At 41.5% G+C, this 120,545-nt stretch overlaps 2 protein-coding genes across 14 annotated transcripts; one reads left to right on the forward strand and one right to left on the reverse strand.

Annotated features, from left to right (window-relative positions):
• Positions 1-1,431: 1,431 nt before the first annotated feature.
• Positions 1,432-64,005, forward strand: sytl2.L (synaptotagmin like 2 L homeolog). Of its 9 annotated transcripts, XM_018247858.2 has the most exons (21): positions 1,442-2,099; positions 24,278-24,668; positions 30,832-30,989; positions 31,669-31,828; positions 32,203-32,278; positions 32,743-32,863; positions 33,127-33,900; positions 35,453-35,518; positions 37,141-40,365; positions 41,494-41,556; positions 45,569-45,667; positions 52,562-52,615; positions 53,988-54,085; positions 57,087-57,206; positions 58,645-58,814; positions 59,668-59,770; positions 60,695-60,856; positions 61,166-61,244; positions 61,504-61,603; positions 62,264-62,469; positions 63,098-64,005. In XM_018247858.2, the coding sequence occupies exons 2-21, from the start codon at positions 24,568-24,570 to the stop codon at positions 63,241-63,243; spliced, it is 6,081 nt and encodes a 2,026-aa protein (XP_018103347.1). In that variant the 5' UTR covers positions 1,442-2,099; positions 24,278-24,567; the 3' UTR covers positions 63,244-64,005. The 9 variants fall into 9 exon arrangements, with proteins under 9 accessions (XP_018103345.1, XP_018103342.1, XP_018103346.1 ...); XM_018247853.2 differs by lacking the exon at positions 45,569-45,667 and having other exon boundaries at positions 1,437-2,099; positions 41,494-45,303; XM_041582849.1 differs by lacking the exon at positions 45,569-45,667.
• Positions 64,006-78,646: 14,641 nt separating this feature from the next.
• On the reverse strand, positions 78,647-84,966 carry tmem126a.L (transmembrane protein 126A L homeolog). Of its 5 annotated transcripts, none has more exons than XM_018244780.1 (5): positions 84,802-84,966; positions 83,147-83,293; positions 82,531-82,724; positions 81,561-81,675; positions 78,647-78,931 (listed from the first exon to the last, which is right to left on the reverse strand). In XM_018244780.1, the coding sequence occupies exons 2-5, from the start codon at positions 83,281-83,283 to the stop codon at positions 78,727-78,729; spliced, it is 651 nt and encodes a 216-aa protein (XP_018100269.1). In that variant the 5' UTR covers positions 83,284-83,293; positions 84,802-84,966; the 3' UTR covers positions 78,647-78,726.
• Positions 84,967-120,545: the final 35,579 nt, after the last annotated feature.

Below are 120,545 nucleotides of genomic sequence, written 5' to 3' on the forward strand. Positions count from 1 at the left end.
CTGATTAGAGAGAACCACGTCTGTTTGTCCCTGCGACTGTGACACAATGTAGCAAAAGCCTCTTCTACATTGTTTTGGGAGTCTGAGCCAGCAGTGCAGAGGATATTAAAAGGCCAGACAGCAACAGCAATTGCATTTACACAGAACATCAAAACCTTTGAAAATTAATGTTTTTTGGGAACATTTTTGCAAAGATTTTTTGGGGGTTTAGGTCCCCTTTAAAGTCCTATAGGGAAACGGGGATGTGACAAAAGGCTAAACTGGACTTCTGAGTGGCTGCATTGTTGTTATTAAATGGATGGGAATCTTCTTTATCAGGGCAGAATTGTTTACAATGTAGGTGTGAGTATTGTTTGTTCTGTGCTGCATTGATGTCATTCTGATGAGACTCGAATAAATACAATGGGCACAAACTGTCAGGCACTCACTGCTGTATCTGCCAGTCTGTATGTCAGTTGTTATGTACAGCGCTGTGGTATATGTTGGTGCCTTATTAACATTGGCATAACAACAGCACGCTGGGCCCCCTGCCAGTAATTATTTGGGGAGCCCATTGCACATAGGGACTCCTGCGATCCCCCCCCCCACGCAGCTGCTCTCCAGTTTTCAGTTTCAGCAATCTGGTTGCTAGGGTCTGAATTACCCTAGCAACCATGCATTGATCTGAATCAGAGACTAGAACATGAATAGGGGAGGGACTGAATTTTTTCAGATTGGGTCATATGAAAGCTATAAACTATAAAAACTATAAAAAATTATGAAGACCAATTGAAAAGTTGCTTAGAATTGGCCATTCTGTAACAAACTAAAAGTTAATACAATCTGCCCAGCCAAGCTCCAGGGTCTTTAGCTCAATCTCGGACATGCAGCAGATGCAGGGAGTAACGTTACTGATGATGCAGGGAGTAACGTTACTGATGATGCAGGGAGTAACGTTACTGATGATGCAGGGAGTAACGTTACTGATGATGCAGGGAGTAACGTTACTGATGATGCAGGGAGTAACGTTACTGATGATGCAGGGAGTAACGTTACTGATGATGCAGGGAGCAACGTTACTGATAATGCAGGGAGCAACATTACTGATGATGCAGGGAGTAACGTTACTGATGATGCAGGGAGTTACGTTACTGATGATGCAAGGAGTAACATTTCTGATAATGCAGGGAGTACACTAACTGAGACAGAAGTGCATGTAATTTCAGCACAGCATTAATACCTGCATCACAGGGAAGAACCAGTTAGGGGACAGCAGATATAGGTCGGCAGTGGGTTCCATTAGGACTGATGCCCCTTGGAATTTCTGCTGGTGTCCTGCCAGCCCAGTACAACACTGTTGGTATTTCATCTTTATAACAATGATCCTACTGAAAATGATTCTGGAAGAATTGCAAGTTGTGACTAGTGACACTGGTCCTTTAATTACCACTGACCAATCACAGAGTAGAGAGTTTCCTTTGCTCGGGGCTCCTGTGATTTTTGTGCCCCAACACTGTCCAATGTGGTACTTTTTTGGTGCATCTGTTTGTGATTTAATTTGCTGCGGGGCAAAGTTGCACTGGTTTCCAGGGGCTACAGTTACAATAAAAAAGAGTTGCATTGTTGAGAGGGGACGTTTCCACCTGATCTATGTACTTCTCCTCACTTAGTAAACAAGCCCCAAGTGTTTTGTATTGTCGCAGGTTAGGGCCACAGTCGCCTTCTCATTGGCACCCGGATTCCTCTTTGCAGTCGGTTGTTGCATTGCTGCAATTTCTCAGATGCCTGAGGACAGGAGGGTAGGGCCGAGAGCAGGTTGAGCAGGGAGCAGGGAGTAGGGCAGCGAGACTCCCAGTCACTCACTCACTCACTGCCCTGAGGGATTGTCTCTCCTATTGGTAAATACTTTCATTCCACAACTCCCCGCCTCCCTGCACTGCAACTCTCAGCAGCAGTCACTCCAGCAGCAGAACCCCACTGAGCTGGGATCTCCCAGTAGCCTGCATGGCCACCATTTAATCAGCAGAAAATTAACTAATTAGCCCGACTGTGTGAAGGGGTTTAATTACCAGCTGAGCTGAGAGGCGCATCCTGCAGGGGAACCACTGAGAGGAGCAGCAGTGAGTACTTGGTGCTTCATTTTCCTCCCGTCTGCCTTTTATGGCTGTGTAACTAATATGGGCTTAATAGGACTTGCCTACCCACATCTGCAGGGAAGGGTTCACTAGAGTGTCAGCTCTTAGGGCTCTGCAATGTATTCAGTGGGTTTTATTGGATCATGGTGATGGGGCAAGGGTTGTTCTCATTTCTATGGAAATTCAATGGATTTCTGTTTGGCAAGTCCTGGGTTTTTGGGTTTGTTTACAACTGCTTGTATGGCGCGTGTAACTAGTGCTGTGTTAAGTGTGGGGTCTTCATTGGGAAACTGGTTTTAGTCTGTCAGATGAATCAGCTCCTGAGAAAACTTGCCCTAGAGTTTCTACCTGTTCTAGAGACATTAGATTGTAAGCTCTGCTGGCACTGTACAAATGTTGCTGGAAATCAATTCCTTGTGACAATATAGTCTGAATAGATCTGGCCCGTTTATTTAAGGTTCCCTCTGCCCAACTTTAATTTAATTTGAGTTAAAGCTAAAATCTGATGGGGCAGTTGCACTAAAACCTGGGACTGAAAACCAAAAAAACAAACTAAAACGGCACTTGTTCATGTGAACAGCCCCATAGGCTTAAATAAAAATGAATGGAGTAAAGCAGCATTGCCGGGGGATATTCAGAAGACTTTGTGGTTCCTACTGTATGTGCAGAGAGTGTGGAGGCACAAGTGGAGCAGGGTTACCTTTCATTAAAGGGCTGTTTGTTCCTTTCTCTGTAACTCCAGGAGAAATGATTGTAACCTTCCCAAACGTCTAATTGAGCAGCTCAGGTGGAACTAGTAATCCCAGGCTCAGACAAGTCCTGACTCCCTCTCTCTCTTTTAAAAAGAAATGTTTTGTTTTTTGCTGGTTTGTTTTTTGGACAGACTGTTATATTGGTTTCCATCTAATCTCAGAGGAGGAGGGTGTGAGCTGTCAGTCTGATTCTAGTCTCTCATCTATAGGGGAAGGAAGTTGCTTTGCCCTTTAATCAATGATCTCAGGATACACACGAAAGCTTTAATAAACTGCTTTAGAAAGTGAAAAAACAAACAGTCATGAAAGCAACTAATAGGAGAGATGTTTACATGAAATTGTGCCCCCTGCTAATGAAGGGGATACCCCTATCCCCAAGTTTATTTTATTCTGTGCTTTTTAAATACCTGATACAGGTACGGGACCTGGGGAATTCTGGATAAGGGATCTTTCCGTAATGTGGATCTTCATACGTTAAGTTTACTTGAAAATCATTTGAATCTTAAATAAACCCAATAGACTGGTTTTGCTTCCAATAAGGATTAATTATATCTTAGTTGAGATCAAGTACAAGCTACTGTTTTATTATTGCATAGATAAAGGAAATTATTTTAAAAAAAATTGCATTATCTTGATAAGTCCTTGGGAGATGGCCTTTCCATAATTCAGAGCATTCTGGATATGGGGTTTCCGGATAATTGATCCCATACCTGTAGCTCTTCAGCCCCCTGTCCTCCTCCCCTGTGCCCAATATTATTATATAAAATATATATATATATGCTGTATGGAGACTGCAGTAAATATGTTTGTATTTATAAATAAGATTGTGCTACATTACATGTATAGCTTTAGCACCCTGGCCACTGGGGGCGCTGTAAAAGAGTAAATTCCCACCCTTCTCTAAAAATGCCTTTCCTTAATGGGAGTTTATGCTATTGATAAAGGGGGAGTCTTTTGTTTTTAAACAATCAGCACCTAGATTGCAAGCTCTACGGAACAGGAGCCTCCTGGGTTTCTTTAACACGTGGCGTTAATCTTTGTGACTGTATCTGTTTAAATGTATTTGTTGCAGTGTTTGCCTTCCCTGTTCTGTTACTTCCCTGTCATGTACTGCACTGTGTATACATGTAGTTTATATAAATATATACATAACATAATTATATCCTCCTGTGTGTATTTCTCTCTCTCTATTTATAAAGGTATTCTTGATCATGCACCTCTGATTATAAGAGGTTTGAGTGCTGGCCCTTGGGACATAATAATGGAACATATAATATCTTTATATTTTACAAGAGGTGGTACTTTATTCACTATATATTTATTTTGCACCTGATAACTTGTCCTCAAAATCAATTCCACTGACAGATTAAAGGGAAAGTAGAGTCACTGGGGGTCATTTAACAACACTGGGCAAATTTGCCCATGGGCACTAACCCATGGCAACCAATCAGATTGCTGCACTTATTGTTCTACTTGCAGCTGGCTTTAGAAAGCTAATCACTGATTGGTTGCTATAGGTAACTGCCCATGGGCAACTTGTGTTGATAAATGAGCCCCACTATTTGGTGGTCATAGCAGCCGATGGTTGTTACTGCTGAATATTTGCACAACTGTATTTGCATCTTTATACTAAAACTATGTAATGAACCCCCTCAGGTAGGGGTCTCTGCATTACCTATAACTGACATGATACCAGGGGGGGCATAAATCTCTATGAAGACCAGTGTACACCGTTGTTCTCGGATATATTTGCCGATGTGTCTTATGGTAGACGACTTTGGGTAACGGGCAAAAAAAACTGACAAGGATTTTTAGAGCCATAATTGTTATTTACACCCTACCCCCCCCCCCGTGCCGTGTCCCTAAATGTGATGGTCGGGGGTCCAGGTGGTTTAGGCCACTGATTAGGAGGCTCCCCGCATTATAGGGGTATATGTAGAAAGCCCAGAGCATATATTTTGTATCTTTTGGTACAAACACACGTCCACCCACTGGAGGTCTTTCATTCCCTACAGGAGTGGTTCCCAAACTTGGAGCAGTTGCAGGGGGTCTCAGCCTGAAGGTCAGTTAGGGTGAAATTTGGGGCAGTGGTGGAACTACCAGGGGGTGCAGTTGTACCTGGGCAGCAACTCCTTAGGCCCACAGCTGAAAGGTCACATGTTGCCTAACACCCCCCCGTCCTATCCATAATGTAGTAGTGACCCCTCTTTGCACCCCCTACAGCCCCTGAGTGCTGAGCTAATGATAAAGACAATGAATCTCATAAATCTCTTGTCTTTTGGCAGTTGACTGGGGAAACCATTTCCTTGCACACCCAGCACTTTCCTAAGCAGCGAGAACAAAGATGTGCAATGGAAATTAATTCCTCCTTCCTGCTAAAACAAACTGGTGGAAAAAGTATATAAATACATGTTACATAGATTGGGATCCATTATCCAGAATGCTGTGAATTATGGCCTTTTCGTAATTTGGAGGATAACTGGTTTCTGGATAACGGATTCCATAGCTGTTTATATTCTAATGTATCCATATTCTATGGGTTTCTGCCAATGGGATGTGAGAAGGAAACAACCTGCTGCTCCCTCAGAACTGATCACTAGAGGCAAATCCTCTGGAATGTTTCAGCAGTTTCAGCCTTGCCAGGTAGAAAGGTGAGGGCGTTGGTTCTGCTCTTTCCTTGTTGCGGATTATTATTTACACTCTATTCTATAATGTGGAGGGGAATATTATCTGTACTGAAAGAGCTTTCCCTTAAGCAAAATACTGACCTTTTTGGTTTTAATCCATTAAAAATGTCACACTCTTGTACTGAGTTTCTCACAATAAAGCTCCTGCTTTCGCTCTTCCCTTATAGGGCTGGTATGGACGGTGTCTTTTTTTAAAACTTTTATTTAAAGGGGAAGTTCACTCAACAACCTTGTGTAACCTGCATTGTGTTTGATGAGCACAGGACCATAGCACTAATACTTACACATGTCCCTGATGGAATGCCCTTGAGCTGATAGTCTATTGCCTGAGTTGGGCACACGTGGACTTTGTTTGGCTGCCTGGTGGAATGGCCATGTGTCCTCTCGTGGTCTACACTGGAGAAGTGAAAACTCTGTTGGAGTCAGGGGTCCCCAACCTTTTTTTATCCATGAGCCACATTCATTGGGAGCAACACAAGAAAAAAAAAAAGTAAAGTCCCTGGGGTGTCAGATTGAGATTGTGATTGGCTATTTGAAGGCCCCTATATAGACTGGGAGACTACAGGAGACAATATTTGGCAGTACCCCGGGATTTTATGTAGGGATGCACAGAATCCAGGATTTGATTTGGGATTCATCCTTTTTCAGCCGGATTCGAATTCGGCCGAATCCTTGTACTTGGCTGAACCAAATTCTAATTTGCAAATGTAAATTAGATGCGGGAAGGAAAATCTTTTTCATCACAAAAATAAAAAAAAATGTTTCCCACGTTTTCCTTTCCCGGTCCTAATTTGCATGTGCAAATTAAGGCCCCCATACACGGGCTGATAAAAGCTGCCAACAGACCGAGTCGGCAGTTTATTGGCCACGTTTGTGGGGCCCTCCGACGGGCTTCCCCAATCAATATATGGGCGAAAGTCAGCCAGATCTAGATCGGGTAGGTTAAAAAATCCCATCGGATCATGGCCACATCTGTGCATCTATGCCGTCCTGCGATCCGACCGCCCGTATTGGATCCATTATGATCCGATCGTTGGGCCACTTCAATGTTGGCATATCGTGGATAGATCCGCTCGTTTGGCGACATTGCCAAACGAGCGGATCTCTACATCTATGGCCAACTTTATGATTCAGAATCGGTTTGGTATTCGGCCGGATCTTTCACGAAGGATTCAGGAATTCAGCCGAATCCCAAATAGTGGATTTGGTTGGTGCATTCCTATTTTTATGCAACAAAACTTGCCTCCCAGGCAGGAATTGAAGAATAAGCACCTGCTTTGAGGCCACTGAGAGCAACTTACAAGGGGGTGGTGAACAACATGTTACTCAGGAGTTACTAGTGGGAGTCGCTGGATCTCTATGGTCCTGTGCAATTTTGCCCCACCTGCAGTTCTCAGACAAAGGTTAAACGAGTGTAGATCTGGATCTGCGGGAAATGCTGGCTGCAAGCATGTTAATACTACTTGTGTTCTAGAAGGTATTTTAACTACCCTGAGACAAAATACTATTTTGCACCCTGCGTCCTCACCTGGTGTCCCCAAATGATTTAATGGATAGGAGTGTCGGACATTTTTTAAAGGGCCAAAGTTGAGACAAATACTAAAAGAAAACATGGGTTGGGTGGTGGACCAAAATTTAAGCAGAACCTTCACCTTTGGTTGATATTATTGTGCCAAACTATGCTCATTGGAGGCTGATCCTGCCCATCTGTGATGCCATTAGAGGACTGATACAATGCACTCGATCGCTGTAGCTTTTACATGTCTGTAATACTGACCGCTCAGTAGGTAATTAACTATGCAGAAGGATTTCTTCAATCAGGGGCTGCGCTCGGCTCTGGAACGTTATAACATCTTGCCCAGCAGTTAACTTTATTTGCCTTAAATATTGAGTATCAAGTCATCATTGAGGCTTTGGGAGCCTTTAACTGTTTTGGGCTGTTAATTTAGACGACTGAAGTGGGTTGTTGACGCCTCCTTCATTAACAACAATGTAGCGCAGACATTGCTCCTGCCGGCTGCTTGGACCAAGATGAATTGTTTCTCCCCATTTATAATTTTAATGCAAAACTGCCAAAGAAAAACTTGAGCTCAAACTATGAGTCTGACTCAGTAATGATTAAACAGAGAGACAGAGCAAAGCAAATACAACCTCCCTACTATGTGCATAACTTGTAATCTACGTTCTGCATATTTATATCTTGATCTGCCGCTGATACCATGTAGGAACTGAATGTCTTTAAGGGTCTGGCCACACGAGCAGATTCAGGGAGATTAGTCGCCCCATCGACAAGGAAACTTCGGGCGACTTTTGAAAACGAAGCGCCGCGTGTGCCTTCCCCCAGGGGATTTCCATTTTAGACGGTGGAGGGCAGGGGGAAAGCAGTTGGGGGAGATTGTCGCCCCAAAGAAGAGGAGATTTGTCGCTGGGGCACAAGGCTGAGTTATACAGGGAACTCTGCACATCACTCATGTATTATAAGGGATAATGTACCCCCTACTGTAAATGATAAGGATATTAGAAGTCACTGAGGGGTTGTTCTGTGACCATATAAAGGCACAAGGCTGCAGGCTGAGTTATACAGGGAACTTTGAGTATCACTCATGTATAATAAGGGATAATGTACCCCCTACTGTAAATGATAAGGATATTAGAAGTAACTGAGGGGTTGTTCTGTGACCATATAAAGGCACAAGGCTGCAGGCTGAGTTATACAGGGAACTCTGAGTATCACTCATGTATTATAAGGGATAATGTACCCCCTACTGTAAATGATAAGGATATTAGAAGTCACTGAGGGGTTGTTCTGTGACCATATAAAGGCACAAGGCTGCAGGCTGAGTTATACAGGGAACTCTGAGTATCACTCATGTATTATAAGGGATAATGTACCCCCTACTGTAAATGATAAGGATATTAGAAGTCACTGAGGGGTTGTTCTGTGACCATATAAAAGCACAAGGCTGCAGGCTGAGTTATACAGGGAACTCTGTGTATCAATAGCTTGGGAGCTGTTTATGATACAGTGCAGTTCTACCACAAAGCAATTGCCAAGTTTTCATGATTGTATCATTTGGTCCTTATCTGTAGATCATTATGTGCCACTGTTTGTCCTTATCAGTAGGAAACCGCCCCACCTCTAGCTCTATGTAATCATTATTGGAATTAAAAGCACTGAACAAATTATTTTGAACAGATCAACGGTTTTGCCATTGCCTGGATAATGTAATGTTTTTGCACCTTCTGGAGCTGTTGGGCTTGATGGACGGGGATCTCTGCGGAGGTAAGAGGGTAGAGTAAGGGGAAAGGGGTGGATAATTGTTACATTAGTTAGTGTTCTAGTTCTTTGGGTAACTGTTAATTGCTGTGGCATTAGGGATTGCTACGTTTCCAGTGTCATCAGACCACTTCCATTTTGGCCTCATGTATGAAGATTCGCACACAACAGGCAGCTATGGGAGGTGATCAGGAAGTTGTAGCCATCCCGAGAGATGGAAGCTTCTGCGTTGCTGTGCTTGCAGTTTTTTTCCTTGTTTAACATCTCTTTAAAGACTGGGGATGGGTATAAACTGAAATCTAATTATACAATCAGCTCTTAATATTGCTCTCAAAAAGTGACGCACCCAGTGATAGCTTGCATATATGTTATATACTTCCAAACCATTGTGAGGAGCTGGTCTCCAAAAATTAAAGCAGGAGAATGTGAGAACCTTCAGCTCACAGTCAGACAAACTGGTTAATGGGAAGACAAAGAAGGTAGAAGTTTTGAACTGCTACTTTTCTCTTTATACCAAACTCCATATTCAGTAAGTTTAAGTGTAGGTGACTGGTTGACTCTGGAGGAAGGTCAAAATAAACTATGTCCTATGAGGACAAACTCGTGGTATGTACTCCTTCGGGTAATAAAGAAGCTTAGCTCTGTGGTTGCCAAGGGATTGGTGTATTCCCAGTGTGATGCCATTATTCAAAAAAGGGATCATGTTCTCTGTCAGGTAACTATAGGCCTGTTAGTTTGACAATGACCTACAACAAAGTGTAAAGCAAAGGAAACTTACATAATAACACATTTTGCCTATTATGTCCTTAGTCCATTGTTTTTTCATTTACTCATAAATGACCTTGAGGCTGACACTGAAAGTGATTTGTCTTAATAATATTAAATATAAAAGCCCTCTATAAATGGATATCAAGACATTATGGACAGCAGGGTATAATGTTCATCTGAAGCAAAACAAATGGTTGCTGTAAAATGTTCTGTCTGATGATATTGTGATGGCAGAATGTCTTTGCCTTTTAGGAGAAGCTTGGATGTCTTGGTCTTGCAATTTATCCATGGCTTAACTTTGTTGTGTTGTGATTGTATTCTGTTTAGCAATGTTGCATTGCAGCACTGAGGTCTACACAATGAGTTCAGATGTCTACAAAAAATGAAGGCTATAGGCTGGACCTACTTTTATATGTAATATAAATAACTGGTCCCTATCATTTACAGAAGATGGCCCTGCCTTTAAGCACTTACTTAGACTCTATCTTGGATGTACAAAGTTTTTGCTAATCAAAGGGATTCCCTTTCAGCTTTAAAGGGATTACAATTCCATGGACTCTTCATAGGAAGCGACCTTCAAAGTTCAGATCTCCACAGAGAGAGGGTACGACCAGCCAATAATTCATTTTATAGAGGCCAGTACACTTGATGTGCCAATCTCCACCTTCCATATTAGTTTGAGTCTGGTATTTCCATCACTCCTACAGAATAAATCTGGTGCAGGAATTCTTATTGAAATTATCTCTTGAGTGAAGAGATTATTATAGATAATGTCTCCAAGGGTCAACAACCAGTTCCCATAAACCCCCAGCCCATTTTGTATAATGTTGGTTTTACTCTGCAGGGTTCTTGGGTCCAAGTCGCTCTAAATGTGCTAAATTAAATTTCTGCTGAGCACAATGGCTGTGAAACTAAATGGGTGGGTGGGCTGGGTGTAGAGCAGAACAACCGTATGCATTAAAAAAGCCCATGACAAGAATACACAATAAGTTCGAATTCTCACGACATTTGATCAGCCGTTTGTTACTGAATGTTTCCAATATATCTTGTCATCTGCATGAGCGGATCTGGCTGTACCTCATGAGTGCAAGCTTCTCATTTCTTGAGCCCTCGTTTGAAATTCCCATGTAGAATAAAGCCTCCTTAAATGATTTGGATAGTTGGGTTTTGCTGGAGGTGAGAAATCTGTATGGACTCCAATGGGGGATCTAGAGAACTAAGAACACTTGTAGGTCCAAAGCCCTCCCTGAAAAATAAAGTGGTTTATAGTTTGTATTTGGGTCATTTTCTTCACATGTAACCGTTGTATAACTAGGGAAGAGGGGGGGACTGCTGTCAGAAAAACTTGATATAATGGAGCAAGAATAAGGTAGGTCAGGCCATTTTTGTTTCCATTTGGGCCCATTCTACTTGTTTGCAGGGCCCCCATCCAGGGGCCCAGGAGACTAATGGGTTAAAATTGGTGGGAGGCTGAGTAGTATGGGGCCTGTCATTCCACTGTGCATTACTAGAAGATATGATGATATAATTTTGGTCTTATCCCCTTTTTTTGCCATCAAGCTTCTGCACCACCAGTTTCCTAATCCAAACCTATTTATCAAGTCTGTCTGTAACGCTACAATTGGTATGACTTCTACATTTAAGAGTTGGCTTAATTGTGCCTATAAGGTCCCTTCAGATCCCAAACACTGTTGCCAACCTGTAGTAAAGCCTGTGAGTACCAGCAAATGATGGTGGAAACTTGAGTTTGGTTCCTTGTTTTATAATTCTACAAACACATCACCAGTTGTTTTTATGACTTAATGTCAGAGTTCATAAATGTACTTTATCTTGGGGTTTCTTTTTATTAGACACTATTAACATACCAGTTATGTAATTTTGTATATGATCCTTCTTGGTTTCTGGTGCCAGTTGGATTCTCTTGTCAAGTAGTACATTCTTATTGGCCGATACACTTCTTCATTCCTCATAACGACACTTGCTTTTATTTTGGCCAAAACAGTAAAGTTAAGAACATTGGCAGATTCATTTAATCCCACTTTCTTTAGTTAATTCCTGCAGAATTACAGAAAAAAATATGTATGGGATGGTTTACTAGTAATTTATTTATTTTTACTGGATAGAAAGTAACTTGACATTACCTGGCCTTGATGTAGAACTGTTCCAGGAAGATAATAGAGGCTGTGGGAAACGCCAACACGATTTGTGTTTGAAGGCTGAGATTTGGACATGGCTTTAATATACCTTTTGGGTTTCCTGGGTACCCCTGGGACTATAGCAGGGTGACTCTTACCCCAATGTAATATTGTAAAATATCTGTAACCTTGTTATGAGCTAAGGGGGCCAAGCCTAAAGGTCAGTTAGGGGGAGATTTGGGGTGAGTGTTTATTTGTACCCTGGGTACCCCTGGAACTATAGCAGGGTGACACCCCAATGTTTCTATATATCTGTAACCTTGTTATGAGCTAAGGGGGCCAAGCCTAAAGGTCAGTTAGGGGGAGATTTGGGGTGAGTGTTTATTTGTACCCTGGGTACCCCTGGAACTATAGCAGGGTGACACCCCAATGTTTCTATATATCTGTAACCTTGTTATGAGCTAAGGGGGCCCAGTCTGAAGGTCACTTAGGGGGAGATTTGGGGTGAGCGTTTATTTGTGCCCTGGGTACCCCTGGAACTATAGCAGGGTGACACCCCAATGTTTCTATATATCTGTAACCTTGTTATGAGCTAAGGGGGCCCAGTCTGAAGGTCAGTTAGGGGGAGATTTGGGGTGAGCGTTTATTTGTGCCCTGGGTACCCCTGGAACTATAGCAGGGTGACACCCCAATGTTTCTATATATCTGTAACCTTGTTATGAGCTAAGGCGGCCCAGTCTGAAGGTCAGTTAGGGGGAGATTTGGGGTGAGTGCTTATTTGTACCCTGGGTACCCCTGGAACTATAGCAGGGTGACTGTTACCCCAATGTTTCTATATATCTGTAACCTTGTTATGAGCTAAGGGGGCCCAGTCTGAAGGTCAGTTAGGGGGAGATTTGGGGTGAGTGTTTATTTGTACCCTGGGTACCCCTGGAACTATAGCAGGGTGACACCCCAATGTTTCTATATATCTGTAACCTTGTTATGAGCTAAGGGGGCCCAGTCTGAAGGTCAGTTAGGGGGAGATTTGGGGTGAGTGTTTATTTGTACCCTGGGTACCCCTGGAACTATAGCAGAGTGACAAGCCAATGTTTCTATATATCTGTAACATTGTTATAAATTAAGGGGACCCAGCCTGAATGCCAGGTAGTATCAGATCTGCGTTATTTGCCAGGTATTAAACCAGAAAACTACTGGGGTATTAGATAAGTTTAAACACAATTGATCAGCACAATTATGCAAACAGGAAGGTGGCGAGGCCTGCTATCTTCTGTAAAAACACCCCTACCTCAGGGCCTTTAATTGGTTTTTAATACTTAACTAACACCAAAGGTCTTGCTGATAGATCCATCACTGCTAACATGAGAAATTCCATTCCTTCCTGAAATTCCAGTTCTAGTGTGAAATCTATATGGTGTAGGTTTTAATCTCCACCTGTCCCATCTAAACCTGGGGATTAGGAAGAGTGAACAAGTCATGTGATATCTATATAATTGGTGAAAATCACTTGGAACTCACAGAAGTGCCTTTGTTTCGGCTCAGTACAACTGCATTCCCTATGAAGAGCCTACTCTCCCCAGTCTACTTGGGTTGGGACGGTAATTTACATAATAAACTTGCATGACCAGCCCAGATCAATGATGTTTCCTCTAAATGTTACGTATGTGTTTAAATATAGGGTCCTTTGAGTAAAATCAAGTTTCTGGGAAAGATGTCTGGGCATATACCCCCCCCCCAAACCTGTGATTCTACTGTAGGTCCAAATGTTCAGATGAGGCTGATAGAGGCCATTCCTGGCTGATAGAGCAGATATGTTGTTGCAGAAGAAGCAGATCTCACGTGGGAGATCAGGCACCCGGCAGCCCCTTCGTGTGAAGCCACTCGTTGGCCTTTAGATTCCTATGGACTAGTGATCTGTGGTTTTGATAAGACAAGGATGAAACAATGGCTTCACTTGTGACTTTCGCAGTCAGAACTCACGTGTGAGACATATCTGAGCAGACATTCCCAGAACACAAATATTGCTGATTCTTAGATCAATAAGAAAAAAAAAAAAATTCTGACTTGACCGGTCATCTGGCTATTTTTATTCATCATAAAATTCAGATTTTTTTTTTTTTTTTTCAGAGCTGGAATGAACTTTTACAATAATATTAATTATTAATATTTGTGCACCCCTCCCCTGATTGTAGAGGGTTTGGCCCGGTGCCTGTTGAGTATCTGGATGCAGTTCAACGGCAGGGATTCTATAAAGGTTGGGCAGTGCTGGGGGGGGGATGAGATTCCAAAGGGGCTTATCCATAAGGATCTTATAGCCCGACGCATCTTGAGACTGGATATAGGAATTCATCTTCTCTGCTCTATGTTCAATAGCCCAGGACAAGGTTGATCTTCTTTGCTGCATGTTTAATAGCCTAGGACAATGTGAGTGATGTGGGTGCGGAATGGTAAATCGGAAACGGAGTGGAGCATTCTTGCTAAATGACACACATGGCTCCAGCCCATTCTTAAAGGACCCCTTGTATAAAGAGCCATAATTTGCATAGTCAGACCTGTTACTCTTCCCCAGTACTTAAGAGGAGCGAGAGAAATAGTTTTCTTTAAAGTCAATGTTGACTTGGATTAAAACATCTATTTTAGTTTTGCAGAGATGATTTTGTGTGCAGTCTAATTTCCTAGCATGGGATTGGCTGCTCTCAGGACCTGCTTCTCAGTGGTAGATGTTGGCAGCAATTTGGCCCAGAACTCCTTACCCCCAACTACCAGCCTCTATCTGAAGAATATTTAAATTGTCATCTTTTACCTTACCCATGCACTGGCCAATCACATTGATCTGCTCTTTGCCATTTGTTGCAGACTCCTCCTTGTCTGAATGAGCTGATGAGGGATATACTTGTGCAGATAGGCATCCGAAGACGCTGCCTGCATCAGTAGTTTAACCCTCTGGTGGTCAGCCAGCCAGCCGGCCAGATCACTGGTTGTTAACAGATAGCAACAGTGTAAAACTGCTAATCTCATAAAAACAAAAATATTTACATTCATTATTTCCTTTATACTTGTGTTTTCTCTTGTTGCTGCAGTTGGCATCACTATACCAATACAGCAATATATTCTGCCTGTTCTGTGCCTCTGGGGCCAACACACAGGTGAGAGAGCACGGAGTGACTTCCATACACAGCAAAATTATTTGTCCTAATAATATTTAATCCAACCTGCTCTTATTGAACTAAAACTCCAAGAGGCACATTTATCAATGGTCAAATTTCAAATTCATGTGAGTTTTTTTTTTTTTAACTAGCATGAATGAGATTTTACTCTAAATTCCATTGGGGGGTCATTTATTAAAAAATCTAATATGCGAACCGACCCGAAAACTCGAATCGAAGGGTTGACATTGGGGTAATAGTCAACCCTTAGCTCATAACAAGGTTACAGATATATGGAAACATTGGGGTAACAGTCACCCTGCTATAGTTCCAGGGGTACCCAGGGTACAAATAAGCAGTCACCCCAAATCTCCCCCTAACTGACCTTCAGACTGGGCCCCCTTAGCTCATAACAAGGTTACAGATATATAGAAACATTGGGGTGTCATCCTGCTATAGTTCCAGGGGTACCCAGGGTACAAATAAGGACTCACCCCAAATCTCCCCCTAACTGACCTTCAGACTGGGCCCCCTTAGCTCATAACAAGGTTACAGATATATAGAAACATTGGGGTGTCACCCTGCTATAGTTCCAGGGGTACCCAGGGTACAAATAAGCACTCACCCCAAATCTCCCCCTAACTGGCCTTCAGACTGGGCCCCCTTAGCTCATAACAAGGTTACAGATATATAGAAACATTGGGGTGTCACCCTGCTATAGTTCCAGGGGTACCCAGGGTACAAATAAACACTCACCCCAAATCTCCCCCTAACTGGCCTTGAGACTGGGCCCCCTTAGCTCATAACAAGGTTACAGATATATAGAAACATTGGGGTGTCACCCTGCTGTAGTTCCAGGGGTACCCAGAAAATCCAAAAGGTATATTAAAGCCATGTCCAAATCTCAGCCTTCAAATTCAAAAAGTGTCGGTGTTTCCCACGGCCTCTATTCTCTTCCTAGTACAGTTCTACATCGGGACCAGGTAATGTAAAGTTACTCTCTCTCTAGTAAAAACAAATAGTAGTAAACCATCCCATAATTGTGCAGGGATTGACTACAGAAAGTGGGATTAAATAATCTGCCAATGTTCCTGATCTTACTCTTTCAAAAGCAAGTGTCGTCATGAGGATAATTCCCAATTCAAATTTTGACCAGAATTGTTTTTTTTGAAAATTTGAAACTTTAATTCGACCCTTAATAAATCTGCCTCCTAGTGTCCCAACAAAAGTCCTACTAATATATGATGATATAAAGACCCTTCCTGGAAAAGAGAAACCCATTTGGAACAGTGGAATTTTAATGCTGATTAAAGGGGAACCACAATTGCCCATGTCGGTGTCTCTTCCTACGGCTGCAACAAAAAACACAAGCATTAAATATATGTTTGGAGCTAAGGCTCCAGTTGTGTGTGTTTAATTGGGACTTGTTAGAATAACAGAAGGTGCAAACTGTGTGTTATAAACAAAATATCTTGAATTGTAAGGAACGTGCTTTTCAGGTTGTACAGAATTTAGCATATTATTATAGTGAGAGAACACACTGGCATTTTGTTACTGAGCCTGGAGGCAGCCGCACTCCTCTGTGTGTGTATATACTGTGTGTATATATATATATATATGTGTGTGTGACTGCCACAACTCCCTGCGCCTCTCAACTCCCATGCAGTCCCTGCCTTCCTTTTCTAGGACACTTGGTTCCTTTCTTGAAATCTTCAGTTAATATCGGGTCCCAGACGCAGATGAAAAAAGTCACGGGAACGGCCCCTCGTGGTTTCATCATAAAGGTGGGATTTCAGCAAATTCTACATCAGTGATTTCATTTAATGTAAACTCATTAGGTTCAATATCAAATAAAAATGGGTCAAATATTTCTTTTCTATTTCTAAAATCTCAAGTTCAGTGGGAAATCAATCTTTTTCTTTCTCTCCGTTTCTCTTTCTTTTGCTTTTTTTCCCCTTCTCTTTCCTTTTCTTCTCTGCTCTTTTTCCTTTCTTCTCTTCTATCTTTTCCTTCCTTCTTTCTTCTTTTTCCTTTTTCTTCTTTCTCTTTTTTTCTTGTTTCTTTCTATTCTCTTTTTTTCCTGTTTCTTCTTTTTCTTGTTTGTTTCTTTCCTTTTCTTTTTCTTTCTTTCTTTCTTTCTTTCTTTCTTTCTTTCTTTCTTTCTTTTTTTCTTTCCTTTTCTTTTTCTTTCCTTTTTTCTTTTCTTTACTTTTCTTTTTCTTTTCTTTCCTTTTCTTTTCTTTCCTTTTTTTCCTTTTTTCTTTTCTTTCCTTTTCTTTTTCTTTTCTTTCCTTTTCTTTTTCTTTTCTTTTCCTTTTCTTTTTCTTTTTCTTTTCTTTCCTTTCCTTTTTCTTTCCCTTTCTTTCTTTCTTTTTTTCTTTCCTTTTCTTTTTCTTTTCTTTCCTTTTCTTTCCTTTTTTCTTTTCTTTCCTTTTCTTTTTCTTTTTCTTTTCTTTCCTTTCCTTTTTCTTTCTTTCTTTTCTTTCCTTTCCTTTTTCTTTCCCTTTCTTTCTTTCGTTCGTTCGTTCGTTCGTTCGTTCTTTCTTTCTTTCTTTTTTTCTTTTTTTCTTTTTTTCTTTTTTTCTTTTTTTCTTTCCTTTTCTTTTTCTTTTCTTTCCTTTTCTTTCCTTTTTTCTTTTCTTTCCTTTTCTTTTCTTTCCTTTCCTTTTCCTTTCCCTTTCTTTCTTTCTTTCTTTCTTTCTTTCTTTCTTTCTTTCTTTCTTTCCTTCTTTCCTTCTTTCCTTCTTTCCTTCTTTCCTTCTTTCCTTCTTTCCTTCTTTCCTTCTTTCCTTCTTTCCTTCTCTCCTTTTCTTTTTCTTTCCTTCTCTCCTTTTCTTTTTCTCTCCTTCTCTCCTTTTCTTTTTCTCTCCTTCTCTCCTTTTCTTTTTCTCTCCTTCTCTCCTTTTCTTTTTCTCTCCTTCTCTCCTTTTCTTTTTCTCTCCTTCTCTCCTTTTCTTTTTCTTTCCTTCTCTCCTTTTCTTTTTCTTTCCTTCTCTCCTTTTCTTTTTCTTTCCTTCTCTCCTTTTCTTTTTCTTTCCTTCTTTTTAAAGCCATACATTTCTTAAGGGTTATTTTTACTTAAAAGTATAAAAAAAAAATAGGCATCAAAAATTGATTAAAAAAATCTCTTATGGGAAACCTTCACTCGTTGTCAAGAATAACGCACAGTTTTTTATTTGTTTATTTTGTGTTTTGCAACAACACCAGGAAAAAGGTTAAGATCAAGAAAATGTTTTTCCCGCATGTTCATCAATCAGCCCTTAAGTGTTGTAGTATTTGGGTAATTCTTTTATTGTGATTAGTGATGGGCGAATTTTCGACATTTCGCTTTGCTGGAAAATTCACGAATTTCCCGTGAAAATTCACGAAACTGTGCCGGCATCCGTTTTTGACTTCGGCGTCAATTTTTCACCAGCGAATTTTCACAGCCTTTTCGCGAATTTATTCGCCGGCGGCAAATCGCTCAAAATTTGCGCCTGGTGAATAAATTCGCCCATCGCTAATTGTGACTCATGAAGCAATGAGCAGAAGGCAATTCTCTTCTTCAGCTGGCTATTGCTATAATGTTTCACAAGCCAGGTTTGGGAGTGCAGACATTTAACACTGTACCTTTACAACTAAAGTTAAAAAACAAAACACTGAAAATGTTCAATGACTTAGTTTAGAATTATTATATTTTTGTCTTTATGCCAAAAACAGTGTACAGGAATAATCCGCGCTTGTCAGAACACGGAGTGGGCAAAGTGTTGGATGAGAAATACTCTTGCACTAATAGTTCTACTTATGATGTTCTGTGAAGCAGCAGTGCAAATATTGACGTAGTTCATGGTATTTATTCAGGCAGCCGTAAGCAATAAGGCCGGGCGATTTGTTACTGTTATAGTCTTTATCCTCTTTGTGTTTAATAATGAAAAATGATTTCCTTTTTCTCTGTAATAACAAAAATAGCATCTCGGGTATGGGATCTGTCATCCGGAAACCTGTTATCCAGAATCTCTGAATTACAGAAAGGTTGCCTCCCATAGACTACTTGTGAATCCAAATAATCCACATTTTTGAAAATTGCTACTAAAATATAATTAATCCTTATTGGAAGGAAAACCAGCCTATTGGGTTTATTTAATGTTTATATGATTTTCTAGTAGACTTAAGGTATGAAGATCTAAATTATGGAAAGATCCATTATCTGGAAAACCCCAGGTCCCGAGCATTCTGGATAACTGGTCCCTTACCTGTTTACAATGTTTCTGTCCATGTACAATGTGCCAGTTTGAGTCTTTGCCAGTCTCTACATTAGCCCTCACCCATTCTGCTCCTCCCCCGCACAGGAGCCTGGGAATCTGTTCTCATCTTCAGATCCACTGCCAGGAAATTTTATTTGTCGCTCTCTATTTATTTATTCTGTATCCAAAGGCATTCAGCTCGTTCAAATCTCTCTAATGAATCGCTTATTCCACCTCTCTTGGTGGGAAATCCCATAACCTGACTGCCCTTACAGTAAAGAACCCTTTCCTATGCTGATGGTGAAATCTCCTGTCACTGTGTTATATCTTCATTGACCTTCACCTTGTATGTGTATGTGTGTGTGTGTGTGTGTGTGTGTATATATATATATATATATATATATATATATATATATATATATATATATATATATATATATATATCTATATATATATATATCTCTATCGGTACATGTGAACATTCATAGTGCAAGGTTTGGGGTCTTTGTAGATCACGTGCCCCTTTGTTCCATAATTTGTGCATAACAAAGATTTTGCTTTCCCCTGAGCCATGCCGTATTGTGACTGTATAATCTGTTTATCTATTGAAGGTGGAAGGTGTGGCTTTATTATAAGTAAGGGCAGTGCCAGGTAATTAGCCCGGGTGTTCTTATTTATTAATAGTGTTGCCTGAAGAATGGAACACTCACAGCTATTCAGGGTCGGACTGGCCCAGCTAGACACCGGGAAAAACCCCGGTTGGCCCTGGCTATAATGGACCCACGCCGGCCCAGACCCCCCTCCCGATTTCATGGCCCTACAAAAAAAAAATTTGCGGTGCTGCACGGCGTCATAGTACTGGTGCTAGGGGGTCAGGACAGTAATCCCAGTGGGCCCGGGGCCCCCCAGTCTGACCCTGCAGCTATTGCTTAATGGTCCATGTATCACAGTGTTAATACAGAGTTACAGAAAACCATGTTCTTATGTGACATAGAACTGAATAGATTTTGTTGCTATTCCCAGGCATCACCTGTATCCGCCCGCCCAGTGAATTTAACTTTACTTCTCCTTAAAACCCCAAAACATAATTCATGGTTTTCCTGCACAAGCTCAGGCTAATGACCTTCATTATGTCCAATTACATTTTTACTTGTGAATATGATCCACATGTCCGTCCAAGGGGCCTTTAGATCGTGGAGCAGCACCATTGAGAAACGTGATAGAACTCAGCTTTTGCTTTTTTCTTTTGTTTTCCAGTTCGCAGCCAAGTAAAGCGACTTCCTTAAAGGGGAACTAAACCCTAAAAATGAATGTGGCTAAAAATGTCCTATTTTCTATAGTGAACTTATTGCACGAGGCTAAAGTCTGAGCTTGTCAATAGCAGCAATGATCCAGGACTTCAAACTTGTCACAGGGGGTCACCATCTTGGAAAGTGTCTGTGACACTCACATGCTCAGTGGGCTCTGATTGGCTGTTGAGAAGCTAAGCTTAGGGCTCGTCACTAATTATCCAGCAGAAAATGAGCTTCCCTGGCTGTAATATAAGCTGATGCTACAGGTTTGCTGATTATTCAATTCTGATGCTAATTGCACTGGTTTCTGTGCTGCCATGTAGTAATTATGTGTATTAATTACTAATCAGCCTTATATTGTGACATTTCTATTCTATGTGTACTGTATATTGTGAGTGGCTCCCTAAGCTCAGTAAGTGACAGCAGCACAGAGCATGTGAATCAGTGAATCAGCAGAAAAGAAGATGGGGAGCTACTGGGGCATCTTTGGAGACACAGATCTTTACTGCTAAAGGGCTGTGGTTGCCTTGGGCTGGTACAGAAGCACAAAACATCATGTACAACATTTCTACCTACTTCTTTAGTTAGGCTTTAGTTCTCCTTTAAAGGGCAATCAAAAGAGAAATGCTCTTATGCTGGAATGTTATATAAACAGAGCGGCAGTATTAATAGCCTGGAAATATGGTTTCCAGTGGGAAAGTCTGACTGTTGTGTCCCAACACATTCTCCTAAGGAGGGAATAAAAGCTTTGCCTCGGTTCCCACAGTTAATCTCACCATGTGGAATGTTGTTGGGGGGGGGGGAGGTCACCATTGGCCGTTGGGGTGGTAATAATGCTCAAAGTATTTGTATATAAAAGTATGGGATTCATTACAGGAAACCCGTTATCCAGAAAGCTCCGAATTAAGGACAAGCTGTCTCTCATAGACTCCATTTTATTCAAATAATCTAAATTTAAAAAACAATTTCCTTTTTCTGTGTAATAATAAAACAGTAGCTTGTACTTGATCCCAACTAAGATATAATTAATCCTTATTGGAAGCAAAAACCAGTCTATTGGGTTTATTTAATATTTATATGATTTTCTAGTAGACTTAAGGTGTGAAGATCCAAATTACAGAAAACCCATTTATCCAGAAAACCCCAGGTCCCGAGCATTCTGGTAACAGGTCCTATATCTGTACAAGTAATAAAACAAGGTTACATAGGGGCAGATTTATCAATCTTCGAAGCGAAAATCGATTTGATTGAAAAAAATTCTAATATCGAGATGTATTACGTCTCTTTAAAAATTCGACTACGACCATTCGTCATCTAAAACCTGCCAAATTGCTGTTTTAGGCTATGGGGGACCTCCTAGAACCCATTTGGAGTCATTTGGTGGACTTTGAAAAATCTAAGTTTTTTGGGGCAAATACTTCGATGAGATCGATTGCTCTAAAACTTAGATTTTTTTTTTTTTTATAATAAATTTCAATTGGTCTTTTTTTTTAATTTGAATTTCGAAGTTATGGGGGAAAAAAACAAACTCCCATTACTTCGAAATTGGACCCTTGATAAATCTGCCCCATAGTGTTTATGGGATGTGATAAAGCAAATTTTGTTTTTCTGGAATTCTGTTAAGAGGACGTCTCCACACCCTGGGCGGTTGTCTGGCCCCTCGTCTGTATATGTTACTAGGGAATTAAATGTTTTTCTATGTTTTGGGTCCCTTGTGTGCAAGCGCACAGCTAAACCTGGGGAACGTCAGATTATACAGTACAAGCAATAGAATTGTTGCAGCACCGGGTTTGCATTGTGCAGGTTAATTCTCCTATTTACCTTTAAATAAGAAACATGCGAGGAATGTTGCCCGGCAGGACCAGCCAAGCCGCTCTGTGGCACAGCAATAATATCAATTTACTTTACTTGTTATTGTGCAACATGTTACATACACTTAGATCCACTCACCTGCTCCCCTCCAATTCCTTTCTTTATTCAGCGCAGGGATTGCAGGTTGTAACTCAACATTGTAGTTCAACATCCGTCAACTCACTGGGGCTCATTTATCAACACTGGCCAAATTTATCAGTGGGCAGTAACCCATAGCAACCAATCAGTGCTTAGCTTTTTCTAGGCAGCTGCAAATAGAACAATGAATGCAACAATTTGATTGGTTGCCGTTGCCCAGTGTTGTTAAATCACCCCCTCTGTGTAACTGATTTTTATATTCCTGTTAAGGGACACACCAGTCATTCTTAGAACATGCCAGGCCACACCATTTTCTTCTATTTTTCTCAAATCCATATTGGAAACTGAAATAGGCCAGCGCCCGATTTCACCTGCGGGCGCCCCTAGGCCATGTGGTCCTAGTACCGGGCTGTGCAGCCCTAGCACCCGCCTCCCGCACCGCTCTGTGGATCGCAGGTGCACTGGGCGTCCTCTTTGCACTTCAGCAAGCGGCTGGGCGGCATGCCGCCCCTAACATCTTGCCGCCCAAGGCCTGGGCCTTTGTGGCATCGCCACAAATCCGGGCCTGGGTAGCTCTCCATAAATGTATTTATGCATTCTTAGGTCCCCACCTTGATACACTAGACCATGCCCAGCAGCACTACACCCACAGCTCTACCACACCCACTTTCTAATAAACTGGCCCCTTAAATAAATAGGGGAGTTGGGCAATAGGATGTCAATACCAGTGTCTTTCCCAAATTGCCCTAGACCATCATTTGCCCCACTGACCCCACCATATGGAATGCCAATAAGCTGTTTCTTTATGTCCATCTCTCTAAAATTAGTGGAATAAAGAATGTAACCAATATATGGGCACACAGTAACACCCCACCAACCATATTTAGCTGCATGACTGATTTATATATTCATGCATGACTGGGAGCTGCCATGTTGCACAACTCGGTACTTGAGCAAATCAAGCCATTGAGTACACTATGTTGGCTGTGTGCACTAGCTTCAGACTGAGTGTTCAAATAACCCCAAAAGGAGGGCAGCAATACAATATGTACATATGTGGCAAACCTACTGTTGGGGGAATTAGTGTGGGTGTACAGGAATTGGGAGCACATGTGCACTGGTCCATCGTCCTTGAGTGGGCACAGGGGAGTATACAAAGCTGGTACAGATGAAGAATGCTTGTCACTCATATTTGACTCATGGGGTCTTCCCTCATGGAGGGGTGGTATGTGGTCTTCTCTTATGGGGGATGATGGTATGGATTCTTCACTCAGGGGGGATGATGGTTTGGGGTTTTTACTCATGGGTGGGTAATGGTATAGGGTCTTCACTCATGGGCGGGTGATAGTATGGGGGTTTTTACTCATGGGCTAGGGTGGTATGGGGTCTTTACTCATAGGCGAGTGATGGTATGGGGTTTTTACTCATGGGCGGGTGATGGTATGGGGTTTTTACTCATGGGCGGGTGATAGTATGTGGTCTTTACTCATAGGCGAGTGATGGTATGGGGTCTTTACTCATGGGCGGGTGATGGTATGGGGTTTTACTCATGGGCGGGTGATGGTATGGAGTCTTCACTCAGGGGGGATGATGGTATGGGGTCTTTACTCATGGGCGGATAATGGTATGGGGTCTTCACTCATAGGGGGGTATATGGTCTTCTGTTAACAGAGGTATGGCTTTTTATTGATGCAGCAGCATAATTCTGATTGACTCATATGTTCATTATGTTTCTCTATTACTTTTCACTATGAGGTGTAGGATTATGTTCCAGATGATGGCTTAAGTTTCAGCTGAAATTTCAAATATAGTTCATGTTTAAGTGAAGGATTTTCAATTTAAAAACAAAAGAAATATATATATTGTGTATCTATAATAGTGAAGCCTAAAACATTCAGTGGTTCATATCTCATAATTGTATTTTCTCTTATAGGTGATGATGTTCCATACATGGCCTTGGGCTGAATGACCCATCAGCAGAGGAGACAGAGGCTGCACTCAGAAGCATGGAGCAGGACAAAGCTTCATAAAGTTCCATCAACTCCAGATATTGTCCAAAACATGCTTTCCCTGTCCTAGTCCATCACCCCCAGTCCTAACTCTCCCCCCTCTCACTCACAGAAAGTGAACACTGCCGGCTGCAAAGAATCAGCAAAAATTACTGCCCTCTGATTGGCCCACATACTTTTTTTTTTTTGTCTGATATTGATTTTGAATCTCAAAATGATTGATCTCAGCTTTTTAACAGAAGCAGAACAAGAGGCCATCCTGCGTGTGCTTAACAGAGATGCTGAGCTCAAGAAAGCCGAGGAGGAACGTGTCCGGTAAGTGGTTGATCTAGCGATAAAGTGCCGAGGGAATGATCCGACCGCATAGGGACAGTCATAGGGGGCAGCTCAATGTGAGATACAGGGACCTACAGTAATGGGACATGCCGCTATGTAATCAGGAACCCACTGTCTCTGTGTTTCTTTATAGATATTTTGCCTAGAAATGAAGTCTCGTGTCCATGGCTCATAACAAGGTTACAGATATATAGAAACATTGGGGTGTCATCCTGCTATAGTTCCAGGGGTACCCAGGGTACAAATAAGCACTCACCCCAAATCTCCCCCTAACTGGCCTTCAGACTGGGCCCCCTTAGCTCATAACAAGGTTACAGATATATAGAAACATTGAGGTGTCACCCTGCTATAGTTCCAGGGGTACCCAGGGTACAAATAAACACTCACCCCAAATCTCCTCCTAACTGACCTTCAGACTGGGCCCCCTTAGCTCATAACAAGGTTACAGATATATAGAAACATTGGGGTAACAGTCACCCTGCTATAGTTCCAGGGGTACCCAGGGTACAAATAAGCACTCACCCCAAATCTCCCCCTAACTGACCTTCAGACTGGGCCCCCTTAGCTCATAACAAGGTTACAGATATATAGAAACATTGGGGTGTCACCCTGCTATAGTTCCAGGGGTACCCAGGGTACAAATAAACACTCACCCCAAATCTCCCCCTAACTGACCTTCAGACTGGGGCCCCCTTAGCTCATAACAAGGTTACAGATATATAGAAACATTGGGGTAACAGTCACCCTGCTATAGTTCCAGGGGTACCCAGGGCACAAATAAACATTCACCCCAAATCTCCCCCTAACTGACCTTGAGACTGGACCCCTTAGCTCATAACAAGGTTACAGATATATAGAAACATTGGGGTTACAGTCACCCTGCTATGGTTCCAGGGGTACCCAGGGCACAAATAAGCACTCACCCCAAATCTCCATTTCTCAAAACCCTACAGTTCCCTCTTTTTCCTATATCTGAATAAGATTGTAACACTACTGGGGCTCATTTATTAACACCGGCAAATTTGCCCATGGGCAGTTACCTATGGCAACCAATCAGTGATTAGCTTTTTAAAGCCACCTGCAAGTATACAAATGAATGCAGCTATTTGATTGGTTGCCATGGGTTACTGCCCATGGGCAAATTTGCCCGGTGTTAATAAATGACCCCCACTGTCTCAGTAGTCAGCTCTCCTCCAGCCAAGACTCCAACTCCCACAATGCTTTGCATGTTCCGAGAAGAAGGAAAATCACAAAAGTACGCAAGGCATTGTGGGAAGCGGAGTCTTGGCAGGAGGAGAGCTGATCTCTAAATAGGAATTTAGCAAAATATGTATTTTTAATATTGAAACCCAATCGCTCGTGTTATTGCTTGTGTCAGGGATGAGAGGAATTGATCTCGGGCTGGAAATGATTGTTCGGCAGCTTAACTCACTGTCCTTCAGTTCAGGGCCCAGGTCTTTAAAATGCAGCGATAATTTCCCTTATTTCCCTGCACTCTATCAAAGTCTCTTTATTCACGTTCCTGTTCAGAGATTTATATGTCACACTCTGAAACATTTATTGATCCCCCTAATGTGCTTTAATTGTGGCTCCTTCCTGTCCTGAAAGGGTTTGTTTACCTTTTAAATTTACTTTTAAATGATAATGTAGAGAGGGATAATCTGAAACATTTTGCATTTGCTTTTCATTTTTTATTATTTGTGGTTTTTGACTTATTTAGCTTTTTATTCAGCAGCTCTCCAGTTTGTAATTTCAGCAATCTGGTTGCTAGGGTCCAAATTCCCCTAGCAACCATGCATTGATTTGAGTAAGGGACTGGAATATGAATAGGAGAGGCCTGAATAGAAAGAGGAGGAATAAAAAATGAGCACACACTTCTTCTTCATGCATTATTGCATCCGGCCCAGTCTGCAGCATGCGTTGAAATGACAGTTTAGCAGTGTCGGTTATAAATGGAATGGGGTGTAATTGTCTCTCTAAACATTAATGTTAATGATCCTGCAGACAAGAAGTTTCCTGCATTTGCCCATGTATTAATGACACCACTTTCCCACTCTGTCCAAGAATTTGTGTTTCCCAAGAAATAACTTTTTAAAGGGGAAAAAAAAAAGAATTCCCACAGCCCCCAGACCTGCTGGCACATTCCTCCCTGTTATCATGTGAGTGGGGGAGTCAGTTGACGTGCAGATTGCTCCGGCTGATCCCCTGAAATCTCCTTACTCACAGCATCTGCCTCCCCTCGCCACATTCAGCCTGAGCAGCCATTCAGCTTTGTCTCATACACGTTGTTGTTTTCCCTTTAAATCCTCACTTGCTCCGACCAGCCGGTATGTATGAAAGCTGCTCTTTCCTCTCCTGCAGGAGCTGTTGGTAGTTGTAGGTTCTAGGAATATAGATATATATTGGGGGGGGGGGTGTATCTTTTACATTTAGCATGGGACATACTGCTCTAACTGGCCTCCGCTCTGTCTGTATAAATGACACCTTTATAAAGTGACACCTAAAATACAAACTGGTTTCTATGGACAGTGACCCCTGCAACCAATAAGAGGCCTTATTTCTACTGTACTGTATATTGCTTCTCTTTCTATTCAGTCACTATTATTCATCCACCAGTAATGTAACTAGTCCGCACCGGGCAGTGCAGCAGGGCCCCCAACCCCCTCCAGAATTGATCTTCTTGCACGAACAGACAGTGGGCCCTGAGGGGGTGCGGACCCTGGTGCAATTGCCCCCCCTGCTGCCATGGTCATCTATAATGTCTGGCTTCTGCATAAACCTAGAAATCAGATTATAGCTATTATTATTTCCGAACTGCAATTTAAAAAAAAAAGTTACATAAAAAAAAAGACCAACTGCAAGTTGTTTAGGATGTCCTACTGTATCTGGCTACACATTGATTATAAGGCACTGCTGTGTAGGCCCTGCTTCCTACACATGCCTAACAGGCCTCAGCCCCTGGGAATGCTGGGAGAGGCATTACACAGAAGTCGGGGGGGTTGTCGGTTTAATGTTTCTGGGCTAGTAAGCTGCTTATACAACGAGGTACAGAAGTCCTCTGGCAGTGATATGTATGTCTGTTGGTGGTAAGATCAGCCCCTGGTGTCTACAACAGCCCAGAGTGCATTGAGCATGTGCAGAGCCACTGGCACTAGCCTAATATATAAATATGGAGCAATGAAGGACAACTTTTGAAAAATGGACCTTCACTGGGTAAGTATAGGAAGCCCTATCCATAGTGCAGTCTCATTCTGCACGGATCTGGCTCTGCATGGGGGCATTATTGTGATGAAACAGGAAAGGGCTTTGCAGGAAACATGGAATTGTCACAAATGGAGCCTTAAAGCAGGTACTCGTGAGCCACATTCAAATGTAAAAAGAGTTGGGGAGCAACACAAGCATTAAAAAATCCCTGGGGTGCCAAATAAGGGCTGTGATTGGCTTTTCGGTAGCCCCTATGTGAACTGGAAGCCTACAGGAGGTTCTGTTTGGCAATATACTTAGTTTTTATACAACCAAAACTTGCCTCCAAGCCTGGAATTCAAAAATTAGCACCTGCTTTGAGGCCACTGAGAGCAACATCCAAGGGGTTGAAGAGCAACGTGTTGCTCACGAGCTACTTGTTGGGGATCCCTGCAGTGTCGGACTGGCCCACCGGGATACCAGAAAAACTCCCAGTGGGCCCAGGTGTCAGTGGGCCCTCCTGCTTCTAAACATTTGACCCATTTCATGGTAATTATCAATTTCTATGTGAACAAAGAAGCTAAATCGATGGATTAATAGATTATATTATGTAAAGAAAAGAGATTAGGAGAATAGAGGTTGAGTGAGGAGAGGAAGAATAATAGTACTGAGAGTGGGTCCCTGGTGTAAGGTTTTTGGGTGAGCCCCTGGTGTTCCAGTTCAACCCTGCTTGGGGGCCCCTGCAGTATCAGTCCCAGTGGGCCCAGGACCTCCAGTCCGACACTGGATCACTGTCTTAAAGGATTTATTTAATCAGGGGCCAAAACCATGAAAACAGCCCCAGACCATTATTCCTCCTCTACCACCAAACATTACCAGAGACCATAGGTCTACAACCTTTCATACCCGGGAGCTACGTTCTGATGTAAAAAGATTTGGGGAGCAAGACCAGAATAAAAAATGTTCCCGGGGGTGCCTAATAAGGGCTGTGATTGGCTATTTGGTAGCCCCTATGTGGCCCTACAGGAGGCTCTATTTGGCAGTAAAGCCAGTCTTTATGCACCAAAAACTTGCCTGGAATTCAAAAATAAACCTCTGCTTTGAGGCCACTGGGAGCAACATCCAAGGGGTTGGCAGGTAGTGTTCGCCTATCATCCGTTAAACCCAGACTTTTCCATTAGAAAAGATACGTTTTCTCATATCGTCCGTAGGACTCATGTTCTGAGCAAACGGGTTTCTCACCTGATTTGATGCAGAAGAATGAAAGTGAATAGTGTTAAAGGTTCTTCTGCAACTGAAGCCTGACTGTAACTGGAAACCAGAACGATTTCCTTTGATTACACTAGGTCCGTGTGAAGCCATTTAAAGCCTGTGATATAAAAGGGATTATCAGGTGGTTCCTCAGTGACGAGGTGCAGCTTTGGCTTCTCTCCGCCGGTATTTTCTCCGCTCCCCTCTGTGTTGTGTTGAGACACACGGAGCGGATATTGGCATGAAAAAGCTACACTGTGTGTTATTTGAGCCTTGTTTGTTTGAGATATGGAGATCCTCTAAGGCAACAGAAGCTCAACCATCAGCAGTTTCAGTTCACAATTAATGTTTCTTGTGGATCAGCCCTGGTCCTTGTGAATGATAAGTGGATGGAGTTAGAATAGATCTGATTGGTGTAGGAAAGTAATATGGCAGCCGTCACAGGGAAGGACATAAACTCTTGAATTGCTGCTGCCGACATTCAAGCAGAAGAACCCAAGGCCTTCTAATACTTTCATGTCTTATATTTGCTTCAACTTATTATGTGCCGCTGCGACTGGCCCCTTCTTTCATGTTAATAATCCTGATTTGGCTTCTGTCTCTCTCTATTTGAATTTCTCTATACCTGCCAAGGAATAGCAAATAGTCTTCATAGTTTTGGTTTCATGTCTGCTGCTCTTGGCAGAGTTTCTGTCTTTTCATATATTTAATTTCATGTTGCACTTTGGTGCCAGTCCTGTTTTTATTTTTCATGAAAGCAATACTGTCTGCAATTGGATTTCAGAATGTTATTTGATATAGAGGATAAAACTCTATCCAACTTTTAAATTGGGGTGACACCCCAATGTTTCTATATATCTGTAACCTTGTTATGAGCTAAGGGGGCCCAGTCTGAAGGTCAGTTAGGGGGAGATTTGGGGTGAGTGTTTATTTGTGCCCTGGGTACCCCTGGAACTATAGCAGGGTGACACCCCAATGTTTCTATACTGTATATCTGTAACCTTGTTATGAGCTAAGGGGGCCCAGTCTGAAGGTCAGTTAGGGGGAGATTTGGGGTGAGTGCTTATTTGTACCCTGGGTACCCCTGGAACTATAGCAGGGTGACACCCCAATGTTTCTATATATCTGTAACCTTGTTATGAGCTAAGGGGGCCCAGTCTGAAGGTCAGTTAGGGGGAGATTTGGGGTGAGTGCTTATTTGTACCCTGGGTACCCCTGGAACTACAGCAAGGTGACACCCCAATGTTTCTATATATCTGTAACCTTCTTATGAGCTAAGGGTGCCCAGTCTGAAGGCCAGTTAGGGGGAGATTTGGGGTGAGTGTTTATTTGTACCCTGGTTACCCCTGGAACTATAGCAGGGTGGCACCCCAATGTTTCTATATATCTGTAACCTTGTTATGAGCTAAGGGTGCCCAGTCTGAAGGCCAGTTAGGGAGAGATTTGGGGTGAGTGCTTATTTGTACCCTGGTTACCCCTGGAACTATAGCAGGGTGACTGTTACCCCAATGTTTCTATATATCTGTAACCTTGTTATGAGCTAAGGGGGCCCAGTCTGAAGGTCAGTTAGGGGGAGATTTGGGGTGAGAGCTTATTTGTGCAAAAGGTGACCACCACTGCTCTGCATCATATTAAAAGTATGCAAATGTTTCAGTAGTAGTACATCATTGATATTGATGATAATAATTGATAATTCTTTGTATTACAGGAACCTCTATGATGTTGTCGATGATGATCAGGAACTAAAATACAAAAGCGGTCAATGGTTTTATGAAGCGAAGTCAAAGAGGCACAGAGATAAGATCCATGGAGCGGATTTGGTCAGAGCATCGATGAGAAAAAGGAAAGCGCCATCAGCAACTCTAGGTAAAGTGCCTCTCTCTCTGCTGGCCCTAAAGAGAGGAGCAAAGTGATTTGGCATTTAAATAATCTGAGTGCAAAGCCCAGTTATCGTAGGTAGTATAGCCTCCCCAAAAGGAAATAAACAGTCATATATAATTATATAGCGAATACTGTATTCCCTATAGTAAATAAGGAAATTAGAAGTCACTGAGGGGTTGTTCTGTGACCATATAAAGGCACAAGGCTGCAGGCTGAGTTATACAGGGAACTCTGAGTATCACTCATGTATTATAAGGGATAATGTACCCCCTACTGTAAATGATAAGGATATTAGAAGTCACTGAGGGGTTGTTCTGTGACCATATAAAGGCACAAGGCTGCAGGCTGAGTTATACAGGGAACTCTGAGTATCACTCATGTATTATAAGGGATAATGTACCCCCTACTGTAAATGATAAGGATATTAGAAGTCACTGAGGGGTTGTTCTGTGACCATATAAAGGCACAAGGCTGCAGGCTGAGTTATACAGGGAAATTTTTATCTAATTTTGTTGATGGGAGGTACAAACATTATTTGAAAGGGCAGAAAAGAGGAGCAATACAAAATAATCATTAAACAGATAATTTAAAAAAAAAATTAACTTTTGCATTTTATTCTGAAAAGAGACTATTTTCCAATGCTTTTCTATATTTGTCTTTACAGCTGAATTAAGTAGAAACTATAAGGAAAACTCCTCTAAGAAGAGCTGGGCCAGCAGTGTCAACAAGGATGTTTTTATTCCTCCAGAGCTTTATGGAGTCATGGAAGACCCAGAAGAGGAGAAAAGTGGCTTTGTGCCAGTGAAGATTGAGCCCACACAAAGGTAACAAAGCCAACTGGATTTAAGTTGACTTAAAGGACAACAAAAAAACTTGTTTTAGGCAAAAATATGTTGGCTCAGGGAACATATTGCCTGGAAAGTGTAAGTAAAAGATTAGTGCTGCATTTGTTTATCTCCTGCTCCAGTGTTTTTCCTCCATAAAGGAGCATCAGCCCAGGGGTAGTGGAGGCCCTACTAGTACTTGCCAACATTGACATGATTATTAATATAATGGAGAGGGGTGTCCTTCAGCCTCCTGGGGTTATGCATACTTGCAACTGTGTCTTCCTCAATTTTATTGGGGAAACTAAACACATATCACTTATGCAATACTTTTGATATATCTTGGTTTAATACTGGTTCTTTCTTCCAATCAGTTCCAAAAGAGTGAGCTTCTTATCCACTGACAAAAACATGGAGAGTCCAAAGAATGGGAATGTATCGCCATCAAGGGTATGCATATTCCTATGACCATGAATTTTCCTTTGCCTGGTCCTTCAGTTGGTTTCCCATTGTATAAATTCATGTTGTACTCAATATAAAGAATGTTTCTTTTAGATCCAAGTGCACAAAAAATAAATACACACCCCTTTGTGTAGGAGTTCAGCAATCCCTTATTTGATTGCATGCTGTTTATTTGTACAGTAAACACATTATTCGGGTAATGTCTTGTGGTTGGTCCCATGTTCAGTTTGCCACACGGTACAATTATCTGCTTGATAAAACATTTAAAGATCTTGTCATCATCTACTGTATTCAGTAGCCCTCAGCCAAGCTGCTTCTCGGTGAGGTTCCCAGGAAGCAGCAAACGTGCCATTTATACAACAACCACCTTTCATGAAGTCTCGCTCTACACCAAACATAACAGCCTGAGTTTTTTCTCAACAGAACAAAAATATAATCTGTTATAATTTCAGCAAAGACGAAATCCCTTTAACTCTACAAATGAAGGAGAAGAAGACACAGAACTTGGAAAGGACACACAATATCAAGTACCTGTAAATGGCACAGAAAGTGGAGACCAGGAGTCCTACCCAGGTAATAAATCCTAGCCACACTTTGGTCTACAGTTCCTTCTTTGAATGTTTCCAATGATACCTGAATTGTGATGCCCAGCTAAGCAAAATTAGCATCAGAAGACCCCGAAGTCCTCAATGTCTTTAATAGATCTTGTGATATGGTTCATTGTCTTCTCAGGAACAGAACATATAATTAAACCAAGCTGAAAAGTACAACACTGCCTATATTGTATTTTTGTTGGGTTCACAGCTACCCTTTATTTTTATAATTCTTTTTTCCAGATGTCTTGCCCTCAAGAGTAAAATTTGGTGTGAAGTTGCCATACCCGGCACCAGGAGAAACCGTCCGGCTTTCATCAAGCTCTCCCAATTCCTCTTTAACCAATGGTGGACAGGTTCCAATACCGAAGCCTAGAACAATTCCACTGAAGAAGACAGATTCTCTAGAGCGGTCTGCTTCCGACCTCAAAAGGGAGGATTCCAGCGGTAGTACCGGGAAACCCAAAAGTATTTTAAAACGCAGGTCCAGTTCGAGCTCCACAGATTCTGAATCTATAAGAATGACCCAGAAAGCCGATATAAACAAAATGAGCTTGTCCACTCCCATTTTGCAAGTGGGAAAAAACAACATTTCTGCAGAACCTGTTGATGAGTCCCCAGAAAATTCATTGGATAGACTTAAACAGGTGCGGTTCTCTGCAAATGTTCACCAAAACCCTCCTTCCCCGGGCCCAGAGGCAGTCCATGGCAAAGAAATTGGTGAATTTGGAATTCTAGACCCGGGTTTATCTCAAGCCCAGTTGGTAAATCCAGTTCATGCATCTTCTGAAGATTCTGTGTCGGTCCAGAGTCCTTCCTCTGGTCTGGTTCTTGACATCTTAACAAAGACCATTTATCGGAAGAGCTCAGTGGAAATCCCAGGCTTGAATGGTTCTTCAGAGGAAGGTCCTAGTTTAAGTGCAAATTCTGCTAGCCTCAACAACATCACTGAAGATTCATTTGTACAAGAAACCCAACCTAAAGTCAGTCTTCCATTGGAGGCAAATGTCTCTTCGGGTAATGAAATAATAACTATTCTGTATTGATGGGTTTATGAATGCATTGTGGCCTACTCTATCTGCCAATGGTTTGTTGCCATGCTCTTCAAACCAAGAAAATAGGCACTAGCAATTTTACTTTTGGTGATAAAGATCATATTGTAGCAATGGTCATCTTGGCTTTTCGGACTGATGTTTTAAAAAATATTTTGGGGTGTAGTTAAATTGGTTCATGATAATCTGTCAGGCACTTTCACAGGTCCATTATTTACAAAGGTGTTATTGATTTTTAAGGACATTTGGGGGGTTAATTGCTAAACTAATTTATCGCATTGTTTTTTTTTTAAAAAAAGCCCCATGCCCGATTTTGACCTTATTTTTTCAAATTAGATTGGGAAAAAACCTGATAAACCTGATAAAATTGAATGAAAACCTAGATTTTTTTTTTTCAGATTTTTGCCCAAAACCCAGAATTTTTCAGATTATTGGGCTAAATCCAGCTCAAACCACAGTATCTTCAGTATCCCATTGAATAATACAGGACCTCCACAGGTCTGAGAGAGTGGATTTTTGGAATCTGCTTTTTGCAGCATCAGAGTGTACAATAAATTTCAAAAAATGCAAGATTTTTTTCCATGAAATATTCGAATCTCTGCCCCAAAAAACCTGACCAGATAAATATGAGGTATAGTAAATAACCCCCATAATTTGTTGTTTAGGGTATGCATTGCCCTGGTTTAGGGTGGGTTACCTCCTACAACAAAGCCAGTGTTCCTCTCACACAAGTCCCCATCCCCAACTGTATAAATTGCTCTCCCAGTGTATGAACCTAACCCCCTCCTACATCTGTAAATGCAGCACAGCACAGAGTTGGGTCAACATGGTCCTGGCTTCCAGTTCATATGGTCCTGGTCAGCAATGACAGCCATGGAGCCTGGGCATCCGATGTCAAGTTGGCTTTTGCCAACCCAGTACCCTGGAAGGGTCCAGGGAACTGGTTCATGCAGTTTGTTACTCAACCTACCAATTCTATTCTTGGGGCAACCAATGGACTTATAAATGACCACCTATGGAAAACAAACTTGGAAAGTTCATATTACAGTTACCAAGGGTCATGCAACACACAGGTTCTTGTAGCACCAGAGGAAAGTATTAGGCTTACTGCAGAAAGTGTCTTCAATACAAATAATCTAAACAGGCCTGGATTTGTGAAAAGGCCACCAAGGCCGGGCCTAGGGCAGCAGGATTTTAGGGGGGGGCGGCATTTTGCCCAACCACACCCACATTGGTTAAAAAACTCAGGGGATACGCAGGAGATACAATAATTTTTAAAATTTCCCGTGTGCCAATACCCATTGCTCCGGTCCCAATGATGAAAATTTGCATGAAAAAGGGTAGCGGACAGGGGCGACGAATGGCAGTGGGCCTAGGGGCTCCCGCTATGTAATCCGGCTCTAAATACTGATTCATACCTCTTACAACTAGTTTTTTTTCTTATAAAAATTTGAGACGTGGCTTTTCTTTTGAAATATATTATTTTAAAGACCCTTCTGATTTATTATATTTTGTAGATAATGATCCTCATTATGCAGTGGTGAAGAAACCAACAGAATCGTTATCTTCTGGCCTTTCCCAAGGTAAGTTGTACAGAATCCTTGTGTCCAAGACAAAGCTCTTTCAGACCACAAGGAGCTGTCTAAGGATCTTAAGTAGCTTAAAATTGTTTAACCAGTCAAAAATAGGAAGAAATTGTGAGACCAAACCAGTTTTTGTTTTTTTTTGGAGTTTTTTTAACCAAGGCATTGCCTATTTTAACAACAAAGCTCCCTTTAAAGGAGAACTAAACCCTAAAAATGAATGTGGCTAAAAATGTCCTATTTTATATAGTGAACTTCTTGCACGAGGCTAAAGTTTGAGCTTGTCAATAGCAGCAATGATCCAGGACTTCAAACTTGTCACAGGGGGTCACCATCTTGGAAAGTGTCTGTGACACTCACATGCTCAGTGGGCTCTGATTGGCTGTTGAGAAGCTAAGCTTAGGGCTCGTCACTAATTATCCAGCAGAAAATGAGCTTCCCTGGCTGTAATATAAGCTGATGCTACAGGTTTGCTGATTATTCAATTCTGATGCCAATTGCACTGGTTTCTGTGCTGCCATGTAGTAATTATGTGTATTAATTACTAATCAGCCTTATACTGTGACATTTCTATTCTATGGGTACTGTATATTGTGAGTGGCTCCCTAAGCTCAGTAAGTGACAGCAGCACAGAGCATGTGCAGTGAATCAGCAGAAAAGAAGATGGGGAGCTACTAGGGCATCTTTGGAGACACAGATCTTTACTGCTAAAGGGCTGTGGTTGCCTTGGGCTGGTACAGAAGCACAAAACATCATGTACAATATTTCTACCTACTTCTTTAGTTAGGCTTTAGTTCTCCTTTAGAATAAAGGATATTTGTTTTTTGTTCTGGGCTGTTATTCATCGCCTAGAGAAAGGTCCAACAATGATAGGCATCACAAAAGAAAGGTCCCTTTTGTCTGGACATCACATTTCCCTAGGAAAATACTATTGATGAAGGGGAAGCAGCATGCATTACTGGACCAAACAGAATTGTATATGTAGACTATTCAGCAATGCTACTGCTAGGTGTAAATTAAATATATGTTGGCAAAACCTATCCATGTGGTTCGGAGGACATAAGCAACACTATGTTACTAGAAAGTACAATGTCCCACTAACTGGCACCCCACTAAACTGGTTCCATGAAGTGGCAGTGGACTTGGCCTTCCAATAGAAGTGATGGGTTTGTAAACTACATGTACAAATGATATCTACACCACACATTGTGATGGGCAGAAATGGAAAATAATGGTTAGATAGTTACAACATTCACAGTCCCATTATTTTCACATTAGTTGAGTTGAGAGCAAAGGGGGATATCAATAACATCAGTTGATCTATCAGAGTAAAGAGGGTAACACCTTCAATGTTAAAAATGTTTTAATCTCTTCTATGGCAAAAATGGTTTGTTCTTTCCCCTCTACTAAACTTTGCTGGGATAGTTTTGATTTGCATGTGTTTTTTTTTCCTTTTTGGTTGATGGGTCCATTCTCTTGGCTTCTGCGTTCTGCTTTCTTGCTATTTTTTATTCTTTGGTTGCCCAATTATTAGTACAAATAATAGGTGCAATAAGGCATAGATATGCACTTTTTTTCATATAAACCACATGGAACTACAGTTACTGTTAATTTTCCCACAGACTTTGATATGGAAGATGCCCATAAGGAGCCAAGATTCCTTGGCCAAGGATGGAAGACACAAAACAGTGACGGAGGAGGCCAAAATCTGGTGTTTGGGACAAGCAGTGGTGGCAGTGGAAAAATAAACTTTGAAACAAATAATCTTTCTGATATACCCCAGCTAGAAAATGTCTCAAGCTCTGAGGGTACTTTAAATGAGGAAAATGAAGGAGCTTTCCTTGATGCTGAAGATAATGTCATACCTGACATGGAAAGTGAACCCACTGATGAGCCCATTGATTATTTTCCTGCATGGAGAAGACCTTCCATCATAACCAAAGAAACCTTAAGGCAGCCTATTACCGACAATTTAAGGAAAGAGCAAACCGATGCACAACAAGCTGGACTCAAATTCCGCCAACCTTCACAAGATAGCGCAATTCAGTCTGACTCTGCATACTCTTCTGAAGACCTTAAGGGGGAGAGCAGGTATACACCTTTTAGCAGTAGAAACGTACAAAGAGTTGAAGAGAAACCCGATGAACCAACGACCAACTTGTTTTCTGAAAGTAAACCGTATGCAATTCAGAGCAATACAGACAAAGCAAATGTCAGATTTTTAGACCCAAATCTAGAAGTAACCAGTTTACCCATACCTTCAAAATTTGAAACCATGTATTTTAGAGAGAGACTTAGTGATGGCCCTAAGGAGCAAATGCTTAATCAAGAACAAAAAGTATTAAGAAATACAGCGGTACAGAACAACCTTATACATGATACAGATGTACCCTCAAGTACACTTCTTAAAGACGCAGTGTACAGCAAGAAACCCTTACATGTTGATAATCTGTTCAGAAGTTCAAGTGAGGTTACTCCAAATACTCTTCTACCACAGAACAACTATGAGATTCTTTCTGAGGAAGAGTTAACATCACAGAAAGTAGCTTCATGGCTAGCTCAGACCCCTTCCATACATGGTGAGGAGCAGATAGATTTGAATGAAGAACAAATGTATCCAGGGGAGGGGCAGATGTATCCCACTGAAGAACAAGTCTATGCAAAAGAGGAACCAGAATCTCCAAATGAAGTTGTTGAGGAAAGTGTTGAAAGGTCTATGGTTAATCAAAAGTCAGGTGCTGAGGAGTTTAAGATAGCACTACAGAAACTTAAAGAGGAGATGTTGCAGGTTCCTCATATTACCAAAATGGAAAATTCCCCTGATAAGGGCAACGTGAAAGCCCCTGAACCATTCCATTATGCTGTTGACAAAGATCTGGAGAGGGAACCTACTGCTTATAAGTCTCTGCCAAACAGCAGCTTCTTTCAACGTGTTATGCAGATCTCTGACAGTATAAATGAGACGGCGTCCGCTTCTCCAGATGAAAGACAAATGATTAAGAAGCAAACGTCTCAGTCATCAGAGACAAATAACCAGACCAACCTTGATTTAAAGGAGGAGGAAGTTATTCATGATCTTTCACCACTGCCTGTTAGAGCTGAAATGGATTATGCTACTCCATATGATAAACATTACATTGAAGAAATAAACTCCTCCAATTCTGAGGTACATGAAGGGGAAGTTGTTCAGGAAAAGGTTGCAGCAGTAAAGGATGCCTTTAAAATTTCTTTGGAAAAACTTGAAGAGGAGTATAATGCTGCCCTTGCCAATGAAGCCCAAATGATTCCAAGCTCTGAAGAAGGTGGTGAAGAAGGCCAAGTGCAGGAATCTCCTTCCCCCGCCATTGAACAGAGTGAAGAAGAAGTGGTGCCTGAAAAAGTTCCAGTGGTAAAGGATGCCTTTAAGGTTGCCATGGAAAGACTTGCAGAAGAGTATGAATCTGCTAAGGCCAGTGATGCCCAGATCATTCCAAGCTCTAAAACAGTTGATGAAGGCTGTTCATTAAATGAATCGCCTTCACCCACCATTGACCAGAGCAAGGTATATGCAAATGAGGTGCAAGAAGTTGTAGAAAAGGTTACAGTCCCTGCTAAGTCAGGCCAGGATGAATTCACTGCTGCGCTTAACAAGCTTCAAACTGAAGCATCAGAACCAGCTTACCCAACTGAGACATCTGAGCCCACTAACACTAATTATAGCCACTTTAATACAGAAATTTCCAGAGTTCATGAAAACAAACCAGATGAATCTCCTTCACCCACCATTGACCAGAGCAACGAATATGCAAATGAGGTTCAAGAAGTTGTAGAAAAGTTTACAGTCCCTGCTAAGTCCGGCCAGGATGAATTCACTGCTGCTCTTCATAAGCTTCAAACTGAAGCATCAGAACCAGCTTACACGACCGAGCCCACTAACATAAATTATATTCACTTTAATACAGAAATTCCCAGAGATCATGAAAACAAACCAGATGAAGTTCAGACCAATGTGTATTCTCCAGTTACTCAAAGTAGACCCTATGAGACTGTAGAAAATAAAGACTCTTTAAATGTGAGATTTACAAGTCCGGATAAAGGCAGAGTAGAATTACCACATTCTGCAAATTTCAAGGTTATGACATTAAAAGAAAGGATTAGTGATGGCAACCAAGAAAAAATATCCAATCCAGCACAGTTTCAGAGTTTAAGAAAGTTCTGGAATACAGAAGACAAAAGCCCTGAAGAACTTAATGCAAACTCCAAACGTGATTCCAGGTTAAACACTAAGGACAATTTTAGGGCCGAGAATGAGGGAAGTCTGAGTGACTCATCTTCTACAAAAACTGGAAGTACTTTAAATGACCTGCAACAGAAGGATGAGAATGCCTTCAAGAACATGTTATCAAAGGAACCTTCTGTTTCTGTGGATGGAGCAAGTGCTGTTGTTGAAAAGGATATTACTGAAAATAAGGACAAAAAAGATCACCATTTACTAAAGCTTTTGAGTGAAGAAGCTGCTTCTATGGATATCAATCAACATACCGAAGAAGAAGAAGAGATTGGAGCTAGGGAATGGAATTGGGAAGATTTGGAAGGCCAAGAGGCTGATAATCCTAAATATATTTCTGACATGCCAAGCAGGGATGTGGTTATTTCTAAAAAGGTCTACTCCGATATCGAATCCCTACCATCCTATAAGAATAAAGAGAAGAAAAACATGGAACCTTTAAATGAACCACAGGAACAGGGATCCATCATAGAAAGAAAGCCTCAGGACCTTTACTTTGCTGCTCGTTACGAAGTCCTGGATAAAAATTCTGGCTCAGATCAATCTGGCTCTATAAAGGGAAACTCAGGCAATTTATTAAGTGAGCATTTTTTTTTTACTTTTATATATCAGCTCGCATTTTCTAAAACATAATTTGTGGTAGGGTAGGTGGGTAAATGCACAAGTAAAATGTAAAAACCGTAAAAGAACTAAAAGGGAACCAGTTTCACCTAAAATCACTTCTCTTCTAGACAAAAATCATTTAATTAATCTGTTTTTCTGGTCCAAAGAAGAATATTGGACAGAAATGGTCAAATTCTCTATTTTCAAATACTATTATAAATTATTTTGGGGGTGAATCTTTAAACAATTCTCTTTTTTTTTTGGGTGGGGGGGAAATTCTGGCCTTTGAAATATTTTCCACTCCATAGTTTGCAAAACCAATGGAGAAACCATGAATAATGTATTAGTTCTGTGAGCGAGAACTCATCTGAAATGTCCATCGACCCCATCACAGAGGGAGAAAGTTTTTGTACTAAAACTACATTTATTCATTTGAAGAGATTGTTGGTACATGAAGTTGAGCCGCAGACCAGAAAAATTCATTCTATAGCTAAATAAAGTCTACAAGAGTCTAGCTAGGGAAACCAAATATTTGGTCTGGTTTATAAAAGCTGATTAATTATCCAAATTATAACAATATGTTTTACAGGATATTCACGGCTCTTGTGTATTATATATTTAATACAATTAAGTTGAGCTATAGCAACTTTTTAATTGGAATGTCTTCTGTTTCATTTATCCTAGAAGGAAAATCCAAATGATAAAAACTGTCCAAGATAAGTACTAAATCATATGAAATGGTTTTTGTTTTATGGCTATGGAATTTGTGGAAAACAATTCATTGATCAGCAGCTTGTATATTTTACTCTCATATCCAACAAGGCCCTTTCACTTTATTTGTAGTAAGGCATAGTTTGAGCCCAATTGTCTCCCCCACTTTCCTTCTGGTGTAACCACACACTTTTTTTTGCACAAGATCACTTTTTCAGATGAAGTGGACCTTAACTAGAGAAATACGGTTAGTGGGGGTGTACATAAGCCCTGTGCCTTAATATGAAATTACCTCAACCTTTATTGGGTGTTTATTTTGCCTTTAAATGACCATTTGCTTTTAAAACAAATCAACTTTGCAATTATAGAAATCCATTCAATTTTTATGTTGCAGATAAGAAGCCAGAAATTGAATCACCTGATGTTTCAAAACCTAACTCCATAGAACCAAAGCAAGGTAAGCCAATAGGCAGCCCAGGGAATCCAGATCCATTGAACCCTGACAAACATGCTATCGAGATCATGAAAGCACAGGATGAATCAATAACAAAAGTTCTAGATTGGTTAAGTAAAAGTTCTGAATCAGGTGACCGTGAACCAACTTTGTTGGAAAGTAAACCGGTCAACAACGAAAAGCTTGTACCCATTCATAAATGTGAAGAGGAAGTTGACCGTACAAGAGGTGAGGGAAATGTTGAATTGACCACCTTGGGAAATCTCGAAGACTTTCAACAAGTAGAAGACTGTATTCAGAATTCAACTGAAGGAACTACAAAACCACTGGTATTTGGAATAAGCAAAGGCGGTATTGGTAAAATCCAAAACCTTGTTAATTTTGCAGAATATTTAGAGAGCCCACAGAAAGAAGAAGCTATGTCTCCTGCAAGTCTTTCATCTCCAGTTCAAAAAGAGACTTTTTATATTGATGATAAAGCAGTACAACAAACCTTAGTGCCAGAGAACTTTAAGCCTATTCTTATTCAGGGCCAAGCCAGTGCAGATGAACAGTCACAATTTTTGGATAAGAATAGTACAGGAAAGTTAGAAAATTTTGAACCACTATCACCTATTTACTCTGGCTTACAAGAAACATTCAAGGATTTTCGTGTTTCTAGTTCAAAAGTAGCAGAACCACTATTGTTTGGCTATTCCAAAGGTGGCATTGGTAAAATGCAATGTCCAGTAGTTAATGAATTAGGTGAAATAGGCAATATTCAGAATGTAGAGAATACTGACTCTACTAATATAGAAAATCAAGTAACCTCAATTGTGGCTGAACAAACTAAAAATAAAATTCCAGAAAACGTTCTAACAAAAGGTTCTGGTCCCATTCTTCAGGAACAGCTCGTATCAGAGAATATGTCAGAGCCAAGCTCCTACCAGAGTGAAACTGACAATAATTCTCATAAACCAGGTCCTAAGATAAATGACTTCTGGACACAAGTTAGTGCCAAATATGTTCCTGAAACTATAAAGGCTGTTCACATTTATAGGCAGAATTCAAATGAAGCCACTGGAGAGTCACTTCATCTTGGGGAAGGAAAAAAGAAGCCATCCATTGAATTTGGTGAAAAGAAAGTGGAAGAACTTCCACAAGATGCTGAAGATACTGGCAACCAGGTAGATGACATTACACTAGCTAATTCCCAAGGTGAATCAGTTCAAGACTCTGGGTCAAAGATAAGTAATTTTGATCATAAGAGCATAAATGAGGTTAAGCTTTTCTGGGAAAAAGAAGAAAAGGAAACAAATGGCCAATCTGAAATTAAAAGACCTGTGTTAAAAGATGTTGAGGTCCTGGGGAGTCAAATTCATGTGAAAGAAAGTATAGCAGCTTTTAGTCAGAAAAGTAGTTCATTTGAAAATGATGAAGGCAACTCGGGCTTAGTACCCTTTAAAAAGGTAATACTGGATGAAGAACCCTTACCAAGCATTGATCAGCTGAAGACATTCTGGGAACAGGAAAGGAAGAAACTTGAAAACTTAGAGAGCAAGCCAAGAAATGAGGCAATAGAAAGCGAAACAGGCCAAAGTGAAATTAAAACCACTTTTGCTACACCCCCACTGAATTTTGATAAAATGGAGAAACGAAAGAAGTGTAGAAAGAGACATACCTTCCACTGCTTTTTTGAGAGTGATCTGGATTCCGCCCCAAAGCAGGACCACTTGGCTAGAGGTCTTTCATTGAACGATGGTGCAAATGGCATAGACAAAAAGTATAGTTCTGAAGCTTTTCAAAGTTTAAGAAGCTTCTGGGATGCAGGGAAAAACACTCAGGAGGACCATAATATGCACCCACCAATTGGAACAAACCTAGAACCACCAAATATCCAGGTTGCTCCAAGTAATGACCTACAGAATGGGCCAGACTCCATGGCTTTTCAAGATAAAAGTGGGCAAGTTTCTAATCTCCCAGATGAACAGTCATCTCTACCTTGTCAAATGGACTCAAATAAAACCGTTAGTATTTTAAACCAATCTCAAGCAGAGATAGGCATGGAGTATCCAAATATCCAAACAAATTATTCACATGAACCTGTTTCAGAAACCATTGTGAAAACTGTAGCTCCATCTAAAGTTGAGTTCCTCTTCAATGAAAGATTACAGAAACTACAGACAGAGATCGCTGAAGGAAATCTTGAAGTGCATCCCACTTGTGATAGTATTCCTCAGGAAAGCATAACGTCTGATCACTTTCCACAAGATGCAAAAATTATTGAAATGAGGAATCCGGATACTGAGATCCAAAAACGGAGTGAAAATCTTGTTCAGGACAGGTTTAAGAATAGTCCATTAAATGTTTTTGAAGAATCTGATAACATGTCCAATATGCCCACATCTGAAATCTTTACTTCCACAAAAGAACAAATTGAGGAAGGCATAAAAAGCCCTACAGGTTTACCTAACTCCGAATATTCAGAAACGATGCATGGAACAAACACACAGATGTTTATACCAAATAATAAAACTGGATATGAAGAGGATAGCACTACTATACTGGAAACTGATACGGCAAATAATACATCTCTGAAGGAAGATACAAGTTACCAGACTGAATGTTCAGCACCAGCTTCTGAGGAAAGCGCTTATGCCACCCAGGAGGAGTTTCTATCTTCTTCTGAAAGGGTTCCTCCAGAAGGAAAGTCATTTGATAATGAGTTGGAGAATAGCAGCAATGATCTGGAGAAATTTAATGAGAAAGATCCTCCTCAAGAAGTATATGAGGATGTAGAACAAACCTTTCTGAAAAGATCTCATGACTTGAAAACTAGTTTAGAAAAACTAGCCAGAGAGTCTCTATCACCTGCTGAGGGACAGTTGTTTCCTTCAAGTGATAAAGAAACTGTTTCATCTGTATCTTCTCAGCCTTTGGTGCCACTTAATTTTAAGGACAGTGTTCAAGGAAACCTTTCCATGCCAGAAAAGCAGAGTAAAAAGGAAATTATAGAGAAGATAGAAAATCCAGTCATTCGATCGAGACCTGCCTATACTAATTTTGATGCTGGACTGGCAAAGTTGTACAGAGAGTCACTTGATCTAGACACCTCAGCCTTGGATGCTTCGGCTGAAAATCCAGACAAAGTGGAAAACAACGTGCAAATTCCTAATGAATTTTTTCACACGAGTTTGTCTGCCCAGAATGCTCCTTTTATAAATGATCCAGAACTACACGACTCCGATCAGGCAACCCCAGAGGAAAGCATTTCTTCTGATTCTATGTATAGTGATGCCTTGGCAGAGGTAGTAGACAGTGTCAAGAGAACGACCATACAAAGTAGGGCATGGTTTGAGAACGATTTACAAACATCTCAAGAAGTAGCAAGTGATGCTGAAGATCTAATAGGAGGTAGCCACTCAAAGCCCTTTATTCAGACTGCCTCTATCACGCTCCGACTCAATAGATACAATAAGAATATGAATGTGCAAGAAGTCTATGCTGATAGTTCTACCAAAGGTGAGCCCGAGTTTTCAGAGTCCCAAGAGAAAGCCAGCACTGCTGGGGATGATCATAGAGAAGTGCATGCAGATGATGACACAGTTGATCAGGTCGTTAAGCAGAGTACACCCGTTAAAGAAAGAAACAGCTTATTGAGGAGGAGCACCTTGCAACTGTATCTCGAAGCACCCTATCGAAGAGACCTTTCTAAAAGTATTGATTTTGAGCTCACCGGAAACCTTAGCAACGAGGCGGACCATCCAAAATGTATGTTGTGATTCCTTGGTCATTTTATGTTCTTCTTTACAGAAATTCTGATTAAGGATTAAGGATTACAGGAGGCAAAATTGGGAAGTGCACTTAACCCGTACCTTGTATTGAAACATTGAGAGTGTTTCTAACCATGTTTTTTTTTTTTTGTGTTTAACTCATCATTTCAAAAGGATATCAAAATTAAGCTATTTTTTGCTGAGATTTAATATGTCTGTTGCCTGTGTATTGCGCAGTGCTCACGTGTTTTGTTTTATAACAGGAACTGAAGAGTCTGATCCGATTTTGAGGGCCCTGAAAAGGAGCAGTACTAAAACAGTTCCTCCCCTACCAGTGCAGGAGGTTCCCCTTGAGAAGTCAAGTGAGAATGTAGCATGTCTGCCATCCCTCATGGCTTGAAGCCCCTTATTAACCAGCTAACATGCTATAACCTATAACCCCATAACCTCTCACTAACCTATGAAACATCTGATATTTTCCTTAATACCAGTACGGATGTCACCAGAGCCATCGGATCTATTGATTTATATTTTTTGAAAATTCCATTTACAAAGCCCGTTACTCTGGTCACATTTGCATTAAATGCAGCTTTGCATGAAGGATTAAGAAAAAAAAAAAAGTTATTTCTTTTGGCCTTTTTGGTGACCATTCAAAATCTGAATATCTTCTCAATCATAAGTGTGTTCTCACTGAGCACTTTCCATTACGAAGCTCACAATTAACAGTAAGCAACCTGGATTCCTATATTCTATGCTGCTCATATAGATCAAGAAATAGAGAACAAAACTGAGGTACAGGTATGGGATCCATTATCCGGAAACCCATTATTCAGAAAAGACCATCTCCCGTAGACTCCATTTAATCCAAATTTTAAAAATGATTCCCTTTTTCTGTGTAATAATAAAAAAGTAACTTGTACTTGATCCCAACTAAGATATAATTAATCCTTATTGGAAGCAAAACCAGCCCATTGGGTTTATTTTAATGTTTTTATGGTTTTCTAGTAGACTTAAGGCATGAAGATCCAAATTCAAGAAAGATCTGTTATTCAGATAACCCCAGGTCCTGATCATTCTGGATAACAGGTTCCATAATTGTACTATAATGGCCATAAAAGTCGTTTTATGACCTTCCATCATTTTTTGTTAATGTTAGTGACATATTCTATTCAACTGTGTTGGTCTCTGTGGAACACGTCTGATTGAGAAAATATCCAGTCTGAAGTTCAAACTGCATGACTAAATGTTTAACTAAATGTTTTCTCTGTTTATTATAATTTTTTTTTAAATATAACACATAGTACGATATTAATGATACAAACTATACAAACAAAGTGCAATTCATTAAGTGGATATCACTTAGAAGGGTTCAGGGTAATAATGACTCAAGATGCTAGTGTTCTATTTCCCCAATGGTTTCTTATAGTAGTTGAGATCAAGAAGGTTGAAAATGTATAAAAATTTTTTTTTTTTTACAAAACTTGGCCAAACTAGACCCATGTCGAATCTAGGAATTGTTTGGTAAAGCTTGCAGTCACTATTTTTAATCCAGCTCTGCTTGCTTACAATTTAACTTCATACGCCCTTGAAATAAATTATATGTAGATATTACAAATTGCCTATGATTGGCAATGATGGGTTTATTTAATTTTACATGACTTTCTAGTAGTCTTAAGGCACGAAGATCCAAATTACAGAAAGATCCATTATCCGGAAAACCTCAGGCACTGGATAACCAGTCCCATACCTGTACAAAAGGCTTATTTTTCTGTAAGGAACAAGAACACCTATTTTTGTGACAGACTGACCCCTTTCATGGCAAGTTATAGCCACCTCGATGTTACAGGGGTATATTTATCAAAGAGTGAAGTTAATAGTGAAGTTCCGCCACTAGCGTGAAATTCCGCCACTCTCCATTCATTTCTATGGTATTTTTTTAGGCGTATTTATCAAAGGGTGAACTTTCACCCGTTGATAAATACGCCTTTCAAAATCCCATAGAAATGAATTGAGAGCTGCGGAATTTCACTCTAGTGGCGGAACTTCACTCTTTGATAAATTTACCCCATAATGTTGTGCCATTGTGTACAGGTTTGGGATCCATTATCATGACACCTGTTATCCAGAAAGCTTTGCATTAGGGGAAGGCCTTCTTCCATAGACTCCATTTAAGTAATTCACATTTTTAAAAATAGTTTCCCATTTCTGTGTAATAAGCTATTTTCAGTAGCTTGTACTTGATCCCAACTAAGATATAATTAATCCTTATTGGAGGTGAAACCAGCCTATTGGGTTTTTTAAGCAGACTTGAGGTATGGAGATCTAAATTAAGGAAAGATCGCTTATCTGGGAAACACGAGGTTCCGAGCATTCTGGATAACCGGTCCCAACCCTGTATTCTAACCATGCCTTTTTGTGCCAAAACTTTTTTTATTGGCACAGTATTATTATCCAAGATATTTGTGTAATATAAATAAGTTTTGCCATCAATGTGACCTTTATGGGCCACTATGTAACATTGTTGGTTATTTATCTTGTGATTTTGTCTGTGACAGTCTTAGGATAGTGCCACATGGGTTTGATTGTTAGCCTGTGGGTAAATCCAAAATCAGCCGATCCGCTGACCTGTGCCAACTCCTGTGTCTCCGCTCACTGGCACTGCATCGGCCTGGGACAGACACATGGAATAGATTTAGGTGCAGAAACATGAAATCTGCTCCGTGTATCTGAGCCCAGGCCAATGTAGTGCCAGTGAGCGGAGACACAAGAGAAGGCATTGCCGGCTGATATATGAACAATTGGTCTTTTTTGTCCATTTTTACCTATTGACTTTTACAGGAAAGTAACACTAAGAGTTTTTATAGCTGCAATAAAATGTAGTATTTACATTTCCATGTACAGTAAAACCCCATTGTTAAACACGGGGATTCTGCTTAAAGAGCTCTGCATCAACATTAAATATTAAATATCCTTGATCAGAGGCAATGCAGCTCTTTATAAATGACACTCTGTGGTTGTATTGTGCAGCACTCTTGGTCTGGCAGGATCATTTCCCATTATGTGCTGTATTTATTTTTTTATAGATTGCATGCCCCAGATAAAAGCGGTATTTGTAGCAATGTACAGGGAGCAGCTACAACTTGGGGGTGACCCTGAATCAGTGATGCAGGCTGATACATTAGATAGGTACAAGGAAGGGTCGGATGCGTTATTCACCAGTAGCTCCTCCCAGCAGACAGGAGGGAGCCAATGAGATTAGAGGAGGGAAAGGGGTGTTACAGGGAGAGCTGGGAAGTGAATCAGTGGTACAGGCTGATACATTAGATAGGTACAAGGAAGGGTCGGATGCTTTATTCACCAGTAGCTCCTCCCAGCAGACAGGAGGGAGCCAATGAGATTAGAGGAGGGAAAGGGGTGTTACAGGGAGAGCTGGGAAGTGAATCAGTGGTACAGGCTGATACATTAGATAGGTATAAGGAAGGGTCGGATGCTTTATTCACCAGTAGCTCCTCCCAGCAGACAGGAGGGAGCCAATGAGATTAGAGGAGGGAAAGGGGTGTTACAGGGAGAGCTGGGAAGTGAATCAGTGGTACAGGCTGATACATTAGATAGGTACAAGGAAGGGTCGGATGCTTTATTCACCAGTAGCTCCTCCCAGCAGACAGGAGGGAGCCAATGAGATTAGAGGAATGAAAGGGGTGTTACAGGGAGAGCTGGGAAGTGAATCAGGGGTACAGGCTGATACATTAGATAGGTATAAGAAGGGGTTGGATGGTGTTTAGCAAGTGAGGGAATACAGGGATATGGGAGATAGCTCATAGTACAAGTTGATCCAGGGACTGGTCCCATTGCCATTTTGGAGTCAGGAAGGAATTTTTCCCCCTCTGAGGCAAATTGGAGAGGCTTCAGACGGTGTTTTTTTTGCCTTCCTCTGGATCAACTGGCAGTTAGGCAGGTTAAAAAAAGTTAAAAGGTTGAACTCGATGGACGTGTGTCTTTTTTCAGCCTAACTTACTATGTTGCTATGCAAAGCTTTATGGTAGCACCACAGACATGTATTTTAGTGTTACTTTCCATCAAAATGAGATTGACCGATGAACTTCATTGTAAAATGACTTGTTCCACTGTTATTTATGATTTTTCATTTTCAGAATCCAGTTTCCCTATATAATGCTATTGTTAACCTCAGTTACTTGCAGAGGAGCTGATCAATTGCTTCACCTCCGTTGTTGCATCGTCCCATTCAACTGTTCAACTGTTGTGATGTTGATGGATTTTCCATTTTATTTTCTGTTTTAAACCAAAAGCATTTCTGTTAATAGTAGAGGGTCAGCTCATATATATTGTTTGGGTTCTGATGGCTGGGGATTGTACAGAACAATTTTTGGACAGGTTAGTGATTGTGACATCACTCCTGCTTGGCTTTGGCTGGGACTTGTGGGATGTTCATTACTATATAGCTGCCAATACCTGATAGTGGGTCTTTGAGCCTTGCTATGAGAAGGTTAAGTGCATGTCCCAATGCAGGAAGCCATTTATGTGTTTAATCCCCAAAACATTTCATTTCAGCATTTGTAAGGTAAGTTCAAAAATAGTATAGCTTATAGCAGGTGCATGTAATAAATGGCATTAATGTGGAAATAAAAGAACCCATAATAACTCAACAGTCGAGGTGGAAAGAAAGCTTGTGCATCTTGCCATGGGATCGAATATCTTACTGTAGATTTATTAAGGGTCGAATTGAAAATTTGAATTTTCATATTTTATATGGTCTAAACTCTCCAAATTAGAATTGTGAATTATCCAAACTAGATTGGAGTTCAAATTTTGAGCTTTATCACACTCTGGCCCTTTAAGATCTTGAATTCGACTATTCACCACCTAAAACCTGCCGAGTTCATGTATAAGTCAATAGGAGAGGTCCAGGGACCAATTTGGACTTTATTAGCCTTCCTGACATTTGAGGTTTTTTTTCGGAGAAAAAAAAACTCGAATCGAGTTTAGTCGAATTCAATTCAGGTTTGAGTTTTTTAAAATTTGACCGAGTTTTAGATATTTGTTTTTATATATAAATAACCCCCCAGTTGAATTTCGAATATATTCGAATTTAATAGAGTTTTAAAAACTCACATGAATTCGAAATTTGACCTTTAATAAATGTGCCTCCCCGTGTAGTAAGCCATCTATTGAACCTTGTCTTTGCTCATTTTTATTCCATTTACGTCCATTATTACATGCCACCCATAGAATATTCTGTAGCTTTAGTGAGAGACTCTCCTATTTAGTGTCCCTGAGAAGGAACCGTAAAGCTTACACTTATTGAACATGCGATGGCATTTATATGGGCCCATATGCACAAAAGCAGGAATAACCTGTAGTGAGTGTATTTGTGTGTTTGTGCAGTAATACATAGAACTGGTCCATCTACAATCTTTTGCCCTATTCAAATAAAGAGAGTTTTTGCATTCCAACATTCTAATTCTATGACATGCAATCCTTGGTTCAAACATGAAAGATTAACATAAAGATTAACATTAAATTAACAGAATGTGTAATGTGTCTGTGCTTCAGGGATGTTTGTCACCCATTTTAGCCAGTTTCTAAATTATAAAAATTTCCCCTCGATTGGGGTCTCAAGGATTATGTTTGAAGGTTAATGAGGGTAATATTTTTGCTACCCTGGGTACCCCTGGAACTATAGCAGGGTGACACCCCAATGTTTCTATATATCTGTAACCTTGTTATGAGCTAAGGGGGCCCAGTCTGAAGGTCAGTTAGGGGGAGATTTGGGGTGAGTGTTTATTTGTACCCTGGGTACCCCTGGAACTATAGCAGGGTGACACCCCAATGTTTCTATATATCTGTAACCTTGTTATGAGCTAAGGGAGCCCAGTCTGAAGGTCAGTTAGGGGGAGATTTGGGGTGAGTGCTTATTTGTACCCTGGGTACCCCTGGAACTATAGCAGGGTGACTGTTACCCCAATGTTTCTATATATCTGTAACCTTGTTATGAGCTAAGGGGGCCCAATCTGAAGGCCAGTTAGGGGGAGATTTGATGTGAGTGATTATTTGTGCCCTGGGTACCCCTGGAACTATAGCAGGGTGACTGTTACCCCAATGTTTCTATATATCTGTAACCTTGTTATGAGCTAAGGGGACCCAGCCTGAAGGTCAGTTAGGGGGAGATTTGGGGTGAGAGCTTATTTGTACCCTGGGTACCCCTGGAACTATAGCAGGGTGACTGTTACCCCAATGTTTCTATATATCTGTAACCTTGTTATGAGCTAAGGGGGCCCAGCCTGAAGGTCAGTTAGGGGGAGATTTGGGGTGAGTGCTTATTTGTACCCTGGGTACCCCTGGAACTATAGCAGGGTGAGACCCCAATGTTTCTATATATCTGTAACCTTGTTATGAGCTAAGGGGGCCCAGTCTGAAGGTCAGTTAGGGGGAGATTTGGGGTGAGTGCTTATTTGTACCCTGGGTACCCCTGGAACTATAGCAGGGTGACACCCCAATGTTTCTATATATCTGTAACCTTGTTATGAGCTAAGGGGCCCAGTCTGAAGGTCAGTTAGGGGGAGATTTGGGGTGAGTGCTTATTTGTACCCTGGGTACCCCTGGAACTATAGCAGGGTGACACCCCAATGTTTCTATATATCTGTAACCTTGTTATGAGCTAAGGGGGCCCAGTCTGAAGGTCAGTTAGGAGGAGATTTGGGGTGAGTCCAGGGGAACCCAGGGTACAAATAAGCAACTATAGCAGGGTGACTGTTACCCCAATGTTTCTATATATCTGTAACCTTGTTATGAGCTAAGGGGGCCCAGTCTGAAGGCCAGTTAGGGAGGGATTTGAAGTTAATGTATATTAGTAGCTCTTGGTACCTCTGGCTATACTGTAGAAGGGTAAAATTTCTCATGACACTCCTGCATTGAAAGTCAAGTAAGTGGCCAAGTCACAAGACGCACATTCTTTCATTGCTCTGCAAATAGACCTTAGAATTTAGTTCCTTAATGGGAGGAATAGTATAAGCTAAAGGGAAAAAAACTAGGATACAATTCATTCCATATTCCTTACTGTAGTATTCTCCAATCTCTCTAAATGTTGCATGACCTTTCATAACTACTCTGGTTTAAAGCTTTCCTGCTCCTTTTAGTAAGAAGGCAATAAATGCTTTTAAAGTTGTGTTCTGTGTTACATAATTACATGGCTGCCAACTCAAAACCATTGTTTCTTTTGTACCTTCTTCTCTAAATAGACCAAGACAACGGTATTATTCCAAAGGAGGATAAGGACCCTATGTATGAAGAGGGTAAATTCTGGCTTTTCTCATTTGGAGTCCATTCTTTCATATTTATTAATCATTTTCAATGACTTTACATGGTATATTTTGGTATATCAAGTACAATTATTTTTTAGGTACCGTATATACTCGAGTATAAGCAGAGTTTTTCAGCCCCCAAAATATGCTGAAAAACTCTACCTCGGCTTATACTTGGATCAAGCGCAAAAACAGTCCCCGGCGTCCAAGAATAGTCGCCGGCGTCCAAGAATAGTCGCCGGCGTCCAAGAATATTCGCCGGCATCCAAAAACGAGATGCCGGCACCTCCAATGGGAGCAGAAACCCTCAATTTTTTTGATTGAAACTTACCAGTAGCTGCTGCATTTCTCACCCTAGGCTTATACTCGAGTCAATAAGCTTTCCCAGTTTTTGGAGGTAAAGTTAGGTACAGTACCTCGGCTTATACTCGGGACGGCTTATACTCGAGTATATACAGTATATATTTGAAATTATGATATTAAAAGGAGGTGTTTTGTTTTAAAACTAAAAGTAGCCAAATGAGTAGGGCAACTTTCTATCCATTAATGAAAACCTTTTACATTGAACCCTACCCCTTTATGTAATAAAAGGCACTAAGTTTGCCCAGGAGTAGTGATGGTCGTGAGATCGCAATGAATTTCCGCATTTTGCCACAGGTGAATAAATTTGCTCACCCATTGACTTTAATCCAATTGGACAAAATAGGCCTGCGCCACATTGTCGTTGGCATCAATTTTGACGCCGGCATCAAAATACGTGTTTTGTGATTTTTTTTTTCAACATTTTTCTGAAAATTCTCGAATTTTTCGGTGAAGCAAAACGGGACAAATTTGCCCTTCACTACCCAGGAGCAGTAACCAATAACAACCAATAATATGTGTGCTTTTAAACAGGTAAATGCTACATGCTGATTGGTTGCTATGGGTTACTGGGCCTGGGCAAATTTAGTGCCTCTTTAGTACATAACCCTGTAAATGTATTAAGTTTGTATGATTAAAAGAGCCCTGAAATGTTGTAAAAATAAATATTTATATAAATGTAGTGATGGGCGAATTTATTCGCCAGGCGCGAATTCACGGTGAATTTGCGCGTTTCGCTGCCAGCAAATAAATTCGCGAAACGCCCGCGAAAATTCGCGGCAAAAATTCGCCGGCGTCAAAAAAATTTTCTTAGAAAAAACGGACGCCGGCGCCAAAAACGAGACGCCAGCGCCGTTTCGTGAATTTTTCGCCATTTCGCGAAATTCGCAAATTTTTCGGCGAAGCGAAACGGCGCAAATTCGCCCATCACTATATAAATGTGTTTGAATAAAGCTTGTAATAGTTACTGTCTTTTATATATTGAAATTCTGCTTGTGATTAGTCCGTGTAGATGAACATGTGCCGGAGAGAAGTAATTTTTCTGATCCGGAGAAATTAAAGCGACTGAGCCAATCGGTGCCGTCCTTCCTCAATGACGATGTAAGTCTTCTGGGGGTGAAGGTGTTGGCCCTTTGTTTCAGGAGGTGATCAAAACAATTAAACAATGTGGTTCAAGTACTCAAGGGGGCCCATTTACTAATGTTCGTATTTAAGGGGTAGTTCACCCCCCCTTAGTATATTTTAGAATGGCTAATTCTCAGCAACTTCTCAATTGGTCTTCATTATTTATTTTTTAGAAATTTTTAATTATTTACCTTCTTCTTCTGGCTCTCTCCAGTTTTGAAATGGTCACAGGCCCCACCTAAAATCAAATGCTCAGCAGGGCTACTAATATATTGTTATTGCTGCTTGTTATTCCTCATCTTTCTATTCAGGCCTCTCCTATTCTTATACCAGTCTCTTGTTCACATCAATATATGGTCGCTAGGGTAACTTGGATCCTAGCAACCAAATTGCTAAAATTGCAAACTGGAGAGCTGCTGAATAAAAAACTAAACTCAAAGACCACAAATAAAAAAACATGAAAACCAATTACAAATTGTCTCAGAATATCACTCTCTACATCATAATAAAAGTCAATTCAAAGGTGACCAACCCTTTAATCGTTTTACCAAATCATATTTTTAGCTTCAAAAAGTTTTTTTTCTTATTGCTCTAAGCCGCACATTTTTGTGGTTTAGAGCAAAATCGTGTGCTTTACTAAGCATTCCAAAAAAAAAACGCAATGCAAAAGTTCACCATCTGAAACTTGTCGAGTTCATATAGAAGTCAATGCCTTATGCAATTGCACTATTTCTCTTTAATTCTGGGTTTTAGAGGTTTTCAGGTTCTTTGGCACCAGTACTTACACAAACAAATTAGGAATTAGAGGTTTTTGTTGTCTTATTCAGATAATTCTGTTTTTTTTCATGGTTGGGAAAACCCCTAAAACCACTAAAATAAGAATATTGATAAATGGGCCTCTAGAACTGGCATTTACTGTCTCCAGGAGGATTTTTGCCACACCCCAGATATCCCCAACCATGACTCCGGCTCTGCCCGACCAGTATATAAATCTGGGATTTCTCCATACCTTTCTTTTAAATTGCTGCTAGGAACAATGTTGGGGTGGGGAATTCCAGGAAAAACCTACAACACAGCAACTTTGTGTTCATAACATTCATCTTTACCCTTCATTAGTGCTACTTCTTGTACACACAGGTTCTACTTGTTGCAAAAAGATTCCCATTATTAGAAGGGATCATGGAGACCCAATTTTAAATTCTGGGCAAAACATTCCGAATCCATGCTATAGAATATATATTCCGAATCCATGCTATAGAATATATATTCCGAATCCATGCTATAGAATATATATTCCGAATCCATGCTATAGCATTATGTTACTACAATTCATGTTTCTGATTTGTACAATTAAACCTTTTCCCTTTTGTCCTGTTGATGTTCAGTGCAGAATGTATATTAACATTGTTGTCTAAAATCGACTAAAATCTTACATGGTTTTGCTTAGTTTCATATTTTAACATAGTTTTAACTATATATCATTATTGGCGTATGAATATGAAAAAGGAACTAACAGTTTCCAGAACAGTCACACTCTTTATATATGTCCTGTACTGTCCGTGCCCCCCACATATAAACCTATTTATATTTCCTAAGACCCTTTATAAGTGGGGTTGCCCTTTCGTTGTGTAGAAGTTGCAATTTCTTTATGTAGAGACCATAAAAGTACAAGGACAGACCTTATTGTGAACACAGAAAAATACTTGTTTGCTCACCCGTAATCCTCTTAATTCAGGACTATTTAGTACCAATGTACTTTTTATATGAACATTTTTAAAAGCCCCATTTAAACTGTAAGCATAAATTATGAAAAATGTAACCTTTAAAGGACCACATATCCACTGTACTGCCAACTTGAGTCTTTTATTTTAAATGAAGCCTTAGATATTATAGATTGGTAGTTTGACCCAGAAAGCCCTACAAATTGAAACTTGTTTCCAAATAAGTGCAGATTACTTGGGCTTATACGTTGAGGGCTTTTTCAATTATGGGTGTGACTGGCACTAGGGCAGCGTAACACGTGGAGAGATTAGCCAGTGACAAATCGCTTCTTCTTCGGGCGACTAATCTCCCTGAATTGCCTTCCCGCCGGCTAAAATCAAAATCGCCGGCACAATGACACTTGGAGCGATTTGTTTGCCGAAGTTGCGGTTTCCTTGTGAGGCAAATTAGCGTAGCGCTCAGAGTGCCATCCCACCACCGATGTAGATTCTAGCCGGCGGGAAGGCAGTTCGGGGAGATTAGTCGCCCGAAGTAGAGGCGATTTGTCTCTAGGAGACTAAATCCCCACGTGTGTCTCTGCCCTTAAGCTGCTCCTAAACTTTTTGGGCAGCAGATAAGTCAAACAACTCCCAACGTACACTGCTACACAACACTAGGGATGTAGCGAACCGCCGAGTATGTGTTCGCGAACGCCGTTCGCGAACACCGGCAAAAAATGCGAACAGTTCGCGAACTGTTCGCGAACTTCGAACATCCGAAAATCGTTCGATTCGAACGATCGAAGGATTTTAATCGTTCGATCGAACGAAAATCGTTCAATTTTAGCGTTTGAATGGTCGAACGATTTTGACGCGAACGCCTATTGGCGAACGTCGCGCGACGTTCGGGAACTTGCGGCGGACGCGAACAGTCGAAGTTCGTGCGAACTAGTTCGCCGGCGAACTAGTTCGCCGGCGAACAGTTCGCTACATCCCTACACAACACAAGACAAGTGTTGGACACATAACATTTCACAGCAGAATGTATGGCTTTTATGTTTAACAACTGCAGGCATTTGGAGCATCTCCACGTTAGGCTAAACTACTACTCCCTGCACCCAGCTGAGGGAATGTTAGGAGTGCTAGTTCAGCAAATGCTGGAGGTACATTAGGTGCCCATGTCTAAACTGTACCAGAATAACGATTTGAACGCAATTTCAATGTATAACTTTTGTGTATTAACATGCCGTGTGACTTGTATGTACGATGTCTTGTAGACTGATGGCAGAGAGACAGATTCAGCATCAGAAAACAGTTTTCAGCTTGGCAGACACAAGAAGAGCCCCAGTTCTCTAACCAATCTAAGCGGCTCCTCTGGCATGGCCTCCTTATCTTCTGTATGTACACCTTTAAATACCATAACCCCACTGCTTCCACTAACGCTGTCCTTGTGTACTTGATATTGTTGTGTTGTTTCTAGCCTTGGATTTATTATAGAACAGTAATATGACTCATTAATATGAAATGTCTCTCTTTTTTTGGGGGTAAGGATTTCACTGAACTGTCAAACTAAAAAAACTTGTGGTTGGATTGATGAAGGGTAACCACCAAACAAACCCACTGTAGGACTTGTATTGATTGTCCATCTTTTCCTGGTTTATTTAGCCACCCTGGCTGGAAGAGGCTCCAGCTATTCCCTTGTTCTACTGAACAGTAGCCCTTGGGGTTTCTAATGTTTTGGAAATAACCATCTGTAAGGTTTTAGGCAAGGGTGCATCTAGAAGTTCAATGGTCCTCCTCAAAAATCCTGACCTGGGGCCCATTTCATCTCAATAACATCAGTATGGTGAATATTTCCTGCTTAGGGCAATTTGAAGACAGTGGAAAAGGGAAATAAAATGCTCCTTTCAGCTCATGCCAGTGGGCCCAAGTCAAAAAGCTCATTGGTGACCCCCCACAGTTTACCAAAACCTGTGATAGAACAAACCTCAAGCCGGTGATCTTAAATTTAATAAGGCAGAAAATACAGAAATGGTCTGTCAACTGAAGTAGATGTAAGTTTTAGGTGAACCATCCTGGACCAATAGCCAAAAACATACTGGCTTCTTAGAAGATCATTCTCTAAAAGCAGAACATAAATGTCAACTTGTATATTGTAGAGCTCTGCCATTTATAAAGGATATTTCATACAAAAATTCTTAGTCCATCGTTTGGGTTAGGAAGCCTATGTGTATGATTTAGGGCAGGTAAACTTGTTTTTGAACTAAGAGTATATCCTCCACCTGCCGAATTGGCTGAGAAATACTATGAGCTAAAGATGACCAAACCCTGAAGAACCATCATTGGTTTCCCCAGTGTCCACTACACAATCTGCTGCAGTTTACTTAGTACCCTAGCTATGACCCATGGAAGGTTGGGGCAGATTAATTTAAATGCAGAGGGCCTTCAAACGTGACTCTCTGAATGAATGTAACTAGATGGAAATGTGATAGCAAAAATACTTTCTTATGCAGGCCATAGGTCTTTGGTAAATAATCGGCATTCTCTGTGTTTTGAAACAATAGCCTACACCAATAACTAGGTGCAGTGTATCAAAGTAGCTTTAACAAGGACATCAGATAGTATCTCTATGAATAAGTCTTCAGTCCACCTTCTATTACCAAGAGAGAGTGCTTTTACTGTGCTCCATAGCCTGCTTCTAGGCTCTACCTCAGACTATGATGTGAGTCTACTGGGTAATGCACCACCTGTTTTTCTTGACTATGAACGCTGGACATTGAGCCTAGAGGATATTTTTCTTTTAACTTAAGCATTCTTATTCCTGCCTCTCATTAGGTGAGTGGAAGTGTCATGAGCATCTACAGTGGAGATTTTGGCAATGTGGACATTAAGGGCAACATCCAAGTTGCTTTAGATTATGCTGATAACCTGCAGGAGTTTCAAGTCTTTGTTAGCCAGTGCAAAGATCTGGCCGCGGCTGATGTTAAGAAACAGAGATCGGACCCGTAAGTATCCGTCAGACACGTTCTCCCTCATACTTTGTTCTGCATGTTCGGCTTATAATTCTGTACAAACTTGGGGCTTTTATAAATCATGTAACACATGCAGCTTCTTAAAGGGAAGTATAACATTTGTTTAAATATGGGAATAAACTTTATAAATTTCGTATTCTAAAAATCTTTAAGATCTGACACCTGTATCAATAACCCAAAATTTGTTTCTACTGTCTCTCAAAAAAAGTGATGATATTGTAGCATAAGTCATACAATTTCTTAAATTGTAGTTCAGTGTGAATCAACAGATCCAGTATCAAGAGGTTCTGTCGATCAACTGATCACTACTTTTTAAACCTTTTAAAGGCCATATGTTGGTGTGTTGTGGGTTTATTAAAAGGATTCAGAAATATTTGATCCTTTCTACAGTCCTTCCAAGGTTCTAATTCCTAAGGAATGACCTTTTCTTTCTTTATAAAGATCAGATTTCTTGGTGACACAGCTGTTTGCACTTCCATGGTCCCGACTTTTGCAGATGTAGAAGTTAGGGGCCAAGTTAGTGGACAACATTTTGCCTTCTGTTGTAAATTCCCAGTTTCCTATAAGTCAACCATAGAAGCTGAATTTTGGGAATATTTGTCCCAAACATATCTGGAATTGGCTGCCTATTGTTGCAATATAATGCCAAGATGACTACATCAGTGGGTTGTTGCTCTTGTTCCATATTTCCCACCATGTCCAATCAGAATCCTTTTTCATTCTGAACAAGTTGCTGTCTTTTGGTGTCCCATTACAGAACATAGCGACTGATCTATTTACAACCTTACCTATCCTTCTTTTTAAAGTTATGCCTTGCTCTTTTTAGGTATGTGAAATCCTATCTACTTCCAGAAAAGGCAAAAATGGGAAAGAGAAAAACAGGAGTCAAGAAGAAGACCTTAAATCCTGTGTATAATGATGTTCTAAGGGTACAAACCAGTTTTTTAATATCTCTCTACTCTAAGTGCAGAATAAAGCAGTGACGGCTTTCCTTATAATACACACAAGTTATGAATGACGTCTAAAATACAGTATATTATTATTTGTCACAACTCACTAAACCTTGTATATATATATAAAAAAAAATACATTTTTGTAAAATATGAGGATATATGGTTTGTTGAGTTTGGAGTCTCTATAAAAGCACTCATCCTTTATCATCATGCCTTTATGTAGTCATGGAAGTCTCAACGAGCTCTAATATCGTTATACTTTACAATAGGGGGTACATTATTCTATATATATTTTTCAGTCTCTTCCCATTATACACAGGCAAATCAAACAACCCCCCACTTTGACTTGGTTTAGTGCTTACAATATCCAAGCTGCAAATCTAATAAATAGATGCAAAACATGTTTCATGCACAAAATAATGACAAAGATAAACTTTACTTTTAAGGAAATGAATACCAAATGAATAAGCACCTATAAGAATGGTTCGATGAGGCCATAGAAATTAATAATAGTAAAGGTGTCCGGCACACCACTACATGAATGCTTGACCCAGTGCTTGGACTGCCCTGTTGCTCCACACTGATGTCACAAAAAATCCCAACAACAGGGATAAGCACATGCAATTTGCAGGCAAAAGCCCTACTGCATTTATTACAAAAAGTTGATTAGCAACTCCTAAGGAATGTGATCTTTTTGGAATAGATGCCATAGGCCTTTTGCCCACAAATTGCATGGGCTTCTCCTAGTTTCTGATGGAAAGTATCTCTGACCCTACCACCTTTAGCCTTCAGTAGGTGTCAATAGCTTGTTTGAGATTAACAGCAGCATGTCCAACAATATGGACTGGTAGCACAACTGATCTCTTGAATTTTTATTCACTATTTGTTTCTCTGTTTTAGTATAAAATCACCAAGAATGCTCTCTTGAGCCAAACGCTAAACCTGTCGGTCTGGCACTATGATGTCCTTGGACGCAACAGTTTTCTAGGAGAAGTGGACGTGAACTTGGCATCTTGGGACTGGAGTAATAAGCAGATGAACTGGTATCCGCTGCAGCCTCGTGTAAGCACCTCAACCACCCCCTCCCAAAAACTCAATGGCCTTTTACCAGATCTACACTAATCAGATCTCTTTTTTTTGCGTGGTTTTGAAGTCACTTTGAAAGAGGTTTTACTTGTTGGTCAAATAGGATTTGACGCCTGCAGAAGGCAACATATTAAATAAAGAGGGGGTTTAACTGTTCTCAGTATTTAAAAATATGGTTCCCTCTCTACCATATGCCGCCGCGCCCATCTTCATACCTGTTCTTTACATTTTTATTTTTCTAAAGCCAACTAATTTTCCTTTTCTTTGGCCCTACCCACCTTATAGACACCCGCTGCTGGAATTGGGTTGGAAAACAGAGGAGAGATGAAATTAGCTCTGAAGTATGTTCCGGAAGCCTTCTCAGGTATGTACAAGCTTCAGACCTAACAACATTAATGGACATCATTTTAGAGATTTGTAGTCAAACCCAGGCCCACCTTCATCATGCTTGCACCCACTTAACTTTGTCATACGCTTGCCTATTATTTTTTGTTGTTCTTAGGTTGGCGATGAAACATTATAATGAAAATGAGTACTTTATTTTCCCAGTGAGTTTAGCTTTGCATGCAGTATGATCTAACAAGCAACAGTATAACGGGGATATGTGTTTTTTTTAATTACAGGAGCTAAGAATGCTGGCACTGGAGAGGTGCACATATGGTTGAAAGAATGCAGTAATCTCCCCATGCTTAGAGGGAACAAAATAAACTCCTTTATCAAATGGTAAATCAAAGTCGGATTGCTGTTATACAGGTTGAACCTTGCATACTGCACGAAATCCACAATTTTGTATAGTATCTGGTCTACTGATGGTGTTCTAGTCTCTTATCCTCAGTTACTACAACGAATAAATCCTACTGGGGTACAGCTGTTCCAAGTTTTTCTTCACTAGCATTACCTAAACAGGGTGGGTCACTATCGGGTTGATAGATCGGAGATCTGACAGGGCCTCAGACTGCTGTATATCTCCCGAAGGTCCAGAATTTGGGGTGTAGAAAGGGATGGGCTTGTCACAGAATGTGTTGAATTTGGAGCTTGCTGGGGTTGGTCTATTTAGACATTTATTTTAAATTAGGGCCCCATTATTTTAAGATAAGCAGGTGCCAACAACTGGGGCATAATTGTAGAGGAAGCAGACCTTGTAATTTGTGGTCCAGAAAGTAAAGGGGGTCCATTGGGACACCATCTGACCAACATTTTAATATTTAGTTACTATGCCATTTAAAGAATGGGCCTTGTCAACTATATAGTAAGGGGAGCCATGATTTCTGATGGCCCCCATTTATGTGGCCTTTAGATCTGATGCAGGATGGACCATAGACCTTAGAACCTACACTGCCAATCCCATTCTGATTAGGTTTCTTTCCATCATTTCTTCTACAGTACGATCCTTCCGGATACAAGCAGAAAAAGCCGCCAGAAAACACGGGCGGTAGACAAGACCCCGAATCCTTATTTTAACCACACCATGGTTTATGATGGGTTCAGGAAAGAAGATCTACATGAGGCTTGTGTGGAACTTACAGTCTGGGATCACAACAAACTGACCAATCACTTTTTGGGCGGCTTACGGATAGGCTTTGGAACAGGTACTAAAAAGTCTAAAAAAACTAAGTTGTGTATATATAAAAAGCTGTGCTTGGATCTCCATTGGCACTGGAATACTTTCCAGTCACTTTTTGTGGCTTCAAGGAGAATTCACTTGCCGGTACAACCTTTCTGTTTTTGTAGCTCTTTAACATAAGCCATGAAGATCGAGTATCATATAACGAGAGATACAAAGGATGATTTAACCAGTCACCGGTTAATCACTATCATCTGCTTGACCTAAACCCATGTGCTTAAGTTTTGAATCTTAACCCAGTATCTGGCCTTTGGCAGGTTAAAACTGGCCCTACGTTGTAAAATCTGTTAATTTGTCAAGGTTGCCAAATGAGTGAATTGCTGGTCACGACAAATCAAGATGATCCAATTATTTGACCTCTAGGCCTATAGGGACGGGAGAGGGCCATACATGGGCTTCAAAGCTTTTATTCTGCTGTGTATAGACTGCTTAATTCTGCTTTGCACCTGCAGCACAGCTAATGCTACACCAATTATTAAAAGCACTCCATGGGGAACAATGTGCCTATTCTTACAACACACCAATTATGGATGGATATCTTTGCAGATATTTGAGAAATACAGTATTCATGATCCATTGTGTTTCTGTTTCAGGTAAGAGCTATGGAACTGCAGTGGACTGGATGGACTCGAATGCAGCCGAAGCCACGACGTGGGAGAAAATGATCAGCTCCTCTGATACATGGGTGGAAGCCATATTGCCGCTCAGGATGTTTAAGATGGCCAAAATGGCCAAATAAATAGGCAGAAGCTTCTCTTTCTTTTCCAGGTGTTCATAGGCTATAGCAGTACTATTATCTCTAATTTACCCAATATCGAAAATATTTTGCCTTTTTGAAGAGAAACGCATTGAATCTTAAGAGCAGTGCCAACTGGTGGTATATTGCTGCTCTACAGGGACCTCTGATAAGCCACTTTCTTTCAAGCGTTTTATGTATTTGTGACTGGATTCCAAGTGTTCTTGTATTCACTATGTTTGTCAAAGGGGAAATAGGCTAATTAGAAAAAATTTTTTTTAAATGTATATACTATCTAAGGTGACTTTTTCTCCCCAAAAACCCAAACCACGCTGCTATCATTATAATGTTCTGACATTTTATCATGGTTCTGGTTCTGCACACTCCTCTCAAGAACAGAAACCCAAACAAAAGTGGACTCTCCTGCTGCCTGATGGTCTTGCCAAGTGTTAGAGCCCACGGACATAAAATAAATAAATTAAAAAGTATATAAAATGGAACATATGAATCGGGTACGAATACTGTCCATGGTTTTCATATTGGCACGACAGGGCCACTCGCTGTCGCTCATGCTGAGTGGTTGAGAACAATTTTAATTTGCACGGATTTGAAATGCAAAATGAAACCTTTTCACTAAATACAGATCCTTATGTATAATCGACCCACGGGCGCTGTATAAAGATAAATGTTAATAAGGTTTAAATCATTTTAGAATAAAATGTAAATATTTGTTAATTATCTAAATAAATTGATTACTTCTACAAAAAGAATATAAAGATTCTGTGTTTGTGGTATAATGAAGTGGTTATTAGGATGGCTGGAGATTATTATGGTGCCTACTTCAGTAGTTCCTATAGTGTCTATAACCTCAGTAGAGTCAACATATTCCGCAGTGCTGTAAGATAAAAGGGTGTATTTATCACATATATACATATATTGGGTTTACAGGAGGTAAAGTGGGTCTTGCTAGATGTTGTAAAACTGAATATTTAAAAAAATCACTTTGCCTTGTGACCCATTTGCAGTGCTAAGAAGTTCTCCGATTCTATAGAATGCTGCAATGCCATTGGTTAGATAGGTATAGGGGCCTAGTCTTGGCTGGGAAACTGATGAGTGCACACACTCAGACCCCATAACCCCACTAGTGAGGGGTACAATTTTCCATCCACACCAGAGTGAAAGTGAGTGGGAGCTGTAGCATCTCTTACTTCTGAATCAGTTGATGGACCATACGTTGTCCAATAAACCCCTCACACTGCCATATATTATACCATTAGGTTTAAATCCATTACATCACCGTATTGTTTCGTAATGTAGGCGCTCAAAGAGCAGTTCTCCAGGCAGTAGTAGTAAAAACAGGTCTTTAAAGGGATACTGTCATGGGAAAATATTTTTTTTTCCAAAATGAATCAGTTAATAGTGCTGCTCCAGCAGAATTCTGCACTGAAATTCATTTCTCAAAAGAGCAAACAGATTTTTTTATATTCAATTTTGAAATCTGACATGAGGCTGGACATATTGTCAGTTTCCCAGCTGCCCCAAGTCCTGTGACGTATGCTCTGATAAACATCAATAACTCTTTACTGCTGTACTGCAAGTTGGAGTGATATCACCCCCTCCCTCTTCCCCCCCAGCAGCCAAACAACAGAACAATGGGTAGGTAACCAGATAGCAGCTCCCTAACACAAGATAACAGCTGCCTGGTAGATCTAAGAACAACACTCAATAGTAAAATCCAGGTCCCACTGACACACATTCAGTTACATTGAGAAGGAAAAACAGAAGCCTGCCAGAAAGCATTTCTCTCCTAAAGTGCAGGCACAAGTCACATGACCAGGGGCAGCTGGGAAATTGACAAAATGTCTAGCCCCATGTCAGATTTCAAAATTCAATATAAAAAGATCTGTTTGCTCTTTTGAAAAATGGATTTCAGTGCAGAATTCTGCTGGAGCAGCACTATTAACTGATTCATTTTGGAAAAAAAATTTTTTTCCCATGACAGGATCCCTTTAAAGACCTGTTTTTACTACTACTGCCTGGAGAACTGCTCTTTGAGCGCCTACATTACGAAACAATACGGTGATGTAAAGGATTTAAACCTAATGGTATAATATATGGCAGTGTGAGGGGTTTATTGGACAACGTATGGTCCATCAACTGATTCAGAAGTAAGAGATGCTATGCCATGACAGTATCCCTTTAATTGAGGTACAAGTGTGGATCACAGCCTTACGTGTTTCGTGTTCTCACAACACTTGATCATAGGCTGTTGTGTTGTGAGAACACGAAATGCGTAAGGCTGTGATCCACACTTGTACCTCAATTAAAGACCTGTTTTTACTACTATTGCCTGGAGGACTGCTCTTTGAGTGCCTACCCTACAAAACAATAGGGTGATGTCCGCTCCATTATGTTAAAGGCTTTGGGCAGAGCACCTAAGCCTCCTCATCCACATGGTGAGTCCCTCTAAAGAAATGATCATATGATGAAATCCATTACAGGCTGCATTAAAACAGGTTGGTTAGAGGGACAAAGTGGGATAGGATGGTAGTTAGGACCATCATCCAGAATCACAGGGTCTCTAACTACTACTTTGTTAGCAGTATGCTTATTTGGGATTCCAGAAGCTATCTGGGTCCAATTTACCAAGCGCTTGCATGAATGAGAGACAAGAAGAGGAATAGGAAAGGGGCAGAATAGAAAGAGAAGTAATAATAAAACAACAATTAAATGGTAGCCTCAAGGAGCAGTTGGTTAACCAGACCTGGCGCACTATGCGTGACATTGTGGGCTCTGCACGTCCATAAATAAAAGCAATGAGCTCACAATGAGTGATAGACCCGAGCAGAACAGCACCAGGAGATGCCTCTTTCATTTACATGGAATAAGTAAGCGACAGCCATCTGTACTTGCTCCAACTGGTAGAACCTATTTTTCTTTTAATTAGGAAATGTCCGAGAGGGTGCTTGAGTAAATTTGAATTCATTACTGAGGGATTCTGAGCAAAACATGAAATAATAAAATCCACAAAGAATATGTGGATATATGCTAAAAGTGCTCAGAAGAGTGCTTGGGTGGGTATAGTACCCTTTTAAAGTGGTACATTTAATTTCTTTGAAGGCATTTCAGGAAAATGAAAATGTGTATTTGTTTTTATTCTTTGTGGATTTTATTATTTCATGTTTTGCTCAGAATCCCTCAGTAATGAATTCAAATTTACTCAAGCACCCTCTCGGACATTTCCTAATTAAAAGAAAAATAGGTTCTACCAGTTGGAGCAAGTACAGAAGGCCTTCGCTTACTTATTCCATGTAAATAATAATAAAACGGATAATCATTTTAAACAACTTGGAGGCAGACCACTCACCATTGAGGGAGCTCTTCTTATAACAAATCTACAAACTTCACCGCACACTTGTCTCATCTTGTCATTGCTTTACAATAAGGGAAGATTCTTGAATACAATTCTTTTTATCTTACCTACAAAATTAGGTATATTCATAGAAATAGTTCCCTTCTGTCTGTTCTATTCTTTGTTTACTGTAAGATCATTTATATTCCTATTCCAGGGTATCCATCAAGTAGCTTTTTCTTTTTTTTTTTTTTTTTTAAAAAAAAGGGATCCCTAATCTGGAAACCCGTCATCCAAAAAGCTCTGAATTACAGGAAGTCCATCTCACAATAGATTTATTTTAAGCAAATGATTAGAATTTTTAACAATAATTTCCCTATTATTTGTAATAATAAGAGAGTACCTTGTACCCGACTTCTACACAAGATAACCCGATTTGGTCAATTTCTAAAATCTGATTTACTTTTCAGCCTCATAGGTCTCTGGTTCTTTCATGATTTCTTTTTTCTTTCCTTTTTTAGGTTAAATTCTATTTTTGTCTTCTCTGTTTCCACTTTTTTCCTTTTAGCATATCATTGTCTCTTTGTGCCTCTTTTCTCTCCTTCCTCACTCTCTACCAACTTGCTCCTCCATTCTCAGTATTCCATTTTCTGATTTCTGTGTGAGCCTTTCGGGAAGTTGCACAGCAGCCTGTGAGTAGTAGCCAGCCAAGAGGGGAATCAGGAAGGCTTGGCAGCGAGAGCCAAGAGTAGGGATGTCGCGGACTGTTCGCCCGCGAACTAATTTGCGCGAACATCGACCGTTCGCGTCCGCCGAATGTTCGCGAACGTCGCGCGACGTTCGCCAATTTGGGTTCGCCTTAGCTGGCGCTTATTTTTGACCTCTCACCCCAGACCAGCAGATACATGGCAGCCAATCAGGAAGCTCTCCCTCCTGGACCACCCCCACACCCCCTGGACCACTCCCCTTCCATATATAAACTGAAGCCCTGCAGCGTTTTTTCATTCTGCCTGTGTGTGCTTGGAAGAGATAGTGTAGGGAGAGAGCTGTTAGTGATTTGAGGGACAGTTGATAGTAAGTTTGCTGGCTAGTAATCTACTTGATACTGCTCTGTATTGTAGGGACAGAACTCTGCAGGGATTTGAGGGACAGTGAGTTTAGGTTAGTTAGCTTTGCTGGCTAGTAATCTACCTTCTACTGCAGTGCTCTGTATGTAGCTGCTGTGGGCACTGCTTCTGATCTCATCTGCTGACTGCTGTAATAACCCAATAGTCCTTGTAAGGACTGCTTTTATTTTCTTTTTTGTTTTTTTTACTTTGCTACTGTAAGAGCCCAGTGCTATTAGTCTAGCTGTGTTGGGGAGTGGGACTGGTGTGCTGCTCCTCCTAGTAGTTCACCACTACCAGCACCAACCAGAGTCAAAATTGTTACAAAGTATCTTATTTGCACCTGTTAGCTGTTCTGAGCTCTCTGCCAAAAGCCAATTAAGTTAGAAACTTTTTTTTTCTGGCTGTTCAGTGCAGAGAAAAGAGGGACTTTCCAGTACAAAAGAGGGACAGGGGGTTGAGTGGTCAAAAGAGGGACAGTTGGGAGGTATGCAAGTGCCACCTAGCTGTGTGAGCTTTTTCACATTCTGTCTAAATAACAATAATAATTCCGTGTCCGTAAACATCACCTGAGTGATGTTTTTACAGCAGCAATAATATATTCCGTATCCACTACTGTATACGTTGCCCTTGCAGGCATTGTTTGCCCAGTCTTTAACCAAGTGCCACCTAGCTGTGTGAGCTTTTTCACATTCCGTGTCCAGAAACATCACCTGAGTGACGTAGTGTGATTTCTGCCCTTTACAGCACAAAACGCAGCGCTGTGTCAACAATGTATTTTTCAGATACATTTTTGCCCTTGATCCCCCTCTGGCATGCCACTGTCCAGGTCGTTGCACCCTTTAAACAACTTTAAAATCATTTTTCTGGCCAGAAATGTCTTTTCTAGCTTTTAAAATTCGCCTTCCCATTGAAGTCTATGGGGTTCGCGACGTTCGCGAACCGTTCGCATTTTTGGACGCATGTTCGCGAATATGTTCGCGAACATTTTTTCCGCCGTTCGCTACATCCCTAGCCAAGAGGTGGAGAGAGAAAATTCATCAAGCAAAGCGAAGTTACGCTAGCGATGCCTTATTTGCATATGGCGCCAAGTTAAAGTACAATGGATGTATATGTAGAAAATATATTACACTACAAAAGCCTGGGAAACCTTTATAAAATAAAATAGAGTTGTTATTTTACCCTATAAATGTGCCCACTGTATAGTTTAGGTACCATAGGTTAGGAAATGTAGGGGGGAAGGAGGGTATCCCCAAAAGAATGTACGATCTTTTTCAGCCTATCACTCATAAAAAAGTCAGACGCCAGCGTTTTTTGGGACTTAGAACAAATTTCAACTTTTTTTGAAGCAATCCCTGTCGACTCTATTGCACTTCGTCTGGTCGGAGGTGGCGACGGCAAGTCTGGCACAAGAGGTAACGTTCAGTAAAATACGCAAGTTGGCGAATTAGCGTAGTTACGTCCCTTCACCATAGCGCAACTTCGCCTGTCGTAAGGGTGCGAAGTAGCGCTAGAGTAGGTCCACTTCACTAGCGAATTTACGCCATTTTTGCTAGCGTTAGCCACTCGCCCTTTAGTAAATTTGCCCCTAAGACTTTGGATTTTATAGTAAAAAAAACTACCATTACCATTTGGACGTTAATAAATAACCCCCTAAGAGTAACCTTTTCCAATGACATGACAGATTATTTAGAAGGAAAAGGAGAATATGAATGTCTGAAGTTCTCTGTCCCCAATCTTACTCCAATAGTTTATCCCCTAGTGATCGATGTCTATTAATTGGAAAACAAATCTTTTTGTGACAAATTATATTTTGAATTAAAATCTTTTATTTTTAACAAAAATAATAGTATAAGTAAAGCATAAAACTATTAAAAAAAATAATTAAATAAAAAAAGTTAATCCTGTGGCTTCTCTGTTGCAGGTTTCTGGATGTCTTATGGTGCTAGCCATGTTAAAGTCAATTGGCTTTGTTTCTTCAAAGTGCAAATTACTTTTCTGAAATAACTTGGTGAAATATCTGGGCCTGGGCCCACCTCCTCTACCCAATTCCCACGGCCAACAGATAATAAATCCAAGCCTTGCACAGTTTATTTTCAAGCAACCTTTGCACATCTTATACATCTTCTTCATTTGCATCTTTTTCCAGCATGCCTTGCAGTTTCCATGCTAATCATGGCTAATTCCATGCGGTCAGTTTTAGGGCTCTTACTCACGAACGGTTGAAGCTGCGATCCCCTGCTTTCCGTTTTTCTGCGTTGAGCCGCAGGGGAGCGCAGGAATAGACGCATTAAGTTCTTTTCAATGGGGCTGTACTCACACAGGCGCATGTAGGCGCCAAACGCAGGTTGAGACGCAACATGCTGCATTTTTCCTGCGTTCGACGCCTACACGCGCCTGTGTGAGTACAGCCCCATTGAAAAGAACTTAAGGCGTCTATTCCTGCGCTCCCCTGCGGCTGAACGCAGAAAAACGGAAGGCAGGGGAGCACAGCTACAACCGCTCGTCAGTAAGAGCCCTTATAAGGAACCAGTTTACCTGTCTGTATGTTTTTGGAGTGTGGGAGGAAACCAAAGCACCTGGGGGAAATTCCAGTCAACTGCTGATCAGGTTGCAGTTCAATAGCTGGAGGGTTGCAGGTTGGACTTGACTTGTATATGAATATATGAAAGGATACGTTGTTCTGTAACTTCGCTTTTAAAGTGGACCTGTCACCCAGACACAAAAATCTGTATAATAAAAGTCCTTTTCAAATTTAACATGAAATCCAATTTCTATTTTTTATTAAAGCATTCATAGCTGTTGTAAGCTCATTTAAAAATCTCAGCTGTCAATCAAATATTGTCTGCCCCTCCTCTATGCCTTAGGCAATTACTTTCACTTTCCATTCAGCACTTCCTACATGTCACTGCTCTCCCCACATTCCCCCCAATCTCTTCACCATTTAATTGTGTAGCCAGGACATGGGGATGGACATCAGGTCCCCCATTCTGGTGCACAAACAAGATTCTGAGATGATACAAGACTTAATAACAGTATCCACAAAATGGCTCCTGCCTGCTTGTTATAATTATGAATTCCCAGACTGAAGGAAACAAGATTCAAATAATTGATATAGTGCAATTAAAGTTCATTTTGCTTGACTAACGTGTTAAAATAGGATTCTGAATAATTTTTTTTGGGTGATAGGCCCCCTTTAAGCTACATTTGTTTTTCTTTTAGTGTATGACAGTTTCTTTTTCGGGTGGTTTCTGGCCTTACTCTGCAGCCGCAGTTAAGATCAGTACCGTTAGAGACATCATTCTTTATGCAGATCCATATTAACTAAGCCAATTTACAGCTGCTTCTGTGAAACTGTCGATTATAAACGGTTAAGAAGACAATGTAAATGCTGCAACAGTTAGATCTTATGTACATGACTCCCCTTTTGTTTTGGAAGTGTGGAGGTGATTGAGAAACTTGATATTTCTTTACACATTTCATTTCAAGTAGTTCCAGGTCTTGTTGAGTTTACCAAAGAACCGTTGGAACTTTGTACAGACAAAACAGTTAGGAATTGGTACACTTGTAATTGGCTGTAAAGTGAGATTTCACAAAGAATAATCAGCATTACCATTTCTTACTTCCGCTACAATGTACTCCGGGCGCAGATAGTACCAGTCAGTGCCCAGTCTCTCTCGTACCTCCGACACATGAACTGTCTTTTAATTCAGTTTTTTTCTTTTTTTCCCCCAGAGTCCTAAATACAAATGCAATTGCTACAATGGCCAGGCATTCTAAGCAAACCTTTCTATAACACACACTGCATTGTTCTTTTTGAAATCTCACTTCTGTTCAATGAGCCTGTATATTTAGCATCCCTGTTTTTGTTTATGCTCAAGTGGATTCAGCTGTATTGGGGAGAAGACTTTATTTATTAAAATACACAAGTTTCAGTGAGTCATGTGACAGAAATGACATCAGAACTCACCGTTTATAACTGATGACATCAGAACTCACCGTTTATAAGGATATAATTTACAGGATATTCATGGCTTTTGTGTATTTTATATACAGTATATATATATATATATATTTACTGAGTTATGTTTGTAATAAGGTGTATATTTTGCTGTTCTAAAGATGTAATTCATTATATAGAGAATAAAGTAGCCCCTCTTGTAAAATATAAGGATATTATAAGTTACTGAGGAGTTTCATGACCATATAAAAGTACGAGGCCTATACAGGTCATGGAACTCAGAGGTAAGTTCTAATATCCTCCTATTTTTATTACTTTATTTATTATAATACACAAATTTCAATGAGTCTTGTGACTGAAATGACATCAGAACTCACCGTTTATAACTGATGACATCAGAACTCACCGTTTATAAGGATATAATTTACAAGATATTCATGGCTTTTGTGTATTATATATATATATTACATGGACAACTGTGTAGGATGTAATGTTGGGCATCTGCCCAGTGCAAATCAACCTAATTTATGTAGCCATGTACGGATCTGCCTTATAAATGTAAGTGGACTAGTCTTCCCCTCTGGGCTTCTTACCCATTTCCACAAAATATACCCCTATCTTAATGCAAACAATGTTTTTATGGATACCAACAGTGATTCAGAGATTTTTCTAAAATATCAACTGCCTACAAAACATATTTCTGTGAGTTGGTGCAAAAACAAACTTTGAGTGACACAAGTTTTAAAGGAGAACTAAAACCTAACTAAAGAAGTAGGTAGAAATGTTGTACATGATGTTTTGTGCTTCTGTACCAGCCCAAGGCAACCACAGCCCTTTAGCAGTAAAGATCTGTGTCTCCAAAGATGCCCCAGTAGCTCCCCATCTTCTTTTCTGCTGATTCACTGATTCACATGCTCTGTGCTGCTGTCACTTACTGAGCTTAGGGAGCCACTCACAATATACAGTACACATAGAATAGAAATGTCACAATATAAGGCTGATTAGTAATTAATACACATAATTACTACATGGCACAGAAACCAGTGCAATTAGCATCAGAATTGAATAATCAGCAAACCTGTAGCATCAGCTTATATTACAGCCAGGGAAGCTCATTTTCTGCTGGATAATTAGTGACGAGCCCTAAGCTTAGCTTCTCAACAGCCAATCAGAGCCCACTGAGCATGTGAGTGTCACAGACACTTTCCAAGATGGTGACCCCCTGTGACAAGTTTGAAGTCCTGGATCATTGCTGCTATTGACAAGCTCAAACTTTAGCCTCGGGCAATAAGTTCACTATAGAAAATAGGACATTTTTAGCCATATTTATTTTTAGGGATTAGTTCTCCTTTAAGAACTCGAATTAGACTATTCGCCACCTAAAATCTGGCAATTTTCTATTTATGATTACCCAATGGCACATACTACTAGAAAAGTATATCATTATAAAAATGGTTTATTTACATGAAGCAGGGTTTTACACATGAGATGTTTTCTGCAATATCTTTTTATACAGACCTACATTGTTTGGGGTATAGTTTTCCTTTCATTTGTTCATGAATGTAAATATGTTTGTAAATCAATGGGGCTTGAAAATGTAACTTAGTTACTAAGCAGGACTATTTAATTTGATACCCTCCAATTGTCCCAAACTGATGTAAATCACAACGATAATCCAGATGTACAAATTCGTAGAGTTCTGTTTTTTTTTGGCCAAAGTGTTAAATATTGAGTATTTGTTTAGAATGAACAATATTTGGCTTGAATGAAAATGTGATTTAATAAACTGCATCAATAAATTGATTTTTCACATCGCTTCTATTTTGGCAGCTAAAATGGCTAAAAATAGAGACTTGTTTTTTTCAACAGAAGTTTTTTTTATTGAGATTTTTGTTACCCATAGGGAAGGGATACAGATGGAAGGATACAGTTTATATAAAACATTGACATGTAATCTGATCACGCTAAAATGGCTAATGATAATATCAAGGTAATATTAATAAATGTGTTTCTGCCCAAGTTCTCCGTATCGTGTCAAACTTATTAATGGGGGTCATTTATCAACACTGGGTAAATTTGCCCATGGGCAGTTACCCATGGCAACCAATCAGATTGCTGCACTCATTGTTCTACTTGCAGCTGCCTTTAAAGGAGAATTCAACCCGTAAAAAAAAAAAAACCTGGGTAGATCCTCCTCCCCCCCCAGTCTACCTTCCCCCCCTAATTTTTTACTCACCCCTCTGTTCAGATTCTGGCCTCAGAGTTCACTGCCGCCATCTTCTTTCTTCGGTCTTTTTCGGAAGTTTCGTCGCATGCGCAGTTGGAGTAAATTTCCAGTCCAGATCCACGACACGACAATTTTTCAGAAGTTTCCGTGACTTTCATCGCATCTGTAGTTGTTCGAGACCAGAAATTTACTCCAACTGCGCATGCGACGAAAATGCCGTCAATACACGAAGATTACCGGAGAAGAAGAAGATGGCTGCCGTGAATTTCTAGGGCTGAATCTGCACAGAGGGGTAAGTAAAAAATGGGTGGCATTTGCCCGGGGGGCAAGTAGGCTGGGGGGGAGGGACAGGGGGTCTACCCAGGGTAGGGGGGAGGGTTTTTTAAACTACGGGTTGAATTCTCCTTTAAAAGGCTAATCACTGATTGGTTGTTATAGGTAACTGCCCATTGGAAAATTTGCCCAGTGTTGATAAATGAGCCCCATTGAGTTGTCCCTGAGCTTCCAGTATCTGGTGATGATGGGACTTGTCCAGATCATGTGTCAGTAGGACCCGTCCTCCTCTCTATACCTTTTGTATGTGGGGGAGGGTATTTGGAGATACAGATAAGGGATTAGTTATCCAGAAACCCGTTATAATACACAAAAGCCATGAATATCCTGTAAATTATATCCTTATAAACGGTGAGTTCTGATGTCATCAGTTATAAACGGTGAGTTCTGATGTCATTTCTGTCCCATGACTCACTGAAACTTGTGTATTATAATAAATAAAGTACCCCCAGTTGCAAAATATGAGGATATTAGAAGTTACCTCGGAGTTCCATGACCTGTATAAAAACACTCGGCCTTCAGCCTCGTACTTTTATATGGTCATGAAACTCCTCTGTAACTTATAATATCCTTATATTTTACAAGAGGGGCTACTTTATTCACTATATCCAGAAGGCTCCAAATTATGGAAAGACTGTCTCCTGTAGACTCTGTTTTATCCAAATAATCTACATTTTTAAAAATCATTTCCTTTTTCTGCATAATAATAAAACAGTCACTTGTACTTGATCCCAACTAAGATATAATTAATCCTTATTGGAGGCAAAATCAGCCTATTGGGGTTATTTAATGTTTATATGATTTTCTAGTAGACTTAGGGGCATATTTATCAAGGGTCGAATTTCAAATTCATGTGAGTTTTGTAAAAAAAAAAAAAACTCCCATGAACTCGAAATCGATTGAAATTTGTTATAAAAATCGCAGTTTTGAAACTTGGGTGAATAGGATCGACCCAAAAACTCAAATCGAATTCAATTCAAATTTTTTTTTCCCCACCCTCCGATGTCAGGAAGGCTGCAAACAACTCCAAGTTTATCCCTGGACGTCTCCCATTGACTTAAAGGGGATGTAGAGAGGGATATTCTGAGACAATTTGCAATTGGTTTTCATTTTTTATTTGTGGTTTTTGACTTATTTAGCTTTTTATTCAGCAGCTCTCCAGTTTGCAATTTCAGCAATCTGGTTGCTAGGGTCCAAATTCCCCTAGTTACCATGCCCTGATTTGAACAAGAGACTGGAATATGAATAGGAGAGGCCTGAATAGAAAGATGAGTAATAAAAAGTAACAATAACAATAGTTTGGTAGCCTTACAGAGCATTTGTTTTTTAGATGGGGTCAGTGACCCCCATTTGAAAGCTGAAAAAAGATTCAGAAGAAGAATGCAAATAACTATAAAGCATAAATAATGGAAACCAAATGAAAAGTTGCTCAGAATTGGCCATTCTATAACATAATAAATGCTACCTTAAAGGTGAACCACCCCTTTAAAGGACAAGGAAAGGCACAAAAATAATCCCATCTTTACTTTCTTTATTGAAAAAGAAACCTATCGCCAATATACTTTAATTAAAAAACATGTACCGTTTTTATAAGAAACCTGACTGTATGCAGTGAAATTCTCCCTTCATTTACTGCTGTGGATAGGAATTGTCAGACGGTCCCTAACTGCTCTGCAGGGAAACAATCATACTTATGTACAGCAGGGGGAGCCCCCGCCTTACTTCCCAGCCATGCAGAACTCAAGCAGCTTTTTTTATGATGATCCCTAAGCAGCCCAGACCACACTGAGCATGTGCACAGTCTTGGTCTTGCAAAGATGTATAACAAAGTTACAAGATGGTGACCCCCTGTGGCCAACTTTGAAAACATAAATCATTTGTTTGATTAGACTTGTGGTGCAGTAAGTTCATGTTTATGTTTAGTATACAAAATACAGCATATCTAGCCTTATTCTAGTTTACACTTTCTTTGTCTTTTAAACAGCAATTTGGCAGGTTTTAGGTGGCGAATAGTCAAATTCGAGTTCTTAAAGGGCCGGTGTATGATAAATTTCGAATTCAAATTTTTTGAAAAACACATTGAATTTGAATAACTCCCTAGTCAAATTTGACCGTTTCAACCATAAAAAAAATAGAAAATTTGAATTTTCCTTTTGACCCTTGATAAATCTGCTCCTTAATGTATGAGGATCCGAATTACGGAAAGATCCATCATCTGGAAAACCCCAGGTCCCAAGCATTCTGGATAACAGGTTCCATACCTGTATACCTATTTTTAAGTTCTGTTTATGGAATATGGACTCCAATCTCCTTGGTTCTGTCACTATAGGAATAGCGTCCCAGTCCCTGGAAGGTTAATAAAGGGTTAGTTTGCCTTTATATTAACCTTGCAGACTGCCATCTTCTGAGACCATTTGGAATTGGTCTTCATTTTTTAAATTATTTAGCTTTATGTTGCTCCAGTTTGGAATGTCTGCTGCCGTCTGGTTGCTAGGGGCAAGTTTACCCAGCAACCATGCAGTGGTTTAAATGAAAGACTGGACAATGAATACTATGAATAATGTGTATTAATAAATAACCATAAAACTGTAGCCTCACAGAGCGATAGATTTTTGGCTGCCAGGGTCAGTCACCTCCGTTGGAAAGAAGCAGAAGAAGAAGGCAAATAATTCCAAAACGACAAAAGACTTACTTTAAAGGGAAAGTACCCCAGTAATGTCATTAAGTTGCCTCGGTGAGATCTTTGAGGAGTAAAATGCCCGAGGGACACACAGACTCTACGTTATTTCCCAAGACAAATCCCTTGTTGAAACAAAATATCCTTTTTTGTAGGATTTCAGAGATAGGGAAGGTACATGGTATTGGGTGTAGATAAATCACAATCCTGAGCAAACTTCTCAAAATCTCTACTTTTTAGGCTAGTGTGACACTCGCAAAGATTCGGGGAGATTCCTGTTGGCTACATTCTAAATCGCTGGCGGCATGGCACTCGGAGTGCTCCTTTTTTCCGAAGTTGCCTCATGAGGAAACTTCAGGCGACTTTGGAAAATGAAGCGTTCAGAGTCCCATCCCGCTGGTGATTTCCATTCTAGGCGACGGGAAGGCTTTTCGGGGAGATTAGTTGCCTGAAGAAGAGGCGATTTATCGCGGGCGACAACTCCCCAAATCTTCGCATTTGAAAGAGCAAACTGATATTTTTTATATTTCATTTTGAAATCAGACATGGGGCTAGACATATTGTCAGTTTCATTGGTGCCCCCAGTCATGTGACTTGTGCTTCACTTAAAGGGATCCTGTCATCAGAAAACATGTTTTTTTCAAAATGAATCAGTTAATAGTGTAACAGTTAATAGTGCTGCTCCTGCAGAATTCTGCACTGAAATCCATTTCTCAAAAGAGCAAACTGATTTTTTTATATTCAATTTTGAAATCTGACATGGGGCTAGACATATTGTCAATTTCCCAGCTGCCCCTGGTCATGTGACTTGTGCCTGCACTTTAGGAGAGAAATGCTTTCTGGCAGGCTGCTGTTTTTCCTTCTCAATGCAACTGAATGTGTCTCAGTGAGACCTGGATTTTACCATTGAGTGCTGTTCTTAGATCTACCAGGCAGCTGTTATCTTGTGTTAGGGAGCTGTTATCTGGTTACCTTCCCATTGTTCTTTTGTTTGGCTGCTGGGGGGGAAAGGGAGGGGGTGATATCACTCCAACTTGCAGTACAGCAGTAAAGAGTGATTGAAGTTTATCAGAGCACAAGTCACAGGACTGGGAGCAGCTGGAAAACTGACAATATGTCTAGCCCCATGTCAGATTTCAAAATTGAATATAAAAAAAATCTGTTTGCTCTTTTGAGAAATGGATTTCAATGCAGAATTCTGCTGGAGCAGCACTATTAACTGATCCATTTTGAAAAATTTTTTTTTCCCATGACAGTATCCCTTTAAACAACTAGGAAGAGATTATACATTGAGGTGGGGAGGCAATTTGTTGGTTCACTTAACAGCGAATGTAATAGGGATGCACCGAATCCAGGATTCAGTTCAGGATTCGGCCCTTTTCAGCAGGATTCTGTCCAATCCTACAGCCTGGCCGAACCCTAATTTGCATATGCAAATTAGGGGCAGGAGGGAAATAGCATGACTTTTTTGTCTCAATACAAGGATATGCAAATTAGGATTCAGTTTGGTATTCTGTGAAATCTTTCTTGAAAGATTCGGCCGAATCCAAAATAGTGGATTGGGTGCATCCCTAGAATACAGTATCTTAGACCTCCTGCAGACACAAAGAAACCATTTCTTACCCTGGCTGGAATTGAACCCAGGACTGAAAGTTAAATCTTACACGAACTTCATCTTTAAAACAGACCTAGAAAATGTCCCTTTGTCAATGGTTTGAGACATAAAGAAGCTGACACTTCGCCACAGGAATTATGTTTAGATGCAACTTTTATTTCTGAGTTTTTTGGACACCTCCTCACGAACGTAAATTAAAAAACAAAAAAAAACAATTACTCTGGCAGCTCCTCAAGGTCAGTTCCGGGAGGCGGCAGTTTTAGCATCTGCTCATATATAGTATAATGGCGCGAACTGATGTAAACCCCAAACATGGCCTGAAGGATTAAGACGAAGCTCATCTTCTTCAGAACTGGCTGGGACACGGTGGTCCAAAAGCGCAAAATATTCCCTTTCTCTGGCAAAGGGGTCGTCTGGTACCTGAAATACAAAAGGAATTAGGTCAAGAACACTCCACGGGGCCTATTTACTAGAGATGCACCAAATCCACTATTTTGGATTCGGCCGAACCCTGGACTCCTTTGCGAACGATTCTGCCGAATACCGAACCGAATCCTAATTTGCATATGCATTTTTTTACTTCCTTGTTTTGTGACAAAGTCACGTGATTTCCCTCCCTGACCCTAATTTGCATATGCAAATTAGGATTCAGTTCGACCGGGCAGAAGGAGTCGGCCAAATCCTGCTGAAAAAGGCCGAATCCCGATCAAATCCTGGATTTGTTGCATCCCTATTTACCAACATTCCCATTTCCTTTTTTGTTTTCACTATTTGTGTTTTTTCTCTAAAAATTAGGTTTTTTTTTTCAATTCTCTAAAAAAAAAAAAAAAACCAAAAAAACTGATGCAAAATTTTCCAATTAAAAGCAGTCAAGGTCCCATAGAAGTCACTGGTAGCTGTGCTGATCCTATCGGACTTTTTCTTTTTAGGCAGAGGTTTTCGGATTTTCTTTTCACTAATAATTATCCGAAAATGTGCAAATTTTTCTGCACTTTTTTTCCATTCGCAATTTTGATATTTATATTCGGATCTTTAAATGACTTTTGTGACGTGTGATTGAGAGAAATAAGAGTTTAAGAGGCAGATTAATCAAGGGTGGAATTTCAAAGTAATGGGAGTCTTCTTTTGAACTCCTATAACTTCGAAATTCGAATCAGTTTTTTTTGCGGGTGAATATGCTGTATTCGATCATTTAATTAGAATTCGGATTTTCGAAAAAAAAAACCCACCAGTTGACGCCAAATAGGTTCTAGGAGGTCCCATAGTCTAAAACAGCGATTCACCAGGTTTTAGAAGGCGAATGGTCGAAATTTTAAAGAGACAGTACATGATAAATTTCAATATTCGAAATTTTGAATTTTTTTCTAATCGAATTTGGACTTTCTCTAGTACACAAAAATAGCTCGAAATTGGAATTTGTTTACTTCGAATTTTCACTTCGACCTTTGATAAATCTGCCCCTAATTGTGGTTTCAAAAAACTTTAAAACCACTGAAATTCGGCCTTAAGTAAATGGTCCTTCCCGATTCAATGGGCAACTGTACTGAACTAAATGAATGAAACGATGTTTCTGTGAGGTTAGGGGCCGGAAAATCCCTTATAAATCAATCAGATTCTTGACAGGGCCTGAACTGGGCTGATTTAAAGATACAGCTCTGGACCACATTGGAATCAATGTCTTGGGCAGCCGTAGGGTCCTAGTGCCCGATGACTTTACAAAAACCAACCCTACCCCCTCTGGGGATTAGCGCTCCTGAGAATGCAGCTGGGTGGCCCTAGGCCTTGCCACAAATCTGGGCCTGATTTAGTAATTAGCCTTGGCCTGTCCGTTAGCCACAGAGACCTGATCACATAAAGGGGCAGATTTATCAAGTGTTGAAGTGAAAATTCGAAGTAAAAAAAATGTGAATTTGAGCTATTTTTGTGCACTTCGACTATCAAATAGGACAAAATTTGATTTGAATTTGAAAAAAATTCAACTATTCGAATATAGAAATTTAACATGTCGTGTACTGTCTCTTTAAAACTTCGACATCGACCATTCGCCATCTAAAACCTGCCAAATTGCTGTTTTAGCCTATGGGGGGACTTTATTTGGAGTCATTTGGTGGACACGTTTTTGGTGCAAATACTTAGTTTAGTATTCGATCGAAAGCACTAAAACTTCGATTGGAATACAGCCTTTTCACCCGAAACGAAAAACGTCGATTTTTTTAATAAGTTTCGATTGGTCTTTTTTTATCCAAATTTCGAAGTTATGGGAGTTAAAAAAATTAAAAAGGTTTTAATTTTTGCATCACTGCACATTGCAATGAAGGGGGGATACTATACTAAAAGATCAGTGTTGACACAATATGTCTCCTTTAAAGGAGAACTAAAGCCTAACTAAAGAAGTAGCTAGAAATGTTGTACATGATGTTTTGTGCTTCTGTACCAGCCCAAGGCAACCACAGCCCTTTAGCAGTAAAGATCTGTGTCTCCAAAGATGCCCCAGTAGCTCCCCATCTTCTTTTCTGCTGATTCACTGCACATGCTCTGTGCTGCTGTCACTTACTGAGCTTAGGGAGCCACTCACAATATACAGTACACATAGAATAGAAATGTCACAATATAAGGCTGATTAGTAATTAATACACATAATTACTACATGGCAGCACAGAAACCAGTGCAATTAGCATCAGAATTGAATAATCAGCAAACCTGTAGCATCAGCTTATATTACAGCCAGGGAAGCTCATTTTCTGCTGGATAATTAGTGACGAGCCCTAAGCTTAGCTTCTCAACAGCCAATCAGAGCCCACTGAGCATGTGAGTGTCACAGACACTTTCCAAGATGGTGACCCCCTGTGACAAGTTTGAAGTCCTGGATCATTGCTGCTATTGACAAGCTCAAACTTTAGCCTCGTGCAATAAGTTCACTATATAAAATAGGACATTTTTAGGCACATTCATTTTTAGGGTTTAGTTCTCCTTTAAGTTGATATTAAAAGTAGTTGCTCTGCTTTCAAGAGTAAGAAAAATATTCCCTAGGCCACAAAGCACATCTTACCGGGCAGCAAGTCCTCCGTTCACGGGCAAAGCCAAAAGAATTGGGTACAAGCCTCCAGCAACGGTGCCAATCAATCCACCCCTCACTACTGCACAGGTGGCACAATTCAGGTCACCTATGTATCAAATAACAAAAGAACCATGGTTGTGACAGTTACCCTTATATTGAATTATTTCTGTGTTTATGAAGCCCACCTACAGCTTATAGGGGTAGTTCACCGTTAACTTTTAATATGTTATAGAATGGCTAGCTCTAAGCAACTTTTCAGTTGGTCTTCATTTTTTCCAATAGTTTTTTTTTAAATTATTTGCCTTCTGACGCTTGACAGTTTTCAAATAGGGGGTCACTGACCCCATCTAAAAAACAAATGCTCTGTAAGGCTACAAATATATTGTTATTGCTACTTTTTGTTACTCATCTTTCTATTCAGGCCTCTTCTATTCATATTCCAGTCTCTTATAGAAACCGGAGCATGGTTGCTAGGGGAATTAGGACCCTAGCAACCAGACTACAGAAAATGCGACCTGGAGAGCTGCTGAATAAAAAGCTGAATAACTCAAAAAACACTCTGTACATTGAGCTGAAAGTTAATTTAAAGGCGAACAAGTCCTTTATGGTATTTAGTAGGGATGCACCGAATCCAGGATTCGGTTCGGGATTCGGCATTTTTCAGCAGGATTCGGATTCGGCCGAATCCTTCTTCCCGGCCGAACCGAACCCGAATCCTAATTTGCATATGTAAATTAGGGGCGGGGAGGGAAATCACGTGACTTTTTGTCACAAAACAAGGAAGTAAAAAATGTTTTCCCCTTCCCATCCCTAATTTGCATATGCAAATTAGGGTTCAGATTCGGTTTGGTATTCGGCCGAATCTTTTGCAAAGGATTCGTGGGTTCGGCCGAATCCAAAAAAGTGGAACCCAATGTGGCCAGATTAGATGTGTCCATAATACTATATAAAAGTTATGTACCTGTAAGCATGGGGGTGGTCACTGTAGCGTTGTAGATGGCCACTGAAGTGAGGAACGGTAGAACTGCCATGGGCAGACTGGAAGAGAACCAAGCTTGGGAGACATGGAGAATGCGCCTGAACAGACTATTGGCTATGAGACCGGCGAATGCGCTGTTTATTCCCAGGTAAATGGATCCGTATGTAAAGAGCTTCCTGCAAACAGAGAACAATTAATCCAAACTGTCACTGGATAGTCAGATATCTGATATCTATCCCCCTCTAAAGGTGCCCATACACCGGCCAATAAAAGCTACAGACAGACCGAGTCGGCAGCTTATTGGCCCATGTATGGGGCCCTCCGATGGGCTTCGCCAATGGATATCTGGCCAAAAGTCGGGCAGATGTCAATCGGACAGGACTAAAAATCCCGTTCGTTATAAGGCCCAACGATCGGATAGGCCTGATATCGCTCACGTCAAGGTGGGCACATCGGGGAGAGATCCGCTCGTTTGGCGACATTATCTCTCCTTGTATGGCCACCATAAGTCTCCAGCGAGAGGTCACAAGAAAAGTGACCAGACAACAATCCCTGAAACAGACTGGAGTGCGAGCGGCTCGGCTGGGAGAGCACTTACCTCTCATTTTCAGGAAGCCGATTAAACCTTTCGGCCAGAAACTCAATAATATTTTCCCTCGTAAGCCTCTGTCCTTGTTTCACGGGAGGATTCATCGTAAGAAGTTCTCTCTCTGTGCTGCTTGTGCTCTCAGACATTGTGATATTCCTGCAAAACAGGCAAGAATTGTAACAATCGGAACCAAATATATATACATATACCTATTCAACACATCAAAAACCGCACTCACAGGACTTCCATAGTGGAAATAAATGTTTCAATGTTTCGGCTTACAACTTAAGCCGACCTGAGAACGTTCGTAAGTCCTGTGAGTCTCAGTTGTGCCTGAATACATTTATCAAAGCTTTTTGCATCCAGACATCGTGCACCTTTATACTACGAGTTCTGCCGTCATCCTGCTGCTAAGGATTTTTAACAATGTATTAATTCTTAAATAGATTTTAAATGAGTTGTTCATCTTTAAATTAACTGTTAGTATGATGTAGAGAGGCATATTCTGAGACAATTTGCAATTGCTTTTCATTTTCTATTATTTCTGGTTTTTGACTTATTTACCTTTTTATTCAGCAGTTTGTAATTTCAGCAATTTGGTTGCTAGGATCCAAATTCCCCTAGCAACCATGCATTGATTTGAATAAGAGACTGGAATATGAATAGGAGAGGAACTGAATAGAAAGATGAGGAATAAAAAGTAGCAATAACAATACATTTGTAGCCTTACAGAGCATTTGTTTTTTAGATGGGGTCAGTGACCCTCATTTGAAAGCTGGAAAGAGTCAGAAGAAAAAGGCAAATTATTCAAAAACTAAAAAAAATGAAGCTCAGTTCAAAGTTTTTTTTAGAATTGGCCATTCTACAAGTTACTAATAGTTTACTTAAAGGTGAACCACCCCTTTAAATTAACTTTTAGTATGATGTAGAGAGGGATATTCTGAGACAATTTGCAATTGGTTTTCATTTTTTATTATTTGTGGTTTTTGACTTATTTAGCTTTTTATTCAGCAGCTCTCCAGTTTGTCATTTCAGCAATCTGGTTGCTAGGGTCCATATTCCCCTAGCAACCATGCATTGATCTGAATAAAAGACTGGAATATGAACAGGAGAGGCCTGAATAGAAAGATGAGGAATAAAAAGCAACAATAACAATACATGTGTAGCCTTACAGAGCATTTGTTTTTAGATGGGGTCAGCGACCCCCGTTTGAAAGCTGGAAAGAGTCAGAAGAAGAAGGCAAATAATTAAATAAGTATAAAAAGTGAAGAGCAATTGAAATGTTTTTTATCCCTTCTATAAGAGTTCAGATAAAGCTGAAGCAGCTGATAAAAGTATAATGAGGGTGAGTGAGAGGAATAGACTTGTCCCTATAGAGTCTCTACAGGTCACAGTGACCCCACAAGAGTAAAAGAATAAGAGCAGGTTTTTGCTGCAGATACAGATACACGGGAGCCGCCCTGCAGCGTCAATGTCAATGTGATGCCGCGTGATGAATAGGGAGACAAGGGGAAGTAAATGTCGGTGTCAGGCCAGTGTACAGGTGCCGGCTGTGCCCATATCAGTCCTGCCCGGGCTTTACACGCACATGACCTTGACCGTCTGACGTTTCTGCTCCCGGATTCACAGGAGCCTCACTCCGGCCACACTGGGGTGTCGCTTACCCTGACTTCTAATCCCACACGAGCCGATAAAATCCGATCGCTCCGGGACTCGCGGGATTTGTCACACGAGCTTCACACTCCGCGTTCTCCGCTGGGCGCCGCCATCTTGCCCGTCACGTGACGCGTAGCGCTGACCTCACGTGACAGTCAGGAGCAGCAGCCTCAGCAGCAGTCGCTTGTCTGTATGATCTGCTTGCGGGATGGTGTGTGTGTCCGGCATCAGCATTAGCGGCATCATGTCCAGCTCTCTCCCCCTGTGCCCTGGCATTGCTCTCTGCTGCACGGATTGGTCCCTCACATAATCCCCTCTCTGCCTGGGGCTGGCCACCATTGAGCCACTGCCACATGGACCATCATAAGGCAACACTTCTGCTTATTTGCACCTGAGCAGCACCAGTGCCAACCTGAAGTCTGTCCCAACTGTCACCCTGAATGTCAGACCAACTGTCACCCTGAATGTCAGCCCAACTGTCACCCTGAATATCAGACCAACTGTCACCCTGAATATCAGACCAACTGTCACCCTGAATATCAGGCCAGCTGTCACCCTGAATATCAGACCAACTGTCACCCTGAATATCAGGCCAGCTGTCACCTTGATTGTGAGACCAACTGTCACCCTGAATATCAGACCAACTGTCACCCTGAATATCAGACCAACTGTCACCCTGAATATCAGGCCAGCTGTCACCTTGATTGTGAGACCAACTGTCACCCTGAATATCAGACCAGCTGGGCATCCTGGGAAATATTTCTGGGGGGCAATTAAGTGCTGTGCCTGCAGACCAAGCCCCCTGAATCCACAGCTGCATCTAATCTAGGGGTACCCGCCAGCCTGAGATCACTGCCCCCCCTGCACCCTCTGACTTTATAAAGTTCTTTTTTTGGAGCAGTTTTCTACGCAGAGGACATTGATATTTTTATACCTTATGTTTCCTCCCGGGCATTTGAATGATAAGTGTTCTAGGAAATTGCTTTTTATACTGGATTTACTGGATAATTGCCCCGGGCATTCATCTACTGGCACATTCCTGTCTGTCGGACGTGGCTTTTTCTACATTGCGCTGTAACTGTTTAATTCAAATAAAGTAGCGACCTGTGCGGCTTTCCTTGTAGCAGCCCAAGAGTTCCCTATAAGAATGCCAGTGAAGAAGACAGGTGGGCAAAACCATCATTTCCTTCCTTTCATCTCCATCTCCGACGGGACCCCTAATGTTCTCATTATACATGAAAAGACATCTGATTGGAAATGAACTTAGCAAATCATTTTTATGTAAATTTCTTTATTAACCAGTGACCTAAAACTGCTCAGATTGTGATGGGTTTTGTGTTATTGAATTGAGGATAGAAAGGACATGTATCATCCCTGCTCATCCGTGACATCCAACATCTCATTTACTTAATTATCTCTTCATTACCGATATCTGATGTGGCTTATTTGTGGCTGTTTTTAAAGGAGCATTGGCTCATTAAAATGACTTGTCAATCAATATCAATGTGCAAAGTAATCTGTAAATAACTTACACTTGTACCTACTTCTCTGTCTGTGAAACTTGTATAGTATTCTGCCAAAGTTAAGTTTTGGACTAATATTTGCTGAGCTGCTTTTATACAGGTCCGAGCAGAGGCAACAGAACAACAATCTTATGTAGGAAGAGTGTACAAAAGATCAATAGTCTAACAACATACTAGAGAGAGAGATGGTGCCTATAGTAACAGTGGGATAATAGTCTCTGGGAAGGGAGTGTGACTGTGGGATAGCAGGTATAGTAGGGAGAGATGGTGCCTATAGTAACAGTGGATAATAGTCTCTGGGAAGGGAGTGTGACTGTGGGATAGCAGGTATAGTAGGGAGAGATGGTGCCTATAGTAACAGTGGATAATAGTCTCTGGGAAGGGAGTGTGACTGTGGGATAGCAGGTATAGTAGGGAGAGATGTGTCTATAGTAACAGTGGATAATAGTCTCTGGGAAGGGAGTGTGACTGTGGGATAGCAGGTATAGTAGGGAGAGATGTGTCTATAGTAACAGTGGATAATAGTCTCTGGGAAGGGAGTGTGACTGTGGGATAGCAGGTATAGTAGGGAGAGATGGTGTCTATAGTAACAGTGGATAATAGTCTCTGGGAAGGGAGTGTGACTGTGGGATAGCAGGTATAGTAGGGAGAGATGTGTCTATAGTAACAGTGGATAATAGTCTCTGGGAAGGGAGTGTGACTGTGGGATAGCAGGTATAATAGGGAGAGATGGTGTCTATAGTAACAGTGGATAATAGTCTCTGGGAAGGGAGACTGTGGGATAGCAGGTATAGTAGGGAGAGATGTGTCTATAGTAACAGTGGATAATAGTCTCTGGGAAGGGAGTGTGACTGTGGGATAGCAGGTATAGTAGGGAGAGATGGTGCCTATAGTAACAGTGGATAATAGTCTCTGGGAAGGGAGTGTGACTGTGGGATAGCAGGTATAGTAGGGAGAGATGGTGCCTATAGTAACAGTGGATAATAGTCTCTGGGAAGGGAGTGTGACTGTGGGATAGCAGGTATAGTAGGGAGAGATGGTGCCTATAGTAACAGTGGATAATAGTCTCTGGGAAGGGAGTGTGACTGTAGGATAGCAGGTATAGTAGGGAGAGATGGTGCCTATAGTAACAGTGGATAATAGTCTCTGGGAAGGGAGTGTGACTGTGGGATAGCAGGTATAGTAGGGAGAGATGGTGCCTATAGTAACAGTGGATAATAGTCTCTGGGAAGGGAGTGTGACTGTGGGATAGCAGGTATAGTAGGGAGAGATGGTGCCTATAGTAACAGTGGATAATAGTCTCTGGGAAGGGAGTGTGACTGTAGGATAGCAGGTATAGTAGGGAGAGATGGTGCCTATAGTAACAGTGGATAATAGTCTCTGGGAAGGGAGTGTGACTGTGGGATAGCAGGTATAGTAGGGAGAGATGGTGCCTATAGTAACAGTGGATAATAGTCTCTGGGAAGGGAGTGTGACTGTGGGATAGCAGGTATAGTAGGGAGAGATGTGTCTATAGTAACAGTGGATAATAGTCTCTGGGAAGGGAGTGTGACTGTGGGATAGCAGGTATAGTAGGGAGAGATGGTGTCTATAGTAACAGTGGATAATAGTCTCTGGGAAGGGAGTGTGACTGTGGGATAGCAGGTATAGTAGGGAGAGATGGTGTCTATAGTAACAGTGGATAATAGTCTCTGGGAAGGGAGTGTGACTGTGGGATAGCAGGTATAGTAGGGAGAGATGGTGTCTATAGTAACAGTGGATAATAGTCTCTGGGAAGGGAGTGTGACTGTGGGATAGCAGGTATAGTAGGGAGAGATGTGTCTATAGTAACAGTGGATAATAGTCTCTGGGAAGGGAGTGTGACTGTGGGATAGCAGGTATAGTAGGGAGAGATGGTGTCTATAGTAACAGTGGATAATAGTCTCTGGGAAGGGAGTGTGACTGTGGGATAGCAGGTATAGTAGGGAGAGATGGTGCCTATAGTAGCAGAGGGGATAATAGTCTCTGGGAAGGGAGTGTGACTGTGGGATAGCAGGTATAGTAGGGAGAGATGGTGCCTATAGTAACAGTGGATAATAGTCTCTGGGAAGGGAGTGTGACTGTGGGATAGCAGGTATAGTAGAGAGAGATGGTGTCTATAGTAACAGTGGATAATAGTCTCTGGGAAGGGAGTGTGACTGTGGGATAGCAGGTATAGTAGGGGGAATGATTTTGAATGACAGTTAGTATATCTTATAGGGGGGCTCCTTTTGCATAGAAGATGTATTAGAGCTCACTTAAAATCACCAGACATCATGTCTCTCTACATGCAGAATTTGTACCAAAGTCAGTTGTTGTAATGCCCGAAGGCGCAGTTGAAGTAAGGACCAAAGAGAAGGCAACAATCCAAGTTCGCGGTACAGAAAAGGGTTTATCAAAGAATGGTCGTAAAACAGGCAGAATGGTCAAGACAGGCAGTACAGATTCAAAGTCGATAACAGGCAAGGTTCAAACACGGATAAGCAAAACAGAATATATCGCACCCAGGAACTATATGAAATAGACCTATAATTGGGCAAGGTCAGGATGGAAATGAGGGTCTTTATAGTCCAGTCTATTGGCGCCAAAATTGACGCGCTGGCGTCAGACGCAGACGCCAGCGTCCCCACGCTGACGCCTTGACGCCGGCGCCCGATTCTGACGCCGGCGTCCGTTCCGTCGCCGGCGACCAATCACAGGGCAAGAAGGAGATGATGCAGGATGATTGCGACCACCCGGAGCCATGTGCAGGGAAGAGGAATCGCCATTTTGGACGCCATCTTGGAGCAGGTCAGTAGACTCCATTACAGTACCCCCTTCCTTAGGGGGGGCCTCAGGACCACCGGGACCAGGACGGGAAGGAAACTGCCTATGAAACCTGCGAACAAGAATGGGGGCATGGACATCCGACTTTTTCACCCAAGAGCATTCCTCGGGACCGAAACCCTTCCATTCGACAAGGTACTGGAGAGCGCCCCTGGAAAAACGAGAGTCCAGAATCCTGCTGACTTCAAATTCTAAATGGTCATCGATAACAACAGGAGCTGTGGAAGAAGAAGAGGGGGAAGACACTGCAGGTTTAAGGAGAGACACATGAAAGGCATTAGGGATCCGCATCTCGGGAGGAAGAAGAAGACGAACTGCCACAGGGTTGATGACCTCGATGATGGGAAAGGGACCGATGAATTTGGGGCCAAGCTTAGGAGTGGGAATCTTGAGGCGAATATTCCGTGTAGACAACCAGACCTTGTCACCAGGAGCATAGGGTGGGGCGGCAATTCTCTTCCTGTCGGCAAACTTCTTTTGAGAGGATGAACTCTTTTCCAGATTAGCAGTGGTGGCCTGCCAGATGGCCAGCATATGAGCGGCTTGATCATTAGCAGCAGGAACATTTGTGAGTAAGAGATCCTGAGGGAATGCCAATGGGTTCCGGCCATACACACAGAAGAAAGGAGATTTCTGGGAAGAAGAATGTAAAGAATTGTTATGGGCAAACTCCGCCCAGGGAAGAAGGTCCGACCAGTCGTCTTGACACAAAGACACATGGCAACGAAGAAATTGCTCCAAGGCCTGGTTAACACGTTCAGCGGCACCATTGGACTGGGGATGATAAGAAGAAGAAAATTGAAGAGAGATATTTAAAGCATTACACAGTGACCTCCAAAATTTAGACACAAATTGGGGACCACGGTCGGACACAATTTCTGCTGGGAAGCCATGGAGGCGAAAAATATGTTTAATAAACAGTTCTGAAAGTTCAGGAGCAGAAGGCAGTTTGCGGAGAGGAGTGAAATGAGCCATCTTACTGAATCTGTCGATAACAACCCAAATGACAGTGTGGCCGGAGGAAATGGGCAAATCGACAATAAAGTCCATGGCGAGGTGAGTCCAGGGTCGAGATGGGATGGGCAGTGGAAGAAGAAAACCCTTGGGAGGAGAATGTCCGGATTTGGATACAGCACACGTGGAACATGAGGAGACAAAATCTTTAACGTCCCTTTCTTAAGGTTGGCCACCATACTAGACGAGATAAGAGCTCGGTCGTCTTCTGAATTCCAGGATGTCCGGCCTGTTTGGAACTATGAGACTGAGACAAAATAGCAAGACGAAATTCTGGAGGGACAAAAGCAACACCAAGAGGAGTTTCCGCAGGAGCAGAATCTTGAGCGGACAACAATTGGGAGGCACAGGAAGGGAACAAGGCAGCAATAATCTTGATGGAGGGTACCACAGGTTCAGGTTCCTCGGACACAGAATCTTCGGGAATAAAGCTTCTGGATAAGGCATCGGCCTTCCTGTTTCTGGAGCCAGGACGAAAGGTAATGACAAAATTAAAACGGGAAAAGAAAAGTGCCCACCTGGCTTGCCGGGGATTCAGGCGTTTGAGGGTTTGGATGAACTCAAGATTCTTATGGTCGGTAAAAATCGTCACAGGAACCGAAGAACCCTCCAGTAAGTGTCTCCATTCCTCCAAGGCTAATTTGATGGCAAGTAGTTCACGATTCCCCACATCATAGTTCTGTTCTGGGGCAGAAAATTTTTTAGAAAAGAACGCACAAGGATGGAGTTTACCGTCAGAAATGGATCTCTGTGATAAAACTGCTCCAGCTCCGACATCAGAGGCGTCGACTTCCATGAAGAAGGGATGTAGAGGTTCTGGGTGCCGAAGAATTGGAGCGGAAGAAAAGGCCTCTTTGAGGGACTTGAAGGATTCCAGGGCTTCAGAAGACCAGTGTTGAGGTTTGCCCCCCTTACGAATCAGGGCCAGAATTGGAGAAAGTCTGGAAGAAAAATTTTTTATAAACTGTCTGTAATAATTGGCAAAGCCGACAAACCTCTGAATGGCTTTGACACTAGTAGGAAGAGGCCAGTCCAGGATTGCAGACACCTTGGCAGGATCCATCTTGAAACCTAGAGGAGAAATGATATAGCCAAGGAAAGGAATAGACGAGACTTCAAAAGTGCATTTCTCCAATTTAGCAAAGAGATTGTTCTTCCTTAGTCTGGAGAGGACTTCACGTACTTGGGCACGATGTTCCAGAAGATCTTTAGAAAAAACAAGAATGTCATCCAGATAAACGACCACACATAGACCCAATAAATCTCGAAAAATATCATTAACAAACTCCTGGAAGACCGCAGGAGCATTACAGAGACCAAAGGGCATGACCAAATACTCATAATGTCCATCACGGGTATTAAAGGCGGTCTTCCACTCGTCCCCTTCACGGATCCGGATAAGATTGTATGCCCCCCGAAGATCCAGCTTTGTAAAGATATTGGCACCCCTAAGTTGATCAAACAGTTCAGAAATAAGAGGAAGAGGGTACCTGTTTTTAACTGTGATCTTGTTGAGTCCTCTGTAGTCGATGCAGGGCCGCAAACTACCATCCTTTTTCTCAACAAAGAAGAAACCTGCACCGGCAGGGGAGGTGGAAGGACGGATGAATCCTCTCTGAAGATTCTCCTGGATGTATAACTTCATAGCAGAAGTTTCCGAAGGAGAGAGTGGGTAGGTGCGGCCCCTGGGGGGCATAGAGCCGGATAGAAGTTCCACTGGGCAATCGTAAGGCCGATGGGGAGGAAGAATCTCAGCAGAAGACTTGTTAAACACATCGGCAAATGCTTGGTATACAGAGGGAAGAGAAGAATTAGAGGACACAGAGGAAATTTTGACAACCGGAACAGTGGGTAGGCAGTTCTGTAAACAAAAAGGACTCCATCTGGAAACTTGCAATGTGGACCAGTCAATGACTGGATTATGTGCACATAACCATGGCAGTCCCAGGACAACCGGAGTGGAAGGGCAATCAATGAGGAGGAAGGATAATCTCTCCAAATGCAAGGTGCCCACCTTAAAAGAAAGTTCCTGAGTAGAATGCGAGACGAAGGCAGACGACAGCGGACGATCATCAATCGCCAGGACACGAAGAGGAACTGCCAAGGGTTGGAGAGGGATGGAATGACATCTTGCAAAGGATCGATCCATGAAGTTTTCCTGCAGCACCGGAATCTAGAAAGGCTTGTGAGGAAAACTTTAAAGAGCCAAACTGGATCTGCACCGGAAGAAGGAAACGTAGAGTAGAAGAATGGGGAGAATGACAAATCCCACCCAGGTAAGTCTCCCCGAGCTTACCTAGGCTTTGGCGTTTCCCGGCTTCACTGGACACTCCTGGGCAAAGTGGGCTTTACCCCCACAGTAAAGGCACAGGCCGGCAGCCCTTCTCCGGAGTTTCTCCTGTTCGGACAGGCGGGCCCGCCCAATCTGCATGGGTTCTTCAGCCGGCAAGGAGGAAGAAGCAGAATCCATAGGAGCAGGAGGAAGCTCTGGGGGAACAGGATTGAAAAGCAGGGGTCTCTGGAAGCGGGGGGCCAAAGAAGGTTGGAACCGGGGGTACCTCTTTGTACGCTCTCGGTCGAGTTCAAGCTGGAACTCCCTCTGCCGGGTATCCACCTTCACCGCCAAGGCCACCAGATCCTCCCACCGAGAAGGAATTTCCCGGGAAACGAGGTCATTCTTAATGCGTATAGCCAAGCCGTTGTAAAAGGCCGCGTGGTAACCATCGTTATTCCAGGAGGTCTCTGCCACCAGGGTACGAAATTCAATGGCATACTCGGGAACTGAGCGAGTGCCTTGTTGAAGCTGGAACAGTCGAGCCGAGGCTGCAGTAGTACGACCAGGAGCGTCAAACACCGTCCGGAGTTCTTGGAGAAAGGCCCCGGCGTTGTCGATCAGCGGGTCTCTCTTCTCCCAAAGGGGAGACGCCCATTCCAGAGCCTTCCCCTGCAGACGGGAGATGACAAAACCAACCTTGGCTTGCTCGGAGACGAACTGGCCTGGCTGCAGAGTGAATTGAATTTCACATTGGTTAATAAAACCACGACAAGCTTTTGGGTCTCCGCTGAAAAGAGGTGGAGCGGGAACACGAGGTTCAGACACCTGGAGAGGAGCAGGAATGGCAGGAACAGGCACAGCCGCAGGAGCCGCTGGAGACATGGCAGTCAATTTCTCCAGGATAACATCAATTGCCTGGCCAATTTGAGACTGCTGGGCTTCATAGGATTTCATGCGAGAAGCCAATCCCCGAATGGCCCCTCCGACATCGAGGGGTACTTGGGCCTCCTCCGAGGGGTCCATGGCCCAATTATACTGTAATGCCCGAAGGCGCAGTTGAAGTAAGGACCAAAGAGAAGGCAACAATCCAAGTTCGCGGTACAGAAAAGGGTTTATCAAAGAATGGTCGTAAAACAGGCAGAATGGTCAAGACAGGCAGTACAGATTCAAAGTCGATAACAGGCAAGGTTCAAACACGGATAAGCAAAACAGAATATATCGCACCCAGGAACTATATGAAATAGACCTATAATTGGGCAAGGTCAGGATGGAAATGAGGGTCTTTATAGTCCAGTCTATTGGCGCCAAAATTGACGCGCTGGCGTCAGACGCAGACGCCAGCGTCCCCACGCTGACGCCTTGACGCCGGCGCCCGATTCTGACGCCGGCGTCCGTTCCGTCGCCGGCGACCAATCACAGGGCAAGAAGGAGATGATGCAGGATGATTGCGACCACCCGGAGCCATGTGCAGGGAAGAGGAATCGCCATTTTGGACGCCATCTTGGAGCAGGTCAGTAGACTCCATTACAGTTGTTTTGTGCTGAAGTCAGTTATTTGAATGAGCTCTAAAAATACATGTTAAAGGGAAAGTAAAGTGAAAAATATAATAAGGCTAGAAATGCTGTATTTTGTCTACTAAACATAAACATGAACTTACTGCACCACAAGCCTAATCAAATAAATGATTTATACTTTCAAAGTTGGCCACAGGGGGTCACCATCTTGTAACTTTGTTATACATCTTTGCAAGACCAAAGCACATGCTCAGTGTGGACTGGGTAAATTATCAAAACAAATCAATTAATATCTGCCAGAAGCCGTTACACAAGACTGATTAATAATCAGAATATACAGACTGCACTGGCTCCTGTGTTGTCATGTAATCTAATGTGGATTTTATAGTTTTTGTATTGTTTAATACAAACTTTCTCCAACTCTGCAGAACCAGTGGCTGCAGCAAAATAATCCTCCAAATAGAATCCCAGTTTATCTGTTTAAATCTGGCTCCATGATCTTTGTCCCTGCAGCTGGAGTTGGAAACAGTAAAGGGGATGTAAAGGCAAAAATAAAATCCAATACAAATCTCTACACAGTCGCCGACTGCTCTACAGGGAAACAAACAAAGCTGCTTGAGTTCTGCATGGCTGGGAAGTAAGGCGGGGGCTCCCCCTGCTGTTCATAAGTATGATTGTTTCCCTGCAGAGCAGTTAGGGACCGTCTGACAATTCCTATCCACAGCAGTAAATGAAGGGAGAATTTCCCTACATACAGTCAGGTTTCTTATAAAAATAGTACATATTTTTTAAGTAAAGTATATTGGAGATCGATTTTTTTATCATTAAAGAAAGCAAAAATTTGATTTTTTTTTGCTTTTACATGCACTTTAATAATACATCTGCTAGGAAAGGAGCCCCCCTATAAGATATATTGGATCTAACTGTCAGTGAATATCTGACACACAACTGCTGCATGAAGAGAGAATGAAGAGAAACAGATGCTGAGAGAGGAATAGTGAAGATAAACTTGATTATTTCAGAAACAATGCAGAATATTTAATGGATTATACTCTATTTAGAAAGTTTCTTATTTCAGAATGCTGAAGCTTAGATTAAACTTTAACTTTCACGCTAGTTCCCCTTTGAAAAATCAAATCAGCCTGGGTGTACTTTGCTGGGCAGTGCCGAGCCTAGAATGTGGTTGGCCCAAGGCTGTGGTCTACCCCTTGTTTCAGCCCTAAAGAAGTAGGTAGAAATATTGTACATAATGTTTTGTGCTTCTGTACCAGCCCAAGGCAACCACAGCCCTTTAGCAGTAAAGATCTGTGTCTCCAAAGATGCCCCAGTAGCTCCCCATCTTCTTTTCTGCTGATTCACTGATTCACATGCTCTGTGCTGCTGTCACTTACTGAGCTTAGGGACCCACTCACAATATACAGTACACATAGAATAGAAATGTCACAATATAAGGCTGATTAGTAATTAATACACATAATTACTACATGGCAGCACAGAAACCAGTGCAATTAGCATCAGAATTGAATAATCAGCAAACCTGTAGCATCAGCTTATATTACAGCCAGGGAAGGTCATTTTCTGCTGGATAATTAGTGACGAGCCCTAAGCTTAGCTTCTCAACAGCCAATCAGAGCCCACTGAGCATGTGAGTGTCACAGACACTTTCCAAGATGGTGACCCCCTGTGACAAGTTTGAAGTCCTGGATCATTGCTGCTATTGACAAGCTCAGACTTTAGCCTCGTGCAATAAGTTCACTATATAAAACAGGCCATTTTTAGCCACATAAATGTTTAGGGTTTAGTTCTCTTTTAAGTTAACTTTTAGTATGTGACAGAATGGCCAATTCTAAGAAAATTTTCATTCATTATTTATTTCTTAAAGTTTTTCAATTATTTGCCTTCTGAAGCTTCCCAGCTTTCCAATGGGGGATTATTAAATAACAAATGCTCTGTAAGGCCCTTTCCTATTCATATTCCAGTCTTTTAGTCAACTTAATGCATGGTTGCTAGGGTGACCCTAGCAACCACATTGCTGAAATTACAAACTGGAGAGGTGCTGAATAAAAAACTAAATAACTCAAAAAACACACATAGTAAAAAATGAAAACCAATTGCAAATTGTCTCAGAATATCCCTCTCTACATCATACTAACAGTTCATTTAAAGGTGAACAATCCCTTTAAGGGTTAATTCAGCATTGGAGTGGGTTTGTTCACAGTTGGGAGGGGGGTGACCTTGCTCTTCACCATGTGGTTTTCTGTTTTTGAACCCCATTTTCTGGAGGGGGTGGTGCTGCTGCTGAAGAACCCGAGGAAGGAGGCCTCAGTAGAAGATAGAAACTCCAATGAGAAGAGCAGAAGGGTTAGTACATTGGGGGTCACCCATCAGAGTAGGGCTTAAACTTAGAGATAAAGAGACACTTTCAAATGGGTACATTCCCCTGTGTATAACTAATACCCTCCCTGGGCAGATACTGTCAAGTATTTACTTGTAAGATCTATATTAACTTATTTTTCCTGAATCCAAAGTGATCTGTCTGTCCCTCCACCTGTTGTCCATTCCCAAGAATATAAAATATGCAGCCTTTAGAGAATACATTTGTTGCTTTCTAACCCAAGCTGAACTTCATCTTAAAAAACAAACAAAAAAAAACGCACCTGCTTGGGGTATGTTTCAGCATCGTGTCACCCTCCCAGCCTGCATGTAATCCTTCCACTGCCCTGGCCAGGTGAATGCACATTATATTACACAACAGATTAAAAACCCCAGCGATTGAGTTTACTTCCCCTTTAATCTGTGACATTCAGCTTTTCCAATTTCTGCTGTGATTAAATGCACAACGATACAAGTGAAATGGACAGCTGTAACAATTAGCACTTATCCTAAATGAGTTCTATCCGCTGAGATCACACACTCTGGCTACGAGGTAATCGCTCACATGATGATATCACCCCGCTGCATCTGGCGCAGGAGCGTCACACATTGTACAAGCCATGAAAAGAACAGCTGAGTTTAAGATTACTGATAGGAAAGCTTCTGTGTCTGATGCTCAATCCTGAGTGAAATGAACAACAGTTAAAGAGATACAGGTATAGGATCCGTTATCTGGAAATCCATTATCCAGAAAGCTCCAAGTTATGCAAAGCCCATCTCCCATAGACTTATAAACACCAGCTCCAGTTTAAAGAGAGTCACCCAAAAAAGTGAGTTTTGATATATACAAAGAAATGTGGTTCTGAGCAACTTTCCATTATAAATTTGTTCTGGTTTTAAAGTTATAAAAGGGGAGGTTCACCTTTAAATTAACGTTTAGCCTGTTATAGAATAGCTAATTCTAAGCAACTATTCAATTGGCCTTAATTAAGCAATTTTTTTTTCGAGTTTTTGAATTATTTGGCTTATTTTTCGAACTCTTTCCAGCTTTCAAATGGGGGGTCGCTGACCCCATCTAAAAAACAAATGCTCTGTATGGCTACAAATGTATTGTTATTGTTACTTTTTATTCCTCATCTTTCTATTCAGGCCTCTCCTATTCATATACAAGTCTTTTATTCAAATCAATGTATGATTGTTAGGGGAATTTAAACCATAAAAATTACAAAACTGCAAACTGGAGAGCTGCTGAATAAAAAGCTAAATAATTGAAAAAAACACAAAAAAATTGCAAATTGTCTCAGAATATCACTTTCTACATCATACTAAGAGTTAATTTAAAGACGAACAACCCCCTTAAAGGAGAAGGAAAGCTACGGAGGCATTTTATTGCCAATAGATTAGCTGCAATAGTGCAAGCTAGAATGCTATATTTATTCTGTAGAATTCTTTACCATACCTGAGTAAAAAGCTCTAGAAACTCTCTGTTTGTTTAGGATAGGAGCTGCAGTATTAACATGGTGTGACATCACTTCCTGCCTGAGTCTCTCCCTGCTCTGGGCTCAGATTACAGTAGAGAAGGGAGGGGGCAGGGGAAGAGGAGCAAACTGAGCATGCTCTTGCCCAGGGCAATGAGGTTTAAGCTGAAGGCAGGAAGTCTGATACAGAAGCCCATGTGTACACAATAGAAGGAAAGAAATGCTGTGTTTCTTTTGACAGGGGACTCAGAGCAACATTACTTTGGGGGTTTACTGGTGTATTTATATAGACCTTTCTGTTAAGGCTTACTTAGTTTTAACCTTTCCTTCTCCTTTAATGGCTGGTCAAGGAAGCAGCTCACCCATTGGCACTGAGTTTGAAGTTACAGGAATCAGGATCCAGACAAAGAGATTAGAGGGTTAACAAAGGTCAACAAGGATCCACAGATTTATTTAGAATGGGTGAAGAATGGATGTAATTGTTGAAGGGATTGTTTGGCTTTTAATTATATTTCAGTACGATGTAGAGAGTGATATTCTGAGACAATTTGCAATTGGTTTTCATTTTTTATTGTTTGTGGAGTTATTTAGCTTTTTATTCAGCAGCTCTCCAGTTTGTAATTTCAGCAGTCTGGTTGCTAGGGTAATATGAGCCACTAGCAACCATGCACTGATATGAATAAGAGACTGGAATATGAATAGGAGAGACCTGAATAGAAAGATGAGTAATGAAAAGTAACAATAACAATACATTTGTAGCCTTACAGAGAATTGTTTTTTTTAGGTGGGGTCAGTGACCCCCAGTTGAAAGCTGGAAAGAGTCAGAAGAAGAAGGAAAATAATTCAAAAAATGAAGGCCAATTGAAACGATGCTTAGAACTGGCCATTCTATAAAATACTAACAGTTAACTTAAAGGCAACCCCCCCCCTTTAACTAAGACTAGAAAAGCCAGTACGTGTTGGACTTGATGAGTTGTTGTCTGTGAAAGGGGCTCCGGAGGTTTTGTCTCGGAAGTAGAAGCCAGAAAGTGGGGGACTCATTTGTACAATTTTAGAGGGGTTGTTCCCCTTTATATGAACTTTTCGTATGATGTAGAGAGGGATATCCCGAGATAATAACTTTAGGGTTAGGGTGAGGTGACCGCTGGTGTGTCCAGTCCCCTTGGAGTGATGTCATAGAAAAGAAGTGACATCATCCTTGTGTAGGGATGTGAAAATCTTAGACACCCTTACCCATTACAGACAGGCACATCCCTAGTAATATGGACACCTCAGTGGGTCCTTATGGGGACCTTGTGCTTATGTCATCCCTGCAGTTCTCACAGTGGATGCTAGATGGCACTGTGGGATAATATAAAAAGGGCTTGAAAGCCATGAGGTAGAGGCCATTGCTGCTGAACCTTTCCTCTGTTAGGCCACAGAGGTTAGGGGTGGTGAAACTCATCCTGAGTTTAGTGAAGTGATAGTTATACCCTTTAATAGATCACTCTAGGAGTGATAGATAGGGTATTTAGTTGAGCAGCTCAAAGCTCCGCCGAGGAGATTAGAGGGATTAAGATCCCGGGTATTACTGACCCCATAGTAGGGCCTAAGTGTTAAGCTCATGGAAGTAAGAGTTCCACTTAAGGAAATCCTGAAGATTGGGGAAATACCTTCCAACAAGCTGCATTGTTCTCTACATGTACTTCTTACTCCTCAGAGAGTTGTTCTATATTCACACAGTGAGTATATTGTGTTACCTTGATTGATCTCTGTTTTACTCTATGTTTCATGCTCCATGGTGAACTCTGGTTTTGGTTAATAAACTCCGTTTATTGTTTAAGCAAATAAAACTACTGGCGCCCAATCTCTTGTGCATTGCACACAGTTACAGTCACACTACACCCTGCCTCCACCCCGCTGCGAGGGCTTACCCCTGAGAAAGAGAGCTCATCTGTGGCCCCAGCCCACAAAGGAAAGTAGCTAAAACTTTCTTCACATAAAGCAGTTTACTATAGCGCTACACTTGCAACAGGCTGGTACTTGCTAAATAATCTATATCATAATCATGGCTGGTGAGAATTCTGTGGGGCCTGGTTTAGTGTTAAGCCTGGGGAGATGTTGAGCTGATTCTCTTGAGGGCTGAGCAGCAAGGCCTGTGGGGGCCACAATGTTCAGACGTATCTCGTAGGTAGGGTTGCCCCCCAGCCGGTATTTTACTAGCCTGGCAGGTAGAAATGATACTTGATGCCAATGTTATTAATAGGAAAAAACAGCAAGAATATAGGAAGGCCGGTATTTTTTTCCAGAAAAGGTGGCAACCCTATAAATTACATTTCAGAAGAAAAGAATCCGTATAGCGGAGAATTACTTAAACAGGGGGTCTCACCACTGGGAATATATCAGGTAAAACACTTTATTTAAAATACACATACATATTAAAAAACTGGCAATGTGTCAATCCATTTGTTTCACTAAAGGTAAAATAACACATTTAATTAAGTACCCGGGTACTGTTAGGGATTACAAAAAAAGATTCCCTTTCAAATAATGGACAAATAATCCCCTATGGGCGAAATGCGCATCGGGGTGGACTCGCAGCAAAGTTAAAGGGATACTGTCATCGGAAAACATGTTTTTTTCAAAACGCATCAGTTAATAGTGCTGCTCCAGCAGAATTCTGCACTGAATCCATTTCTCAAAAGAGCAAACAGATTTTTTTATATTCAATTTTGAAATCTGACATGGGGCTAGACATTTTGTCAATTTCCCAGCTGCCCCTGGTCATGTGACATGTGCCTGCACTTTAGGAGAGAAATGCTTTCTGGCAGGCTGCTGTTTTTCCTTCTCAATGTAACTGAATGTGTCTCAGTGGGACCTGGATTTTACTATTGAGTGCTGTTCTTAGATCTACCAGGCAGCTGTTATCTTGTGTTAGGGAGCTGCTATCTGGTTACCTTCCCATTGTTCTTTTGTTTGGCTTCTGGGGGGGAAATGGGAGGGGGGTGATATCACTCCAACTTGCAGTACAGCAGTAAAGAGTGATTGAAGTTTATCAGAGCACAAGTCACATGACTTGGGGCAGCTGGGAAATGGACAATATGTCTAGCCCCATGTCAGATTTCAAAATTGAATATAAAAAAATCTGTTTGCTCTTTTGAGAAATGGATTTCAGTGCAGAATTCTGCTGGAGCAGCACTATTAATTGATTCATTTTGAAAAAAAATTTTTTTCCCATGACAGTATCCCTTTAAGGTGAGGACTAAAGGATTGTGCAGTGCCAGGTCGTTGCCTTCATTGTAGGCTCTCAATTTTATGAAATGATTTATTTTGCTTATGCCGGAAGGCAACTGGGGCATGGGACATACATTTCTGATTGAACAATACTTATCACCTACTAGCATTATTTGTATGAGCATTATTTGTATGGGAATCTTTTTTCAATTAAATGTGTTATTATCTTTACCTGTAGGGTCAGGCCACACGAGCAGATTCGGGGATATTATTAGCCCAGCGACAAATTTCCTCTTCTTCGGGGCGACAATCTCCCCAAACTGCCTTCCCCCTGCCCTCCGCCGGCTAAAATGAAAATCGCCTGGGGGAAGGCACATGCGGCGCTTCGTTTCTGAAGTCGCCCGAAGTTTCTCCCTGAATCTGCTCGTGTGGCCTGACCCTTAGTGAAACAAATGGATTGATGCTACACCTAACGCATTGCCGCTATGTCCAGTTGTTTAATGTGTGTGTATTTTAAATTTGGAATGAATAAAGTGCATTTTACCTGATATATTCCCAGTGGTGAGACCCCTGTTTAAGTAATTCTCCGCTATATGGATTCTTTTCTTCTTAAAGGTTTGGGGACAGGCAAGGCCTATGGCTTCTCTGGATATAAAGTTGGTGCAGCTATAATTACTGATGGGCGTATTCGCATCGAATTTGCCTTTTTTGTCGGCGGCGTATAAATTTGCAGTGAAAATTCGCCGGCGTTGAGAAATATTTTAACGTTTTTCCGACACCAGGGACGGTTCCGACGCCGGTGGCCATTTAGACGGATTGTCGCCAGCGTCAAAATCAATGTTTCGCAAATTTTTTGCCAGTTTCGCTAATTTTGCTCGAAATTCGCTGTGAAGCGAAACGGGACAAATTCGCCCATCACTAGCTATAATAGCATAATAATGCATGACCAGCATCATAGAGATAACTGCCTGGCCTGGATATTGTTCTTCTCAAACCACCATGAGCTCCTTGTACCATCACCAAGTAAGTAAGATGATGGGGCCCTGCCCCAGGAACAAACCTCAGGCATGGGCCAGAAGTAGCAATAAATATATATATACAAATACTCAGGAGTGTGGTTTACTACTGAGTCTGCAACAAATCCCCTTTTAATGATATTGTATATACATCAGAGCCGGCTGGGCCCTATTCTCCTGGGGCTTCCTAGCAGACTCTGGGTCTGTTGTTACTATAGTTACGCCTCATCACAATTACCCTCAATATCTAGAGATATGGGGGATGGTTATAGTTCAACACCAGCTGCAGGTAGGACAGTACCAATGTAAATGCAAGAGTTTTGGGGGTTGTACTGTTTAATTAGTACTCAGCACTGTACTTTGCTTGTTCTCTGTAGATACTGAGCGAGCGTTGGCATTACTGGACGAATATCGCAGGAAATTACGAAAACCGAAAGAACGGCAACTCAGACTGGCTATTGAGAAAGTTATCCGTCTCTTTAAGAGTAATCTGTTCAAGGCCTTGATAGGTAAGTGCAACGAGTTCCCCTTTAAAGTGAAACTGACCCAAAAGAAACTACTTTTTAAAATATGAATGTACATTAAAAGTTACCTATAGGTCATCTCAGTCTGTCAGTTAGAGATTCTAATGGTAACGGACTCCTGCTGCACAAATATGGCCGCCCCCTCATACAGGAACATGGGGCATCAGACGGGTAATGTAACAGCATTAGGCAAATACTTTATGGCAATGTTATAAGTTGCTTTCAAAGGCAATATTATGATAGATGTAAAAAAAAATTTAATTTCTGGTGTCAGTATCTCTTTAAGTCCAACTGCCGCTTATGGAGACTCCAACCAGAAAGTACTTAGCTAGTAGCTACGTCAGTGGTTGCCATTCACCTGCAGAAACACCAGTGGTGTATTGGTTAATTTTTGCCCCCCTGTGTTCATACTGAGCCCCTTATCTGCATAACTGACCAATCCTAATAACCTTCCTTGGATGTTATTAATTTCCCGGAATCTGAACCTCCCGGTGACCCCCAAGCATAGATGCCCCCTCCCCAGAGCTGAATCCCATAGGGACACACTGAGCAATATATTCATCTTTGTGGCCCCAGAATAAATGGGGTAAAAATAAATAAGGTAAAATAAAAGAAGTGGGTAATTTACTATAACTATAAATATTCTCTTGTATCAGCAGGGGATGATAATTATATCGGTTAACGAGGGTGTGTGTATCTGCGTTCTATAACATCCCTTTCATCACTATAAATTGTATTTCTCCTCCCTCGCCTTTTGGTTGCTATGGAAACAAGCTAGGGGTACCGGTACCATTGCAGAAGCCTGACGAGTGTCCCCTATACAGAGGCTCTTGGGCCGTTCTGCGGAATTCGCATAATATTTTCTATTTTAAAAGCTCAGCACTTTGATATAGGGAGCACTCTCTCCTCTTTCAATCCTATAGGTACTTACTACTCTCATAGGAAGCCGTGTGTTACTATACAAATGAACAGCGTGTCTTTGGAATCTTATGTCCATGAGGCTATGTGAAGGTGAACTTCCCCTTTATTTACTTCCTTTAGGAAAGATCTATTACTATTCCTGTGAATCCCTCATTCTGTCTATGGGACTGCACCTGCCATCACTCCATTCTGCCTCTTTTAAAGTGTCAGCTTCTTGGCTAGTTATTGGTATTCTAAGATTCTATTCCAAGATGGGTCCCATGATCAGAACCATTTTGCTGACTGTCTGGAGGTCTGTTCAATCCCGTTCTATAAAGTGTCAGCTGCTTGGCTAGTTATTGGTCCCTTAAATCATGCTTGAGAGAGGGTCAACATAGACTAAGCTGTATATATATATATATATATAGACAAATACAAGATTCCTCTGCACTCAACCCATTATCAATATATTTAAGACAGCGACATTTTGTGCATAGGACTGGCCAGATATGGGATGACTTTGACGTAGTTGTTCAGCTTAAATATATTACAATATATGGACAAACAATCCCTGTTTTGTTTAAAGGGTAAGCCATTTTTCAGTAGCAGTAGCACAAAGTGTCTCTGTCTTAAATATATTGATAATGGGTTGAGTGCAGAGGACTCTTGTATTTGACTATATGTTTTTTGTGGTCACACCCTCATTGCACCCCCGCCTAATGTTTTTAAAAACTAGCGGTGAGCACAACTTCCCCTGTTTGTTATATATATATATATATATATATATATATATATATATGTCTCCACATTGTTTGTTGGACATGCCCAGGCTCTGGCACCTCCAAGATGGGGTTCCTTGAGCAGGACTCTCTGCTCTATAAAGTGTCAGCTGCTTGTCAAGGAACTGGTACCCTATGTATTCATCAGCGAGAGGCTCAGCATAGACTATTCTACGTATTAAAATGGTTGTTCACCTTTAAATTAACTTTTAGTATGACGTAGAGCAGTGAAACCCAACCAGTGGCTCATGAGCAACATGTTGCTCTCCGACCCCTTGGAAGTTGCTCCCAGTGACCTCCAAGCAGGTGCTTCTGAGACAATTTGCAATTGTTTTGAATTTTTTATTATTTGTGGTTTTTGTGTTATTCAGGTTTTACAATTTACAATTTTAGCAATCTGGTCGTTAGGGTCCAAATTCCCCTAGCAACCATGCATTGATTTGAGTAAGAGACTGGAACATGAATAGGAGGGGACTGAATAGAAAGATGAGGAATAAAAAATAACAATAACTATACATTTGTAGCCTTACAGAGCATGTGTTTATTAGATGGGGTCAGTGACCCCCATTTGAAAACTGGAAGACAGAAGAAGAAGGCAAATATTCAAAAAACATTGTAAAAGAAAAGATGAAGGCCAATCGAAAAGTTGCTGAGAATTAGCCATTCTTTAACATACTAAAAGTGAACTTAAAGGTGAACCACCACATTTTGTGGGCCATTACTGAAGCTGTGACCACTCAAGGTGAGATGAACCCTCGTCCTAAATGTCCAGAGGGCAGTTACCGGCTTTGATTGGATGTAGAGGAGACACTGGGCACAACCCTCTGCCAATTTCCCACTAACTAGAGGTCAATGATAACGTAATGTGTGTAATGAGGCTGTACTAATGAGACATGTGTATTTGTGGGTTTGACTAGGTCGGCACAATTAGATGAACTAAAATCACACCTGCCGACGTGGCTGGTCTCTGCCATACGCTCAGTTTTGTCTCGGGGTTACAGATGAGGAGGGTAGTACCTGCCTCAGTGCTGGAATGTGTAAGTCAGCCGTTGGGTCAGCTGATGGAGCTGCTAAATTCCAGGCCTCTAATAGCTTTTATGTGGAAACTGGGGATTTTGTTGCCATTGAAGCAGATGCTAAAACCGCATGAGCCGGTATATTTTATGCTCATTAGCATATTCATTTGGAGCTGCAGGAAAGGTAATGTTTAATCAATTAATGGAGAAAGAAGCATTAGGCTAGGGGCACACGGCGCGATTTCGCCGCGATTCTGCGCTGGGCGAGTTGTCGCTGCGTTTTTTAAGCCGAAATAGCTTTGCTAACTTTGGCGCTGGCGTCAATGCAAATCGCGGCGAAATCACTGCGCTAATTCACACGCGGCGATTCTTTTTCTACTGTCGCCCGGAAACGCCCAGCGAGGCAACTTCGGACGACAATAGAAAACGAATCGCCGCGTATGAATTAGCGCAGCGATTTCGCCGCGATTTGCATTGACGCCAGCGCCAAAGTTAGCAAAGCTATTTCGGCTTAAAAAACGCAGCGACAACTCGCTTAGCGCAGAATCGCGGCGAAATCGCGCCGTGTGCCCCTACCCTTAAAGGTGAATATGAAGAATGTACTTTGCAATTGCTTTATACTTACCATGGTCCTGCCTGTTAAAGTATGAACATATTTATAGAATTTAGAGTGTTCAACTCTTCAAATACAATCACATTCAGGGTATTAGGTGCTTAATCTGGCCGACCCTTTCCTGCCCAACAAGTCCAGTATACAATGTACAAACAAACCAGCAGCACATTGATTGTAGTGAAATAAGTGGATTGTTGTTTATTTTAGTAATAAAAAACAATTCACTTATTTCAGTTACAATCAGTGTACTGCTGGTTTGTTTCTACATTGCTAAATTATGAACAAATTTAGGGGCTGTTCCTGCTGAATTGTGCTTATTACAGGGAATACCTATGCTGCCATAGTTTTATGGGATCTCTCTGTACAGACTATGAGCAAACTTAGGGGCTGTTCCTGCTGAATTGTGCTTAGTACAGGGAATACCTATGCTGCCATAGTTTTATGGGATCTCTCTGTACAGACTATGAGCAAACTTAGGGACTGTTCCTGCTGAATTGTGCTTAGTACAGGGAATACCTATGCTGCCATAGTTTTATGGGATCTCTCTGTACAGACTATGAGTGAACTTAGGGGACTGTTCCTGCTGAATTGTGCTTAGTACAGGGAATACCTGTGCTGCCATAGTTTTATGGGATCTCTCTGTACAGACTATGAGCAAACTTAGGGGACTGTTCCTGCTGAATTGTGCTTAGTACAGGGGAATACCTATGCTGCCATAGTTTTATGGGATCTCTCTGTACAGACTATGAACAAACTTAGGGGACTGTTCCTGCTGAATTGTGCTTAGTACAGGGGAATACCTATGCTGCCATAGTTTTATGGGATCTCTCTGTACAGACTATGAGCAAACTTAGGGGCTGTTCCTGCTGAATTGTGCTTAGTACAGAGGAATATCTATGCTGTCATAGTTTTATGGGATCTCTCTGTACAGACTATGAGCAAACTTAGGAACTGTTCCTGCTGAATTGTGCTTAGTACAGGCAATACCTATGCTGCCATAGTTTTATGGGATCTCTCTGTACAGACTATGAGCAAACTTAGGGGACTGTTCCTGCTGAATTGTGCTTAGTACAGGGAATACCTATGCTGCCATAGTTTTATGGGATCTCTCTGTACAGACTATGAGCAAACTTAGGGACTGTTCCTGCTGAATTGTGCTTAGTACAGGGAATACCTATGCTGCCATAGTTTTATGGGATCTCTCTGTACAGACTATTAGCAAACTTAGGGACTGTTCCTGCTGAATTGTGCTTAGTACAGAGGAATACCTATGCTGTCATAGTTTTATGGGATCTCTCTGTACAGACTATGAGCAAACATAGGGGACTGTTCCTGCTGAATTGTGCTTAGTACAGGGAATACCTATGCTGCCATAGTTTTATGGGATCTCTCTGTACAGACTATGAGCAAACTTAGGGACTGTTCCTGCTGAATTGTGCTTAGTATTATTAGTTGGATAGGGTTATCTCATTAAGCCCCTGCTTTTCATATGAAGGAGTTCCATTTCTGCACTGGAAAGGATTTGCTTATTATTATTAGCTATTGTATTTGTGCAGGAAAGGGTCAGTATGAAGAGGCAGGGGAATGTGAGAAGTTGTAGTTGTACGTGTGTCTGGCTGAATGTCATATTTCCTTTGCTCTTTGGCTAAATGTTAGGGGGGTCATTACCGTGTTCACCTGAAAGGCCTGACCTATAAATATGACAGTGAAGTCTGGGAAGAAGTTGCTCCAGGTTGAAGCAGTGCAGTGCGGCTGCCAGAGATCATTTCAGGTGATATTAACATTAATTGTAACTTTTAGTGTAATTCTGACTTTGTAGACTCTGAGGGTCATAAATACCTTCCTTTATCTCCCCTTTTCTCCTCTTCTTTTCTCTCCCCCTTTCTTTTTCACTTTCACTTTGGAAAAGACATAAATCACATTTCAGACAATGGGGCTCATTTATCAACACTGGGCAAATTTGCCCATGGGCAGTAACCCATGACAACCAATCAGATCGCTGCACTCATTGTTCTACTTGCAGCTGGCTTTAAAAAGCTAATCACTGATTGGTTGTTATAGGCAGGGTCGGACTGGGGGGCCCGGGGCCCACCGGGACTGCAGTCCAGGGCCCCCTACAGGCCCCCCGTCCCCCTGCTGTGCGCACCGTGCGGCGCTGTGCGCCATCCCCTTGGCGCGCATGCGCACATTGTGCCCCCGGCGCATATGCGCACAAGACGCCCCATCGGCGCGCATGTGCGTCGGGAAGATCGCTTTTAAAAAAGAAAACAAAAAAACGAGCAACTGGAGAGGGGGGTCTGGCCCGGCGGGGGCCCATGTGGGTCGGGGCCCACCGGGTTTTTTCCCGGTGTCCCGCCGGGCCAGTCCGACACTGGCTATAGGTGACTGCCCATGGGCAAATTTCCCCATTTTGATAAATGAGCCCCAATATCTCCATAAAATGTTGTTAAAGTGGTGGTTCACCTGTAAGGTAACTTTTAATATGAACGGCCAATTCTAAGCAAATTTTCAATTGGTTTTCGTTATTTATTCTTTATAGTTATTTGCCTTTTTCTTATGACTCTTTGCAGCTTTCAAATCTCAAACCCCTTTAAATAATTTATTTTTGAAACCCAATTAAAATACGGCACAACATTTTATTTTTTTCTTTCCTTTTTACAATACCTTCTGTTCAATGGCCTTTGATTATATTTAGATTCTCAGTATTTCTCTCCCCCTTTTCTGCTCTTCTTTTTTCTCCCTCTTTCTCCTCTTCTTTTCTCTCCCTCTTTCTGCTTTTCTTTTCTCTCCCTCTTTCTGCTTTTCTTTTCTCTCCCTCTTTCTACTCTTCTTTTCTCTCCCCCTTTCTGCTCTTCTTTTCTCTCCCCCTTTCTGCTCTTCTTTTCTCTCCCTCTTTCTGCTTTTCTTTTTTCTCCCTCTTTCTGCTCCTTTTGTCTCCCTCTTTCTGCTCCTTTTCTCTCCCCCTTTCTGCTCTTTTTTTTCTCCCTCTTTCTGCTCCTTTTCTCTCCCTCTTTCTGCTCTTCTTTCTCTACCCTTTTCTTCTCTTCCTGTATCTCCCCTTTCTGCTCTTCTTTTCTCTCCCTCTTTCTGCTCCTTTCTCTCCCTCCCTTTCTGCTCTTCTTTCTCTACCCTTTTCTGCTCTTCTTTTCTCTCCCTCTTTCTGCTCTTCCTTTCTTTAATCCTTTCTGCTTTTCCATTTCTACCTCTTTCTGCTCTTCTTTTTACTTCTTCTCATCTCCCCCATCCCAAATGTTTTCTAGTTCCCCTCACCCTTTTCTGATTTTTTTTTCTACCATTTTCTTCTCTTCCTTTGTCTCCCATTTTTTGCTCTTCTTTTCTCCCCTTTTCTACTTTTTTTCTCTATCCAGTTCTTCTTTTTCCTTTATCTCCCTCTTTCTGCTCTTCTTTTCTCTCCCTCTTTCTGCTCTTCTTTTCTTCCACTTCTATTATTGCTTTCTTTCTTTCTGCTTTTCCATTTCTACCTTTTACTTCTTCTCCTCTCCCCCATCCCAAATGAATTCTAGTTCCCCCCACCAGAAGTTGACGAGTTTATGATGCATATACTGAAACTTCTCCTCAGTCGCCACTAGGCATAACTCCCTTTCTTCTTATTTAAACACCACAGGCAGGTTTCATGAAGCTGAATTGGGGTTACTTACCCAAAAGTTGCAGGTATTGGGGTGAATAGGAGTTGTGGCTGTGTATGACCAGGTGCATCAGAGGTTGGAAGCTGGAAACCTGGGATTTTTTTGACTAAAGCTTCTCTGTTCCATCACAAGGGACTCATTCTATTAGACTCATTCTATTAAAAGAGCTCAGTAACTTAATAATCAGCTTTGGACGAGGGGAGGAATAAGAGGTTTAAGCAGATGTAGTTTGTTGTTTTTATTCATCTCTCTAAAATGTTTTGTATGTTCCAGCTGGATTTAATGTGCCCCAAATATCTGTAATCACCTTATGCAGCATTAGGTACAAGTAATCGCCTTCGGATCTGTGGCTCCCGCTCTGAACACGAGAAGCGCCATTTACGGGTTGGTAAATCAGGGGAATCAGTTCAGTGTGGATATGTCAGTCGAGATGGGTGGATAAATGAGAGAAAACTGGATTATATGTTTGTCATTTATTCCTCTATATTGCTTGGTTTGATTGCCTTCCATGCGTCTTCACGGTCTGTTATGCAGATGTTTTCATCTGCAATGTTTCAATAGTCAGAACCAGCAGTGCAGAGAATAACGAGAGACAAATTCTTCTTTCGATAAACTGCAAACTAAACATAACTACATTGTAATATGTTATTTTGGGATTTACATCCCCTTTAAAGTGCTGCTCCAGCAGAATTCTGCACTGAAATCCATTTCTTAAAAGAGCAAACAGATTTTTTTATATTCAATTTTGAAATCTGACATGGGGCTAGACATATTGTCAATTTCCCAGCTGCCCCCAGTCATGTGATTTGTGCTCTGATAAACTTCAATCACTCTTTACTGCTGTGCTGCAAGTTGGAGTGATATCACCCCCCTCCCTTTTCCCCCCCAGCAGCCTAATAACAGAACAATGGGAAGGTAACCAGATAGCAGCTCCCTAACACAAGATAACAGCTGCCTGGTAGATCTAAGAACAACACTCAGTAGTAAAATCCAGGTCCCACTGAGACACATTCAGTTACATTGAGAAGGAAAAACAGCAGCCTGCCAGAAAGCAGTTCCATCCTAAAGTGCTGGCTCTTTCTGAAATCACATGACCAGGCAAAATGACCTGAGATGCACCTACACACCAATATTACAACTAAATACACTTGCTGCTTCAGGAATGACATTTTATATTGTACAGTGAATTATTTAAGTGTCATTTAGAAATAAAAAACTATACCTTAAAAATCATGACAGAATCACTTAAATCTCACAGACAGTAACATTCCCAGAGTTGCTCCATGTACCATTGCCCTAACCAGTGATGTTAGGGCAATTGGAATTCGGTAGTAGAATTGAGTAACTGTAACCCCGTCACTGCCAGTCACTGGCCCCAGGTGCTGAATTGCATTAGTTATAGCGACAATTAGCCACACTTGAATGGACCTCAGAAAAGGACGATAATTGCAGAGGAATACTCAGAGAATGTTATATTATTCCTGGGGAGAGTATATAAAGGCTCTGCAGACTGTAGCTGCCCCTGCACCTCTTTGTTCCCATACCTCCAGGGAATGGAAGTACAAACAGCCGTGTTAAAAGGGGAAATTGGTAAATTAACAGAACAAGCGCACAATTTTGTTATTTGTTATAGATCCCAGCTCCCAGATACAGTACAATTATCTTAAAGCGATACTGTTATTAACAGTAAAGAAGTATTCTTAGCTGCAGAAAGTAGCAGTCCTGCCCTGCTTTATGGCAATTGAGATTCTAGCTATCTGTATAACAGAGCATTCTGTCCCAGTGGCTGCACAGATCCTATCTGATCCCCATTGTAAGCAGCAGTCCTGTCCTGCTTTATGGCAGCTGAGATTCTAGCTATCTGTATAACAGAGCATTCTGTCCCAGTGGCTGCACAGATCCTATCTGATCCCCATTGTAAGCAGCAGTCCTGTCCTGCTTTATGGCAGCTGAGATTCTAGCTATCTGTATAACAGAACATTCTATCCCAGTGGCTGCACAGATCCTATCTGATCCCCATTGTAAGCAGCAGTCCTGTCCTGCTTTATGGCAGCTGAGATTCTAGTGCTGGGATCCTGGGTTTGATTCTAGCCAGTGCTAGGGATCTGTATATTCTCCACATGGCTTTCCTCGTTGTACTCGCACACTGCAAATACATACAGACAGGTTAACTGGCTCATAATAAAACTGACCCTGGTGTATGTAAATGTGATAGGGAGATTAGATTGCAAGCTCCACTGGAACAGGGACTGATGGATAACCTCTGTAAAGGGCTGCAGAATTCACTGGCGGTAAATAAATAATAGGGAAATACAATAAACCACATTGGTCACTAGGTGGAGCTACATCCCTAAATGTGTTTGCAGGTTGCTCTCTTGGTTGTCATTTATGAGTAAAATATCTATTAAAAATACCTTTAAAAAAGCTGTATAAATGCAAATCTGAATCACAACAAACTTGCTCCATTCTGATATATTCCCCAAATGTCTTCTTTTTATGTTCCTGTGCCTTCCAAAGCCTGCGTGTATTTATATTGATTTTGTAATATTTATTCCCCTATCTCTGCTATACTAAAGCAACATTATATAAATACACATGTTGCTCTAATGGTACAACTGCAGGGAGGAGGGAGCAGTTGTACCCCAAGAAGAAGAGCAGATAGTAGCAATAACAATACATTTGTAGCCTTACAGAACATTTGTTTTTAAGATGGGGTCAGTGACCCCCATTTGAAAGCTGAAAGAGCCAGAAAGGGGTGGTTCACATTTAAATTAAATGATTGTATGATGTAGACGTTTTATTTTTAATGGTTTTACAGTTATTTCGTTTTTTGTTCAGCAGCTCTCCAGTTTGGTATTTCAGCAGCTGCCTGGTTGCTAGGGTTTATTAACCCTAACAACCAGGCAATGGTTTACACAAGAGACAGGAATAGAAATAAGAGAGGGCCTTCATAGATAGACAAGTAAGAAAAAGTAAGAAAAGCAATAAAATTGTAGCGTCACCGAGCAATTGTGTTTTGGCTGCCCAGGGATCGACCCCCCATTTGAAAGCTGAAAAGAGTCAGAAGAAGATAAATAAATAACGAAGACCAATTGAAAAGTTGCTAGAAATAGACCATTCTATAACATACTAAAAGTGAACCACCCCTTTATTGGAGAACTAAAGCCTAACTAAAGAAGTAGGTAGAAATGTTGTACAGGTATGGGACCTGTTATCCAGAATGCACGGGACCTGGGGTTTTCCGGATAATGGATCTTTCCGTAATTTGGGTCTTTATGCCTTAAATCTACTAGGAAATCATTTAAACATTAAATAACCCCAATAGGCTGGTTTTGCTTCCAATAAGGATTAATTATATCTTAGTTTGGATCAAGTACCAGCTACTGTTTTATCATTAGGGAGAAAAAGGAAATTATTTTTAAAAATTTGGATTATTTGGATAAAATGGAGTCTATGGGAGACAGCCATTCCGTAATTCGGAGTTTCCGGATAAGGGATCCTATACCTATACTTGATGATTTGTGCTTCTGTACCAGCCCAAGGCAACCACAGCCCTTTAGCAGTAAAGATCTGTGTCTCCAAAGATGCCCCAGTAGCTCCCCATCTTCTTTTCTGCTGATTCACTGCACATGCTCTGTGCTGCTGTCACTTACTGAGCTTAGGGAGCCACTCACAATATACAGTACACATAGAATAGAAATGTCACAATATAAGGCTGATTAGTAATTAATACACATAATTACTACATGGCAGCACAGAAACCAGTGCAATTAGCATCAGAATTGAATAATCAGCAAACCTGTAGCATCAGCTTCTGCTGGATAATTAGGGAAGCTCATTTTCTGCTGGATAATTAGTGACGAGCCCTAAGCTTAGCTTCTCAACAGCCAATCAGAGCCCACTGAGCATGTGAGTGTCACAGACACTTTCCAAGATGGTGACCCCCTGTGACAAGTTTGAAGTCCTGGATCATTGCTGCTATTGACAAGCTCAAACTTTAGCCTCGTGCAATAAGTTCACTATATCAAATAGGACATTTTTAGCCACATTAATTTTTAGGGTTTAGTTCTCCTTTAAATGAAACCCCCCCCCCACAAAAAAGTGTGGGTTATGCAGGTGAGTGAGCAGGGCACTGGGCTAAGCAGTATTTGCCTTTGGGGCCGATATTACTTGGCCTGGCTCTGTCCTCCAATCAGGAAAACAATGGAAGTTTAGGAAAGGGTGAAACTGCTTAGCACATTCATTAGACAAATCCAATAGAAAAGATACAGATTGAAGGTATTTAGACCTCTGACGCCTCACAAGGAACATTCCCTGCTCTTACTATTACAATACTGATCTGCCGCTTTTCTGCCATGAAATAAATATCGTAGCCCCGACGCCATCGCAATGTTTTATCTCTGATTAGGGCAGAGCCGGTTGTAAATTGTAATATTAAAATATCAGAACATTTGCTGCTTTTATTACCCGCTGCCTTCTTTGCGCCCCGGGGTCTCATCTGAAAGTCGGACTCTTTCCCCCGAATGCGATTTTCTGTTTTTAAGCTTTTACAATAAATGTCAGCGTGTTGTTTACTGCGCTGCGACAAAACGATTGCTCCTCTGTGTAATGGAATATTCGGAACTTCTGCCTCGTCGCATGGTTCCCCGGCAAAGAAAAGATTTTCCTCTTGTAAATACACGAAAACCTTTTAATAGGAGGGGAGTGGGGTCTCAATAGGGAACTTTGTGTTTATTACCAGCGATTCCACCACATCCAGCCGCCCTTATCTTTTAATGAATAACGGAAGAAACACATCCATTTACTATTTGTATATTATCTACACAGTGAGTGTAATTCCAACAATACAGTCACATGAAATAGTTCATTGTGTCCTTGTGACAGTCACCCTGCTATAGTTCCAGGGGTACCCAGGGTACAAATAAGCACTCACCCCAAATCTCCCCCTAACTGTCCTTCAGACTGGGCCCCCTTAGCTCATAACAAGGTTACAGATATATAGAAACATTGGGGTGTCACCCTGCTATAGTTCCAGGGGTACCCAGGGTACAAATAAGCTCTCACCCCAAATCTCCCCCTAACTGACCTTCAGACTGGGCCCCCTTAGCTCATAACAAGGTTACAGATATATAGAAACATTGGGGTGTCACCCTGCTATAGTTCCAGGGGTACCCAGGGCACAAATAAACACTCACCCCAAATCTCCCCCTAACTGACCTTCAGACTGGGCCCCCTTAGCTCATAACAAGGTTACAGATATATAGAAACATTGGGGTGTCACCCTGCTATAGTTCCAGGGGTACCCAGGGTACAAATAAGCACTCACCCAAATCTCCCCCTAACTGGCCTTCAGACTGGGCCCCCTTAGCTCATAACAAGGTTACAGATATATAGAAACATTGGGGTGTCACCCTGCTATAGTTCCAGGGGTACCCAGGGTACAAATAAGCACTCACCCCAAATCTCCCCCTAACTGACCTTCAGACTGGGCCCCCTAGCTCATAACAAGGTTACAGATATATAGAAACATTGGGGTGTCACCCTGCTATAGTTTCCAGGGTACCCAGGGTACAAATAATCACTCACCCCAAATCTCCCCCTAACTGACCTTCAGACTGGGCCCCCTTAGCTCATAACAAGGTTACAGATATATAGAAACATTGGGGTGTCACCCTGCTATAGTTCCAGGGTACCCAGGGTACAAATAATCACTCACCCCAAATCTCACCCTAACTGGCCTTCAGACTGGGCCCCCTTAGCTCATAACAAGGTTACAGATATATAGAAACATTGGGGTAACAGTCACCCTGCTATAGTTCCAGGGGTACCCAGGGTACAAATAAGCAACTCACCCCAAATCTCACCCTAACTGACCTTCAGACTGGGCCCCCTTAGCTCATAACAAGGTTACAGATATATAGAAACATTGGGGTGTCACCCTGCTTAGTTCCAGGGGTACCCAGGGTACAAATAATCACTCACCCCAAATCTCACCCTAACTGGCCTTCAGACTGGGCCCCCTTAGCTCATAACAAGGTTACAGATATATAGAAACATTGGGGTAACAGTCACCCTGCTATAGTTCCAGGGGTACCCAGGGTACAAATAAGCACTCACCCCACATCTCCCCCTAACTGACCTTCAGACTGGGCCCCCTTAGCTCATAACAAGGTTACAGATATATAGAAACATTGGGGTAACAGTCACCCTGCCTATAGTTCCAGGGGTACCCAGGGTACAAATAAGCACTCACCCCAAATCTCACCCTAACTGACCTTCAGACTGGGCCCCCTTAGCTCATAACAAGGTTACAGATATATAGAAACATTGGGGTGTCACCCTGCTATAGTTCCAGGGGTACCCAGGGTACAAATAAGCACTCACCCCAAATCTCCCCCTAACTGACCTTCAGGCTGGGCCCCCTTAGCTCATAACAAGGTTACAGATATATAGAAACATTGGGGTGTCACCCTGTTATAGTTCCAGGGGTATCCAGGGTACAAATAATCACTCACCCCAAATCTCCCCCTAACTGGCCTTCAGACTGGGCCCCCTTAGCTCATAACAAGGTTACAGATATATAGAAACATTGGGGTGTCACCCTGCTATAGTTCCAGGGGTACCCAGGGTACAAATAAGCACTCACCCCAAATCTCCCCCTAACTGGCCTTCAGACTGGGCCCCCTTAGCTCATAACAAGGTTACAGATATATAAGAAACATTGGGGTGTCACCCTGCTATAGTTCCAGGGGTACCCAGGGTACAAATAAGCACTCACCCCAAATCTCCCCCTAACTGACCTTCAGACTGGGCCCCCTTAGCTCATAACAAGGTTACAGATATATAGAAACATTGGGGTGTCACCCTGCTATAGTTCCAGGGGTACCCAGGGTACAAATAATCACTCACCCCAAATCTCCCCCTAACTGACCTTCAGACTGGGCCCCCTTAGCTCATAACAAGGTTACAGATATATAGAAACATTGGGGTGTCACCCTGCTATAGTTCCAGGGGTACCCAGGGTACAAATAATCACTCACCCCAAATCTCACCCTAACTGGCCTTCAGACTGGGCCCCCTTAGCTCATAACAAGGTTACAGATATATAGAAACATTGGGGTAACAGTCACCCTGCTATAGTTCCAGGGGTACCCAGGGTACAAATAAGCACTCACCCCAAATCTCACCCTAACTGACCTTCAGACTGGGCCCCCTTAGCTCATAACAAGGTTACAGATATATAGAAACATTGGGGTGTCACCCTGCTATAGTTCCAGGGGTACCCAGGGTACAAATAATCACTCACCCCAAATCTCACCCTAACTGGCCTTCAGACTGGGCCCCCTTAGCTCATAACAAGGTTACAGATATATAGAAACATTGGGGTAACAGTCACCCTGCTATAGTTCCAGGGGTACCCAGGGTACAAATAAGCACTCACCCCACATCTCCCCCTAACTGACCTTCAGACTGGGCCCCCTTAGCTCATAACAAGGTTACAGATATATAGAAACATTGGGGTGTCACCCTGCTATAGTTCCAGGGGTACCCAGGGTACAAATAAGCACTCACCCCAAATCTCACCCTAACTGACCTTCAGACTGGGCCCCCTTAGCTCATAACAAGGTTACAGATATATAGAAACATAAATATTTATGTATTAAGGTGCAGATAGAGTTGGGGTGCAATGTCTCCCAGCGATGGAGCGAATGTTTATTTATTGACATCTCATTATCGTTATCATTTCCGTGAGCCAAACGAGACTAAAGAGCCAAGTGTCAGTTCTGATACAATTTGGTCGATAGCTATTGATTTTTTATGCAGAAGTTTTAATCTCGATTCCTTTAATGGGGAGTCCTGACATTTCCCAGCTTTGAGGCAAAATGGAGACATTTTAGCAGCAAATTGATGAGTTTTACAGAAAAACAAAACTATTTTATGAAACAGTCAGATATTTCTATCCAATATGAAAAAGAACAAATATTCCCTGTTTAGATCTGAGCGGACATTAGTAAACTCTATGGCAGTGAATATTCTGCACAGGGAGCCTTCTTTATCTGCACCCTCTCCCTACTATACCTGCTATCCCACAGTCACACTCCCTTCCCAGAGACTATTATCCACTGTTACTATAGGCACCATCTCTCCCTACTATACCTGCTATCCCACAGTCACACTCCCTTCCCAGAGACTATTATCCACTGTTACTATAGACACATCTCTCCCTACTATACCTACTATCCCACAGTCACACTCCCTTCCCAGAGACTATTATCCACTGTTACTATAGACACCATCTCTCCCTACTATACCTGCTATCCCACAGTCACACTCCCTTCCCAGAGACTATTATCCACTGTTACTATAGACACCATCTCTCCCTACTATACCTGCTATCCCACAGTCACACTCCCTTCCCAGAGACTATTATCCACTGTTACTATAGACACCATCTCTCCCTACTATACCTGCTATCCCACAGTCACACTCCCTTCCCAGAGACTATTATCCACTGTTACTATAGACACCATCTCTCCCTACTATACCTGCTATCCCACAGTCACCACTCCCTTCCCAGAGACTATTATCCACTGTTACTATAGACACCATCCTCACCTAATATACCTGCGTATCCACAGTCACACTCCCTTCCCAAGAGACTATTATTCCACTGTTACTATAGGCACCATCTCTCACTTACATACCTGCTATCCCACAGTCCCACACTCCCTTCCCAGAGACTATTATCACTGTTTAAACATAGAACACCTCTCTCCCTACATACCTGCCTATCCCACAGTCACTACTCCCTTCCAGAGACTATTTATCCACTGTTTACTATAAGGACACATCTCTCCCTACTAGTACCTGCTATCCCACAGTCACACTTCCCTTTCCCAGAGACTATTATCCACTGTTACTATAGACACCATCTCTCCCTACTATACCTGCCTATCCCACAGCACACTCCCTTCCCAGAGACTATTATCCACTGTTTACTATAGGGCACCATCTCTCCCCTACTATACCTGCTATCCTCAGTCACACTTCCCTTCCCAGAGACTATTATCCACTGTTACTATAGGCACCATCCCTCTCACTACTATACCTGCATCCCACAGTCACACTTCCCTTCCCAGAGACTATTATCCACTGTTACTATAGACACCACTCTTCCCTACTATACCTGGCTATCCCCACAGTCACACTCCCTTCCAGGGAGACTATTATCCACTGTTACTATAGGCACCATCTCTCCCTACTATAACCTGCTATCCCACAGTCACACTCCGCTTTCCCAGTAGACTATTATCCACTGTCTACTATAGACACCATCTCTCCCTACTATACCTGCTATCCACAGTCACACTCCCTTCCCAGAGACATTATCCACTGTTACTATAGACACCATTCTCCCTACCTATACCTGCTTATCCCATAGTCACACTCCCCCAAGACTTATTATCCACTGTTACTATAGGCAGCCATCTCTCCCTACTATACCAGCCTATCCCAAGTCACACTCCCGTCCCAGAGAACTATTATCCACTGTTACTATAGACACCATCTCTCCCTACTATACCTGCTATCCCACAGTCCACACTTCCCTTCCCAGAGGACTATTATCCACTGTTACTATAGGCACCATTCTCCCTACTATAACCTGCTATCCCACGTCACACTCCCTTCCAGAGACTATTATCCACTGTTACTATAGACACCATCTCTCCCACTATACCTGCTACCCCACAGTTCACATCCCTTCCCGAGACTATTATCCACTGTTACTAAGACACCATCTCTCCCTACTATACCTTGCTATCCCACATCACACTCCCTTCCCAAAGACTATTATCCACTGTTACTATAGACACCATCTCCCCTACTATACCTGCTATCCCACAGTCACACTCCCTTCCCAGAGACTATTATCCACTGTTACTATAGACACATTCTCTCCCTGCGTATACCTGCTATCCCAACAGTCACAACTCCCATTTCCCAGAGACTATTATCCACTGTTACTATAGACACCATCTCTCCCCCTACTATACCTGCTTACCCACAGTCACACTCCCTTTTCCCGAAAGACTATTATCCACTGTTACTTATAAGCACCCATCTCTCCCCCCTACTATACCTGCTATCCCACACACACTCCCTTCCCCAGAGCACTATTATCCACTGGTTTACTATAGACACCTATTCTCCCCCTACTATACCTGCTATTCACAGTCACACTCCCTTCCCAGAGCACTATTATCCACGGTTACATATAGACACCATCTCCCCCTACTATTACCTGCTATCCCACAGCACCCCCCCCCCCTCACTCCCTTCCCAGAGACTATTATCCACTGTTACTATAACACCATCTCTTCCCTATATACCTGCTATCCCACAGTCACACTCCCTTCCCAGAGACTATTATTCCACTGGTTACTATTAGGCACCAATCTCTCCCTACTATTACCTGCTATTCCCACAGTCCACACTCCTTTCCAGAGACTATTATCCACTGTTACTATAGACACCATCTCCCCCATTACTATTACCTTTTGCTATTCCCACAGTCACCACTCCCTTCCCAGAGACTATTATCCCACTGTTACTATTAGGCCACCATCTCTCCCACTATACTTGCTATCCCACAGTCACACTTCCCTTCCCAGAGCAGGAGACTATTATCCACTGTACTATAGGCACCATCTCTCCCTACTATACCTGCTTATTCCCCTTCAGTCCACACTCCCTCCCAGAGACTATTATCCACTGTAACTATAGACACCATCTCCCACTATACCTGCTATCCCAGTTCCACACTCCCTTCCCAGAGGACTATTATCCACTGTTACTGATAGGTTACCATCCTCCTACTATACCTGCTATCCCAACAGTCACACTTCCTTCCCAGAGACTATTATCCACTGTTACTATAGGCACCATCTCTCCCTACTATACCTGCTATCCTCAGTCACACTTCCCTTCCCAGAGACTATTAATCCACTGTTACTATAGGCAC

The sequence above is a fragment of the Xenopus laevis genome, chromosome 2L (genome assembly GCF_017654675.1).
Source record: "Xenopus laevis strain J_2021 chromosome 2L, Xenopus_laevis_v10.1, whole genome shotgun sequence".
Taxonomy (NCBI): domain Eukaryota; kingdom Metazoa; phylum Chordata; class Amphibia; order Anura; family Pipidae; genus Xenopus; species Xenopus laevis.

Bases quoted from the DNA above. Each gene is read 5' to 3' on its own strand.
- tmem126a.L (XM_018244779.2), bottom strand. The intron at 82,725-83,146 runs GTAAGTGCTCTC...CTCTGTTTGCAG, and splicing joins CGGCTTCCTGAAAATGAGAG to GAAGCTCTTTACATACGGAT. The intron at 78,932-81,560 runs GTAAGATGTGCT...TTTGTATTTCAG, and splicing joins AACGGAGGACTTGCTGCCCG to GTACCAGACGACCCCTTTGC.
- sytl2.L (XM_018247853.2), top strand. From the start codon at position 24,568: ATGATTGATCTCAGCTTTTTAACAGAAGCAGAACAAGAGGCCATCCTG. The intron at 52,616-53,987 runs GTAAATTCTGGC...GCTTGTGATTAG, and splicing joins GGACCCTATGTATGAAGAGG to TCCGTGTAGATGAACATGTG. The intron at 62,470-63,097 runs GTACTAAAAAGT...TTTCTGTTTCAG, and splicing joins ACGGATAGGCTTTGGAACAG to GTAAGAGCTATGGAACTGCA.